Source organism: Salmo salar, chromosome ssa16, assembly GCF_905237065.1.
Source record: "Salmo salar chromosome ssa16, Ssal_v3.1, whole genome shotgun sequence".
Classification (NCBI taxonomy): Eukaryota; Metazoa; Chordata; class Actinopteri; order Salmoniformes; family Salmonidae; genus Salmo; species Salmo salar.
The window spans coordinates 12,871,983-13,016,161 of record NC_059457.1 but is presented as its reverse complement, the minus strand read 5'-3'; the positions used below and the strand labels follow the sequence as shown (position 1 = coordinate 13,016,161).

Genomic DNA, 144,179 nt, shown 5'->3' with positions numbered 1-144,179 from the left:
GCATTCAAGTGTGTTGTGTATTACCAGGGCTGTTTTGCCAGGGCCGTTGCCGATGCCATTGTGGGTTTACTGAGGATTTATTTTGTTATCTGATTTCTGAATCTCCTCTGAAGATGAAACACAAAGAAAATACATGGCTTAGATAGCTAATTTTAGAAGAGCTGCCTCATCATTCACAACACCTGGCAATAATTGTGCTTCATTTGCAAACAACGTTGTTTCAATGTAATTTGTCAACGTATTGTGACGTGGAGTCAACGTGGAAAATACATTGGATTAAAAATAAAGTAATCAACCAGTACTGTCTTCATTTCAACCAGCGTTGTAAACATTGAAATTAGGGTAAAACTACAACTTAAATACATTGACTTAACCTTTCTAACAGGTTGTTACGTCAATCTAATTTCAACATAATCTTTAGAACTATGTATATGTTAAAATTGTTTTGAAAATTCCACATAGAATTGTAACAACTTTTTCATCATATATTCAATTGAGTGGTTTGAAATTATTTTGAATTTCATATTTGATTAGAAATATTTTATGTTAATAGTAAAAAGGTATGTTTGAATCAACATAATTGTTTCAACGTCATGCTATCAACCTAAATAAAGAGGTAAACATTTTTGAAGCCACTGTCCCAATGATTTCTGCCTTAACAGTGACTCCTACTGGTATATGAGGGGTAATTCACTTCAGTGAATCCAGATGCCTATCTCTAAAGTGCCTTCAGAAAGCATTCACACCTCTTGACTTTTTTCACATTTTGGCGTGTTACAGCCTGAATTTAAAATGAATTAAATTGAGATTTTGTGTCACTGGTCTACACACAATACCCTATAATGTCAAAGTGGAATTATGTTTTTAGAAATGTTTACAAATTAATAAAACATTTAAAGCTGTCTTGAGTCAATACCTATTCAACCCCACAGTTGAGCAGTGAATTTCAAACAGATTCAAGGTATTGTATAGTGTTTGTGGGTGGCCAAGGATCCATAGACTGCCATGGTAATTGGGGGAATAGTCTAAATATAATAAGCATGCCAGAAAGACAAGGGTTAAAGGGCCCCTAGGTGATATGTGTGGCAGATGAAACAATAAGCAGAACTATCTGTAACGCCAATTAATTGCCTTCCAGAGGCAAAACTAAAACTGCATGTGTGTGCTCATTTGCTGCTCAGCCTCTCTCAATTTATATTTGACTAGGCAAGTCAGTTAAAAACAAATTCTTATTTACAATGACAGCCTAGGAACAGTTGGTTAACTGCCTTGTTCAGGGGCAGAACAACATATTTTTACCTTGTCAGCTCAGGGATTCAATCTAGCAACCTTTCTGTTACTGGCCCAATGCTTTAACCACTAGGCTACCTGCCGCCCCGTATGTTTACATTGCCAAAGCAAGTGAACTGGTTTACCCAGCACTCTACACAGGTTCCTTTCTGTTTGCTTTATTCATCTGGAGTTACATCCCATTGCCCTTTAATTACTACATTCAGCCCAACATTAATCCAGGAGTGAAGATGGTCATTATTGCTCTCTGGATAGTCCCACACCGTCTGTGGGAGTGTTCATGACACCAGGAGAAGGACTGTGTTCATTAGATCAGTGACTCCCACTGTTGAATCATCTCCTGCAGGACCACAATGGTCTGCTAGACATCTGCTGGCCAGGAGCATCACGTGGATCTGGGGGGACCGAGAGGGGCAGAGCTGGAGAGTCATTTTGTTTGTCTGTCTTTTTTCCTCAGGTATACTTCATTCAGTAGATTCTAATCTCAAATTTGATGTCCTTTCCTCTTTTCATACTTTGACACTTACATATTATCTGCCTGTAATTCAGACACGTGCCTCTCCCTATTTTCTCTCTCAAAGAAGGTTGCGCCTTTCTTTCAGTTTGGCAAAAACTACACTTGTCATCTTCAATAGGAAGTCATTGTTCCATACATTGTGTGTACGCCTACAATACTTGGGCAGCAGATCTGAGAGATAAAAGATGAATGCAATCAATGCCTTTGTCATATTTACTACTATAGGCTACAGTAACTGACTGCCAGTTACACTAATGTGCCATGAAGAAAAAGACAAGTGAGGCTAATGCAACTGATTCGTTGGAATGGGGTCATGTCATAACAGTTCCATTACTCTCCCACGGCCGTTGACATGTTTGGAGTAAGATGAGTTGCATTGAATTGCCAGCATCTTCATCTGTTACTTCTGCATGATAACCCTAACAGTGTGGTTAGTGCTTGATGAAAGTGTGACCTAATTGCACATGGAGCTTCCAACGGTCCCCTCTGATCCTGAGGGAATTACAAAGTGCTCATAGCTTCATCAGACCCCAAAGCATGAAATACAGCGTAAACTCCTTCCCATAGCATACAACTTATGTTTGTATATAAGTGTCATATTTTCAAACTGGTATGTATAGAATTATAAATCTGGATTTCCTTTTACAGGAGATGTCTGGACTGGTATGATGGTTTGGAACAGTTAGGTGTTGCTTTCTTCCTGTTGCCATTTAGAATAAAGCACATCAGGAACCGGTGATGACCTCATTAATATGGATAAGGTGTTGCGTTCACCTTTAACATTGCTCCCTCAGCAATCTGCAGACAGACACGTCTGGGAAAGAGAGATAGTGAGCCCTAATTTATGTGTGATGATGGGCGGCTTTAATTTTTAAAGGTTAGGTACCCTACTGAATAGTACATACATATCATTTATCTTATTCAAATCGTATTGGACTATTTTAGTTGTTGGCAGGATGATTAGTACCTAAGTAAAGGTTAAAGCGGTAACTTAGTTATAACTGACAAGGAAGTTCATTTCATGGCCAAAATATCTGAACTAGTGTTTCCAAGTGTAGGGTCACAGGACTTACTAGCTAGATTTTGGCTTGTCTACATAGTGGGTTACACAAGAAAACCCCAAAAGTCTTTAGCTGGGTCACGCAGCCAAAAGCGTTTCGTGAACCGCTGCTCTATGCACCTGAAAGACACTCAGGTTTGGTATGCACAGTATGAAGCAAACTCTGTTCTGACTGGAGAATGGTGGTTCAGATTCTTGAAATTTCAGGGCAGACTTTGGTTGCCTGCTGAGATATGTGAAAAGCGTACATGAATCACTGTAATATTTAGGCACAATGTTTGCTCTCTCATGTAATTTAAATGGATCGTTTGTATTACTGAGAGACCTCTCCCACAATTACTACACTTCTCCATCTAGTGCTTCATTGAGATTTTGATTCTAAAACTTGGATAGTTACTGGCAATCCCCAGCTAACAATTGTAGGGAGAGAACATTTTTGTAATGTTACCAGTAATGTTCTTCTAATGTTTGAATGTCCAGTTTTTGTTAGGGGAACACAATCTACTGTATGTTAGCAAAAACTTTCTGTGAACCTTTTTAGAGTGTTTTGGTGTTAAAGTTAGGAGAACATTCCCTTAATGCCAAGCAGAACCTATTGTATCTAGAACGTGGTTACAATGTTCTCAGGATATACAATATTAATGTTCTAGACACAGTTCACGGGACGTTGCAAGAACATTCATGTGTACAGTTTTCTGAGAGTTAAGAGAATATTCCATCATTGCCCACCAAATATTCACAGAACATGGTTGCCGTGTTCTCAGAATATACTATATTAATGCTCTAGACACGTTTCATGGGAACGTTGCAAAAACATTTCTGTGTATCAGGACGTTGCCTGATGGTCCAAAAGAAACATGCTCCAAAAGAGAAGATTCCTTACAACTTATTACTGTTGCCAAGCCCATCAAGGTGAACCACTGATCCAATCACAGCTCTTTTTGTCTGATGCAAGGTTAGGGATACTCACACACACAGTGCTTTTAACATACATACAGTGAGGGAAAAAAGTATTTGATCCCCTGCTGAATTTGTACGTTTGCCCACTGACTGTAACACCCTGGCCATAGAGAGGGGTTTTTGTTCTTTATTTTGGTTAGGCCAGGGTGTTACATTGGGTGGGCGTTCTATGTTCTTTTTCTATGTTTTTGTATTTTTTTGTGTTGGGCCGTGTGTGGCTCCCAATCAGGCACAGCTGAAGTTCGTTGTTGTTGATTGGGAGTCACACATAAGTGCATGTTTTTCCGTAATTGTTTCTGTCATTGTGTTTCACCTGACAGGACTGTTTGGCTGGCAGTTTCTTGTTTTGTAATTGTATAGTGTTCCGTTAAAGAATTAAATATGATGAACACTAACTCCGCTGCGTTTTGGTCCACTCTCTCTCATGGCAGTTGTTACACTGAGAAAGAAATGATCAGTCTATAATTTTAATGGTAGGTTTATTTGAACGGTGAGAGACAGAATAACAACAACAAAAAATCCAGAAAAACGCATGTCAAAAATGTTATAAATTGATTTGCATTTTAATGAGGGAAATAAGTATTTGACCCCCTCTCAAACAGAAAGATTTCTGGCTCCCAGGTGTCTTTTATACAGGTAACGAGCTGAGATTAGGAGCACACTCTTAAAGGGAGTGCTCCTAATCTCATCTTTTTACCTGTATAAAAGACACCTGTTCACAGAAGCAATCAATCAATCAGATTCCAAACTCTCCACCATGGCCAAGACCAAAGAGCTCTCCAAGGATGTCAGGGACAAGATTGTAGACCTACACCAAGGCTGGAATGGGCTACAAGACCATTGCCAAGCAGCTTGGCGAGAAGGTGACAACAGTTGGTGCGATTATTCGCAAATGGAAGAAACACAAAAGAACTGTCAATCTCCCTCGGCCTGGGGCTCCATGCAAGATCTCACCTCGTGGAGTTGCAATGATCATGGCAACGGTGAGGAATCAGCCCAGAACTACACGGGAGGATCTTGTCAATGATCTCAAGGCAGCTGGGACAATAGTCACCAAGAAAACACACTACGCCGTGAAGGACTGAAATCCTGCAGCGCCCGCAAGGTCCCCCTGCTCAAGAAAGCACATATACATGCCCGTCTGAAGTTTGCCAATGAACATCTGAATGATTCAGAGGACAACTGGGTGAAAGTGTTGTGGTCAGATGAGACCAAAATGGAGCTCTTTGGCATCAACTCAACTTGCCGTGTTTGGAGGAGGAAGAATGCTGCCTATGACCCCAAGAACACCATCCCCACCGTCAAACATGGAAGTGGAAACATTATGCTTTGGGGGTGTTTTTCTGCTAAGGGGACAGGACAACTTCACCGCATCAAAGGGACGATGGACGGGGCCATGTACCGTCAAATCTTGGGTGAGAACCTCCTTCCCTCAGCCAGGGCATTGAAAATGGGTCGTGGATGGGTATTCCAGCATGACAATGACCCAAAACACACGGCCAAGGCAACAAAGGAGTGGCTCAAGAAGAAGCACATTAAGGTCCTGGAGTGGCCTAGCCAGTCTCCAGACCTTAATCCCATAGAAAATCTGTGGAGGGAGCTGAAGGTTCGAGTTGCCGAACGTCAGCCTCGAAACCTTAATGACTTGGAGAAGATCTGCAAAGAGGAGTGGGACAAAATCCCTCCTGAAATGTGTGCAAACCTGGTGGCCAACTACAAAAAATGTCTGACCTCTGTGATTGCCAACAATGGTTTTGCCACCAAGTACTAAGTCATGTTTTGCAGAGGGGTCAAATACTTATTTCCCTCGTTAAAATGCAAATCATGTTATAACATTTTTGACATGTGTTTTTCTGGATTTTGTTGTTGTTATTCTGTCTCTCACTGTTCAAATAAACCTACCATTAAAATGATAGACTGATCATTTCTTTGTCAGTGGGCAAACGTACAAAATCAGCAGGGGATCAAATACTTTTTTCCCTCACTGTAGTTGGCACATGTTCAATTATAAAGTAATTAATCTTCAACATGTTGTCCCCTGGGATTTGATGGTTCACAGCATTTAGATCTTCCTCTTACGCCAACATATGTGTCAGTTATTACTTAGTTTGACGATTCTCTCATCATTGATTTGATTGACGTTTCAACAACTTAAGGGCTTTCTGTATAGTTGTCTAATGTTGGTGGGGAATATTAACCTGTTTTAATGATACTCCTGAATCACTAATATCAATAAAAGTATTTCTTGAGTGTACTTTTAACAGAGCTGAGATTTACTTCAAAGTGCATTCACCCTATTGCTTACACATATCAAGTTGTTTCAGATCTACACAAGTGCCTAGAGAGGAGGGATTAGGGTTTATTCTGTACATGGACTAACTGTACTGGCCCATTAAGCACATGCCTTACAGATATCCCTTATAGGGGCTGTGGTTAGGGTGTTCGTCATTGGTGCTGGTGGCCTGGGTTTGAGACCTGCTAGGGTAATCTCACATTCTTAGCAATATAAGTTAATTTCCTTATTTGGCAACAGTTACAACACCCCAATTTCATCTAATTAAAATGTATTTCTCATTGAAACATGGAGATCAGTAGAATTCTAGATAGCTGAGCATCTCAAAGAGAACTCTATCATCTTCTTGAAATCGACACCACATACCATGTAGAACAAACGTGTCTTTGATAAGGAATCACATCAACTCCCGTCATTGGATTTCTATCTCTAACATTCCTAAGTTGTTTTCCCAGGTGGTAGTGTTACTTCTGATGGAGAGCATACCCAGAACATAGTTTCCAGATTCTCAGAATATCAGAAATGTGCATATTTACAGTAGCATGTCTGTACTTTCTCACATTTGCCATTTAAGCAATGATGATGCCAGTCATACCAAAACAATACACAACCAGGGGCGGACTTAGGGCCCGATTCCGACCCGATCACCTTTGGCAGCGATTACAGCTGTGAGACTTCCTGGGTAAGTCTTTAAGAGCTTTGTACACCTGGATTGTACAATATTTGCTCGTTATTCTTTTTTTCATTCTTCAAGCTCTGTCAAATTGGTTGTTGTTCATTGCTATGCAGCCATTTTCAAGTCTTAGACCTTCAAGCCGATTTAAGTCAAAACTGTAACTAGGCCACTCAGGAACATTCAATGTCATTCCGGTAAGCAACTCCAGTGTATATTTGGCCTTGTGTTTTAGGTTATTGTCCTGCTGAAAGGTGAATTTGTCTCCCAGTGTTGGAAAGCAGACCGAACCAGGTTTTCCAAAAGGGTTTTGCCTGTGCTTAGCTATATTTCATTTATTTCTGTGATGACCTTTGATCACTGTTTTACAGCGTGTGTTCGTAATGGCTGCTCAGTGAAACGACCTGTCCTGATTTTTCATAGACGCTTGCTAAAACACTTTCATGAGCAAGCCTTCCTTCATAACCTGGCCTCTGTAAAATGGTATAGAATCAACTTGATCCCCTTTGTCGAAGACGCTTGGACCTTCTTTTTTGATATTTTCAGTGGTATTGTTAACAAACACGCCCCCATAAAGAAAATGACAATTAAAAACAGGTTCAGCCCCTGGTTCGACCGTGATCTGGCAGAGGTACTCCACCTCAAGAATTCCATTTGGCGTAAGGCTCGGCACACGCATACTCAGGCTGACTGGCTCTCATGCACTCAGGCTATCCGGAAGGCCAAAGTTAGTTACTTTAAGGAGCAGTTCTCTCTCTCTGGGTCTAACCCCAAGAAGTTCTGGAAAATGGTTAAAGGCCTGGAGAATAATCTAGAGGTCGACCGATTATGATTTTTCAACGCCGATACCGATTATTGGAGGACCAAAAAACCGATACCGATTAAATCGGACATTTTTTATTTATATATATAAATATATATATATATATTTGTAATAACCCCAAGAAGTTCTGGAAAATGGTTAAAGACCTGGAGAATAATCTAGAGGTCGACCGATTATGATTTTTCAACGCCTGAATCTAGTTATATATATATATTTGTAATAATGACAATTACAACAATACTGAATGAACATTTATTTTAACTTAATATAATACATCAATAAAATCCATTTAGTCTCAAATAAATAATGAAACATGTTCAATTTGGTTTAAATAATGCAAAAACAAAGTGTTGGAGAAGAAAGTAAAAGTGCAATATAAGCTAACGTTTAAGTTCCTTGCTCAGAACATATGAAAGCTGGTGGTTCCTTTTAACATGAGTCTTCAATATTCCCAGGTAAGAAGTTTTAGGTTGACTATTGGATGTTCTAATAGGTACTTTAGTATTGCCAGCCTAATCTCGGGAGTTAATAGGCTTGAAGTCATAAACAGTGCAATGCTTGAAGCACAGCGAAGAGCTGCTGGCAAATGCTGGAAAGTGCTGTTTGAATGAATGCTTATGAGCCTGCTGCTGCCTACAACCACTCAGTCAGACTGCTCTATCAAATCATAGACTTAATTATAATATAATAAACACACAGAAATACGAGCCTTAGGTCATTAATATGGTCAAATCCGGAAACTATCATTTCGAAAACAAAACGTTTATTCTTTCAGTGAAATACAGAACCGTTCCGTATTTTATCTAACGGGTGGCATCCCTAAGTCTAAATATTGCTGTTACATTGCACAACCTTCAATGTTATGTCATAATTCTGTACAATTCTGGCAAATTAATTACGGTCTTTGTTAGGAAGAAATGGTCTTCACATAGTTCGCTACGAGCCATGTGGCCCAAACTGCTGCATATACCCTGACTCTGCTTGCACAGAACGCAAGAGAAGTGACACAATTTCCCTAGTTAAAAGAAATTCATGTTAGCAGGCAATATTAACTAAATATGCAGGTTTAAAAATATATACTTGTGTATTGATTTTAAGAAAGGCATTGATGTTTATGGTTAGGTACATTGGTGCAACGACAGTGCTTTTTTCGCGAATGCGCTTGTTAAATCACCCGTTTGGCGAAGTAAGCTGTGATTCAATGATAAATTAACAGGCACCGCATCGATTATATGCAACGCAGGACAAGCTAGATAAAGTAGTAATATCATCAACCATGTGTAGTTAACTACTGATTATGTTAAGATTGTATGTTTTTTATAAGATAAGTTTAATGCTAGCTAGCACCTTACCTTGGCTCCTTGCTGCACTCGCATAACAGGTAGTCAGCCTGCCACGCAGTCTCCTCGTGGAGTGCAATGTAATCGGCCATAATCGGTGTCCCAAAAATGCCGATTACCGATTGTTATGAAAACTTGAAATCGGCCCTAATTAATCAGCCATTCCAATTACTCGGTCGACCTCTAGAATAAACCCTCCTCCTCAAAGCTGCCCATGTCCCTTAATGTTGATGATGTGGTTGTTACTGACAAGGAGCACATGGCTGATCTCTTTAATCACCACTTCATTAAGTCAGGATTTCTATTTGTCTCAGCCATGCTATCAGACCTCAGGATAAGACCCAAATACAGACAGTTCGAAATAACAAATGTTTATTTACAAAACAGGGGGCAGGCAAACGACAGGTCAAGGGCATGCAGAGGTCAGTAATCCAGGGCAGAGTCCGTAAGGTACAGAATGGCAGGCAGGGTCAGGGCAGGCAGAATGGTCAAAAACCGTGAGAACTAGAAAACAGGAACTAACGAGAAACAGGAGTACAGGAAAAAACGCTGGTAGGCTTGAAGAGACAAGACAAACTGGCAACAGACAACCAGAAACCACAGGTATTAATGCACAGGGGGAAATGGGGGAAATGGGCGACACCTGGAGGGGGTGGAGATAAGCACAAGACAGGTGAAACAGATCAGGGTGTGACCCATGTGTCCTTGCCCGTCCAACATCTCCCACCCCTTATAATGCGACTAGCCATGATGATCCTCCCTCTTTTTCCCCTGCTGCGCTACAAAGTTTCTCCCTGCAGGCGGTCACTGAGTCTGAAGTTATAAAGGAGCTCCTTAAACTTGACCCCAAAAAAACATTTGTGTCAGATAGTTTAGACCCTTTCTTCTTTAAGGTTGCAGCCCCTATTAGTGCCAAGCCTATCGCTGACCTTTTTGACCTGTCTTTCCTCTCTGGGGGGGTTCCCATTGCTTAGAAGGCAGCCACAGTTCATCCTTTATTTAAAGGGGGAGATCAAGCTGATCCTAACTGTTATAGGCATATTTCTATTTTGCCCTGTTTATCAAAAGTGTTGGAAAAACTTGTCAATAATCAATTGACTGGCTTTCTTGATGTTTTTCGTATTATCTCTGGTATGCAATCTGGTTTCTGCTCAGGTTATGGATGTGTCACTGAACAAGGGCGGCAGGTAGCCTAGTGGTTAGAGCGTTGGGCCTGTAACTGAAAGGTTGCTGGATCGCATCCCAGAGCTGACAAGGTAAAAATCTGTTGTTCTGCCCCTGAACAATGACAGTAGACTGTCATTGTAAATAAGAATTTGTTCATAATTCACTTGCCTTGTTAAATAAACCTTAAAAGTCCTAAATTATGTCACCATTGCCCTTGATTCTAAGCAATGTTGTGATGCTATTTTTATTGACTTCTTGTGGGCAGGCTAAGGAGTTTTGGTGTCTCTTAGGGGTCTTTGGCCTGGTTTGCTAACTACCTCTCTCAAAGTGCAGTGTATAAAGTCAGAACATCTGAGTGAGAATACATTTTGAGTGAGAATAAAGACGACTTTCGAGTAGTAAGACATGTATAAAAGCAACAGATACCATTACTAAGAAGGGGCTAGAAGCGTCTTATAGGGTGAGCTACCGAAGCAAGCCCCATACTATTGTGGAGGACTTAATTCTTCCTGCTGCTGCGGATATGGCTAGGACAATGCTGTGGGAAAAGGACAAAAAAAACTATACAGACAATGACTTCATCAATCAACACTGTTTCACGATGCATCAGTGACATGGCAGGAGATGTTTTGAAACAATTACTGCCTTGCATACAAGCCAGTGAATTCTATGCGTTACAGCTGGATGAGTCAACAGACGTGGCGGGCCTGGCACAGCTCCTGGTATATGTCCGTTACATTTATGAGGGGTCAATTAAGGAAGACATCCTCTTCTGCAAACCACTGGAAACCAGGACAACTGGAGAGGATATTTTTAAAGTACTGGACAGCTTTGGACTTTGGTGGTCAAGATGTGTTGGTATCTATACTAATGGTGCAAAAGCCATGACAGGGAGACATAGTGGAGTGGTAACGCGCGTGCAAGCAGTTGCTCCCGACGCCACTTGGGTACACTACAGCATCCACCGAGAGGCTCTTGCTGCCAAGGGAATGCCTGACAGCTTGAAAGACGTTTGGACACTACAGTGAAAATGGTAGTGTCCAAAAATGCCCCTGAACTCTTGTGTATTTTCTGCATTATGCAATGATATGGGCAGCGACCATGTAACACTTTTACAACATACAGAAGTGGGATGGTTATCAAGGGGAAAATATTGAAACGTTTTTTTTAATTGAGAGACAAGCTTAAAGTTTTCTTTAATGACGATAATTTTCACTTCTCTGACCGCTTGCATGATGACGAGTTTCTCACACGACTGGCCTATCTGGGTGATGTTTTTTCTCACCTGAATGATCTAAATCTAGGATTACAGGGACCCTCCGCAACTATATTCAATTTGCGGGACAAAATTGAGGCTATGACTAAGAAGTCAGGGCTCTTTTCTGTCTGCATTAACAAGGACTACACACAGGTCTTTCCATCATTGTATGATTTTTTGTGTGCAAATTAACTCAAGCTTACGGTCAATGTCAAATGTGATATAGCGAAGCACCTGAGTGAGCTGGGTGCACAATTACGCAAGTACTTTCCCAAAACGAACGACACAAACCACTAGATTCGTTATCCCTTTCATGCACTGCCTCCAGTCCACTTATCGATATCTGAACAAGAGAGCCTCATCGAAATTGCAACAAGCGGTTCTGTGAAAATGGAATTTAATCAGAAGCCACTGCCAGATTTCAGGATAGGGCTGCGCTCAGAGTTTCTTGCCTTGGCAAATTGCTCTGTAAAGACACTGATGCCCTTTGCAACCACGTACCTATGTGAGAGTGGATTTTCGGCCCTCACTAGCATGAAAGCTAAATACAGGCACAGACTGTGTGGAAAAGGATTTAACCTGTTGGGTCTAGGGGGCAGCATTTGCACGTCTGGATAAAAAAAATGTACCCGATTTAATCTGGTTACTAATCCTACCCAGTAACTAGAATATGCATATACTTATTATATATGGATAGAAAACACTCTAAAGTTTCCAAAACTGTTTGAATGGTGTCTGTGAGTATAACAGAACTCATTTGGCAGGCAAAACCCTGAGACATTTTCTGACAGGAAGTGGATACCTGATGTGTTGTATTGATTTTAAACCTATCCCATTGAAAAACACAGGGGTTTAGGAATATTTTGGCACTTCCTATTGCTTCCACTAGATGTCACCAGCCTTTACAAAGTGTTTTGAGTCTTCTGGAGGGAGATCTGACCGAACAAGAGCCATGGAACGGTGATGTCCCATTAGACACCTGGCGCGCTACTTCATGTTGGGTACCCTCGTTCCAATACGTTATAAAAGGCTATGCATTCGTCCACCTTGAATATTATTCATGTTCTGGTTAAAAAAGGCCCTAATGATTTATGCTATACAACGTTTGACATGTTTGAACGAACGGAAATATATTTTTTCCCCTCGTTCATGACGAGAAGTCCGGCTGGCTTACATCATGTGCTAACGAGACGGAGATTTTTGGACATAAATGATGAGCTTTTTTGAACAAAACTACATTCGTTATGGACCTGTGATACCTGGAAGTGACATCTGATGAAGAGAATCAAAGGTAATGGATTATTTACATAGTATTTTCGATTTTAGATCTCCCCAACATGACGTCTAGTCTGTATCGCAACGCGTATTTTTCTGGGCACAGTGCTCAGATTATTGCAAAGTGTGATTTCCCAGTAAGGTTATTTTTAAATCTGGCAAGTTGATTGCGTTCAAAAGATGTAAATCTATAATTCTTTAAATGACAATATAATATTTTACCAATGTTTTCTAATTTTAATTATTTAATTTGTGACGCTGACTTGACTGCCGGTTATTGGAGGGAAACGATTTCCTCAACATCAATGCCATAGTAAAACGCTGTTTTTGTATATAAATATGAACTTGATAGAACTAAAAATGCATGCATTGTCTAACATAATGTCCTAGGAGTGTCATCTGATGGAGATTGTAAAAGGTTAGTGTATCATTTTAGCTGGTTTTATGGTTTTGGTGACCCAGTCTTTGACTTGACAAAACATTACACACAACTCTTGTAAATGTACTGTCCTAACATACTCTAAATTTATGCTTTCGCCGTAAAACCTTTTTGAAATCGTAAAACGTGGTTAGATTAAGGAGATGTTTATCTTTCAAATGGTGTAACATAGTTGTATTTTTGAAAAATTTGAATTTTGACATTTATTTGGATTCAAATTTGCCGCTCTTGAAATGCACCTGCTGTTGATGGAGTGCACCACAGGTGGCACGCTAGCGTCCCACCTAGCCCCAAGAGGTTTTAAGACTGACACGGAACCCAATCCGGCTGCGCGCGTGCGCCATCATGCGCTATCGTGCATAAATGTATTTTGTCTCCCTACACCAAAAGCAATCACGACACGCAGGTTAAAATATCAAAACAAACTCTGAAACAATGACATTAATTTGGGGACAGGTCGAAAAGCATTAAACATGTATGGCAATTTAGCTAGTTATCTTGCACTTGCTAGCTAATTTGTCCTATTTAGCTAGCTTGCTGTTGCTAGCTAATTTGTCCTGGGATATAAACATTGAGTTGTTATTTTACCTGAAATGCACAAGGTCCTCTACTCCGACAATTAATCCACACATAAAACGGCCAAACAGATCGTTTCCAGTCATCTCTCCTCCTTCTAGGCTTTTTCATCGTTGAACTTACATGGTGATCGGCATCTACACTTTCATAGTATTACCACGACAACCGGCAAAACAGTTCGTCTTTCAATCACCCACGAGGGTATAACCAATGAGGAGATGGCACGTGGGTACCTGCTTCTATAAACCAATAAGGAGATGGGAGAGGCAGGACTTTCAACGTGATCTGCGTCAGAAATAGGAAGGACTTCTATTTTAGCCCTTGGCATCGCAGACGCTCGTTGACGCGCGAGCTGTGTGGGTGCAATAATTAAATAACATTGATTTCTAAATGTATTTTGCGACGCTCGCGCACGCGACGTGTCCGGTCTGGTCAGCATGGGAGGCTCTCCAATACAACCCAACATTGCAGAGTTATGTGCATCCTTTCAAGTGCACCCTTCTCATTAACCTGTGGTCAGTTATTCACAATTTTTGATGAACAAATAAAGTTTTGTATGTATGATGGCTAAATAAAGAGCAAAATTATTGATTATTATTATTTGTACCCTGGTCCTATAAGAGCTCTTTGACACTTCCCACGAGCCTGGTTGTGACAAAAACTCACACTCATTCTTATGTTTAATAAATGTATTGTATAGTGTGTGTGGCAGGCTTACAATGATGGCAAAAAACAACATTTGAGAGTGCGCTGACCTTGGTGCTAGAGGTGGTACACAGCTGGAGGATGAATGTTTGAAGGGGTACGGGACCATAAAAAGTTTGGGAACCACTGTAACGATTGTCGTGTGTGGAGGACCAAGACGCAACAGGGAAGTGTATACTCATCTTCTTTTTTTTTTATATTGAAGAAGGTGAAACAAAATGAAACACGGATACAATTACGAAAACGACACTAACAGTTCTGTCAGGTGAAGAACACAAAACAGAATACAACTACCCACAATACAAACACACCCCTAATTATAGGACCTTCAATCAGAGGCAACGATAGACAGCTGCCTCCAACTGAAGGCCCCAACACCAATTAACTAAACATAGAAATACAAATGACTAGACAGAACATCGTTTATTTCTAACATAGAACAATAACCAAAACCCTGGTCTAATAAATCAAATACCCCTCTCTACATGGACACATACACACAACCACACTGAACCACATAAAACAAATATCCCCTGCCACGTCCTGACCAAACTAAACACTAACAAATAACACCTTTACAGGTCAGAACGTGACAACCACTGCTCTATCGTAATCGCTTTCTCCCAATCAAACAATGAACGTAACAGACTTCCATCTCAAAAAGTTATTTGAATAGCCTAAAAACGTAAGGTAGCCAAGAGGACTAATAATGAGAGAGAACAAACAATATCAATAGCTTATAGAAAAATCTAATGACAAGTTTAATCAAGTTTAAGCTTATTAAGAAATAAATGATCCATGCAGGCCGAAATGGCCAATAACCTATCCTCCTACTAGGCCTATCATAAAAGCTTTAAGACAAATTTAAAGTTATAAACAGCAGCTTATTTACCAAATATTTTAGCCTATGAAGGTGTTGTCCTAAAGTTGTGGCTTTCGAAAATAACAAGAATAGAAGTCTATAGTTTAAGCCTAAGCATAGACTATTCTCAATCATAGCTTTATGAGAGATGGAACGATATTATTTATTTTCTATTATTTTATAAGGCAAATAAAGCAATTATTATCCAGTTCTGAAGACAGTAGACTGCTTCTATCCAGCCCATGATGTAGGCCTATAAGCTCGCTTACTACTTTAAGATAGCCCATTCTTCATCAGACAATTAATTCTCCATCATGTGCACGCCACACAGACAGACACAGACGCACACACAAATCTGTTTTGTTTTTCCACCAGAAAGGAATATTAGAATAGATTTGCCATTGCCTGCACTTAGCCTTTGCGCGGCTTTTAACAACATTATCTGTCGTCATCATTCGTCCAATTGCATTTGATTATTGGGGTGGCCAATAGGGCGATAGCATGGTATATCTGCCCTTAACCTTGTTCTGAACATCTCCAAAACAAAGGTCATGTGGTTTGGTAAGAAGAATGCCCCTCTCCCCACAGGTGTGGTTACTACCTCTGATGGTTTAGAGCTTGGGGTAGTCACCTCATACAAGTACTTGGGAGTATGGTTAGACAGTACACTGTCCTTCTCTCAGCACATATCAAAGCTGCAGGCTAAAGTGAAATCTAGACTTGGTTTCCTCTATCGTAATCGCTCCTCTTTCACCCCAGCTGCCAAACTAACCCTGACTCAGATGACCATCCTACCCATGCTAGATTACGGAGACGTAATTTATAGATCGGCAGGTAAAGGTGCTCTCGAGCGGCTAGATGTTCTTTACCATTCGGCCATCAGATTTGCCACCAATGCTCCTTATAGGACACATCACTGCACTCTATACTCCTCTGTAAACTGGTCATCTCTGTATACCCGTCGCAAGACCCACACGTTGATGCTTATTTATAAAAACCCTCTTAGGCCTCACCTCCCCCCTATCTGAGATACCTACTGCAGCCCTCATCCTCCACATACCACACCCGTTCTGCCAGTCACGTTCTGTTAAAGGTCCCCAAAGCACACACATCCCTGGGTCGCTCCTCTTTTCAGTTCGCTGCAGCTAGCGACTAGAACGAGCTCCAAAAAACACTCAAACTGGACAGTGTTATCTCCATCTCTTCATTCAAAGACTTGATCATGAACACTCTAGCTGACAGCTGTGGCTGCTTCGCGTGATGTATTGTTGTCTCTACATTCTTGCCCTTTGTGCTGTTGTCTGTGCCAATAATGTTTGTACCATGTTTTGTGCTGCTACCATGTTGTGCTGCTGCCATGATGTGTTGCTAAAATGCTGTGTTGTCATGTGTCGCTGCAATGCTATGTTGTTGTCTTAGATCTCTCTTTATGTAGTGTTGTGGTGTCTATATTGTCGTGATGTGTGTTTTGTCCTATATATATATATATTTTTTTTATATATATTTATATATATTTATATATATATATATATTTTATATATATATATATATATATATATATTTATATATATATGTATATATATTAAAAATCCCAGCCCCCATCCCCGCAATGACGGCTTACCTTTTGGTAGGCTGTCATTGTAAATAATAATATGTTCTTTACTGACTTCCCTGGTTAAATAACGGTGAAATAAAATAAAAAAATTAAAAAGTCTGCCAACACAGAGTTCCATCTCCAAGTTTTAATGTGGAAAAATAGACAAATCACAACAGAATAACTTGGGAGCAGTGTTGGAGGTAATATATTACATACAGGCTCCCGAGTGGCGCAGTGGTCTAAGGCACTGCATCTCAGTGCTAGAGGAGTCACTACAGACCCTGGTTTAATTTCAGGCTGTATCACAACCGGCCGTGATTGGGAGTCCCATAGGACGGTGCACAATTGCCCCAGTGTCATCCGAGTTACGGTTTTGCCGGGGTAGGCTGCCATTGTAAATAAGAATTTGTTCTTAACTGACTTGCCTAGTTAAATAAAAACAGTAATATATTATTTGATGAGTAACAGAGTAATATATCTTTACTGTTTGCAAATATTGTAATATTATTACTGTTACTTTTTCAGGTAATCCATATATTACTTTCAAAAGCATATTAATACCGGCGTGTTATATATATTTTTTACAGCCTTGTATCATGTAACAGAATTTATGCTGTAGGTTAACTCGTTTCCAATAGGCTATCATAAAGTTGAAAATATAAGAACGATGGCAGCTGTGTTGTTACCCCGCTTAACCTTTTCCTTGTGGAAATGCTACTATTATTTTGAGTTAATCAAGAAGAAAGAGAACAACATTTTAGTCAACACATGAAACCTGAAAAAGCATCTCGAGGCATAGCCAAGTAGAGGTGCTGAGGGGTGCTGCAGGCCCCCTAAAAAATCTGAATTTAAATAATTTACAATTTGCAGATTTTTTTTTCTTCTCACAAAGTGGTGCACTGGGCCTTTACTAGTCCTGTGTTAGTGGACCAATATATCCAGCCGTCTGTAACCCAGGCAACCCCACCCCCAAACATCTCCCCGTGGTTATGGAGGTCGTGCACAAGGCACAAAGGTAGCCATAGTTCCAGAAATGTGTGAAAGAGGAGAAATCTATACACTTTATGATAATAAACAAAGATGCCTAAATAATTACATTTCCATATAAACAATCGAAATGTCTGATAAATGCAATTCAAAACAGCAATAATGACATTTACATACACTACTGGTCAAAAGTTTTAGAACACCTACTCATTCAAGGGTTTTTCTTTATTTTTACTATTTTCTACATTGTAGAATAATAGTGAAGACATCAAAACTATGAAATAGCACATATGGAATCATGTAGTAACCAAAAAAGCCACCCTTTGCCTTATGACAGCTTTGTACACTCTTGGCATTCTCTCAAATGCTTTTCCAACAGTCTTGAAGGAGTTCCCACATATACTGAGCACTTGTTGGCTGCTTTTTCTTCATTCTGCGGTCCGACTCATCCCAAACCATCTCAATTTGGTAGAGGTCGGGGGATTGTGGATGCCAGGTAATCTGATACAGCACTCCATCACTCTCCTTCTTGGTAAAATAGCCCTTACACAGCCTGGAGGTGTGTTGAGTCATTGTCCTGTTGAAAAACAAATTATAGTCCCGCTAAACCCAAACCAGATGGGATGGCGTATCGCTACAGAATGCTGTGATAGCCATGCTGTTTAAGTGTGCTTACCAGTGTCATGATAAGGGATAGCTTTAGGGCATGTGCTTATTGGGTTAGTATAGTTAGGCCCTGTCTAGAATAAACCCCAAACCCTCCTCCCTTGACACTGAAACAACTTGATTGGTATAAGCAATAGAGGCGGCAGGTAGCCTAGTGGTTAGAGCGTTGGGCCAGTAACCGAAAAGTTGCTGGATTGAATCCACAAACTGACAAAGTAAAAATCTGTCATTCTGCCCCTGAGCAAGGCAGTTAATCCACTGTTCCCCGGCCGCCGAAGATGTCGATGAAGGCAGCCCCCCGCACCTCTCTGATTCAGAGAGGTTGGGTTAAATGCGGAAGAAACATTTCAGGTGAAGGCATTCAGTAATTGCACTTTGAAGTAAATCTCAGCTCTGTTAAAAGTACACTCAAGAAAATATTTTATTGATCATAATGATTCAGGAGTAAATGCCCCACCAACCTTAAACAACTTTTCAGAAACCCCATTAATTGCTGAAATAAGTCAATAAAATCAATGATGAGAGAATAGTCAGATTATAATATAATAATTACTGTATAAATGAACATGCACAATGTGATCGTGTGTCAAATACAGTGCCTTCAGAAAGTATTCAATTTTTTTTTTACAAATTAATAAAACATTGTGGTCTAAGGCACTGCATAGCATTGCAGTGCTAGCTGTGCCACTAGAAATTCTGTGTTTGAGTGGATACCAAATGGATACCACAAAATTGGGAAGAAAAGGGGTAAAAAGTTTTTAAAAAGAAAAGAAAAAAAGAACAAGACAAAAAAAATGAAAGGTTGAAATGTCTTGAGTCAATAAGTATTCAACTCCGTTGTTATGGCAAGCCTAAATACATTCAGGAGTAAAAATGTGCTTAACAAGTCACATCATAAGTTTCATGGACTCTCTGTGTGTAATAAGTGTTTTGATGATTTTTTAATGACTACCTCATGTCTGTAACCCACACACACAATTATCTGTAAGGTCCCTCAGTCAAGCAAGGTCCCACAAAGACCATGGAGGTTTTCCAATGCCTTGGAAAGAGGGGCACCTATTGGTAGATGGATAAAAAAGCAGACATTGGCTTTGTTTCAAACTCATAAAAGACACACCCTCGTCCACTTACCCTCGCCTTATGCCCTTGGGGGAATCTCTGTCACCATCTTGGACGTCGGTCGAAACGATTAGCCAAACAAGGGAAGTTCGCAACATAAGTCCCTCAGCCCTCGAGTTTGCGAGTGTACAATTATGTTCACTTCAGGGCCAGAAACGCCCCATAATTCAATTTGCGATGATTGTACATCCGCTAAGAAGAGTCAGCCGAAACTTAAAACCTCAACATCAATATGGATAAGTCAATATACAAGTATAAGTAAAAACTCATGTAAAAAGGTTAGAAATTGTGCTACTAATGCACATGACAGCACAAACGCGTCTCGTAAAAGTAATGATGTTTTTGTTTGGTTAGCTTTTGGAAATTGTAGAAATAAAACAATTTCCTCCCTCAGAAGTTCCAGCTAGGCAGGCTAACATTTGTTAGCTAATTCATTTGCTAGCTATCATACAGTAGGCGTATATATTAATAATTATATAGTTAATATAAGTAGACATGCAATCATAATTGACTGTAGCGCATATAAAGCACCCACAAGCTACCGGTGGCTGAAAACACAATCATCGCGAGATGAACGAGTGACGAATTTCCAGGCAAAGGCGCTCCATTTAAAAATAATTTCTTCCTCCCTCACCCCTTGCCCTGCAAGTGAATACTCGTCAGACGTCATGATACGTCATCAGAAGTGTCCACTTAATTTGAGGGCTGAGGGGATAGGGTGTGTCTTTTAAGTGTTTGGAATGCAGCCCGTGAATATCCCTTCGAGCATGGTGAAGTTATTAATTACACTTTGGATGGTGTATCAATACACCCAGTCACTACAAAGATGCAGGCATCCTTCCTAACTCAGTTGCCGGAGTGGAAGAAAACAGCTCAGTGATTTCACCATGAGACCAATGGTGACTTTAACATAGTTACAGAGTTTAATCGCTATGATAGGAGAAAACTGAGGATGGATCAACAACCTTGTAGTTACTCCACAATGCTAACCTAATTTGCAGAGTGTCATGTCTTCTTCCGCTCTTCCCCTCCGGTGTTTGACATGGCCAGTTTACTAACCACCGGTCCTGGCAACCATCATTACGTGCACCTGGCATCAATCATTACGCGCACCTGCTCTTCATGATTAGGCTCATCTGGACTCAATTTCCTCTCTCATTACCTCCCCTATATCTGCCACTCCCTTAGGTCTACTCCCCTGGCAGTATTGACTATGTGGTTCATGTCTGTATACTACTCATTCAGGCTGCTTTTCACCAGACACTGGGAGATAAATTCACCTTTCACCAGGACAATAACCTTAAACACAAGGCCAAATCTACACTGGAGTTGCTTACCAAGAAGACAGTGAATGTTCCTGGGTGGCCGATTTATGTTGACTTAAATCTACTTGACAATCTATATCGAGACCTGAAAATGGTTGTTTAGCAATGATTAACAACCTATTTGACAGAGCTTGAAGAATGTTGAAAAGAATAATGGGCAAATGTTGCACAAACCAGGTGTGGAAAGCTCTTAGACTTACCCAGAAGGACTAACAGCTGTAATCACTGCCTAAGGTATTTCTACAAAGTATTGACTTAGGGGTGTGAATACTTACAGTACCAGTCAAAAGTTTGGACACCTACTCATTCAAGGGTTTTACCTTATTTTTACTATTTTCTACATTGTAGTATAATAGTGAAGACATCAAAACTATGAAATAACACAAATAGAATCATGTAGGAATCAAGTAGCCACACTTTGCCTTGATGACAGCTTTCCACATGCTTGGCATTCTCTCAAGCAGCTTCACCTGGAATGCTTTTACAACAGTCTTGAAGGAGTTCCCACATATGCTGAGCACTTGTTGGCTGCTTTTCCTTTACTCTGTGGCCCAACTAATCCCAAACCTTGTCAATTGGGTTGAGGTCAGGTGATCTGATGCATCACTCTCCTTCTCGGTCAAATAGCCCTTACACAGCCTGGAGGTGTGTTGGGTCATTGCCCTGTTGATAAACAAATGATAGTCCCAAGCGCAAACCAGATGGGATGGTGTATCGCTGCAGAATACTGTGGTAGACATGCTGGTTAAGTGTGCCTTGAATTCTAAAGAAATATCTGACAGTGTCACCAGCAAAGCACCATCACACCTCCTCCTCCATGTTTCATGGTGGGAACCACACATGCGAAGATCATCTGTTCACCTATTCTCCATTCACTAAAAATCTCAAATTTTGACTCATCAGACCAAATGACAGATTTCCACCAGTCTAATGTCCATTGCTTGTGTTTCTCTGCCCAATAAAGTCTCTTGTTATTGGTGTCCTTTAGTGGTGGTTTCTTTGCAGCAATTCAACCAGGAAGGCCTGATTCATGCAGTCTCCTCTGAACAGTTGATGTTGAGATGTGTCTGTTACTTGAACTCTGAAGCATTTATTTGGCTGTAATTTCTGAGGCTGGTAACTCTAATGAACTTATCCTCTGCAGCAGAGGTAACTCCGGGTCTTCCTTTCTGTGGCGGTCCTCATGAGAGACAGTTTCATCATAGCCCTTGATGGTTTTTGCGACTGCACTTGAAGAAACTTGCAAAGTTCTTGAAAAATTCTGGATTGATTGACCTTCATGTGTTAAAGGAATGATGGACTGTTGTTTCTCTTTGCTTATTTGAGCTGTTCTTGCCATAATATGGACTTGGTCTTTTACCAAATAGGGCTATCTTCTGTATACCACTCCTACCTTGTCACAACACAACTGATTGGCTCAAATACATTAAATTAAAGGAATGATGGACTGTTGTTTCTCTTTGCTTATTTGAGCTGTTCTTGCCATAATATGGACTTGGTCTTTTACCAAATAGGGCTATCTTCTGTATACCACTCCTACCTTGTCACAACACAACTGATTGGCTCAAATACATTAAGAAGGAAAGAAATTCCACACCTGTTTATTGAAATGTATTCCAGGTGACTACCTCATGAAGCTGTTTGAGAGAATGCCAAGAGTGTGCAAAGCTGTCATCAAGGCAAAGGGTGGCTACATTGAAGAATCTCAAATATAAAATGTTTTGATTTCTTTAACACTTTTTTGGTTACTACATGATTCCATATATGTTACTTCATAGTTTGGATGTCTTCACTATTATTCTACAGTGTAGAAAAAAGTTAAAAATAAATAAAAACCCTTGAATGAGTAGGTGTGTCCAAACTTTTCACTGGTACTGTATGTAAATTAAATATTTCTTTATTTCATTTTCAAAAACATTTGGAACATTTCTAATAACATGTTTTCATTTTGTCATTATGGAGCATTATGTGTAGATGGGTGAGAGTATTTAATGTAATCCATTTTGAATTCAGGCTTTAACACAACAAAATGTGGAATAAGTTAAGGGGTATGAATACTTTCTGAAGGCATTGTATGTAGGTTGAAATCATTGTATGTTAAAAGCACTATGTGTGTGAGTATCCCTAACCTTGCCAACAGACAGAGCTATGAATGAATTAGTGGTTAACCAAATAGGGCCTTGATGGGCTCGGCAACATTACTGTGATGTGTAATACATTTTTTGGGGACACATAAATGTTTTTGCAACGTTCCATGAAATGTGTCTCGAAAATTCATATCTTATGTTACGAGAACATGCCAACCATGTTCTGTGACTTTTGGTGGGATGTTGATGGAACATTCTCCTAAACCGCAGATAACTAGGCACATTAATGTCTTTTGTGGTTGTGATGGTCAAACCCTACCTTTTAAAAGCGTTTTATATGCCCGTCACAGGCATGATGGAAGAGGGGGACAATAAATCTGAGGAGTCGCCTGCTGTTAAATTGCACTGGGGTCGCTTTGGGACATTCAGGCTCAATAAGGGAGGATGTGCTGGTAATTGTGAAATGTCCTTGTCCCCTTTAGGAAAGCAATGCCTCGACACAGGAGCCAAATTCAGAGCAGGCTTCAGCACGTGTCGTTTTCCTCAGATGACAATTTAATCAGACATTTCAGACAAGCATGAAAACCGGACTCTGCTATAAATGGATTCTGGGGAAATAAGTCACTCTCAAGGCAATGACTCTCCTTTTAAAAACTGGACGGAGGCAACTGAGCAAACACTGGTTGAATCAACGTTGTTTCCACATGACGCTGAACCAACGTGGAATGGACATTGAATTGACATCTGTGCCCAATATCTGGAAACATGCAAAATTCAGATGCCTTGATCTTCTTCTTCTCAGGGAGTGTGGGTTGATATAAAGAAGAAGTAAGTCTTTAACTTGTGCACTGAATGTTATTACAATAATGATTTTTAATGTGTTCAAAGGATGTCACTCACTCAGCTGTATGGTACAGCCACAGCAGTCAGCTTTCATTTCATTAGGTTCCTGACAGATCTTTGTAATTTCAACTGATTATTGCTTTTGGCAAAGGCACAGTGCAATTTGACTGACATTTTGGGGGACTTTTTTGAAAGACTTGCAATTTTACAAAGTTTGTCATTCCATGGGACATCATAAATGCATTTTAAAGTGCAGAAATAGAAAATGACAGAGATTGTATTGGAACCAAATTGACCGCAGCTCAGTAAGTCATTCTACTGTATATATCATAATGTACCCACAATGTTTCAATAGAGACATTTCATTTAAAAAGAGTGAGAATTTTAAGGAGAGAACATTTGCAATTGAGTTGTGGATATTGGGGTGTGAGCTTCATGAGCTCTCTGACAACCAAGCAATACATTTAATGATGCTTTTACAGTATATATGTCCCCTTATTTGAGTTCGAAGGTCATTGTAAGATCTTAAGATATACTTGAAACTGACAGTGAAACACAACGGAGGAGGCTAAAATCCTTTTCTGTCCTTCAAGAGTCAGACGGTTTCTGTATAAATACTGTGCAATGCATATTTAGTACTTTTCCTGGTTACTCCACTGTGTTAACGGTAGCATAGCTAGGACATCCCAGATGTCAACAGCAGCCCATTCAAATGATGGCAGTTTCAATTCATTCCCTGATGTTATGAGTGGCAATGCATTGAGGGAGCCTTTTGCTTGACTCATCCCTGACCAGCAGTCTGTCGGTGTCATCAATGCTGGTTGATTATGTGATAAGATTCCTGAGCAGGACCAGGCTGATGCGTCACTCTGAGTAAACACTTATCAAGACAGAAGGCTTTCAATTGGTTCACCCAGCGCTTGATTTAATTAAGGCCTCGCAACAGCAGAGCATGACCTAACATAATAATCTGTTATTGTCTGATGGCGGTTAAACCCCTGCAGGTTGGAGATATTCAATCCATTGGGGTGAAATGAGACAACCTTGTCTCCCCAGAGATTATTTTAAATTACAGGGCTTTGTTGGTTCCACCTCATCATATGACACAGGGTAATGGCTGACACAGTGCTAGAGAGGGCACATCTATTGCTACTCTGGCTGTTGTCAAGGGTGAAGCAAGCTACACAACAGACGGGTGTACATCTAGCCAGTTACTAGTCATGATATGATGTCTACACTAAAACATAATCAGATCTAATATTATAGATCACATCAGGTTCAAGTGTAAGTTCCTTCAATGATGCTGTCGTGTGACTTGTTGTTTGGTTAAACCATCTCTTTCTGCCAAGAGAGAAACCATTGACTTTGTATTGCATTAGACATAATGTTGCCTCTTCAAAAGAGATTAGAATGTTCCGTCATTTCAACATCTGTAATATTTGCTTGAGAGGTTGATCACTGAGATTTCAACCTTTATTCACTTGTTCAAAATTATAGCCAGAAGTTTTTTGAATTCTCAATGTGTTATCACTATACTTTCAACCATCTAAAGGGCACAACCAAATTCCAATGGAAAAACAATGTCTGATGTTTGGTTTAGTTGTCTTCTAAATGTGTTTTCACTGATTTCAATCATTTAAAACCACAACAAGGTTAAATCGGGAATATGTCTGATATTCTGTATATACAACAATTTAAAGAGATTCTCCGGTACTTTTGTATACTTTTTAGCCAGTAGTTCTAAAGGTAGTACACCGAAAATTGCAGTACTATGTCAGATACATTATGTGCAGGTATGTGCACCACATCATTGCTCTCTCTCTCACTCTGCTGTGTGTGCATCTGGCTAGCTGTCACTCAAATGGCAAGGGGCTGAAGCTCATTGGCTAGAACTTGAATTGCTAGGGGCCAGCCCAGGTGGGGGGAAATGTAAGGAAAATGGCGCAGCACAGCTTTCAGAAAAACTGTTGCTTTCAAACTAGAGATTTCGTGGCAAGTTGAGGTAATACAGTAATTCTGCTCATAAAGTCAACAAAAAAAGAAACGTCCTCTCACTGTCAACTGCGTTTATTTTCAGCAAACTTAACATGTGTAAATATTTGTGTGAACATAACAAGATTCAACAACTGAGACATAAACTGAACACGTTCCACAGACATGTGACTAACAGAAATGGAATGTGTCCATGAACAAAGGGAGGGGTCAAAATCAAAAGTAACAGTCAGTATCTGGTGTGGCCACCAGCTGCATTAAATACTGCAGTGCATCTTCTCCTCATGGACTGCACCAGATTTGCCAGTTCTTGCTGTGAGATGTTACCCCACTCTTCCACCAAGGCACCTGCAAGTTCCTGGACATTTCTGGGGGGAATGGCCCTCACCCTCACCCTCCGATCCAACAGGTCCCAGATGTGCTCAATGGGATTGAGAACCGGGCTCTTCGCTGGCCATGGCAGAACAATGACATTCCTGTTTTGCAGGAAATCACACACAGAACGAGCAGTATGGCTGGTGGCATTGTCATTGTCATTGGGAGGGTCATGTCAGGATGAGCCTGCAGGAAGGGTACCACATGAGGGAGGAGGATGTCTTCCCTGTAGTAACGCACAGCGTTGAGATTGCCTGCAATGACAACATGATGCTGTGACACACCACCCCAGACCATGACGGACCCTCCACCTCCAAATCGATCCCGCTCCAGAGTACAGGCCTCGGTGTAACGGTCATTACTTCGACGATAAACGCAAATCCGACCATCACCCATGGTGAGACAAAACCGTGACTCGTCAGTAAAGAGCACTTTTTGCCAGTCCTGTCTGGTCCAGCGACGGTGGGTTTGTGCCCATAGGCGACGTTGTTGGCAGTGATGTCTGGTAAAGACCTGCCTTACAACAGGCCTACAAGCCCTCAGTCTAGCCTCTCTCAGCCTATTGCGGACAGTCTGAGCACTGATGGAGGGATTGTGCATTCCTGGTGTAACTCGGGCAGTTGTTGCCATCCTGTACCTGTCCCGCAGGTGTGATGTTCGGATGTACCGATCCTGTGCAGGTGTTGTTACACGTGGTCTGCCACTGCGAGGACGATCAGCTGTCCATCTTGTAGCGCTGTCTTAGGCGTCTCACAGTACGGACATTGCAATTTATTGCCCTGGCCACACCTTGCAGCATGCCTAAGGCACGTTCACGCAGATGAGCAGGGCATCTTTCTTTTGGTGAAGTTATTTGGATTTTTAGGAATTATCTTTGAAAGACAGGGTCCTGAAAATGGATGTTTCTTTTTTTGCTGAGTTTAGATTATGCATATATGAACTACACATTGACACATTCAGCTCAAAGCAGGAGGTTTAAAAAATATTAGTAGTCGCCAAAGTTCTGGAGCATTCTTTTTATGTGTTATTACTGTGCCTCAACTAATAGCACAACCAAATGACCTGAGTGGTATACTACGAAGCAAGCTAGATCTACTCAGGCTTTTAAAAGATAGCCGGCTTCAGTTAGCTTCACATGGTTCCAGATCAGACTTGATCTGTACTATTACGGTGGATATTGCTCGTCCGCCTGCCACTAACTTTAGCAGGATTGTAACTGTGTGTGCATGCCGCACATGGCTAGTTTAACACCAAACTCTTCATTCAGACAATGCTGAAACATCAATCCATGGGCAAGTCAGTGCCACATTTTCCTTTATGCTGAAATCAAAATAAATAAAAAGTTGTCTTCCAAATTCAACAGGCTATGGCGTGAAATTGGCTTTTAGAAGTGCCGTCATTTATTTTATTAGGGTACTTATCATTTAAGCCGTCTTTTGGTGTGTTTTGTGATAATACACAAGCAGCTTCTCCCCCTCCTATCACTCCTTCTATCTGTGGAACAGCTGCATTGTAGACATAGACATATAATCCATAGAAGGGTTTTGAAACCCTGGCAATTTGACTGTTAAACTCATGGGTACACTAACAATGGCTGTCAGTCTTGACTAAAGTGTAAACTGCCATCTGTCAATTACCCTTTTGCAAATTTCAAAATACAATCGTGCAAAAAAACGTACAGTTTGGAAAGCAAATACTGTCATTACTAGATGTGTAACGTGATAGGTATTTTAACATTTTAAAACAATTACACAAAGAAAAACATTTGACTACTAAAATATTTAATCAGTGCTCTTCCTCAAATGATGGGGATGATGACACATTCTTTGCAAGAGGGGGCGGAAACTGATTTCATTGGTCCTCAACTCGTGGCTCAGACACTTAATTCAGTATAAATGGAGTTAGTAATGAGTTAGCCTGCCCCTGAGCAGGTTAGTTTTGAAGGATTCATTGCCTTAGAAATTGATCTGGCTAAAAGGTGAGCCACTTTCATAGTACCGGTTATCCTGAGTTGAACTCAGAGTTAACCAAAGTTACCTCGCTAACTCCTCAAACCTGATTCGTAGTCTAGGGCTCAGGATTGCAGTTGAGATTATATTAGAAGTACATACAGTGCAAGTGATCAATGCTGTTCGAGATTCTGCACAGATTATTATAGCAATTGTGAAGATCTCCACAGACCCAGGGCCGGATTAGGAAATCATAGGCTTTGGCGTTTTTAATAAGTCAAATTGCCAGGGTAAGAGGTTACAAAACCCTTCTATGAATTATGTCTATGGCCACAATGCAGCAAGCTGCAGCCAATATTTGTCACGCATGCTGCCAAAACTGCGGCCTTCCTGTAGGCATACCGGTAAATGCAAAAATAAAGGAAACACTTGAGTAAACAAGGAATACAAATGATATCTTACATTGTGGGGTGCATTTTCCTGGCATGGTTTAGGTCCACTTGTAGAATCTATGACAAGGCACATTGAAGCTGTTCTGTCAGCTTGTGGTGGTGCAAGCTGACATCCTTTGCAACATCCTTTGTGTTTCCTTAATTTAGGCAGATAACTGTATGTGCTTGTGATAAAACTTAATCCACAGTTATTTTTTATTAACTATTTATCCTCTGTGGCTAAATTATGCTCTCTGATGTATTTTGAACATTGAGAGCAGGCTCCTGTGTTGGGATAAAAGTTTTTTTTTTGGTGGTTCTTTTTGCCTATTGTGACCAGCCCCTAATTCACACAATTGACCAGTCACATTTATTTATTATGCAGTTTATTTATTTTTTTAATTAATCACTCACCCAATCATGGCAGGGCCCCCCAGTTAACCATGTGGGCCCCTTACCTCATCTCATCTGATGATTAGCAGAGCAGCAGCAGGCAGTCCACACTCATTGAGAGCGAGCTCCTGAGTCTTGCTGTGGTTGGCGGTTGCAGTGAAAACATATAAAATAATAATATTTTAATAAAAATATTTATTTATTGCTGCCTCTTGGGCCCCCCACGGGCCTGGGGCTTTAGCACCGGTAAGCCCCTGCATTAATCCGCTGTTGCACCTTCTTCACCACGCTGTCTGTGTGGGTGGACCATTTCAGTTTGTCCATGATGTGTATGCCGAGGAACTTAAATTTCCACCTTCTCCACTACTGTCCCATCAATGTGGATAGCGGGGTGCTCCCTCTGCTGTTTCCTGAAGTCCACGATCATCTCCTTTGTTTTGTTGGCGTTGAGTGTGAGGTTATTTTCCTGACACCACACTCCGAGGGCCCTCACCTCCTCCCTGTTGGCCGTCTCGTCTTGGTTGGTAATCAAGCCTACCACTGTAGTGTCGTCTGCAAACTTGATGATTGAGTTGGAGGCGTGCATGGTCACGCAGTCATGGGTGAACAGGGAGTACAGGAGAGGGCTGAGAACGCACCCTTGTGGGGCCCCAGTGTTGAGGATCAGCAGGGTGGAGATGTTGTTTCCTACCCTCACCACCAGGACCCAGTTGCACAGGGCGGGGTCGAGACCCAGGGTCTCGAGCTTAATGACGCGTTTGGAGGGTACTATGATGTTAAATGCTGAGCTGTAATCGATGAACAGCATTCTTACATAGGTATTCCTATGTGCAGATGGGTTAGGGCAGTGTGATTGCGATTGCTTCGTCTGTGGACCTATTGGGGCGATAAGAAAATTGGAGTCTAGGGTGTCAGGTAGGGTGGAGGTGATATGATCCTTGACTAGTCTCTCAAAGCACTTCATGATAACAGAAGTGAGTGCTACGGGGCGATAGTTGTTTAGCTCAGTTACCTTAGCTTTCTTGGGAACAGGAACAATGGTGGCCCTCTTGAAGCATGAGGGAACAATACATAAGATGTTTAGAGTTACAGTAACCTCAAAACATGGCCATGGAACTGTTACTAATTTTAAGGTTGAATAAATACTGTTACATTAGTTTGTAAAATAGCCTTAACTTTATGTTAGTACTGGTAGTTGTATTACAAAAGTAATATTTATTGTGTTTGCTTGACAATGCAACCAAATATCAACATTTACAGGAGATGTATCTAATGCTTGGATAGTTTCATCTGAGCCACTGGCTTAATCCAATACTTAAAAATCTATTTTTGGTTTAGTTGGAGACTAAACATAATTTGTTAACTTGTCAACAAGTTTATAGGCTATTTACTGTATTGCAAAAGTGATTTTGAATTGTGTTTGGTTGTCAACACAACCAAATATCAACATTTGAAAGAAATGTATCTTTTGTGCTACTGACTTAGTCTGACAACTCCAGTTTGTCTAGAAACTAATAATTGATATGTTGGATTCACATCTCCATATCAACCAAAAATCTAAGTTAAAGAATAGGACTAAATCTAATCAAACATTATTTAAAGTGCATTTCACATTTGATTTGATTTAGTCCTATTCTTTAACTTAGATTTTTGGTTGATATGGAGATGTGAATCCAACATATCAATTATTAGTTTGTAGACAAACTGGAGTTTTGTCAGACTAATTCAGTGACATAGATGGAACTATCCAAGCAGAATATACATTTCCTTCAAGTGTTGGAAATCAAACACAATTCAATATCCAGATTGTCTACAAATGACTAATTGATATGTTGGATTCACATCTCCATCTCAACCAAATATCTAAGTTAAAGACTAAATCAAACTTGAAATGCACTTTAAGTAGATTTTGATTTGATTTAGTCCTATTCTTTAACTTTGACTTTTGGTTGAGATGGAGATGTGACTCCAACATAATAATGATTACCTTGTAGATTATATTTTAAATCAACCAAAGATTGAAACCCTAGGCCTATAGATGGATTGGTTGTTTAGCCATAAAAACTGACGTGTGTGCAACTACAGTGGGGGAAAAAAGTATTTGATCCCCTGCTGATTTTGTACGTTTGCCCACTGACAAAGAAATGATCAGTCTATAATATTTATGTTAGGTTTATTTGAACAGTGAGAGACAGAATAACAACAAAAATATCGAGAAAAACGCATGTCAAAAATGTTATAATTTGATTTGCATTTTAATGAGGGAAATTAGTATTTGACCCCTCTCAATCAGAAAGATTTCTGGCTCCCAGGTGTCTTTTATACAGGTAACGAGCTGAGATTAGGAGCACACTCTTAAAGGGAGTGCTCCTAATCTCATCTTCTTACCTGTATAAAAGACACCTGTCCACAGAAGCAATCAATCAATCAGATTCCAAACTCTCCACCATGGCCAAGACCAAAGAGCTCTCCAAGGATGTCAGGGACAAGATTGTAGACCTACACAAGGCTGGAATGGGCTACAAGACCATCGCCAAGCAGCTTGGTGAGAAGGTGACAACAGTTGGTGCGATTATTCGCAAATGGAAGAAACACAAAAGAACTGTCAATCTCCGTCGGCCTGGGGCTCCATGCAAGATCTCACCTCGTGGAGTTGCAATGATCATGAGAACGGTGAAAGGAATCAGCCAAGAACTACACGGGTCAATGATCTCAAGGCAGCTGGGACCATAGTCACCAAGAAAACAATTGGTAACACACTACGCCGTGAAGGACTGAAATCCTGCAGCGCCCGCAAGGTCCCCCTGCTCAAGAATACATATACATGCCCGTCTGAAGTTTGCCAATGAACATCTGAATGAGACCAAAATGGAGCTCTTTGGCATCAACTCAACTCGCCGTGTTTGGAGGAGGAGGAATGCTGCCTATGACCCCAAGAACACCATCTCCACCATCAAACATGGAGGTGGAAACATTATGCTTTGGGGGTGTTTTTCTGCTAAGGGGACAGGACAACTTCACCGCATCATTTGATGGGGCCATGTACTGTCAAATCTTGGGTGAGAACCTCCTTCCCTCAGCCAGGGCATTGAAAATGGGTCGTGGATGGGTATTCCAGCATGACAATGACCCAAAACACACGGCCAAGGCAACAAAGGAGTAGCTCAAGAAGAAGCACATTAAGGTCCTGGAGTGGCCTAGTCAGTCTCCAGACCTTAATCCCATGGGAAATCTGTGGAGGGAGCTGAAGGTTCGAGTTGCAAAACGTCAGCCTCGAAACCTTAATGACTTGGAGAAGATTTGCAAAGAGGAGTGGGACAAAATCCCTCCTGAGATGTGTGCAAACCTGGTGGCCAACTACAAGAAACGTCTGACCTCTGTGATTGCCAACAAGGGTTTTGCCACCAGGTACTAAGTCATGTTTTACAGAGGGGTCAAATACTTATTTCCCTCATTAAAATGAAAATCAATTTATACAATTTTTGACATGCGTTTTTCTGGATTTTGTTGTTGTTATTCTGTCTCTCACTGTTCATATAAACCTACCATTAAAATTATAGACTGATCATTTCTTTGTAAGTGGGAAAACGTACAAAATCAGCAGGGGATCAAATACTTTACCCCCCCCCTCACTGTATGGGACAAAACAAACAAGGTTGGCTTAGACTGTTGACAATATGTGAACTATATTTTGTCTCCAAATGTTTATTAAAAACATAAATACATCGTTACAGTTGTTGGTTAGCTAGCTAGTGAACTGTTGCCATATTAGCATAGACATGACATCAGTCATGCCATTATTGAAAGAGATCGTGATATCTCACATCTTAAAATAGGGCTACTTAATGTTAGATCCCTCACTTCAAAGGCAGTTATAGTCAATGAACTAATCATTGATCATAATCTTGATGTGATTGGCCTGACTGAAACATGGCTTAAGCCTGATGAATTTACTGTGTTAAATGAGGCCTCACCTCCTGGTTACACTAGTGACCATATCCCCCGTGCATCCCGCAAAGGCGGAGGTGTTGCTCACATTTACGATAGCAAATTTCAATTTACCCAACAAAAAATATGTTTTCGTCTTTTGAGCTTCTAGTCATGAAATCTAAGCAGCCTACTCACTCACTTTTTATAGCTACTGTTTACAGGCCTCCTGGGCCATATACAGCGTTCCTCACTGAGTTCCCATTGGACATTGTAGTCATAGCAGATAATATTCAAATTTTTGGTGACTTTAATATTCACATGGAAAAGTCCACAGACCCACTCCAAAAGGCTTTCGGAGCCATCATCGACTCAGTGGGTTTTGTCCAACATGTCTCCGGACCTACTCACTGCCACAGTCGTACTCTGGACCTAGTTTTGTCCCATGGAATAAATGTTGTGGATCTTAATGTTTTTCCTCATAATCCTGGACTATCGGACCACCATTTTATTACGTTTGCAATTGCAAGAAATAATCTGTTCAGACCCCAACCAAGGAGCATCAAAAGTCGTGCTATAAATTCTCAGACAACCCAAAGATTCCTTCATGCCCTTCCAGACTCCCTCTGCCTACCCAAGGACGTCAGAGGACAAAAATCAGTTAACCACCTAACTGAGGAATTCAATTTAACCTTGCGCAATACCCTAGATGCAGTTGCACCCCTAAAAACTAAAAACATTTGTCATAAGAAATTAGCTCCCTGGTATACAGAAAATACACGAGCTCTGAAGCAAGCGTCCAGAAAATTGGAACGTAAATGTCGCCACACCAAACTGGAAGTCTTCCGACTAGCTTGGAAAGACAGTACCATGCAGTATCGAAGAGCCCTCACTGCTGCTCGATCATCCTATTTTTCCAACTTAATTGAGGAAAATAAGAACAATCCAAAATGTCTTTTTGATACTGTCGCAAAGCTAACTAAAAAGCAGCATCCCCAAGAGAGGATGGCTTTCACTTCAGCAGTAATAAATTCATGAGCTTCTTTGAGGAAAAGCAAATTACAGACTCCTCTTTAAATCTGCGTATTCCTCCAAAGCTCAGTTGTCCTGAGTCTGCACAACTCTGCCAGGACCTATATCTCTTGACACAAAGATGAAAATAATTATGGCCTCTAAACCTTCAAGCTGCATACTGGACCCTATTCCAACTAAACTACTGAAAGAGCTGCTTCCTGTGCTTGGCCCTCCTATGTTGAACATAATAAACGGCTTTCTATCCACCGGATGTGTACCAAACTCACTAAAAGTGGCAGTAATAAAGCCTCTCTTGAAAAAGCCAAACCTTGACCCAGAAAATATAAAAAACTATCGGCCTATATCGAATCTTCCATTCCTCTCCAAAAATTTAGAGATGTAAGGGCTGTCTGAAGAGAGAGTGGACCAAAACGCAGCGGAGTTAGTGTTCATCATATTTAATTATAAAATGGAACACTATACAAATACAAAATAAGAAACTGACAGCCAACAGTCCTGTCAGGTGAAACACTGAACAGAAACAATTACCCACGAAACCCCAACGGAAAAACATGCACTTATGTGTGACTCCCAATCAACCACAACGAACTTCAGCTGTGCCTGATTGGGAGCCACACACTGCCCAAAACAAAGAAATACAAAACATAGAAAAAGAACATAGAACGCCCACCCAATGTAACACCCTGGCCTAACCAAAATAAACAAAACAAAAAACCCCTCTCTATGTCCAGGGCGTTACACCTGAAGACAAACAATGTATATGAAACGCTTCAGTCTGGTTTTAGACCCCATCATAGCACTGAGACTGCACTTGTGAAGGTGGTAAATTACCTTTTAATGGCGTCAGACCGAGGCTCTGCATCTGTCCTCGTGCTCCTAGACCTTAGTGCTGCTTTTGATACCATCGATCACCACATTCTTTTGGAGAGATTGGAAACCAAAATTGGTCTACACAGGCAAGTTCTGGCCTGGTTTAGATCTTATCTGTCGGAAAGATATCAGTTTGTCTCTGTGAATGGTTTGTCCTCTGACAAATCAACTGTACATTTCGGTGTTCCTCAAGGTTCCGTTTTAGGACCATATTTTATCTCTTGGGGATGTCATTCGAAACATAATGTTACATTTCACTGCTATGCGGATGACACACAGCTGTACATTTCAATGAAACCTGGTGAAGCCCCAAAATTGCCCTCGCTAGAAGCCTGTGTTTCAGACATAAGGAAGTGGATGGCTGCAAACTTTCTACTTTTAAACTCGAACAAAACAGAGATGCTTGTTCTAGGTCCCAAGAAACAAAGAGATCTTCTGTTGAATCTGACAATTAATCTTGATGGTTGTACAGTCATCTCAAATAAAACTGTGAAGGACCTCGGCGTTACTCTGGACCCTGATCTCTCTTCTGAAGAACATATCAAGACTGTTTCAAGGACAGCTTTTTTCCATCTGCGTAACATTGCAAAAATCTGAAACTTTCTGTCCAAAAATGATGCAGAAAAATGTATCCATGCTTTTGTCACTTCTAGGTTGGACTACTGCAATGCTCTACTTTCCGGCTACCCGGATAAAGCACTAAATAAACTTCAGTTAGTGCTAAATACAGCTGCTAGAATCCTGACTAGAACCAAAAAATGTGATCATATTACTCCAGTGCTAGCCTCCCTACACTGGCTTCCTGTTAAGGCAAGGGCTGATTTCAAGGTTTTACTGCTAACCTACAAAGCATTACATGGACTTGCTCCTACCTATCTTTCCGATTTGGTCCTGCCGTACATACCTACACGTACGCTACGGTCACAAGACGCAGGCCTCCTAATTGTCCCTAGAATTTCTACGCAAACAGCTCCCATAGAGCTCCATTTTTATGGAATGGTCTGCCTACCCATGTGAGAGACGCAGACTCGGTCTCAACCTTTAAGTCTTTACTGAAGACTCATCTCTTCAGTAGGTCCTATGATTGAGTTTAGTCTGGCCCAGGAGTGTGAAGGTGAATGGAAAGGCTAGAGCAACGAACCGCCCTTGCTGTCTCTGCCTGGCCGCTTCCCCTCTCTCCACTGGGATTCTCTGCCTCTAACCCTATTACAGGGGCTGAGTCACTGGCTTACTGGTGCTCTTCCATGCCGTCCCAAGGAGGGGTGCGTCACTTGAGTGGTTTGAGTCACTGAAGTGGTCTTCCTGTCTGGGTTGGCGCCCCCCCTTGGGTTATGCCGTGGCGGAGATCTTTGTGGGCTATACTCGGCCTTGTCTCAGGATGGTAAGTTGGTGGTTGAAGGTATCCCTCTACTGGTGTGGGGGGTGTGCTTTGGCAAAGTGGGTGGGGATATATCCTGCCTGTTTGGCCCTGTCCGGGGGTATCATCGGATGGGGCCACAGTGTCTCCTGACCCCTCCTGTCTCAGCCTCCAGTATTTATGCTTCAGTAGTTTATGTGTCGGGGGGCTAGGGTCAGTCTGTTATATCTGGAGTATTTCTCTTGTCTTATCTGGTGTCCTGTGTGAATTTAAGGATGCTCCATCTAATTCTCTCTTTCTCTTTCTTTCTTTCTCTCGGAGGACCTGAGCCCTAGGACCATGCCTCAGGTCTACCTGGCATGGTGACTCCTTGCTGTCCCCAGTCCACCTGGCCGTGCTGCTGCTCCAGTTTCAATTGTTCTGCCTGCGGCTATGGAACCCTGACCTGTTCACCGGACGTGCTACCTGTCCCAGACCTGCTGTTTTCAACTCTCTAGAGACAGCAGGAGCGGTAGAGATACTCTCAATGATCGGCTATGAAAAGCCAACTGACATTTACTCCTGAGGTGCTGACCTGTTGCACCCTCGACAACTACTGTGATTATTATTATTTGACCATGCTGGTCATTTATGAACATTTGAACATCTTGGCCATGTTCTGTTATAATCTCCACCCGGCACAGCCAGAAGAGGACTGGCCACCCCTCATAGCCTGGTTCCTCTGTAGGTTTCTTCCTCGGTTTTGGCCTTTCTAGGGAGTTTTTCCTAGCCACCGTGCTTCTACACCTGCATTGCTTGCTGTTAGGGGTTTTAGGCTGGGTTTCTGTACAGCACTTTGAGATATCAGCTGATGTAAGAAGGGCTATATAAATACATTTGATTTGATTTGATCAGTCAAAACACCTCAAAACAAGACATGCTTTCTATAACAACAAGCTGAAATGAGCCACCTACGATTCCCCACTTGGCAGCTATCTTGTCATTGCTGCTAGCTATCTGACCATTCAGAATCATAACGCACACCTTCCATCCACATCGATGCACGCACATCATTTTCGTGACGTTGTTAGCCAACCGGTCTATATGTATTGTCTATTTTTAGTTGAACCCTGGGTTGAATTGAAACAATAGCTGTTGATGACTTTGCAAATGCGATATATGCCTAAATAATATCTTTGATTATACAGTATATGACTTATGGTTACATTATTTGCTCTGTTAAACCTACACTTTGGAATTACTTCGATAGCAAAAGTGAATCTGTTTAGTTATTAAGTGGAGATCTCTCAATAATCATTTTTACAATAGCACATTGGTAGTAATCAGTGACAAATATCAAAGCTAAGCTGGGCTTGGTGCTGCCCAGCCTATTGGATTTTTTTCTGATAGTGGATCTAACGTTGAAAATCTGACGTTCTTTCAAAGGTAAAAATTCCACATTTTACACAAGGATTGTCTGTTGAAAATGTGTCATCATGATGACATAATCCTGTGGTTAATGGCTTATTGCAAATCCAATGTATTTCCCACATAGATTCCATGTCACAATACGTTGACAAATGACTTGGAAACAAGTTGATGGGCCTTCAGTAGACTTAGCCAACTGCTCCTTTAACACTTTATTATCACAAGGTAATTTATTTTTAACCTTGAAATAAAATACAAAATATCATTGGCAGTATCTTTGCTGTTTCGTACGAAGACATGCTATTCCAATGGTAACTCTTTCCTACTTTTGCAGCAGGAGAAAGTCATGTGAAAGTTTCAGTTGGATGAATTTAATATTTCAGTGCTCATATGCATATTTCATCCATCAGCTGCGTCCTTCCAGGCGCTCATCTTGGTGAATGAGGTTTATGGTGGGGCTGTAAAGGTGAAGAAGTAATTTAGTGAACCATTGCATGAAAGACAAAGATCAAAGCTGCTGCCTCAAGGCACTATCTGTGGAATCCATCTGTTGGTGCTCTGATGTTATTTTAGCGCTCCAGCTCTCATACAGCAGGTCTGTATCAGGGAGATAGAAGGGTGATGGGGAGGCTCCTGTAACTTCTGTCTCTCATCAGCCATCATAGAAATGATTTGAACCGCTCCTCTCTCACCTGTCTCTGCTGTTGGCAAATGGTCTCAGCTAGCTGTATAGTGGTGGTAGGCTACTCGGGACAAGCCTGCATTATTCAGAATCATGTATGATCCTATGGATGTGTTTTACAATTATTGTTATAGAAATCATTTCAATATACATTTTAAATGTGTAACTTTACATGGGATTTGAAAGTCTCAATAATCGGTGAAGTCTTAAGCAATATGTGATGTTGGATCATGAATAACTGCTTGGGTAGCCTAACAATAAAGTCTATAAAAGGCGGCCCCCTGTGGGCTCATTGAGTACTGCATCATAATTTCCCATTTTATCGATAAGTAGATCCGGTTTCCTGATACCGATGGAATTTAGGCTTACGAGTGTTTTAACGATGCATCTTTCCTACAACTGCCAAAGATGTGACGTTAATTTCTCAAAACACTGCGTAGAGAACGTTCGTTAAGCTCGTCGTTGAGGCAGATAGGATCGAATGAAAGGCAGCGCTGCTCTCGGGTCAGCTTTCTCCATTCAAATCTTACCTTAACATTAGAATTATTCCACAATACTGACGACGGATCAGCTCCTATATAGCTACCTATGGCTGCAAATATTGAGGTATTTTATTCTAATGCTTAACCTATAACAATGCACTAAATCAAGATTAGGCACATCTGTCACACCCTGATCTGTTTCACCTGTCTTTGTGTTTGTCTCCACCCCCCTCCAGGTGTCGCCCATCTTCCCCATTATCCCCTGTGTATTTATACCTGTGTTCTCTGTTTGTCTGTTGCCAGTTCATTTTGTTTCATCAGGCCTACCAGCGGTTTTCCCCTCTGCTCCTGTCTCTCGATTTGTTCCTGTTTCCTAGTGTTCCCGGTGTTGACCATTCTGCCTGCCCTGACCCTGAGCCTGCCTGCCATCCCCATCCTGTACCTTTGCCCCACTACTCTGGATTACTGACCTCTGCCTGACCTGACCCTGACCCCTGCCTGCCTTGACCTGTCGTTTGCCTGCCCCTGTTGTAATAAACATTGTTACTTCGACAGTCTGCATTTGGGTCTTACCTTAAACATGATAGTACGAACTGGCCATGACTGACCCAGCAGACTTGGACCAGCTCCGCAACGCCATCTCCTCCCAAGGAGCCACCATTGGTAGGCACGAGGAGTTGATTCGCAGCCTGATGGAAGGGTTCCAGGCCATGGCCGAACATCACAACCTAGCATTGGATACATTGCGGGAGCGATTGCATTGGTTGTCTACTAGGCAGCCTACCGTGACAGTAACCTCCCAGCCCCTCATTAACCGGGATGGTAGCAGTGCCGTCACCCCAGTTTCCCGGGAACCCCGCTTACCTCCCCCGGAGCGCTTTCGATGGAGAGTCGGGCACCTGTCGGGCACTTCTCGCTCAGTGCTCCCTGGTCATGGAGCTGCAGCCTTCCTCCTTCCCCTCGGAACGCTCTAAGATAGCGTACCTCATCACGCTGATGTCCGGGAGGGCCCTCGCCTGGGCTACAGACATTTGGGAACAACAGTCGGCCGTATGCTTCAGTCTGGAGGGATTCGTGGTGGAGGTGAAATAAGTTTGAGGCTCCGGTGTCCGGGAGAGGGGCTGCCCGGAAGTTACTCCAGCTGCGGCAGGACTCCCTCAGTGTGGCAGACTACGCAGTGGAATTCCACACGCTAGCAGCGGAGGGTGCCTGGAACCCGGAAGCGCTGTTCGACACGTTCCTGCACGGATTATGGGAGGAAGTAAAGGACGAGCTAGCAGCCCGGGAACTACAGAGGGACCTCGACTCACTCATTGCTTTAACCATCCGGAGCCTATGTGAACGTAGGAGGGAGAAGAGGTCTGATTGTGGTTCCAATCGCTCACTCAAGGATCCCACCTTGCATCTGATGAACTCTGGAAGTCCCCGGTGTCTACGTCCCTGAGAGAATCCGAGTTCCTCCAACAGCCTACGAAGACTGCCGATTCACCTCTTCCCGAGCCGATGCAGCTCGGTGGATCTAGGCTGTCTCCAGCCGAACGCATACGCAGACTTGACACCTAGAGTTGTCTGTATTGCAGTACTGCCGGTCATTATGTGTCTACCTGTCCCTTCAAGAGACCTAGATCACTCGTTGGAGGGAGTACTCTGGTGGGTCTTAATGATAATGTTTCTTCTCCCCCTACTCGTCCTGCTGTGGGGCGACCAGTCCAAGTCTCTCCAGGTACTCATCGACTCGGGGATCGATGTGAGTCTTTTATGGATGTTACCCTGGCATCCGAGCTAGGCATCCCAACACAACCCTACTCCAGTCCCATGGATATTAGAGCGCTGGACGTGCGCTCTATAGGCCAGGTCACCCACCATACCACCCCCATCAATCTATGAGTGTCAGGGAACCACAGCGAGATGATCCAATTCCTGCTAGTTGAGTCTCCACAGGTCCCCTTGGTATTGGGATTCTATTAACTGGGCTACTGGTGCCATCGTGGGCTGGAGCCTGTCCTGCCACACTCATTGCCTGAAGTCAGTTCTGCTAAAATGTAAATGGTTAAATGCCTGTCCCTGGACGTCTTCCTGGGGGCTTGGCAATTGCCCCGGACCTCCGCCAGCCCCGCGGAGTACCAGGACCTCCGGGAGGGGTTCAGTAAGACCCGGGTCACTTTGCTTCCGCAGCACCGACCGGTATCCAAGAAGGTCAAGCCAGATGTGCTGGCACGCCGCTATAGCCCTGCGGCTACACCGAAGATCATTTGCCCCTCTGCTGTTTGTCCTCTGTTGCCCCGTACCCTCCGTATACTTCCTACCTTTCCTGTGTCTAGAATTAAAACCTTGTCTCACAGCCCTTTGTCTCCTGTTTCCAGGAGTTACTTCGACTGTCTGCATTTGGGTCCTACCTTAAACGTGATAATATCATTGCTTACATGTTAAGCTACACATCATTAAATATATTGAGGGCAAAATTTTGACGACAGTAGCCAAATGGCTAAATAAAACTAAATTGAATGAACATGACATTTATTTGAATATTGTTTAAATATATAGGCCCATACTGTAGGTAGGCTATTTGAATGCAGAAATCTCGGTTTTCATTTGAAGGATTGTTTTATCCTTGGCTTGATTGTAACAATTGCAAAGAATTTAGTAACTTTGTATTTGTAGTCAACTTTGTTGTGAAGTTATTGGCGGTCACAGAGAGACTGAAAAACACTGTGATTCGATGTTTAGCGGAGTTCTTCTGTGTATAAAGTGACGCGGGATGGGGAAAAAAAAGCATAAACGATGCATTTAGCTGTTCTATGAGTGGTCTGAGGAAGGCGTTAGATTATTAGCGTTTTTAAGTGCACCGTTAATAACGATGGTTTTGGGAAACAGCTCGGAGATTTAATGATGGTTCTAACGATGAATTTAGCCTTATAGATGCTTTTGGGAAAATGAGGTTAAGGGTGGGAGAATGAGGTTAGGGTTAGCAAAATGCTCCCCTAACCAATGTGAAAATTCTGTCCCATTTGAAGGACGAGAGAATTGTGGAGAACACGCCTCCCATGCTACAATTGGATAGTGTAATGATCGGATATGCACTGTACATTTCCGGAGGATTTCATTGGCCGCCAGCTCTATGATTACTTTGTAGCAGCGGATTTCAGCTGGTGCCCGATACGGTATAGTATAGTGCATCTACGAATTTACGTTGCTGTCAATCTCAGCAGCTGGAAGGCTATAATCCTGGATTATCTGAAACTACGGTGTTGTGATTTAGTTTTGTGAGCTTTTTATATTGCGTTTGTATACGCATTGGACCGTATGGAGGGATGTCGCGATGATGGTCTGCTCTAGGAGAACCAAAACTTTGGTGTCGACATGCGTAATTTTGAGTGGCATGACCAATATTGTCTGTCTTCTCTACGTCGGCTGGATCACTAATTATGTGGCCAATGTGAACACAAAAGTCTCAGAGACAGAACCGGAGAGAAAGTTTGAAGATGACAACAAGGGAGAAACTCTGAAGATTATAGAGAGACTGGACCGACTGGAAAATGTGGTCAACCAACACATCCAAGGTAGGCTACATGCTAATTTACCGTTCTATGGATAATGCATAGGATATGTCCAGAGTTCTGTTTTAGCAAGTAACGTTACTTATTTAGAATATTATATTAAATAAATGCCAAGTAAATTGGAAAATAATGTAGGCCTAATGTAAAATAAAATGTAACCAAAACTCTTCCTTGTAATGTGGTTATCAATCTTAACCACATTGTGTAGTACAAGTACCGTAAGACGAACTAAGCAGTGGTTTAAACATCATGCTGATAGAGGCTTAATATTTTTTTCAATAATAGGTTACAACAGGGGTAGGTAACTAGATTCAGCCGCAGGCAGATTTTTGTCGGGGGGGATGGTTGGGGCCGGAACATAATTAAAATAATGTGTACACTGCAAATTGACAACAACGAAGCCTAAAAATAGATTGTTATTTTCCAATACAATCATTTCATACCTTGTATTTGTTGGAATACTTGGGAACATATTTCCTAAATTAAACTAATTTTAGATGAATTCTTTGTGGTTTTATTGTAAATATGTTGTATCAAAAACAAAAATCCTGTGGCAAAAAAAATAAAAAAAATCACTTGCTACAATAAGATGGACAAATAGGAAATATGAATTAGTGCAGTGCACTTCACACTGGCGGTCAGAATGCAGAGTAGTGCCGATGCTGGAGTGAACTGATGAGTAAATTTAGCACTTGGAGCATGCATTTGGCCAAGTACTCAGTCTCACATAGATGCACTCCTGTAGCTGGTGCCATATTACATTACTGTGGATCTGTTTATGTTGTCAATGATATCTGTTAGCATGGAGGGAGCTGAGGAGATCACTTGACAAACTGTCAGACCTCAAAATACCTTTAACACCTAGCCTAATTCTTTCCAAAATGTCTGTCTGTCCAATTTAGCCCTTTATGATGAAATGAGGGATAGCATGGAGTTTCACATCTTTGCAGTGGATGATAGGGTGTCAGATTCTCATGTGTGAGTGCTGCTTCTTGAAATATAGAATACATGGCAGCAGTTTGTGCTGCTGTACAGTAGAAGACATGTCAGGTCATGTTTCCCACTAGTTACCACCCAGCCCTGCTACCATCAAATACAATTTTATTTGTCACATGCTTCGTGAATAACAGGTGTAGAATAACAGTGCATTTATTACTGACTGGCCTTTCCCAGAATTTCAGAGAGAAATGATAACACAATGAGTAATGATAACTTGTCTATATACACGGGTCACAGAACAGAGTCGATGTGCAGGGGTATGAGAATGGAGGTAGATACACTTTTTATATATATATATATATATATACAAAAGTATGTGGACACCCCTTCAAATTAGTGGATTTGGCTATTTCAGCCACACCCGTTGTTGACAGGTGTATAAAATTGAGCACACAGCCATGCAATCTCCATAGACAAACATTGCCAGGAGAATGGCCTTACTGAAGAGCTAAGTGACTTTCAAAGTGGCACTGTCATACGATGCCACCTTTCCAACAAGTCAGTTCGTCAAATATCTGCCCTGCTAGACCTGCCCCGGTCAACTGTAAGTGCTGTTATTTTGAAGTGCAAACGTCTAGGAGCAACAACGGCTCAGCCACAAGGTGGTATGCCACACAAGCTCACAGAACAGGACCGCTGAAGTGCATAACAAATGTCTGTCCTCAGTTGCAACACTCACTACCAAGTTCCAAACTGCCTCTGGAAGCAACATCAGCACAAGAACTGTTCATCGGGAGCTTTGTGAAATGGGTTTCCATAGCCGAGCACAAGCCTAAGGTCACCATGCGCAATGCCAAGCGTCGGCTGGAGTGGTGTAAAGCTTGCCGACATTGGACTCTGGAGCAGTGGAAACGCGTTCCCTGGAGTGATGAATCACGCTTCACCGTCTGGCAGTCCGACAGACGAATCTGGGTTTGGCGGATGCCAGGAGAACAGTACCTGCCCCAATGCGTAGTGACAACTGAAAAGTTTGGTGGAGGAGGAATAATGGTCTGTGGCTGTTTTTTCATGGTTCGGGATAGGCCCTTCAGTTCCAGTGAAGGGAAATCTTAATGCTATACCGTACAATGACATTCTAGACTATTCTGTGCATCCAACTTTGTGGCAACAGTTTGAGGAAGGCTGTTTCCTGTTTCAGCATGGCGACGCCCCCATGCACAAAGCGAGGTCCATACACAAATGCTTTGTCGAGATTGGTGTGGAAGAACTTGACTGGCCTGCATAGAGCCCTGACCTCAACCCCATTGAACACCTTTGGGATGAATTGTAATGCCGACTGCGAGCCAGGCGTAATCACCCAACATCCGTGCCCGACCTCACTAATGCTCTTGTGGCTGAATGGAAGCAAATCCCTGCAGCAATGTTCTAGCAACTAGTAGAAAGCCTTCCCAGAAGAGTGGAGGTTGTAAAAGCAGCAAAGGTGGGACCAACTCCATATTAATCCCCATGATTTTGGAATGAGATGTTCGACGAGCACGTGTCCACATACTTTTGTTCATGTAGTGTATGTACATATAAGTAGGGGTATAGTGACTAGGCAATAGGCTAGATAATAAACAGAAGCAGCAGCATGTGATGAGTCAAAATGTTGCAAATAGAGTGAATGCAGATAGTCCAGGTAGATGTTTGGATAACTATATAGCAGTCTTATAGCTTGGGGGTAGGAGCTGTTCAGGGTCCTGTTGGCTCCAGACTTGGTACATCGGTACCGCTTGCTGTGTGCGGTGGTAGCAGAGAGTCTATGACTTGGGTGACTGGAGTCTTTGACCATTTTTAGGGCCTTCCTCTGACACTGTCTGCTATAGAGGTCCTGAATGGCAGGGATCTCGGGCCCCATTGATATACTGGCCAATACGCACTACCCTCCATAGTGCCTTGAGTTGGATGCCAAGCAGTTGCCATACCAAGTGGTGATGCAACCAGTCAATATGCTCTCAATGGTGCAGCTGGAGAACTTTTTGAGGATCTGAAGGCCCATGCCAAACCTTTTCAGCCTCCTGAAGGGGAAGAGGCGTTGTCATGCCTTATTCACGACTATGTTGGTGTGTGTGGACCAGTGACAGTCAATGCCGTTTTAAGATGAGGGAGTACGATTATATTTTTTATGAGCATGGCCTTATTTTTATTACAGCATTGGATGACTGTCATTCATATTCCATTCAACCAGCTCAATGTAACATCAATAGGTTTAGGCTGATACATGATACTCAACATTTCCTTATACCCATCATGAGGTTACTAAAACCTAACCTATGAATGAAAGCTTACAACAGGTGCACAGGTCAATAATTATTTTTTTTTTTGTAATCAAGGTGACAGACATTGACACATTCAACACCACCTTGCACACTCTTGCCTGTATCTAGCTTATCTAGGGTGTACTCATTAGTCCAACAGTTGTAAACCAGTTTGTATTGAACAAATTCAGGTATTTTTATCCCTGTTCTGTTTGCTTCCGTTTTAAGAAATGTTTTTCAACAGAATCGGAGGAATGAATACACCCCTGATCACACACAAACACAGTTCATTTTCATAGCAGCCACATACAAACAGCATGATCCATTTGATTGTTGTATAATTACTTATTGCATCTATGCACTCTCCTCTCACGTTTTCCCATCGCTTGTGGACTTCAGTGCACAACACGTCAGCTTTCTGTGTCCTGGTAAAAAAAATGTATTCCAAGCCAAACCTTCATATCATGACTGCTAACCACTACACACAGAGGAGGATGGAAACTAGCTGTCCTCCGGCTACACCATGGTGCTACCCTACAGAGTGCTGCTGAGGTTACTGTAGACCTTTGTTGCAAAACAGTTGTTTTTAATCAATTAATTGGAGACATGACTATATTTAGTATCGTTTTATCTAAAAAGGATAACTTTTTTCTTTTAATGTTTGACTTTTTATTTTTATGAAATTCACTGAGGAGGATGTCCTCCCCTTCCTCTGAGGAGCCTCAACCTGTGTGGACCATGTTAATTCCTTAGTGATGTCGACACTAATGAACTTGAAGCTCTCGACCCGCTCCAATACAGCCCTGTGGATGGGGGCGTGCTCGGCCTTCCATTTTCTGTAGTCCACGATCAGCTCCTTTGTCTTGCTGACATTGAGGGAGAGGTTGTCCTGGCAGTCACTGACCACCTCTCTATAGGCGGTCTCGTCGTAGGTGATCAGGCCTACCACCGTTGTTGTCAGCAAACTTAATGATGGTGTTGGAGTCGTGCGCGGCCACACATTCGTGGGTGAACCGTTGGTACAGGAGGGGACTAAGCACGCACCACTGAGGGGCCCCCGTGTTGAGGGTCAGCGTGGCGGATGTATTGTTCTCACGTAGGGGGTCCTCTTGTCCAGGTGGGAGAGGGCAGTGTGGAGTGCAATATAGATTGCGTCATCTGTTGGGGCGGTATGAGAATTGGAGTGGGTCTGGGATGATGGCGTTGATGTGAGCCATGACCAGCCTTTCAAAGCATTTCATGGCTACAGATGTGAATGCTATAGTAATTTAGACCTGTTACCTTGGTGTTCTTGGGCACAGGGACTATGGTGGTCTGCTTGAAACATGAAGGTATTACAGACTGACAGTTAACACAAGCTGACACCCTCTCTCACACAATTAAAATGCAGAAGGGTGCTCTCTCAGCAGCTCGATCGGCCCTCGCTAGGCCTATAACGCTGATCTTTAATTAAACATAAGAGGGACTGCCACACTGCAGTCGATCCAAAACCCTCCTCGGGAGGTTCATAATGGACTTAACCTCTATAGGGGACAGTCAGGAGCAGTTTGGAGCTATGACCCGCTCCACACCCACCTCCTCTAGAGCAGGGGAAGGGGGGGGGGGGTAGTCATGCATAAAGTACACCTGTCTCACTCTTACCTAAGCAGTGTGTCACCAAGTTTGTCAAATAAAAAAATACACTTTGCCGTGATGGGTTGCTCTGAGGATCCGGTGACATTTCACACATGATCTGTTTGACTTGGAATCCAATACTGGATGACTCTGTCACTGTCATTCACTATCATTTGGGACTTTGTCACTACCCTTTTTGGTGCTCCCCATAGCAGCGGAGGAAAGGTGTCTGTGCTCCTGCCCTGCGGCTATTTATGTGACTGACAGCCCTTTGGCAAGATAAGAAAAATTATTCTTCCCACTTTCTCTCAGGTCATCCAACCTGCCTCACAGTTAACACGCTTTCTATCATACAGACTACTCTGTAGAATATACAGCTGTGCAGAGTGTACATATTTTTGTCTGGTGTTAGTATCTAACCACTAGTTGTTTTTTTGACAAAATTGCTAGTGAAATGAGATATACACCGCGGCCAGTTTATTAGGTACACCACCCCATTCACAAAAATAAAAAATGCTGATGTGTTTTGTGTCTTCAGGAAGAATAGTGCTGCATCGAGCAGAAATAAGATATTCATTTTCATGCCATATCCTCACTCTGACTCCTCGAAGGGATCAGCAGGGTGTCGAAATAGTGTAACAATTTTATCTGGGATTTTTACATTCACCACTTTCAAGTGCACAGCAGTGGCAGTAATTTATTTTTGGTCAGCTCATTATGTTTTTGCTTGACAATGAATTGCTCCCTATTTTGCCTGAGGAAGATTTGTGCTACTTTGCCCATGTTTTTGTATGGTTGCTTTATGATGACCCACAGCATCCTTTCACAAACATCACAAAGGAGATTTAATATGTCGAAAGAGAAAGCTGTGGGACTTTAAATAGTAGGCCGCCTTCGTTTGAATTGACAATGTTATTTTCTTCAATCAGATGTTTTGAAAGGTCTTTATTGGCTGTACAGAAGGTACTTCTTAAAGCTTTGAAAAAATCTCTATATTTAGATCAATGCTGCAAAATCATAATTTGTCATTTTTCATCTGGCTAATCAAAACCCTTGTCTGATGTCGCGCTTCACACGTTTGCTGATGTCTGAATCAATATATCTGTAATCACTATTGAGCTAGGACTCTGACCTCATTCACAGCTGTTGATGAGGAAACAGGGTTTGTCAGAGTATCATCTTATCTTACATTCGATGATATAAAATAGATTATGATGTGAATGCATCCTTCCACAAGTTAGACCGACACCGATCCCACTGAAACCAGTGATTACAAACGGCTAGCTGAAATGTTTTTCAAGGTTATATTGGGAATGTTCATTTCCTCCATTGATGTGTACGTTACAGTACCTTTCTCCTTGAGGTCAGTGCTCAAACTAGGATTTCTCGCGTCTGGATATCCTGCTAAATATGCAGAATCAAAGGCTCTTAACACAAGTCTCCTTTTTGACTAGATGGTTTTCACAGTAGAGTATGTTGGTGTAATCTGGCCATACGATGTAGATGAGCACAGCAGGGGGGGCTTTGCTATAGTTGCCCCCAGCCTGTCAACGGTGAAGTTGTTGCTTGAATGAAAGAACACCGCACAGCTTTTGACAGAGCACGCCGTTGAACGTTTTTGAGGTTCAGAAGCCGATTTCAGTTTTTAGTGTAAATAACTCCCCAGTTTTATTATATACTAATTATAAATGGCAAATGAACCAGAATTTGGTTTTTATTGGGTGTTGTCTAGTTATGCTTCTGCTGTAAGCTCTCACAAGAATATTTTGGAGATAAATACACAATGGAGAGTTTGAAAGGATGAGAGTACTAAACTAAATATAGTGCTAATGGTCAATAGTGAATTGTAAAAAGGAGTTGGGTTTCAGTTCAACCGCTGTTTAGAATCTGTGGAATGTCACTCCTGAACTCTGACCTCTGAACTGCTACGTTCTGTACATTGAGTCGGGAGCAGGATACTTGTTATATGGCCAGTTGTACTGCAAGGACTTCTGATTGGTCAACCCCAGGCTAGTGTGGGGGGGTTTAATCAATGGCATCCTGTTCCTTTGTTCAGTGGAGAAAAGCTGAGGACAGGGGAGACTGAACATCTACCTACCAGCATAACCTCTTGATTTATTCCTTCTCAAATAAACCTATTTTTCTCCCCCTGATATGCTTTGGAGTTTGTGTTATTGAAGAATAACATCAATTGCTAACACTCTCTCTCTCTGTAGCTGCTGAGGCTTTTCTCTGCTGGGTAGTGGATAAATCTGCCCGTCCACCCATCTGTGCTGTAGTGTACTGATTATTGACCTTAATCTCCCCTGTAGAAAAGGAAAAACATTTCTGGGCCCCAGCCTTCACTTGATATTGATGTTTCACATCCAGAGACAGTAGGTGCTTGTTTTGTCCCAAGTTTCCAGTTCAACAGACCATGTTTATAGCGGTCTTTCTCTCCGCTTAATGAAATAGTTTGTCGTTTTCCATTGGCAATGAGGAAGTAATTGTCTCCGCCCACAAACTACCCAGGGACACCAGAGAGGAAGTATTCACTTACTTTGCAAGGCAACACATACAATGCAGAGCAAAGTTCTGTAACTTAGATTCTCTGACCTTTTTTTAACGAAAGCAGAGGATCGCTTATTTTTATACTGTACGCCAAATACATATTTAACAAGAAACTTGTTTATACAGAAAGGTAATGGCAGGTAAGCATTTACTGTCTAGAACTGGCGACGAGGTTGTCTCATTATCTATTGACCCATGACCGCTCCTTGACGATAACCTTGTTCTGAACCTCATCTCTGGGGTTCCGGTCCTCTCAGGCTGCTGTGGCTGACTGTGCTATGTGATAGTAACATTCCTGCCCTTTCACCACTTGTGGAATTAGAAGATTATGATGATGGTAGGACTGTACATCCAAAGATCTGCTACACAAACTGAAATGTGTATAGTTCATGGTTCCGTTGTATGTGTTTTAGGTGTGAATATACCTCTTTAAATATGTAACTTTTTATTGATCGTAGGTGGTCAGTTGTGCCTTCCATATGACACGAGCAATGTTGAATGGTGCTTGCCACTTATTCCTGTTTGTCAGGTCTCTACTGACCTGTGACAAACCAGCCTGTGACTGTCAGGCTGTGACGGTGACCACACAGGAGGTGGAGAGATCTGTTTTGGCTCACTCAGCATCCCACCATAAGTGAAGTTGTGTGTGGTAGGGGAAAAAAATGGATATTTCATGTCTGTGTAAGAAAAGAAAAAGCCAATTATTCTGAGACCGCCAGATGAATCATCTCACGAACAGACAGTTCTCCTCCTGCTGTCATGAGTACTACCACAGACTGAGGGTGATACTGCTCCAGATGAAGCCCAAGCGGCACAGGGCAATAATAATTACCATCTTCTCTCCTGGATTATGGGATGAATGTTGTAATTAGAGGAAATGGGATGTAACTCCAGATTAATTAGGCAAACAGAAAACCTGCGTAGAGTGCTGGGTAAACCAGAGCGAGCGAGAGTGTTCTCATCTCTAAAACTCATCAGAGATAAGTAGCAGCGTACAGACTGGGATAAAGTTAAGAGGATGAGAAACAAAGCAAACAACTACACCCACACACAGTCTCTCTCTCTCTCTCTCTCAAACACTCGCACTCACACACTCTTGTAGGCCAAATCAAACGAACCGCGAACGAGCATTGCTTCGCGTAGATGTGAGAAATGGACTTGCTTTCTAATTTGAAGCGCATGACGCTTTTGACGGCCCGTCTGTTTTCAGTCATTCGCTACCGTGCATTCTAATTCCAGCGTGTACATGCCCTTTGCTCGTTCGCATTTCGTTTCGTTTGGCCGTGTCACACACACACACTCTCTCTCTCACACAAGCCTACCAACTCTCTCCCACCATCTTGCTTTGTGACTCCCAAGCATTGCCTGCATACATAAACATGCTCACAGTGCATCATGTCCTATGCTATTTTACCAGAAATGCATCACTATATGCTTGAACCCACTTACATTCTCTTTCCGCCATACTTACCTTTGTTCATGCCCACAATTACCATGGTAACCCATGATTGGCCGATTGCATGAGGCTGCCAGGACAGGAAGAAGACAGTTCAGTGCCACTCCTGCACAATTCCTTTTCAACCTCGAGTCGTGCAGAAATCCAGCTGCCTGTGTGTGGATAGTTCTTATTTTCCGAACCGAAATACAATCAATATATTATGAGGCAGCTTTTGAAACATGTAACAGTTTTTTAAGCATGTCGGCGAATGTTTCCGTAACAGATGGAAATGTACCCGGGTTAGTCGAGCAGTCGATCAATAGTCAGAGAGCTACTCTGTTCAACACAGGATATAGCACAGAGAGAGATGTCCTTGGTCAAGTAGGATGACCTGTACTATAGTCTAGATAGCCTGAGAAGTATTCTTTTGCTTTTTACCATTTCGATTTTCAGCAGTGCATCACAAGATTGTGCCGTTTGATTTGTGGAGCGTTGTGCTACAGAGAGAATCCCAAAGGGGAGAGATGTATAGAATAGTGATAGCACTTCATAGAAGCAACATGCAGAATACTGTATTCTATACTGCTCCCATGAAAGCATGCAGTGTATTGGAAGTCATTTGAGCTCAAAATAATTCATTGGAAGTTAATTTAGTTTGTCTTACTCAAATTCAAATCAAATTCCAGAGATGCCTTCAAGACACCCTAGTTGCCCAAATTTAAGAAATCATTTCCTTTTGACATGTTTTGAATTGCAATTTGTCCCCGGAGTGGCTTGAGTCTGCCTTTTACCATGTCAAGGAAAAGATCCCTTTAACCACAAGAAATTGAATGCTATCTAATTAGCTTTACATTATGCACATGCGAAATATGCTGTATCAACACGAGGTTTATTCTAATTTATGAGACTTTCGATTCAATGTGCATAAAAGCACTTGTGGCTTCTCTGTAAAGTGTTCAGTAGAAACATGTAGCACCTGCATCCTCCTCCGTCCTCCTCAGGGGTTTGTGAGCTGCCATCTGGCCAGCGCAGGCTGCTCTCCAGTGGGCTTATTATAACTCCGGGGCCCCTCCACGGAGCCATGCGATGGAGGTTAATTGGGCATCCGTTCTGCGAGCGCACTTCTCATCGTCATCTGAATGTCGCTGCTTTTTTATCCTGCCTCACTAACGCCGTTGTGTGAACGAAGCGGTGGATTAATCAACGTTATGAATTGCCTGTTTAAAGTGAGTACACTGCTTTGAAACAGCTGTTGTAGGCTAGAATGTAGCATAAATCAACCACAGACAACACCACCGTATACACCCTCCTATGTAAACCACCAGGGTTGTGATTGATTATATTCCAGTAACCTACTGATGCAGACATATGCACTAATCTGATGAATCACCCTAAACCCCCACGTTGACCTACTGATCCACCCACATACTGGCCTACCTGTGCCAACTGACCTGGGGCATGACTGTGCAATGGGCATAGGAGCAGCGGTGGGCATCTGAGTGTCTGTTTTTCTGAGAGGGTGTGTAGAGTTGGAGTGCCCTTGCCAGTTTTGCCAGATGACTCTCGCTGCGTGCTGGGTTTAGTGAGCTAATGGTTGCGATTTGGCGAGCGAGACCGTACATCTTTGACGCCAACAGATGATTGATGGAATGGGAGCTTTTGGGGATCTTACGCCTCTTGTTATTTTTCGGGTTGTCACTGAGAGGAGTGGAGCACGCTCACAAGTGTGAAGTTCAGATGCATATCCAGTCCTCTTTGACGTGTGGGGGCGTTGCATTTTGATTTCATCAGTGACTCGGTGACACCCGCAGATCAGATCTTCCTGGGTTTCAGGCACCTCTTGAATATTCCACTCTAGTTGATGGATCTCAAACAGCCTACAAAACAGTATGGAGGACTAAAGGCCAAGAAGTCCGCTGCACTATAGGCTTCTCTGCTCTGATCTTCACATGATGTCTATCTATAACCCTCACCTTACACAATGACTTACCTGCATTATTTATTGGCTTTTTTCTTGTATTTTCTTCCGAACACTTAAAGTTAAAGCGGGCCCTAAACAGTAGGTAATGGCGCAAGAGATTGCCACCAGCCTCTGTCAGCTGTCCCGACTCTCTCTTTAAATGAGGTGGCTGGGATGTGTTCTTGCCTGCTGCTGTGGGTGGCGCCACCCGGAGGTCAGGGACATCAGGCAGATACTTAACACCTCTGACTGAGCTGATTTGGATGTGGCTTTCTCTAATCTGTCACATTTAGAATCCGACCCATCGAGCCAGGCTGATACTGAAGGCTGTGCATACACTCCAGGGTGACACGCATCTGTGACAGGGATGAGGAGGACACTCTGGGTGTATTAGCACATAAAGGCTTTAATAGTCGACTCGCGATGACATAGATGCTCGAAGTAAACAACAGTAGTGGGTCAATTTCCTCAACAACCTTTTTAAATAGGTTAATTACCTCTTGCTGTGTGTTTTTTGAAGTCCTGGGCTCCGTTTACATAAATGCATGCTAAACAGATTGGTTATTGTAGTGCTTACAGGGGCACGAAAAATTACAACTGCCCTCCCATCCCACAGATGTGGGCACTCTGCCATGCCTCCCCTGGCTGGTCAGGCAGATGGTCAGCAAGAATCCCATTCAGCCCTACGTCTGAATCTCCCGCGCATAGTCCCCCCCCCCACCCAGCATACCACAGCACCGCCCCCGCCCCGCCCTGTCAAACCCATCCCAGCATCTCAGTGAAAGCTTGTAAAAGCTTCAGTAGATTTGTGTCTGCAAGAAATTAATAAATGTATATTTCCCAGGATATGTGAGTGGGCTGTCTGTTCCTTTTAGCCTCTCTGGCGGGGACGTGGCAGGGCGTATACGTGCAAATGTTGTATTTAGTCTGTCAGGTCATGTTTTCCTCAATGGCCTCGGCAGAACACAGGTTGCCGCCGGCTGTCCGTTTGGCATATTATTGAATGATTTAATATCATTGCAGTTGTCTTGACCTTAGTGCCGTTACATTGCAAGGGTAACCGTGCACCCGAACTGTGCCGCACGTTCAAAACTCAACATGGAGCTTGTGTAGCCCTTGATTTCACTCACATTAGCTCTTACTATTCCCTCAGTCAACCACTGTCCCTGATGTGACGGGTAGGACTTGAGAGCGAGGCCTTTTTCTTCTTTCAAACCTTTTTCGTTTCCCTTCAGGCCCACGGGGCCTCGAGAGACCCTGTCTGTTTTAGTTTGAGGAAGCACACTTAGCATTTTGATCCATTTCATTCACACTTTCTGAGATGTGGGGATGTGGACCTGCAGAGGAGGGGAAATTATACGAACTCGACATCAACACAACCACTTTGTTGCAAAATGGGACAGGAAATTATTCAAAGCATATGCTAAATGTAATGCATATATAGTAATAATTACCTGCATTTCAAAATAGCCATTCAAAATGACTGTTACCTTGAAAGTAAGCTAAAACAGTAATTAGCTGTTATTTAGCTGTTTCTTTGATAAGCAGTCTCATTGGCATTTGCTAAGACACTCCACTGCCAGCAACAACAAATGAATTCAGATCACATATTAGGCCTTATCGATCATCGCAGTTCACTATCTGCTTTGTGCTTGTTGGAATAGTGCCGTACTCCGTACAGCAGTGGTGAATCACCTACTCGCAGCTAAAAGTACAAATCAGTTTCGCCAGTGTCCGTACAAATCCTGAAGGCAAGACTGCCACTGTTGGAAAAACTATTGGTTCCTTACATTTACAAGGCCATTTGCAAGCTCAGTGTGGCGGAGGGAAATCCGAGTTGGAGTGACGCAGTTATGAACTTTCATCACGTTAATTAGTGGGCTTTGAAAGCTATAATGAAGGAAAAGCTACAGGCTTAGCTATGGTTAGTTTGATCTTTTGAAAATCTGGAGGCTGTAATTTAAGTCTAAAGAAAAACATCTTCATTTAGGCATTCTGGTTGTGTTGTGTAATGAATATTAATTTCATTTGAAAGAAAGAAATGTAAACGCTACCTTGCTTTCAAACTAAGTCCATGATTTTTATTATAGTAGATATTTTTTTGTGATTTGGTTTCTAGCTCATTTGGCTGTGTTAAATGCAGTGGTGGCAATTGTACAGTAGGAGATGCGATCAGGTGCAGATTTGACTGGGAGTGGTTTGAACAAAGGCGTCAGCATTGGCCTCCAGCTGTGGAGTAATTGGTCTTTTGAAGACTTAGTTTTCCTCTTACTCGGGGGACCGAATGCTTCCTAAACTTGGGCCCTGTTTTCCTGATTGGGAGCATAAGTCTAGCATATTGTGGGTAGGAGTGTGGTGCAACTGTCTTGTTCTCAGGAAAACATTTTAAAATCTGTATCACTGAATTTTTAAACTCCACATCACTAAGATGAATGTTTCATTTTGAAGGATATAGGTTTGATCCTGACAAGTGAATACCATTTCCATAGACGCTGCATTTCTATCAGAATGACTTTTTTCTGAACTTTTCGCAATTCTCCATGCTCCCGTCTGGCAGGCGGCACCAGTGCATCAATGCTCAGACCGACATTCTCCTAAACAGCTTCTATCCCCTGGCCATAAGACTGTTAAATGGCTAACAACTACTGCTCTCCCACAGACTATCCTCGGTCACGCTTACACACACACACACACACACACACACACACACTCATTACTGATGCCACACACTTACACCCCCTCACACCTATGCTGCTGCTAAATGATTATTGATTAGATTCATTACTACCACTATGCTGCTGCTAAATGATTATTGATTAGATTTGACTACCACTATGCTGCTGCTAAATGATTATTGATTAGATTCATTACTACCACTATGCTGCTGTTAAATGATTATTGATTAGATTTGACTACCACTATGCTGCTGCTAAATGATTATTGATTAGATTTGACTACCACTATGCTGCTGCTAAATGATTATTGATTAGATTTATGACTACCACTATGCTGCTGCTAAATTATTATTGATTCCCATTACCATTAGTATCTATTTATCCTGCTTCTGGTCACTTACTGCTGTTTACATGTTTAGTGCCTTCAGAAAGTATTCACACACCTTGACTTTTTCACATTTTGTTGTTAGAGCCTGAATTGAAAATGTATTAAATATAGATTTATGTCACTGGCCTACACACAATACCCCATAATGTAAAATGGGAATTAAAATTGGTCCAAGTGTAAAATATAAAATGTCTTTAGTAAATAAGTATTCAACCCCTTTTTGTTATGGCAAGCTTAAAAACATTCAGGAATAAAAGTGTGCCACATTTAAGTTGAATGGACTCACTCTGTGCAATAATAGTTTAAATGACTACCTCATCTCTGTACCCAACACATACAATTATCTGGAAGGTCTCTCAGTCAAGCAGTGAATTTCAAACAGATTCAAGTATTCAGACCCTTTGCTATGAGACTTGAAATTGAGCATCCTGTTTCCATTGATCATCTTTGAGCTGTTTCTACTTGATTGTAGTCCACCTGTGGTAAATTCAATTCATTGGACATGATTTGAAAAGGTACACACCTGTCTATATAAGGTCCCACAGTTTACAGTGCATGTAGGAGTAAAAACCAAATCTGGGGAAAGGTACCAAAATATTCTGCAGCATTCAAGGTCCGAAAGAACACATTGGCCTCCATCATTCTTAAATGAAAGAAGTTTGGAACCACCAAGACTCTTCCTAGAGCTGGCCGCCTGACCCAACTTAGCAATCGGGGGAGAAGGGCCTTGGTCAGGGAGGTGACCAAGAACCCGATGGTCACTCTGACAGAGTTCCTCTGTGGAGATGGGAGAACCTCCCAGGAGGACAACCATCTCTGCAGCACTCCACCCATCAGGCCTTTGTGGTAGAGTGGCCAGATGGAAGCCACTCCTCAGTAAAAGGCACATGACCGCCCACTTGGAGTTTGCCAAAGGCTCCTAAGAGTCTCAGACCACGAGAAACAAGATTCTCTGGACTGATGAAACCAAGATTGAACTCTTTGGCCTGAATGCTAAGCGTAACGTCTGGAGGAAACCTGGCACTATCCCTACGGTAAAGCATGGTGGTGGCAGCATGCAGTGGGGATGTTTTTCAGTGGCAAGGACTGGGAGACTAGTCAGAATCGAGGGAAGATGAACGGAGCAAAGTACAGAGAGGTCTGTGATGAAAACCTGCTGCAGAGCGCTCAGAACCTCATACTGGGGCGACGGTTCACCTCCCAACAGGACAACGACCCTAAGCACGCCGCAAAGGTAATGCAGGAAAGTAAATGTCCTTGAGTGGCCCAGAAAGAGCCCAGACTTGAACCCGATCGAACATCTCTGGAGAGGACTGAAAATGGCTGTGCAGCGACACTTCCCATCCAACCTGACAGAGCTTTAGAGAATCTGCGGAGAAGAATGGGAGAAACTCCCCAAATACAGGTGTGCCAAGCTTGTAGCGTCATACCCAAGAAGACTCGAGGCTGTAATCGCTGCCAAAGGTGCTTCAACAAAGTACTGAGTAAAGGTTCTGAAATATGAATTGACATGTAATTTTTATTTTTATACATTTTTTTTTTTTACATTGGATAAAAGTAGAGAGATCTACAAAATGGTCTATCATACAACTGCATTTGAGGAACAATGGGAAAGTAATTTTGCTTTGACAGTTGAAAATCACCTTTTGAATGTTTTGGTATCTAGTGAAAGAGCTCTTTGTCCACACCCATTCAGCATCGTTCACACCCTCTTAAGCTTTAGCCCCACCCATCTCGTTTCGCTCTCGGAGCGCACACTTGACGTTCTGACCGATTAGTTTACCTCTGGATAACATGAAAACAGCCTAACCAGCCCTGCTGGCAAAGATTTATTATGCTTTTTTGCAGACACCGGCCATATTTAACGGGTGTTGTACACACGTCACGTAATGTTAGCTAATGAGCCAGCCAGCTAACGTTAGCTAGTTAAACAACAATAAACAAAGTCAACAATGCCACAGTGCTGGGAGATAACCAACCAGGCTCTATTTAGAAAAGAAAATGGATTTGGGAAACAATAACGTTAGCTAGCTAGCTAACAGTACAGTTGAGCTTGAAATGAAACCACTTTGTCAAAATTAAAAACATGTAATATCTAAAAATGTAGTTAACTAATGTTACTCTCTGAGCAATTACATTCTCCTGATATCTTGTGTAGGAGAAATTAAATGCTAAGTTACAATGCTGTAACTTGAAACTTTATTTATTTAGAAGTTTTTGTTATACATTTGAATATTTGTAGCCACTTAAGGTAACACCTGCAGTCAACTTGTACAATATGTTAGGAGATAAAGAAGAGCTCGGTCTTCATTTCACCTGTCACACAATTTCACTTGTCACATAAATGACGACAGACCGGAGCCTTGTGAGCAATGTTCCCTCCAAAAAAATTCTGTCACTGAGCAAATTTCAGGACTGCTGAGTTCAAACTTGAATGTTGTGAAAATTCTGTGCAACTTCCCACATGCGTTTACTGTGAACACTGAGGCTGTACCCACTTTAAGTTACCATTTTAACAATGGCCAAGAAGGCTACTGTGGCTATTTTATCATAATGTAGGCCTACCAGAGTGGTCTATATCAAAAACAATGGAGAAAATGTGTCCCATAACATTTTAACATGGGAATAGCTGTTCTGCCATTCAGTCTACAGTAGCAGCCTGTGTGTGGTGATCAATGTAGGCCTAAATTCCATGAGACGTTTGAAAAAAAAATTAACCATTAACCTGTTTATCCACTTGTCCTTCAGACAAGGTGACTGAAAATGTGTTGTTTGATGCAAGAAACCACTTTACACATTTTTAAATGCATTATTATTCCCATACCATTATTACAGAGACTCAAACAAAATTATGGTACCCTCTACATATTGGCTACTTAGCTTATTCAAGCCGGTCTCAAAATACAACACTGCCCCTTTTTAAGACAAAAAAAGCTCTTTACCTGATTTGCTTTTCAAAGATGTCTAGAAATGTACACGTCTTGTATGAAGTAATCACTCCCCTATTAAGTGCAAATGATCTATAACTGGGCTAATAACTCACTAACTAGCAATGGATATTAACAAAATGTGCACACGTGGCTACATGCAGCTCTTGTTTTGATCTCAAACCAAGTGCATCTACTCATGACCACTCGTGCTGTAAACAGTCCAGTTCAAAGTAAATGGCACATCCATATATGGCAATGTTTTATTTGCATATAGGCCTACTATAGGCCTACTGCAGCTCTGATTAGTTATGCCGCACCGGTCTGTGTAGAGTACTGGCTGAGTAGTGCTATTCCTACACCGATGTGTTCTACCCAGGGGCGGAAATCCCGGGGGGGACGGGGGGGACACTGATTTGTCCCCCCCAATATATCACTGAAACATAACTATGTAATTTAAATAATATTAATAATACGCAATGAAAGCAATTGTGCTGCTTATAGACACTTAATAGCGCGTTTTTAAGTTTCAAAAGATTGCAACCCCCCCCACCCTTTGCCTCACAATGGTTTGATCCACTGCCAGTTCCTTAGCTTGCTAGGTAACAGAGAGGTCGTATCTACTGTCTGAAAGGCACTCAATACACGTAACTGACGTGAGGTTAATCCAGTCAATCGCGCACACACACTAGCTGAATATGCAGAGCTAGCGCGCAAATATTAACTATTAAGCTAGCTAGTACCTATTCCATTTATGTGGCGTCGTCAAAGATGGAATCAGCATGCAGATGATGTGAGTTAGTGCTTCAAAGTCCCTGTGATAAGGTTAGCGATAAACTGAAATCCAAACTGAACAGAACTACACTCTCTTCTACCATTGTCTTAAATATATTTAATGGTCTTGTTGCAAAAGCTAAATTGTCACAAGTGAACATTTATTTATTTATTTTAGTTCACCTTTATTTAACCCGGGTAGCAAACACCACTGAAGATGAATTGGTGCTCGCTAGCTTTGCAAATTCAGCTATTGTTGGAAGCCAGCCAATATGAAACAAACTATTAAAATTACAAAAGGTTGCAGCATATGTTGTGTAAATGGTGAACTCATACAGCTGTCAACTCTTGTCATTTTAATCCGTTTCACATTTGCTAGCTACCTTTTAGATCGAAGCCCAAATAGAATGATTGAAGATGATAGAAGCCCATCTCCTACTGTAAATAACCTACACACTGTGTGTGTAGCCAGCCAGCCAGCCAGGTAGAAAAATGGCAGAAAAAAAAAAGACGGACATCAGAGTATTTTTCAATACACCAAAACGCATAGTAAGAACCCTAGTAGCCTAATATCTCAAAGACTAGTTGATAAAATGTTCATAAGAAAGAAATGAAATTCTAATGGAAATGTTTCACAATGATGTCATTAGGCAGAGCAGGCAACAGATGGCACACAGACAGCAGAGTTGGGGACAGATATGCAGGGACAGACTGGCAGAGACAGGGAGTCTCAGGTAACTTTGTTGAGTCTTTGTTTGGCAACATTATGAAAGGTTCTCAATTTTTTTTTACTTGTAAAATAGGAACATAATTGGAAAATGCCACGGATACCCCCACTCTCAACTTAAACTGGTGACTGAACTAAGATTTGTTAAAGGCAATGGTATTGCTGTTGTGATTAGTTGTGTAGTTTTGGGTACCGGTAGTTAGGAGTACGGCAAACACCTTATTTCTTTGGTTCCTCAATATACATTTACCATATTACAATGTAGGCTATGTTTTACAGCACTACTTTTGGTGTCCCCCTCAGGAATTGCTCTTGAGAAAATTTCATGTAATTGTCCCCTCCAAAGTTGATATCAGATTTTCGCCAATGGTTCTACCTACAACAAAATCTCTTGCTTAGTTAGTTTTGCATACTAAATTATGCATAGTTCGTTTTGTTTCGGTATGTTGCATTGAAAGTGGCTAATATTGCATTGATTCGATCACAAATGCCACAGTAAAAAGGAAACATTGATAGGGTTAACTAACAGGGAAAACTCTAGAATGTTGAGTGAAGTTCAATCTCGTGCTTCTCGCAGTGGGCTGATACTGTATTTCTTCCGTGCCGGAGTCCAGGGGTAGCTGCGTGACGTTTAGAGGGAAAATTGCTTGTGAGTCACTCACTGTTGTGCAGCACATGCCAGGTGATCTAGTTACAGTATGGAATTCACAACTTCATGTTTGCCAGCTTATAACATCTTATAACCTATTAAGACAACTGTCTAAAATGTGCTAAATGCTCTGCGGTTGTGCATTTACTAACTAGTTAGCTAAGTGGTTAGCTTTTTGCAAAATCAAGTTTTGTTTGGTAACAGCAGAGAATCCCCTCCTGGATCAAGAGCGTTGCTGTTTAATATTTTGTTTTGTGTGTGTGCAGCAAACGGTGATTACCATTTTTTTTTTGGTTTTTTTGTTACTACTATAACTTTTGAGTTGGGATGTCTGTCCTGCAAATGCTTTAGGTCAGACTGTGTAAAATGTTCAATGAGCTTGTTGGCATTTTAGTTACATTTTCTATGGGATTTTACATGAACTTGTTAGCATTGCTAACCTTGGATTTACAAAGGCTCAGTGGAGTTTAAAAATGGCGCCCCTTATGTTCAGTTCCGGTATTACCGAATATTCCAGTATGGCACAATGTCATACCTTCGTCTCGACCATCTGGATACCGCCCAAGCCTAGTGTGCGCACGTGCAAGCGATGTGTGTGCATGTAAGAGCCTCCCGACAGGCCTTGTGGGTAATCCTCAGACATGATGGATACTGATAGTGCCCTGACTGCAGAGGGAGGTGATCCAAAGCCCACAGAGAGGGATTTAGGACAGATGAACAGAGTGAAATACGATGCCCATTTGGACAGATTCAGTAGGCCGTCACACTATGTAAGCACATCAGGATGTGCTACAAATGTTGACTGATAGTTGAAAAGAACAGTTTGGCAAACAAAACTAAAGCTCTTGAAAGAGATGCATTGCAAATGGCTGATCATTATTCACGGTTGAGGAAATAGGTGGGAAGACCATCTGTTTAAATGATGATGAAATTAATCATTTTAGAGTTGAGGCACAGCGCTGCAGGCACAGCAGCACTTCAGCACCACTGTTCCACAAGCCTTAGTGTAAAAGGGGGAACTTTCTCTGTGTGATTTATTCAAGTTCTGTAAACAAACAGATAAAACAAAGGCTTTGGCAAGAGAGAATTTCAATAGCTTTGAGAGCAAATGAGATTCTCTTTCAAAACCAAATTCCATTATTTTAGGGGGAGTGTGTTTGCTTTAGTGCAAAGCCTGCTGGGATACGCTCTACGAAGCCTTAAAGCCACAATCAGTAGTTAAAACAATAACAAAGCGTTTTCACCGCCACTTTCGTTAAAAAGCTGAGGAATGGCGTGGTACTTTCTTTTCTTTTTTTTACCACTTTCAAATTCATAGATGGAGCTATTGACCATCCATGATATCAAAATTATAGTTTTTACAGTTTTTGGAGGCTATAGTGTTTACTTTTTAGAAACATTGGCGTAAAATAAGCTTATATTTTGGGTTCTGTTGCTATACGACAGTTGAATTAAGGCCATGAGGCATTTGTAAGTTATATTTTTCAAGGATCAATGGGTACCAAAAATGGATGTAGCAACTGCAGATTGTCCCTTTTAACAGCAGGAGGCTGTTGAACTGATGTTGTCAAGGGGAATGTAACTTTACCTCTTAGCCAGTAGGATCTCCCGTTACAATGTTGGAGAGAAGTACAAATCAGGAAAATAACTGCAACAGGAAATGGTCATGTACAGTGCATTCGGAAAGTATTCAGACCCCTTGACTTTTTCCACATTTTGTTTCGTTACAGCATTAATTCATTTTAAAATGTTTTTTCCCCTCATCAATCTACACACAATACCCCATAATGACAAAGCAAATTTATAACAAAATAATACCAGGAAGTAACACATTTACATAAGTATTCAGACCCTTTAATCAGTAATTTGTTGAAGCACCTTTGGCAGTGATTACAGCATCAAGTCTTCTTGGGTATGACGCTACAAGCTTGGCACACCTGTATTTGGGGAGTTTCTCCCATTCTTCTCTGCAGATCCTCTCGAGCTCTGTCTGGTTGGATGGAGAGTGTCACTGCACAGCTATTTGTAGGTCTCTCCAGAGATGTTCAAGTCTGGCTGGGTCACTCATGGACATTCAGAGACTTGTCCCGAAGCCACTCCTGCGTTGTCTTGTCTGTGTGCTTAGGGTCGTTGTCCTGTTGGAAGGTGGGCACCCCAGTATGAGGTCCTGAGCAGGTTACAAGTATCTCGCTGTACTTTGCTCTGTTCATCTTTCCCTCGATCCTGACTAGTCTTCCCGTCCCTGCCGCTGAAAAACATCCCCACAACATGATACTTCACCGTAGGGATGGTGCCAGGTTTCCTTCAGAAGTGACACTTGGCATTCAGGCCAAAGCGTTTGATCTTGGTTTCATCAGACCAGAGAATCTTGTTTCTCATGCTCTGAGAGTCTTTAGGTGCCTTTTGGCAAACTCCAGGCAGGCTGTTATGTGCCTTTTTACTGAGGAGTGGCTTCAATCTGCCCACTCTACTAGAAAGGCCTGATTGGTGTAGTGCTGCAGAGATGGTTGTTCTTCTGGAAGGTTCTCCCATCTCAACAGAGGAGCTCTGTCAGTGATCATCGGGTTCTTGGTCACCTCCCTGACCAAAGCACTTCTCCCCCGATTGCTCAGTTTGGCCAGGCGGACAGCTCTAGGAAGAGTCTTGGTGGTTCCAAACTTCTTTCATTTAAGAATGATGGAGGCCAATGTGTTCTTTGGGACCTTAAATGCTGCAGAAATGTTTTGGTACTCTTTCCCCAGATTTTGTGTCTCGACACAATCCTGTCTCGGAGCTCTACGGACAATTCCTTCAACCTCATGGCTTGGGTTTTTGCTCTGACATGCACTGTCAGCTGTGGGACCTTTTTTATAGAGACGGGTATGTGCCTTTCCAAATCATGTGCAATCAATTGAATTTACCACAGGTAGACTCCAATGAAGTTTAGAAACAAATCCAAGGATGATCAATGGAAACAGGATGCACCTGAGCTCAATTTCCAGTCTCAGCAGAAAGGGTTTGAATAGTTATGTAAATAAGTATTTTGTTTAGAATGTTTTGCAAATTTATAAAAAACCAGTTTTCACTTTGTCATTATGGGGTGTGTAGATTGATTCATTTTAGAATAAGGCTGTTACAAAATGTGGAAAAAGTCAAGGGGTTTGAATACTTTCCGAATGCACTGCAGATGATTGCAGGGTGCATTTCCATAGAAAAGGACCCATGAGCACCAACGTGTGAGGTTCATAGGCGCTTATCAAATTAAAGGTACGACTCTATATTTTTTGGAAATGAAGGCATAGGTAAAACATTTGAACCATTTTCATCTTAAAACTGAGGCATAAGTAAAGGCTTTGATTTCTGGATAAACAGATGGAAAAGGAGTATTAGAAAACATCTACCAGAAAAAGTCTTAAGGTATCAGAAATGCATCAAAACACAGTGTTGACATAAAGACCCCTGCCAACTAATATCAACACTTACAGTACACACTGTGTACAAAACATTAGGAACACCAGCACTTTCCATGAGACTGACCAGGTGAACGCCATGATCACTTATTGATGTCACTTGTTAAATCCACTTCAATCAGTGTAGCTGAAGGGCAGAAGACGGGTTAAAGAAGGATTGTTAAGCCTTGAGACAATTGAGACATGGATTGTGTATGTGTGCCATTCAGAGGGTGAATGGGCAAGACAAAAGATTTGTCTTTGAACGGGGGATGGTAGTAGGTGTCAGGCGCGCCTGTTTCAGTGTGTCTCGAACTGCAACCCTGCTGGGTTTTGCACGATCAACAGTTTCCCTTGTGTATCAAGAATGGTCCACCACCCAAAGGACAACCAGGCAAAGAGAAGGGGGAGGGGAATGCAACTCATTATTAGGAAGGTGTTTTTAATGTTTTGTACACAGTGTATTTACATACAGTACACTTATTACTGCAACTGAATTGGCTACAATAGGAAATCATAGTAGTCACAAACCACAGTTGGGTCACCTGCTACAATCCTCCATTCCACTGGTATACTGTTATGTTCAGTACTACAGTCCTCCATTCCACTGGTATACTGTTATGTCCAGCTCATAGTGTCTTGCTACAGTCCTCCATTCCACTGGTATACTGTTATGTCCAGCTCATAGTGTCTCCTGCTACAGTCCTCCATTCCACTGGTATAATGTTATGTTCAGTACTACAGTCCTCCATTCCACTGGTATACTGTTATGTCCAGCTCATAGTGTCTCCTGCTACTGTCCTCCATTCCACTGGTATACTGTTATGTTCACTACTATAGTCCTCCATTCCACTGGCATAATGTTATGTTCAGTACTACAGTCCTCCATTCCACTGGTATACTGTTATGTTCAGCTCATAACTGATTTCTTTCTCTTTTTGAGTTCTGGACAACCCCTGCCTCTCTCTCCCAGCTCTTACTGACACTTACCCATAAGCCCCCGTTCTTTCCATTTACTGTAACCAGCATCCTCACCCACTGAACACCTGTGGAATTGCCCTAGGCCCATTGACTTGGAAACATATAGTTATCCCCCCCAAAATTTGACTTTTTAAAAAAATCATTAAACTCAAATCTGACAGTGTAAGCCTCCAATAAACGTTAACATAAAAGTTGTACTACAATCTGTAACTTTCATCAAACCCAGAAGTGATGTATTTGCTCTGATGTAATGCAGCATGAATACAACTGTTTTTAATTCATAGGGGTCATGTAGATTCATATACATACACACACACACACACACACACACACACAAAGACAGACAGACAGACATGCCCTCCAGACTGCTCTGTCGGTCTGTCAGCCAGTGTTTGTGTTCTAATGAGAGAGTGACCTCGTAAAATGACCAACCTGGAACTCGCCTCCTACATTTCTCTGGCAACTCAGTTGTCCAAGACCATCTGCATAATGTAGTTCTTGTGCTGGATCAAGACATTGCCATTTGGTTATGGTAACAAAAGGATGGTAAAAATACTCCCTCCCTGCTTGCCATTGCAAGCGGCACAAAGTTTGATCTGATGATAACCTAAGTCCTTGTGACATGCTGTGTTCTCATGAATAGATAAAAACATAAATGCTTTTAAATTTTTTCCGAGTTTCATCATGATGTAGCTATAAATTCTACCTACACTGATAATATTCATGTTCATCCTCGCTGCTCTCTGTGGGAGGAAGCTCTACAGACTGAGTGTTTTCTATATTGTGTTACTCCAGCTGAGTAAACCATTGAAAACAAGCCAGTGTTTTCTCAGCAAGGTCACTTCAGCCTGCTGTTTGCCATGATGACATCAGTGTGGCAGTAGCTCGTTGGGCTGTACCCCGGAGCTCACAAACCCCCACCACCTCCCAACCCTAAACAAATGGCACTATATATGAAAGACTCTAGCCTCTGTGATCTAAGGGGGTAAGGGTACTGTACAAGGTTCAGAGGAAGGATACATACCCCCAAAACTTTAAGGCAGTACGGTAATCCGACTCCTACATAGTAGGCCTCCGAGACAAGCTATAATCCCATTACTGTATTTGTACTTCATTACTAAATTACTTAAGACTCACGCAAAGTGGCTACTTTTCCCAGTCCAAAACGTTCCTGTCTATTGAAACCTTCACACGTGCCTAGACGGCTCCTCTTTTCCACATGATTAACCAGAGGTCCACTATGGCCCAGAGGTGTGTTGTGTTGTGGGGGCCTAGGCCAGGCCAGAGCACAGGGTAAATATTTACCCTGCTATTATGGCTGCTAATGAATTTGAGGTGAAAAAAGACACTGAACTGTGTTTAGTTTTTTTTTCCTTCCAAGTACACAGTGAATGCCATTACCAAAGTGGAGAGGCAATTACTTTTTCTGAGATTTACATTATTACACGAATTTACTGGAAATAGGATTGCGTCAAATTATTTCATCTCGTAGATTGAGAAGATTGTATATTTTAATACTGAAACTCATCATGCGGAAATCACACATCTCCTTTACCTTCATTAAGCATTGAAAAGCTACGGAATCTAGTCCATTTCCCATAGACGTACTGCTGTTGACAGTATGGAGAAAAAGATTTGAATGCATGCCATAGAAATATTCCGTTTTTTGATTTCTTGTGGTATTTGTGTTATACACAAGACTAGATGCACAAACTATTTCACAAAACTACAATCATGTTTTCTGTTGTGGGCAAACATTGTTCTCTGTGCCGCAAGGACTTTACTACACTCATCAGTTTTCTGTTTTCAAGATTCCGGGGGAAACTGCTTATTGCACAAATGGAAAGTAGGAAATAATTACTATAGGTGCCTGAAGATTTTATTTTACCTCAGCTTAAATGTTATAGTGTAATTTCCACAGCATGCTATCGGTAATAATAGGCTGAAAAATGTTCTCAATTTGAGACTATGTCCCAATCTTTTACTGACAATATTCAATAAAAAATATGGAGGATTGGAAATGATGCAGACGACAATTACATTGATGGAAGCAACAATCCAGCTGCGGTATTAAAGCTGATCTACCCCCTAAAATGTGTGTGTGTGTGTGTGTGTGTGCGCACACCTATATATCTGTACACTACCTTTCAAAAGTTTGGGGTCACTTAGAAATGTCCTTGTTTTTGAAAGAAAAGCATTTTTTTATGTCCATTAAAATAACATCAAATCGATCAGAATTACAGTGTAGACATTGTTGTAAATGACTATTGTAGCTGGAAACAGCAGATTTCTTTTTTTTTATGATACAGTGGGGGGGGAAAGTATTTGATCCCCTGCTGATTTTGTACGTTTGCCCACTGACAAAGAAATTATCAGTCTATAATTTTAATGGTAGGTTTATTTGAACAGTTAGAGACAGAATAACAACAAAAAAATCCAGAAAAACGCATGTCAAAAATGTTATAAAATGATTAGCATTTTAATGAGGGAAATAAGTATTTGACCCCCTCTGCAAAACATGACTTAGTACTTGGTGGCAAAACCCTTGTTGGCAATCACAGAGGTCAGACGTTTCTTGTAGTTGGCCACCAGGTTTGCACACATCTCAGGAGGGATTTTGTCCCACTCCTCTTTGCAAATCTTCTCCAAGTCATTAAGGTTTCGAGGCTGACGTTTGGCAACTTGAACCTTCAGCTCCCTCCACAGATTTTCTATGGGATTAAGGTCTGGAGACTGGCTAGGCCACTCCAGGACCTTAATGTCCTTCTTCTTGAGCCACTCCTTTGTTGCCTTGGCTGTGTGTTTTGGGTCATTGTCATGCTGGAATACCCATCCACGACCCATTTTCAATGCCCTGGCTGAGGGAAGGAGGTTCTCACCCAAGATTTGACGGTACATGGCCCCGTCCATCGTCCCTTTGATGCGGTGAAGTTGTCCTGTCCCCTTAGCAGAAAAACACCCCCAAAGCATAATGTTTCCACCTCCATGTTTGACGGTGGGGATGGTGTTCTTGGGGTCATAGGCAGCATTCCTCCTCCTCCAAACACGGCGAGTTGAGTTGATGCCAAAGAGCTCCATTTTGGTCTCATCTGACCACAACACTTTCACTAGTTGTCCTCTGAATCATTCAGATGTTCATTGGCAAACTTCAGACGGGCATGTATATGTGCTTTCTTGAGCAGGGGGACCTTGCGGGCACTGCAGGATTTCAGTCCTTCACGGCGTAGTGTGTTACCAATTGTTTTCTTGGTGACTATGGTCCCAGCTGCCTTGAGATCATTGACAAGATCCTCCCGTGTAGTTCTGGGCTGATTCCTCACCGTTCTCATGATCATTGCAACTCCACGAAGTGAGATCTTGCATGGAGCCCCAGGCCGAAGGAGATTGACAGTTCTTTTGTGTTTCTTCCATTTGCGAATAATCGCACCAACTGTTGTCACCTTCTCACCAAGCTGCTTGGCGATGGTCTTGTAGCCCATTCCAGCCTTGTGTAGGTCTACAATCTTGTCCCTGACATCCTTGGAGAGCACTTTGTTCTTGGCCATGGTGGAGAGTTTGGAATCTGATTGCTTCTGTGGACAGGTGTCTTTTTATACAGGTAACAAGCTGAGATTAGGAGCACTCCCTTTAAGAGTGCGCTCCTAATCTCAGCTCGTTACCTGTATAAAAGACACCTGGGAGCCAGAAATCTTTCTGATTGAGAGGGGGTCAAATACTTATTTTCCTCACTGTATATCTACAGTTGAAGTCAGAAGTTTACATACACTTAGGTTGGAGTCATTAAAACTCAATTTTCAACCACTCCGCAAATTTCTTGTTAACAAACTATAGTTTTGGCAAATCGGTTAGGACATCTACTTCGTGCATGACACAAGTAATTTTTCCAACAATTGTTTACCGACAGATTATTTCACTGTATCACAATTCCAGTGGGTCAGAAGTTTACATACGCAAAATACAGCTTGGAAAATTCCAGAAAATGAGGTCATGGCTTTAGAAGCTTCTGATTGGCTAATTAACATCATTTGAGTCAATTGGAGGTGTACCTGTGGATGTATTTCAAGGCCTACCTTCAAACTCAGTGCCTCTTTGCTTGACATCAAGACAAAATCAAAAGAAAGCAGCCAAGACTTCACAAAAAAATTATAGACTTCCAGAAGTCTGGTTCATCCTTGGGCGCAATTTCCAAACGCCTGAAGGTACCACGTTCATCTGTACAAACAATAGTACGCAAGAATAAACACCATGGGACCACGCAGCCATCATATCGCTCAGGAAGGAGACGCGTTCTGTCTCTTAGAGATGAACATACTTTGCGAAAAGTGAAAATCCATCCCAGAAGAACAGCAAAGGAGCTTGTGAAGATGCTGGAGGAAACGGGTACAAAAGTATCTATATCCACAGTATATCAACATAACCTGAGAGGCCGCTCAGCAAGGAAGAAGCCACTGCTCAAAAACCGCCATAAAAAAAGCCAGACTATGGTTTGCAACTGCACATGGGGACAAATATCGTACTTTTTGGAGAAATGTCTTCTGGTCTGATGAAACAAAAATAGAACTGTTTGGCCATAATGACCATTGTTATGTTTGGAGGAAAAAGGGGGAGGCTTGCAAGCCAAAGAACACCATCCCAACCGTGAAGCACGGGGGTGGCAGCATCATGTTGTGGGGGTTCGTTGCTACAGGAGGGACTGGTGCACTTTACAAAATAGATAGCACCATGAGGATGGAAAAGTGTGGATATATTGAAGCAACATCTCAAGACGTCAGTCAGGAAGTTAAAACTTGGTCGCAAATGGGCCTTCCAAATGGACAATGACCCCAAGCATGCTTCCAAAGTTGTGGCAAAATGGCTTAAGGACAAAGTCAAGTAATTGGAGTGGCCATCACAAAGCCCTGACCTCAATCCTATAGAAAATGTGTGGGCAGAACTGAGAAAGCGTGTGCGAGCAAGGAGGCCCACGAACCTGACTCAGTTACACCAGCTCTGTCGGAAGGAATGGGCCAAAATTCACCCAACTTATTGTGGGAAGTTTGTGGAAGGCTACCTAAAACATTTGACCCAAGTTAAACAATTTAAAGGCAATGCTACCAAATACTAATTGAGTGCATGTAAACTTCCGACCCACTGGGAATGTGATAAAATAAATAAAAGCTGAAATAAATCATTCTCTCTACTATTATTCTGACATTTCACATTCTTAAAATAAAGTGGTGATCCTAACTGACCTAAAACAGGGAATGTTTACCAGGATTAAATGTCAGGAATTGTGAAACTGAGTTTAAATGTATTTGGCTAAGGTGTATGTAAACTTCCGACTTTAACTGTACATTGGCGTACAGAGTCCCATTATCAGCAACCATCACTCCTGTGTTCCAATGACACGTTGTTAGCCCTTTAAAATGATACACTTGGCTTAGCTAATTGATTATTAGAAAACCCTTTTACAATTATGTTAGCACAGCACAAATTGTGCTGATTTAAAGAAGCAATACAACTGGCCTTCTTTAGACTAGTTGAGTATCTGGAGCATCAACATTTGTGGGTTCAATTACAGGCTCAAAATGGCCAGAAACAAAGAACTTTCTTCTGAAACTCATCAGTCTGTTCTTGTTCTCAGAAATGAAGGCTATTCCATGCGAGAAATGGCCAAGAAACTGAAGATCTCGTACAACGCTGTGTACTACTCCCTTCACAGAACGGCGCAAACTAGCTCGAACCAGAATAGAATGAGGAGTGGGTGGCCCCGGTGCACAACCTGAGCAAAAGGACAAGTACATTAGTGTCTAGTTTTGAGAAACAGAAGCCCCACAAGTCCTCAACTGGCAGCTTCATTAAATAGTACCCGCAAAACACCAGTCTCAACAGTAAAGAGGCGACTCCGGGACGCTGGCCTTCTAGGGAGAGTTCCTCTGTCCAGTGTATGTGTTCTTTTTTGTCCATCTTTTTTTTTTTTTTGGCCAGTCTGATATATGGCTTTTTCTTTGCAACTCTTGATTTTATGTTATACGTAAAGCCTCTATGTAAATATTGATTATCTGACTCCATTTAAATTAATTTAACACTGTGTGCAAAAGATTGTTGATTCAGGCTCCAATTCTATCAAAGAGACATTGTCATTGGATATTAACCCAAAACCACACCTATCCATAGAAATATACATTTGATCAGGATCTGAGTGTTATGGTGCTGTGAGGAGCCCCTGTGTGGCCGAGCCCTCGTCAACATCCTCCTCAGATGAAGTTGTAGCAAATGTTGGGATCCCAGTCGTGGCCGAGATAGTTAGTGCTGAGAGAGAGTGCAATGCAGGGGTTATAATTAAATAACCTTGGCTGACAATTAGCATTCAGTAATTACCTGCACCGAGTCCTTCATCACTCGCTGTGGTTTGTGAGGACATTTCCCGGCATCATAAATAACTTAGGAACATTCCGTTGCGTTCTTTCAAGCTCGCAATACTGGTGTTGAGTGAAGAAGAATTGATTGTCTTGTCCAGACAATGTGATCTTGTAGGACTAACCTGTTTTTGTTTTGCTGCTTTCACTAAACCACAGGAAAAGTAGGAATATGCAAGACTGGTATCAGTAGTCCAAGGCTGCAGTAACACATTGCAGCGTTTTAGATGGATCAATTCAAATGCTAATGCATTCCAGGAAGTGTGCCTGCTACAGTATGTGATCATGCTGAATACAGTGACTTTTTCCCCACTGGTATAAATCTTTTTCATGTAAGCTGCAGTATGCGGCATGAATGTAAACATTATTATTTCTATAGCCCAGGCACACACCATTTCACCACTCTCCTTTCTCTCACTCTCGCCTACAGAGGTGCCCCAGAAGGGTAGTGATGAAAAAGTAGGGGAGTCCCTCTCAGACTCCTCCCTGTTTGTCCGCTGGGGTCATGACCTAGGTCCTGAGAGTCGTCGTGTGGCGCTGAAGAAGTTCCAGTACTATGGCTACAACGGTTACCTCAGTGACCGCCTCTCTCTGGCCAGACCCATCCCAGACCTCAGACCTGATGGGTACATGACCTTTGACTCTTTTGTTGGTTCCTTTTCATTGTCCATAAAAAAACAAAAGTTTCTTGTTCATATCTTCTCTGTTTGCTGTTTCTCCTCAGGTGCAGAAACATGTCGTACCCCACCAATCTCCCACAAGTAAGTATCATATTTATCTTTGTGAATGAGGCCCTGTCGGTCATCCTGCGCTCCATCCACACAGCCATGAACAGGACTCCCTCCCACCTCCTCAAGGAGATCATCCTGGTCGACGACAACAGCAATAATGGTAACTCCTATATTTTTTTTATTTAACCTTTATTTAACTAGGCAAGTCAGGTAACTCCTATATTCCTACTAAATGTAGCCTACAAAGTATACACACTGCATTGTATACAGGAATCCATTCAGACTGCTTACTATCTTAAATTAAATCACTTCTAAATCCAGGAAGTAACACAAAATGTGGAAAAAGTCAAGGGGTGTGAATACTTTCTGAAAGCACTGTATATCCATTCACACTTGACATTCTTGAGGACCGACAGTGCATCAGGAGTTTCTCTATAATCTTATTACTGGTAATAAACTCATGAAATGTATCTTACTCCATACAAATTCACAATATCTTTAAAAAATGCGCTGGTGTTGCCTGCCAATTTAATGGATTACTTTCACACGGCTCCGAATTAAGTTATTTGTTAGCCTAGTTATTTCAGCATGACAGACCTGCATGTTGATCAGCTATAGAGCCAGAGAGAAGTGAGAAGATTTTAAAGGCTCTATTTTACCTAGACTGATCATTTCATATGAAGGTGTTTTTAGCTGCATACTTTACTAAACATATCTGTTGATGACAAATGGTCAAAAGAGTCCGGCAGAGGGATTTAAAAAAAAGACTGCTTCTTTTGAATGTATATTTTTATTGAGGACTCCTATTTCAGGATGTAAATGTTGAATCATTACATTAAAAAGAGAGGCGCTTCTGTAATGTAAATTGTCTGAATACGGAGCTGAATAGCTGAGATGCAGGGTATTGTCGAGAGTGGAAATGAAGCTGTAAAAGTTTCCTTTGTGGCCATTGGTATTCTAATTAATTCCTTGGCAGTTGGCTCACTTTGAATAATGTGACTCTTCCCGTTCTGTACAGTTTCAGGAGTCTGGCTAACGGCTCTCCATCCTGTGTGGGGTGTCTCATAGTGTCAGCTGGGATTACTTCCCATGACAATCCCAGTAACCAAATCGACCTTAGTCCTTTTATTTGTCCTTTTCATTTCTTAAGAAGTTAAATGACTGTGGGCCTCCCGAGTGGCGCAGTGGTCTAAGGTACTGCATCGCAGTGCTAGCTGTGCCACTAGACATTCTGGGTTCGAGTCCAGGTTCTGTTGCAGCCGGCCCAGCGTCGTCCGGGTTAGGGGAGGGTTCGGCTGGCAGGGATGTCCTTGTCCCATCGTGCACTAGCGACTCCTGTGGCGGGCCGGGCACAGTGCACGCTGACACGGTTGTGGTTGCGGCTGGCTTCTGGGTTAAGTGGGCATTGTCAAGAAGCAGTGCGGCTTGGTTGGGTTGTGTTTCGGAGGACGCACGGCTCTTGACCTTCGCCTCTCCCGAGTCTCATTGCTGCTACTCCCGTACGGACAAGACTGTAACTACCAATTGGATACCACGAAATTGGGGAGAACCTTTTCTTCTTCCTTAACATGTCTCAAAGCCATTTTCCCATGAACTCCAACACCACTGTAATGAAAACAGACATTGATGTCCGGTCCTCGCCCTTCATGTCCCAATCACTCCATCTGGTTGCCATGGTGAGACACTGCCACGACCACCTAGCAAATGAAAACAAACAGGTGGCAGATGGAGCTTGTGGGAAAGCAGAATTGACTTCCTTCAACCAGGCGATGCTGATAGACATCAATAATCCCAACCGCAATATTATTTGAAATCCCCTTTACAAATAGAATTTGGGACCGTAAAGCACTTTTCAATTGTGTGGTTAAAGTCGATAGTCCAAGGTACATGCCTTCAGCAGATTTCACTGGTGCAGGATATTATAAGACATTCTATTCTACTGTATCTTTGTCTGACTCTCTGACATTGCTCATCCAAATATTTATATATTCTTAATTCCATTCCTTTACTTAGATTTGTGTGTATTGTGTTTATTGTTGTGAAATTGTTAGATATTACTGCACTGTTGGAGCTAGAAACACAAGCATTTCGCTACACTCGCAATAACATCTGCTAAACACATGTATGTGACCAATAAAATTTGATTTGACATAATGAGAAATACCTGCACGCTGTTTCAAGGCTCCCTTTGTTGTATTCAACAATGTTTCAGCCACTGTGGTTCTTTGTTAAGGTCAGACAGACAGACTCTATAAAATGTCTCTCCATTTTCTCTTTCTGTACTGTCTATGAATGTTTCTATAGCTGAGCTGAAGGAGAACCTGCAGAACTTTGTGAAGGAAACCAACTCCCAGCGGCCAGACTTCATCAAGGTGGTCCGCCACGACAAGCAGGAGGGGCTGATCCGCTCCAGAGTCAGTGGGTGGAGGGCCGCCAGCGCCCCCATCGTTGCCCTGTTCGATGCCCACGTGGAGTTTAACATTGGATGGTAAGGGACTGGAATTCCACGTGTATGTTCCAATCTATCCAACAGCTTAAAACATTTCATGTCTAGTTATGATCTTTGCTGTATGTGCGGTATAATTGATATGTGCTGCATTTTCTCAGTAATTACTTAATAGAGCTATTACATAACTGTGATTAGATGAGAGGGTTGTCAGAATAATATATGTGACTGCCCTCAGTGCTGGAGTGCTCAAAGGGTTGACGTACTGCTGACTGGAGTCGAGATGTGTTGTTCATGGCAATGTAGTGAAACGGGGCTTTCTGTCATCTGACAGAGTGTATGTGTCTGTTAATCATTCTCTCCACAGCTTGACAGGTCGACCGACCGACACGTATATCTCTGAAGAGCCTGGGCTCAATCCCAAAAAACTCCTGAGGTGCTTTGGCACAGCTCTCAGAACAGACATTTCAGAGGCCTTCTCAGTCTTCTGAGCTACCAGATTTTTGTGTCTTCGACTAATGAAATAATTTGGCTCAATGTGGCGGCAGTGCCTGAAAAGGAGAGCTCATGAGGCTCTCAGCCTGTCTTTTATGCACACAAACATGTTGGCTATTCATTTTAACATTGATCTGAGGCCTTTTATATAGAACAAGGCTGACGCTATTTGTGATGACTGCTGATGACCTGTCATTCCATACAATTTTGTGGAGCTCTAACGTTTTTATTTTGAATGATTGATTGAAAAATGGCTGTTGTTAAACAAGAGGGTGACTGACTGCTATATTTATTTATCACATCACTCTATTCTACATTAAATTATCAGAAACGATGCACATTTTGTCTAATACCAGTTAAGTGCCAGTCAGCAACAGATTTTCTGTCTATCTAGTCTATAATGGAAAACTCAAAACACCCATGTAGAAGACTTCAAATGACTTTTTAGTGAGTAGAACGACACTGAACAAAAATATAAACGCAACAATTTCCAAGATTTTACAGAGTTACAGTTCATATAAGGAAATCAGTCAAATTAATGAAATAAATTAGGCCCGACACTATTGATTTCACATGACTGGGAATAGATATATGCATCTGTTGTTCACAGATTAAATTAGATTTTCAAACTAATAAACATTTTATAGAACATTTTACAAATGAATAAAAAACCAAATATGTATTGATTGCATTTGTCGTAACATCCTAGAGTCTCCAGAGTTAATTGGTGAAGCATCTTTGGCAGCCATGACCACAACTGTGAATCATTTTGAATACAATTTTACCAACCTTGCACAACTCTTATTAGGGTAACATATATCCATAAATTTTTATTAACATTGCTCAAGCTCAGTAAATTTGATTGGGAATCATTGATTGGTTCCGTGTGGCTCAGTTGGTTGATTATATTGTGCTTGCAACGCCAGGGTTGTGTGTTTTGATTCCCATTTCATATTTCTTTTGATCCTGACAAACTCCCCAGTCCCTCCCGGTGACAAGCATACCCATAACATGATGCTGCCACCACAATAGATTCCCAACCAAATTTACTGAGCTTGAGCAATTTTGCCAAAAACTATGGATAATACAGTATGTTGCCATAAGTGTTGTGCAAAGTTGGTAGAATCTTATATACTGAACAAAAATATAAACTCAATGTAAAGTGTTGGTTTCCTGAGCTGAAATAAGATCCCAGAAATATTCTTAATGCACAAAAAGCTTATTTCTCTCAAATTTAGTTCACAAATATGTTTACATCCCTGTTAGTGAGCATTTCTCCTTTGCCAAGATAATCCATCCACCTGACAGTTGTGGAATATCAAGGAACTGATTAAACAGCATGATCATTACACAGGTGCATCTTGTGCTGGGGACAATGAAAGGCCACTGAAATGTGCAGTTTTGTAAGACAACACAATGCCACAGTTGTCTCAAGTTTTGAGGGAGCGTGCAATTGGCATGCTGACTGCAGGAATGTCCACCAGAGCTGTTTTTCAGAACTTGAATGTTCCTTTCTCTACCATAAGCCGTTTGTCGTTTTAGAGAATTTGGCAGTACGTCCAAACGGCCTCACACACAGACCATGTGTAACCATGCCAGCCCAGGACCTCCACTTCCGGCTTCTTTACCGGCGGGATTGTCTGAAGCCAGCCACCCAGACAGCTGATGAAACTGAGGAGTATTTCTGTCTTTAATAAAGGCTTTTGTGTAGAAAAACTTATTATGATTAGCTGGGCCTGGCTCCCCAGTGGGTGGGCCTATGCCCTCCCAGGCCCACCCATGGCTGTGCCCCTGCCCAGTCATGTGAAATCCATAGATTATGTCCTAATGAATTTATTTCAATTGACTGATTTCCTTTATATGAACTGTAACTCAGTAAAATCGTTGAAATTGTTGCATGTGGCGTTTTATTTTTATTCAGTATAAATTATTCACAGCTGTAATGGCTGCCAAAAGTGCCAAAAGACATATGCAATCAGGACATGGTGGAGTGTTGTACAATTTTCTTTCACTTTGAAAATATGGAGTAGGTTGTGTGGATCTGTAGGGATAAAATCTAATTGAATCCCTTTTTTCTTTATTTTTTTTATTTTTTATTAAAGGCAGCCCAAACTTTCACCAGGCACTCAATGTTGTGTTAAGAAGTGTATTTCCTTAGCTGTGGCTTTTACTCATGTCTGGATTGTGATCTGACATACAATACATGGCCATATTTATCCAACCTCATTTGTTTCCCTCACCAAATCAACGCATCTCAAACTCTGAATCGGCTTAGTATTCTGGGTGTGGCCCGGGATACTGGACCGGGATACTGGACGCTATAGCCATAGGCCGAGATTCCGTAATGAGCCATTAACAATTAGTGGTCAGGATGAAAGACCCTCATTCCCACTGTTTCCCCATATCTTCTGTGATGTTAAGGAAGTGCTTGTGTTCCCCCTCCATATTGTTTTCATTGAAAAAGACACAAATTTATCTCACAGCAACACAATGTCCCACTATGCCTTGTCTTCCCTACAGGGCCGAGCCCATTCTTCTCAGGATCAAGGAAGACAGAACGCGCATCGTCTCGCCGTCGTTTGACAACATCAAGTATGACACGTTTGAGATCGAGGAGTATCCGCTGTCTGCTCAGGGCTTCGACTGGGAGCTGTGGTGTCGCTACCTGAACCCGCCCAAAGCCTGGTGGACCCAGTACAACCACACCGCCCCTATCAGGTCACTGTCAGCAAAGACTTAGGAATCAACAGTTGTCTTGTGCTATTTCACAGGCACTGTGTTGCATTGAGAAATCCACACAATGTTGTGTCTGTGGCTTATTTTATTTTAATAACAGAAAAGCTCTGACGAAGGCCGTGAGGCCCATACGTAAAGCTTATTAAAGAGCATTGATACTATCGAGCAGTATGCGGGTTCCTTCTTTTTTCTCATTTTCATAACAGAACCAGTAAGAACGTGTGCAATCCTGTTGCATCAGTTTGATGTAGATCAAAGCTCTTGTTTTCTTTCTCCTGGTTGTTTTTAGACAGCCGTTAATCCTCATTCTTGACGACAAAAAAAATAGGCAAACAACCTTGCAGGTTTATTATTGAAAACATATCAAGAAATCAAATGTGGAAAGTCTCCAGCTGAGCTCAGAGGTGTTACAAATACGCTAGAAAGTACTAGGAAGTAGTTCATACAACCACAGTGCATAATTGACTGTTTCTCTCTTTTGACTTCTTTGTACCAGGAGCCCAGCTCTTATTGGCTGTTTTGTGGTGGACAGGAAGTACTTTGAGGAGATTGGCCTATTGGATGAGGGAATGGAGGTCTATGGTGGAGAGAATGTGGAGCTTGGCATCAGGGTGAGTGGAGTGCAAAATAATTATAATCAGCTCAGTAATATGCCAAGTCCTAACTTGAGATCGGTCCCCCATTGACATCTATGCTAAGAGTCAATAACAGCAACCAAAACTTAAAAACAGGAAGCAAACCAAAAAGTTGAGCAAAACAAAAACGGGGAAGAAAATATAAATGATTGTTTTTTTTAGAAATCAAAATAGAGCGAGCCAATTAAAGGTGTTAACCCTCTACATCTCTCAAGCCAACTGGAGCCATGTGCTCTTAAATATCCCCTGTGCCAGCACAGGTGAAATGCCTTCTGACTAACGAGATGACAAGCCCGCACAGGTGTAACACATACTAATGAGGTGACGCCAATCGGTGCACCCAACGTCCTGAGGTCCAACCTCGAAATATAAATGGAAAAACCAAAACCTGTAACAATAATTTACACAAAAACCTGAGTTGCGTACAAACCCGGAATATCAATTTAGGATTTGGCCTATATTGAGGACTCTTGGACTCATTAGTGTGTGTAACGATCCACTGCTGCTGCTGTGTGAGTCCCTGCTGCACTGCTGTCTGTTGCTGGATGATACAGCCAGTCAGCTCAGCCCTCCTCCAGATGGGCCATGAGAGGAGCTGCAGTGTGCTAGGGAACCCCCCCCCCATAGCAAGCTTGAAACTCAACCAGCTCAGCAACTTGCACACTTCCAAAGAGCTAAAAGTACATCAAACGAACCCTTAGAGTTTACTATGGGACATACATGCACACTCCACATTAGTGAGACCTACACAGTGTGTCTTGTGTGGGTATTTGTGCCTCCTTCCCCTTGCAGCTTTGTGGTCCTGTGGCATCAGGAGGGAAGGGAGCAGCCTACTCTTTGGTAGGTGTCAAAAATCCCTTCAAGACTGGGTGTTAATATACTGATAATGGGTCAGATCAGACTGTATCTTCCAGTAGCTTTTCTGATTGGCTAACTTCATCTTGCCAGAGGGAGAAATGTGCTCTCTAGCAACTGTATTGCATTAGGGACCTGGCTGAATGGGAAATACTTATTGTGTGGAAATATGGCAAAGGTTTGAGGACTGTCTATATAATCCTATTGACTGAAATGATGGTATAGAAATCCATTGAATCGGTGGAGCATAAAGATAAGTATGCTGGAGTGACTTTTCAATACAGTACGGCAAAAGTTCAGGGACCGACCGATTTTAGTGTTGAGTTGAGTGTGTGGCCAACTTGAAATCCTCTGGAATGGCTTATCTGCGCTCTCTTAACAGGACCTATGTGCGCGAGCGCTTTCGTAATCACCTCTGTTGCAGTTAACAGACATCCAGTCATGGATCATCAGTGTTGTTGTCAGTCATTATGTAAATTAGGCATTTTCTTGACAGAATCAGGAACTGTGATCTCTCCACTGGGCATTACATCCCCCTTAATGAATAGTTGTATTTAGGCCCGCCAAAACAAGGGATGGGCTTTTTCTGTTTTTCTACAGATTCTTCCTCCCTGGTACCCAATAACCACATGCTGTGCTTTTAATAAATACTTTATTTATAGATCTATCTTCATTATGTTTGTGTTTTATTTACTACCACTTGATTATTTTAGCATTTTATCTCAGCAGGCAGACTTTTTGCAATTTACAACGCATTTGTTAGTTAGCCCCCACTCAACATCTCAATTAGCACATTTTTCCTTTGAGCTCCTGACCAAGTTGTGTGTTTAGTTTGACAATGAACGTCCGTTAAAAACTATTCAGCACTCAGAACTGATATATTTCTAGTCTCAGCCACTATTCGTCATACCTTCCACAGCCAGGTGTAATGTTGTCTGCAGATAGTTGTCTCCAGTCCAAAATAGTAGGCATGTGCCCCATTTATAATCCCCATAAGATGGATTTTCCTCTGAGAGAAGAAAAAGGAGAGTTCTTGAGGGCTCTAGTCAGCAAGAGTACAGTGGGTGGGTGAAATAAACATACAAACACACAAAGGCTGATATTACACAGTATACATTGTATGCTAAATAAAAGCTCCTCATAACTCTGTACAGTAAGTCGCTTTACAAAATATGGTGATTTTGTAAAAGCCATTTGGAGACTGTTGTGCACTTAAAAGCGTTCATACTATGAGTGTGGTAGCACTACAGTTGTTTGATTTGAGTGAGACGTGGCAGACAATATGTCACAGGTAATTTACTGACACTAGCTAGGTTTCTATCCATTTGGCGACAAATTTTCAAGTGAATATTCTGAAATCCGCATGAAAACAATATGCGCATTTTCCCACCCTGTGAAGTTTATCATAACGTATTTCATCTGTAGCCTAATGAACTGCATGCTTTCCCGAGTCGTAGTGGGAGGACCACACAACATATCATCGCGTAACTCCAAGTTTACTTTGCTATGATGGTTATTATATCAATATTTGTGCATAAAGGCATTTACATAGTACATTTTAATGACACAAAAAATTTACCGACAGATTTGCTGTTTCCTTCAGGCCTGTCGTAACATATTTTTATCCGACATGTACTTTACTTGCATAAAAAGGATGGAAATCTGGTTACTGACTTCCTCCTTGTATCTAACCCTATGTGTACTACTGAGCTCTGAACACTTCCAGGGCTAGAACTCGGCTTCCTACCTATTTTTTGTAAATATTTTATTTGGACCATTTTTGTGTGTGTAACTTCAGGTATGGCAGTGTGGGGGCAGTGTGGAGGTCCTGCCCTGTTCTCGGATAGCCCATATCGAGCGTGCTCACAAGCCCTACACTCAAGATCTGACTGCTCATGTGCGGCGGAATGCGCTGAGGGTGGCCGAGGTGTGGATGGACGAATACAAGAACCACGTTTATATGGCATGGAACATTCCGCCACAGGTAAAGACCATAGCCTCCTGAGTTATTCCTGAAAATGCGACCCGACCAGGAAAACTCCAGGCCCGAGTCATTTCAGTCTAAATGTGTATTCCATAAATGTTCTATGTTTAAAAAAAACATTTTTTTTTAAATGGTCATGTGGGTATCCATGTGTCTCTTTCTAGGACTCAGGGATTGACATAGGGGACCTCACGGAGAGGAAGGCTTTGAGGAACAGACTGCAGTGTAAATCTTTCAGGTGGTTCTTGGCCAACATCTACTCTGAGATGAGAACCTACAGTGACACTGTTGCTTATGGAGTGGTGAGTGTGTTATATCTATGCTCAGCGTTGGTTCATGGATTAAAGTCCCTTTTCGTCTTGCGAAATCTCGAGGCGTTTTTGTAATAAAAATTTTAAAAAGTCATCTGAGGACTAGTTTATCATCAGTACACTGACAATGTCAGTCATAAAACGTAATGCTATAGTGTGCATGTAATGTGAGGCGTGCATACTGTACATGCTGAAACAGTCTTTTGCAATATCTTAACGAGAACATAAAACATGACTATCCTAGGAGTCCATTTCAAGCCACAGCTTGTGGACAATACCTCCACTGAAGCAAAGAAAGTTTGAAGATGCCTGAAATAAAAAATAAAAAAAATAGGTCCGTTTTATTGAAATATGAGTAATGACACGGTCCAAAAATAAGCTGTCCGCCCTTCTAACGCTTTGCTTGGTCGTTTGATGAGCACTTCACATCACAACTGTGTTTGAATTATTTGATGCCAAATCATGACACTACTGAGCGTGTATGGGAGTCAAGCTGTGCATGTGATTATGTTGGCAGCTATCAAAACAACTTGGTGAAATGCATATGAATACATATTTGACAAGGATGTGATCACTAAATCTCACATGATTGTTTTCTGAAAAGTGAACATGATAATCTGAAGTGCACTGTTGAGAATGATATTAACATAACAAGGACATTATTCCACAATAATTTATTGAAAAATGACAGAATATAGAAACATAAATAAGGCGGAGTTGGAAAAGTGCATTTGTTATTTCTTTTTGTAGCTGGAGCTCTAAACCCTGCTGCAAACTGCAAATTTCTCCTGACTCAATTTGTGGTCAAACAGATGCTGCACGACTATTTTTGTCACAATTATTTAATGGAAAAACATATTTCTTCTCCTTTGTTGATGTGAGGATAATGGAAACCAATTGTTTACACTATTGTGTTTTGTCTTTCGAGGCAAACAGTAATTAGCCTAAAGTGCTTCCATTTGTCAAACTGTTCGTCACACAAACCAGTTTTGTGCTGTATCATTCTATTGTTAAAGGACTAATTATCCATTGTCGTTTGCCAGATGGAAGAAGGCCGAGCTTGACGTCTTTTCCAGAAACAGATTGTCCATTAACGAGCTTCTGCCTTCTTAATCCGTCTCAGTCCCTCCTTCCTGGTTATTGCATTATTTTCCTCCTCTCTGTCTGTCTCTTCCAGTTAAAGAACATGCTGAGGAATGACCTGTGTCTAGACCAGGGGCCTGACTCAGACAACATCCCCATCCTGTACCTCTGTCATGGGATGACACCACAGGTGAGTGCCCTCTAACCCCTCTATCTGTAAGGTCACTCCCAACTCTGTCCTGGTCCTAACGCAAACCCCACAGCAATTATTACTGTCTTTTCCCCACTTACAAAATAAGATCCTTGCTCTAACTATGACTCAAGCTATTCATCCTTGTTTCCTTGTCTGTGGAATGTAAAAGCTCTTGGAAAAGGTATTAGTGTTTCTCAATGCCTTGTGCTTTTATACTACTTGTCCCTTTTACCTCTTGGTAATGTGCTGGATTTTAACGCATCATAAACAATGAACGTCTGACCGTCTACATGTTCACATTGCATAATTCATAATTGCAACAAGACAGTCTAGTACTGCATCTTGAATTTTTTTGAGGACGCTATGTTCCACTATTGTCAGAGATGTCAATATAATCGACTGGTGCCTGAAATGTTAAACCATGGATGGAAATCAATCTACTCAGCTACTGTAGCTCTCCAAACTGCTGCACTTTCACTATTCTGTCTCTCTGTCGTTATACATTTTCATTTTTCCCTGCGACGTACATTTGGCTCATGATAGATAATTGAATTATTATGCATAACACTTTCACATTATTTTTTGTTGCTGAAACCCAAGATATGAGATTAGTCCAAAATGCAGTTTAGTTCTAGACAGTAACTCTACAGGAATGACTGTAGAATACAAACAGAGATGTTTTACATTGGGTATTCAGGTTGAATCCTGCCTCTGTACTATGATGGAGTGTTAGGGGTTAGGATAAGATACCGTTGCACTCCATCAGTGTGTAAGCCTATACAAACTCTATCAGAGCATTATCTGGGTATTTGATGGAGGTGAAAGGTGGTGTTGTAGCGTTGACTATCATTAAATGTGAAGACTGTTCAATTATCAAACCAATTCTCTGTGTAATTATTCCGTAATTAAACAAATCACCAAATAGTAATTAACTAGGAAGTTGTGGCACCTTGGGAAAATGTTTGTCTAAATTTCCCGACTATAACTTTTCAGATATTTTATCTTATCGATTACAGTCTTCTATTAATGTATTATTACGTCATCATTCTCATTCCTGAACGTCGCAAACCCTTTATCTGCAATAACCATAGCATCAAATCAGGAATCAGCGATATACAAATTGGCTTAGTTACAAGCTAACTAATCAATCGCAGAATGACATACATACACACACAATAGGTCATACATTGGTTACTAACATGACACAAATTCAAGTCCCTAGTGGACGAAACCGATATGACGGCTTGGTAGAAAAAGGAAAGGGGTGGGGACAGCTCAAGAGCGGGAAACTCGGAGTGGACCCACTGTAATACAGTTGATAGCTACACTCATGAAATGCTAATACTTTTAACATGAACAGCCACTCATTCAAAAAGATATTACAATTTACATATTTAAAAGTGTATGCCTTTGTTGTCCGTCTCTGTGATTGCCAAGCTGTCTGCTGGATAGTCAGTCGACAGAAAACCTCTGGTTTGTCCACCAGAGATCAAAGTCTGTCATAGTTGTTGGTTGTTATAATGGGTACTTCAGAGTATCATTCGGAAATGTTCTTAGGACAGATGCGTTTACCAGAATAAACAGCTGAAGCCTGAATAATTGGTTTTTAGTTTGTAGATTTCTTCACCATTTCAGCGTGGGGATAATCTCCACCTTTTCTGGTCTTGTCCTTTGGTAGAGTTGCCAACCATTTCAACATGTAGCGACAGCTTCCATGTTTTCTGGTCTCTAGAGTAGTTTGAACCACTTCACACACCAGCGTCACCGGGCACAGTAGTTAGAGCGTTGGGCCAGTAACCGAAAGGTTGCTGGATCGAATCCCCGAGCTGACAAGGTAAAAATCTGTCATTCTGCCCCTGAACAAGGCTGTTAACCCACTGTTCCCCAGTAGGCCATCATTGAAAGTAAGAATTTGTTCTTAACTGACTTGCGTAGTTACATACATTTTTGTACCTTTATTTATGTGTCTCCAGAGAGTGGTAGCCATTTCAACGTGGGGACCTCGTCCCGGCGTTATCTTGACTAAATGTACATTTTGTCGCACGTCCTTTTATTCTGGAGTAGAAAAGGGGGCGTTCCATGACACCGATGTAAATGTCTGTGGTCACTGACTAGTTCAAACTTTATATGAAAACCCATACTCTCATTTAGAAGGTTAACATCACATTTCATCTTTTCAAAAGTATTCCTATACTCAATCATTTATTTTATACAACATCCAGATGCAAACCCCATAATTGAGAAGTGTATACAAACAACGGAACAGTAATGTGTGTCTCCTGTCCTCATGAGGTCACCAAATGAAACAAACTCAACATGATTGTCCCTTAAGTGTCCACGGACCACTCCGACTGCTTGGAATACAGAAATACTGTTCAATCATTCAACCTTTTGACGTCCAAGTGTCTCTCTGTGTTCCACAGTTACATTCCAATCTTCAATACTACTGAGCCCAGAGGCAGTGTATTTTACGACCGCCATAAAGCGGGAGAGAGAGAGAGGGCACTGTAGAGCGGACCCACTGCAACCTGATCCTTCAGATCTTCACAGGAGAGTTATGACGGTGGTGAATGTCATTGACCATGAACCAGCAACCAATCAGAGTGATGGCGTGTCTACTATGGAGGAGGTAGAAGAGTATTTCCTGTGGGAACGGATGGTCTGCCATGCCACCAGGAAATTCCTCGCCTCCAGTAGCGATGTGTGGGTAAAATCTCTGGGGAAGCCAAGCCAGAAAAAAAGCCATATTACAACCTATGTGTTGTGAAAATTGCGTTGTTTGCTCTGTAACCTGTTAGTTCATATGCCTTGCCACCGTGATATAGGCCTAAGGCCCAGACAATAAGACGACACAGTGGCAGAATAAATTCGACCACACCTTTTTGTTTCATCACAAAACCAGAGGGCAACCTATGTTCGGTGAAGTCCACAAGCAATTAGCTTTTAACAAAGTTACTTGACCTTCTGCATGGTCAAGCAAGTTAATGTTACCCCCTAAAATACACCTTTTGATTTTGTTCATTTTAAGACCTATTGTTTGGAACAACGTACTCTACAAGTACATTACATTTCCAGAATGGGCTCTGTGCTAATTCTGAAGTTCTGATGCATTTTATTAGCACTACCAACACAGTGAATGGTAAATATATTCAAAGGGAAGTCTCTCTGCTGGTGATTTGCTGAATGTGCAATCCCAAAGGAGGCTTGTGATTGGTTAATTACCTATTATGTACATTTCTATGTATAAAATGGCTTATATCAATAAAAGTACCAGAGAGCTCCCCCAGGAAATGTGGTGTTTGAAGAGTATATTGTTCCAAATATAATTTCTTTGTAAGAAATATCAAAAAGGGTCATTTTATATTGAATATATTAATGTGAATGTTTTTATTTCAGAATCTAGACATAATCCATATTTGAGAGAACATTATAAGGAGTATAATGACACCAAGATGTCTGTATAATATACGGTTCACAGATCATAGGGTCTTATAGGAGGCATGTAAATAGGAGGCGTGTATATAGGAGGTCTAAAAAATACCTAAAATGGCCACTTAAAAAAAAATCTAATAATGTATGGTTTGGGATGCAAATGTAAAAAGCATGTCTAACATCCTTCCACCCAATTAAGTTTCTATGTGAGAATTGCTAAAACTACATTCTAAGATACCAAAAATATTTTTCGCATGGAATCACCCCATTAGAACTGGTGTTACCTAGGAGACCAGACCCTAGACTGTGTGGAGATATGGAGAAAATCCCAATTGGCACTGCACTGGGTAGGAGAAACCTTTTAGAGATCCATATTTCTTATCAAAGGATCTTATCAAAGAGCACTCTACAGGTTACTGCAGAGTGAAGGGGAGACCTAACTACAGAAAAAACACTGAAAGAAATGTGTAATTCTGTCTTGACTGGTTTGATCTATACTGTGGTACTACCAAAGGTGGTATCAAGGCACAAGGCGAGACCCAAATGCAGACACAGGAGGCAGATGGTTGGAGTCTTACAATGTTTATTAATCCAAAGGGGTGGTTGTTTTCAGTCGTCTGTTACACTTGTTGAAAGTTACTTTGGCATCTTTGCTAATTAACGTTAGATGCATTGATATGATATATCTGTGTGAAATTAGTTCCATAATGAAGGATTGAGAGTTGGCTTGGATAATTGACAGCACCATCTCTTCCTTGCCTAGCATATGCACAGAAAAGTGACTGTCAGGAGTTTATTTATTTGCAATGAAGTCCTTGCTGAGTTAATTGAAGAGGGATTAGTACATGTTGGCTGTGTAATGTACAAATCCTGACAGTTACTGGAGTGCTACAAACACATGTTTTGTTCTTCTATCCTTGTGGGGACCTAAAATTGATTTCCATTCAAAATAATTTTTTTCTTTACCCTAACCTTAACCTGAACCATACTTTGGGGTTTTGGCAATTGGACCCTTTGATCTACTTTCCCAGAGTCAGATGAACTCGTGGATACCATTTTTATGTCTCTGTGTCCAGTAAGAAGGAAGTTAAAGATAGTAGTGGCTGGCAAACTAACTAGCGTTAGCATAATGACTTCCAGTCATTGAGCTTACGCTAGTTAGCAATTGCGCTAGCAACTTCCTTCAAACTGCACGCAGAGACATACAAATGGTATCCACGAGTTCATCTGACTCTGAGGAAGTAGATTTCCAAAATCCCTTTAACCCAAACCGTAAACCTAACCCCTAAGTTTAAAATAGCCTTTGTCCTTATTGGGATGTGGGAAATGTCCCCATGAGGAATAATTTTACTTGTTTTACTATCCTTATGGGGACGTTTGGGGGATTTTCGGTCCCCACAAGGATATAAGAACCGACACACACACAATTCTTGACATTTAACCTAATGAAGCATCATATGTACAGTAGCTCAGTAATAGAAAGCAGGAGCTCCTATGTCATCAACTTCAGCCTGCTGAAAAACAAAGAGGAACATTAATAAAGAGCTCTCTGCTAACACAAGGGCCTTTTGTTCTAGCCCATCGCTCTGAATTACTTTCTGTCTGTTATTTCACAATTGTTACATTTAACAGAAATGTTCCATTGGGATTGAGGCTTTTCTCGCAATGAATACGCTATGAGATTTTTATATGTTAGGGATTGACACGCTCCCTTTGTATTCTTCGTACAGAGAGGCCATTGTTCCACACGGCTCAGTATAAAAAACGTTATTAAGTTATTTTCAATGAATCTTAGAGACTGAAATGCTGTGGAATCGGTAACAATATGAGTGTTGGCCAGAATAAGTGTATTGAAATCTTAAAGATAATGGATATCATATATGCTTCTGTAATAGTGTCGTCTCCGTAATATTGTGCAGTGCATTCGGAAAATATATTCAGAGCCCTTCACTTTTTCCAAAAATGTTTACGTTACAGCCTTATTCTAAAATGGATGACATTTTTTTTTAAATCCTAATCAATCTACACACAATACCCCATCATGACAAAGTGAAAAGGGAGAAAGAAAATCTCTAATTTGGACTCATCAGACCAAAGGACAGATTTCCACCAGTCTAATGTCCATTGCTCGTGTTTCTTGGCACAAGCAAGTCTCTTCTTATTGGTGTCCTTTAGTAGTGGTTTCTTTGCAGCAATTTGACCATGAAGGCCTGATTCACACAGTCTCCTCTGAACAGTTGATGTTGAGATTTCTCTGTTAATTGAACTCTCTGAAGCATTTATTTGGGCTGCAATTTCTGAGGCTGGTAACTCTAATGAACTTATCCTCTGCAGCAGGGGTAACTCAGTCTTCCTTTTCTGTGGCGGTCGTCATGAGAGCCAGTTATAGAACTTGATGGTTTTTGCGACTGCACTTGAAGAAACTTTCAAAGTTCTTGAAATGTTCTGTATTGATTGACCTTCATGTCTTAAAGTAATGATGGACTGTTGTTTCTCTTTGCTTATTTGAGCTGTTCTTGCCATAATATGGACTTGGTCTTTTACCAAATAGCCCTATCTTCTGTATACCACTCCTACCTTGTCACAACACAACTGATTGGCTCAAGCGCATTAAGAAGGAAAGAAATTCCACAAATTACCTTTTAACAAGGCACACCTGCTAATTGAAATGACTACCTCATGAAGCTGGTTGAGAGAATGCCAAGAGTTGGCAAAGCTATCATCAAGGCAAAGGGTGGCTACTTTGAAGAATCTCAAATAAATATATATTTTTTTTAAAACTTTTTGGTTACTACATGATTCCATATGTGTTATTTCATAGTTTTGATGTCTTCACCATAATTATACAATGTAGAAAATAGTAAAAATAAAGAAAAACCCTGGAATAAGTAGGTGTGACCAAACTTTTGACTTGTACAGTATGTCAACCATCTGATTGAAAAACAGTCCGTCTTTGGAGACAGAAAATATTTATTTAAGCAGCCCTTATACTTTAGAAAAACCTCGCTTTAAAGCACTGAAGACAATGATTTATGTTTTCGTCTGACTTTGGAATATAAATGATTAAAACAAAAATCTGAGTTATTTTGCATATAAAAAAAAACGTTATTCTTCCAGAACGACTTCGCACGTATTCGAAAAGCAAATAATTTATCACAACTGGGATCAAAATATGAACTTTCTTATTGAAAAATGTCACATCAATCCTAGTGCTCTTTTTTTCAGAGACAATAAATTGTATCCCCAAGCAATTTTCCTTTAACTTGTTTTCTGCTCAGAAGGAGAGATGGTGCATCATATCAGAACGTGTGAAAATAACTCCCTTTTTAGTATTCTGAGGTATTGTGAAAGGGGAATGTGAAATTAAGACATGAAAATGGTTGTCATTTCATTAAGTCAAGCTCATTTCAAAGACAACTCCATTGAGGCCCATTAAGACAGGGTGTAATCTTATCAACAACAGATTAACATAATCACATGGTCCCCTGAAGCTTGCATCGAGATATGGACTTACTGTATTTCTCCTGCGCTCTCCCTAGGAAAATCCATTGAAACCAGTGAATGTTTACAGCACATATCTTACAATCATGGGATGCAGCTGTACATAATATTCCCATTATTGTGAAAAACGAGATGCAGAGCTTGATCTCATTTATGGCCTACAGAGTTTAGTTGAAAGGAGAGAAAAATATGCACATCCAACTAAATGCACAGCAAGAGGACTTTTGATATCATTATAATGATCAAATAAATGCATTTTGTTATGACCCAGAGACTGACAGAGCTAGCAAAGGCCAAATATCCTGCAACACCACAAATGTCATTTATTTGATCAAGTGTCCATGCAGATTGTCGTATGTGGGAAAGACGCGTAGAGTGCTTAAAACAAGAATCACGGAACACAGGAGTTGCGTTAGACATAATGATATCAAAAGTCCTCTTGCTCTGCATTTTTCCCAGGCAAAGCACAACTTGTCCTTTCTCCCCTATCTGGGCAGTGAAAATGCCATGTGGGGTGAGGGGGGGGGGTGTAATTGACAATTTCCTTTTGGATTCATTTCCTCAACACTCTGTCTCCAAGAGGTCTAAATGAAGAACGAGACATAAAATATTTTCTATAAAATGTGTTCTGCTCATAGGGGGTGCTGTTTTCCCATTTTCCCTGTATATCATATTGTATACAAAATGATTGACACATTTTGTCTTTTACCTATCTATATTAGCCTACTTGACATGGATAAAAAAAGTACATGTAATTGTTTTTCCATAATGTCTGTGTAATATTTTATTGTGAGGTTAATGTACTATATGTATTCAAGTGACTGGATGTTCATGCATCTAGAGGTTATTTAGGTAGGTGTGTTTCACAGTGGTGTATGACCTGACGAAGATCCAACTCGGATCGGAAGGTTGTCTTTATTGTGCATCTGATTAAATCACCATGGGAGCATACCAGAGTTGCAGACACAGAGTTTAGTTACCTTGATGACTTTCCATTCTTTCTCATCACCTGTATGGTTAGTGCTATCTGGAATCCTTGATGTCCCTACCCTAACCTTAATCCCTACCCTTACCTTAATCCTTACCTAACCATAACCCCCTTAACCGTTTGAAATGTCAACATCAATGGGGTGATGTCAGAGTTGGGACGTCCCAAGGAATCCATTTAGACGTCCTCTCCTGTATGACTTCTGTATGACTTCTGTATGAGTGTTGGGGGTGTGGGATGTGTGTTTGGGATGATATTTAAGGCATGTGTTACAAGATGGGTCAATGTTCATGCGTGTGTGTGTGTATGCCACAAACATATAAACGCAACATGTAAACGCTTACTGAAAAAACAGGCTTCTGACAAACAGTTGTGGCAAACCTTTGGCAAATTTGCGACAAGCTCATTTTTACATGCAAATTAGTTTTGTGGCAAACTTGCTGTAAATTTTCGTCAACTTGTGAACTTCTGGCAAACAATTCTGGGAAACTTGTGGCGAACATTCTGTTTGTTGTAAAACTCAGTATGAATATGCAAATTAGATCTCATTTTTGGTTACTGTGTGTTAAACAACATTGGAATGTATCTACAGTGCATTCGGAAAGTATTCAGACCACGTTACTTTTTCCACATTTTGTTACGTTACAGCCTTATTCTAAAATAGATTTTTAAAAATCTACACACAATACCCCATAAAGTAAAAGCAAAAATAGATTTTTCGAAATTCTTTTAAAATGGATAAAGAATTCTAAACTTAAACCATATTTACAGAAGTTGTCAGACCCTTTAGTAAGTCATTTGTTGAAGCATCTTTGGCGGCAACTACAGCCTCGAGTCTCCTTGGGTATTGTGATGCTACAAGCTTGGCACACCTGTATTTGGGGAGTTTCTCCAATTCTTCTCTGCAGATCCTCTCAAGCTCTGTCAGGTTGGATGGGGAGCGTCGCTGCACAGCTATTTTCAGGTCTCTCCAGAGATGTTCGATCTGGTTCAAGTCCGGGCTCTGGCTGGGCCACTCATGGACATTCAGAGACTTGTCCCGAGGCCACTTCTGCGTTGTCTTGGCTGTGTGCTTAGGGTAATTGTCCTGTTGGAAGGTGAACCTTCACTCCAGTCTGAGGTCCTGAGTGCTCTGGAGCACGTTTTCATCAAGGATCTCTCTGTACTTTGCTCTGTTCATCTTTCCCTCGATCCTGACTAGTATAAACATCTCCACAGCATAATGCTGCCACCACCATGCTTCACCGTAGGGATGGTGCTAAGTTTCCTCCAGATGTGATGCTTGGAATTCAGGCCAAAGACTTCAATCTTGGTGTCATCAGACCAGAGAATCATGTTTCTCATGGTCTGAGTCTTTAGGTGCCTTTTGGCAAGCTCCAAGTGGGCTGTCATGTGCCTTTTACTGAGGAGTGGCTTCAGTCTAGCCACTCTACCATAAAGGCCTGATTGGTGGAGTGCTACAGAGATGGTTGTCGTTCTGGAAGGTTCTCCCATCTCCACAGAGGAACTCTGGAGCTCGATCAGAGTGAACATCAAGTTCTTGGTCACCTCCCTGATCAAGGCCCTTCTCCGCCGATTGCTCAGTTTGGCTGGGCGGCCAGCTCTAGGAAGAGTGTTGGTGGTTCCAAACTTCTTCTATTTAATTATGATGGAGGCCACTGTGTTCTTGGATCGTCAGTGCTGCAGACATTTTTTGGTACCCTTCCCCAGATTTGTATCTCGACACAGTCCTGTCTCAGAGCTTTACGGACACTTCCTTCAACCTCATGGATTTTGCTCTGACATGCACTGTCAACTGTGGGACTTTAAATAGACAGGTGTGTGCCTTTCGAAATCATGTCCAATCAATTGAATTTACCACAAGTGAACTCCAATCAAGTTGTAGAAACATCAAGGATGATCAATGGAAACAGGATACACCTGAGCTCAATTTTGTGTCTCATAGGAAAGGGTCTGAATACTTCTGTAAGTAAGGTATGTCATTTTGTTTACAATTTTAAAGATTTATAAAAAACTTTTTTTCTTTGTCATTCTGGGATATTGTGTGTAGATTGACGGGAAATGTATTTAATCAATTTTAGAATAAGGCTGTAATGTAACAAAAAGTAAAGGGGTCTGAATAATTACTGAATGCACTGTACGTAAACCAAAGAATTACTTTATATGAACTTGCTTCACAGAGAGAGAAACCGAAATGTAGTAAATGTACTAAACAACATGTATTCAATGTCTCAAATAAATCCAATACAACTTGAAATCATCAGCATGGTAATGAAGAAAATAGCAAAGAATTAATATTTTTTTACATGGGAGAATTGTGAACAATATGGGGATGTTGACCTTAAGCTGTTTTAAAGGGACAACTACATAATTATTTACATGAGCCAGGTGATAACTGAGCAATAGATTAAGCAATGGAAGTTTAAAAGATAATTAACAACATTTGAATAATTAAAACAACAAAAACTAAATCAGAACTATTGCCTTTTGAGTGAACTTTGGAGATGGCTGCCCTATGGAAGTCCTTTGTCCAAAGCTTGTTGAATGCATGCACTGAAACTATCAGAAAACAAAACAAAATTAGGATACTGAAAACAATTTCTATTTTGGCATCTTAAAAGGTAGAAATTCAGTTATGCCTAATATGGCAATTCATATTTGACAACCCAGTGCTGGGTCAATATTGGGCTAACACAGCATTGGGTTAATTCAACCCAGCGGGTTTGGGTAGTGCTTCTAACCCAGTCCCTTGGGTTGAGCGCTTAACCCAACTTTTGGGTAAATTAGTCTATATTGCTGGGTTGTGACAAACCCAGCACATTGGGTTGGGAGATTGACCCAGCAGCTGGGTAATTTATGTAATCCTAATTTCAATTTTGCTTGAATATTTTTGCCTACTCTACCATCCCACCCCCTCACAATCAATATACAATGTTGAATTTCAGATAATGAATTTCTATTGCCTGCATTTCAGAACATACATTGAAACAAAGCCCTATTGTCTATTTTTACACTGAACAAAAATATAAACGCAACATGCAACAATTTCAATGATTTTACTGAATTACAGTTCATATAAGGAAATCAGTCAATTTAAATAATTTCATTAGGCCTTAATCTATGGATTTCACATGACTGGGAATACAGATATGCATCTGTTGGTCACCGATACCTTTTAAAAAAAGGTAGGGGCGTGGATCGGGAAAACCAGTCAGTATCTGGTGTGACCACCTCAGGATCTCGTCACGGTACTGTATCTCTGCATTCAAATTGCCATTGATAAAATGCAATTGTGTTCATTGTCCGTAGCTTATGCTTGCCCATATCATAACCTCACCACCACCATGGGACACTCTTCACAACATTGACATCAGCAAACCGCTCGTCCACACGACACCATATACGCTGTCTGCCATTTGCCGGTACAGTTGAAACCGGAATTAATCTGTGAATAGCACACTTCTCCAGCGTGCCAGTGGCCATTGAAGGTCAGCATTTGCCCACTGAAGTCAGTTACGACGCCAAACTGCAGTCAGGTCAAGACCCTGGTGAGGACGACAAGCACACAGTTGAGCTTCCCTGAGATGGTTTCTGACAGATTGTGCAGAAATTATTTGGTTGTGCAAACCCACAGTTTCATCAGCTGTCCGGGTGGCTGTTCTCAGACCTTCCCGCAGTTGAAGAAGCCAGATGTGGAGGTCCTGAGCTGGCGCGGTTACACTTGGTCTGCGGTTGGGAGGTCAGTTGGACGTACTGCCAAATTCTCTAAAACGAAGATTGTAGGTGACACACACCTGTCAGGTGGAAGGATTATCTTGGCAAAGGAGAAATGCTCACTAACAGGGATGTTAACAGATTTGTTCACAGAATTTGAGACAAATAAGCTTTTTGTGCCTATGGAACATTTCTGGGATCTTTTATTTCAACTCGTGAAACATGGGACCAGTACTTTACATTTATGCGTTTCATATTTATGTTAAGTATATTTCACAAGATAATATTTCATAAGCTAGGAATGCTTATTAGAATTGACTCATATTATTTAATGTCCAACATCAGACTACCGCCTCAGTTGAACTTGGTGTGCACACTCCGATTGCAATCGGAGAAAAACAAAGCATGTGCGTGTGTGTGTGACATTGTCTGTCTTAAGTGGTATTAACACAGATCTGTCTATCAGACCAGAGCTATCAGTGCCAGAGCTAATCAATAGATAATCACATTCATTGGCACATCTTAGGTGACAGCACACACACACACACACACACACCATGCTGTTTTGCCATACAATAATAGTCTTCATTTGGATAGCGTTAAAACATTGTTACACAGAACAAGTCTAAAATATTACATTTGAATGTCACTCCACTAAGGACATGGACTAATGACTCATTACTTAATAAGTGTATTTCATTCATAAAGCACTTTTCACAATCTCCAAAATGTACCATTTGTATTAAAAGTAAGTTGGTGTGAAAGAATGAAAGCATACCAGAATGTGCTTCAGTAATCGAACTAAAGGAAAACGAGCCACATACCGTACTATAGGCAAAAAGCAGGAACAAAGGCATAAAATAGATAACTATAAATCAAACACATAATAGGACACATCCAGTGCCACAAGCAGTGTATCTTGCTCCAATGCCAGTCCACTAATGACTGTAAACACCTGTGAGCAGTTCCCAAGAGCCAACACAAATGGGTAGGGTCTGGTCACCTCCACCTTAGTGAAATTATGTGATTTTATAACATTAGGACTTGTGCAAACCATGGAGGCACACTGACAATGCCATCACACACAATTCATTTTGTATATTTTATAGCCATTTACATCAACAACCAATCCCTGTTTGATGCCTACATCTTCCATTCATTTGAGGCTGGGGCTCAAAGGTTAATTTACACAACACGAACCACGTTTCCAGTCAACCATTTCATGCAGATGAATTCTGACGCATGAAAAAAGTCACGACCGGGCTGATGGAAACATGAAATCCAGGTACAATTCTATAAATGCCTGAAGACAATTAGTTTTTTTTTACATGGTGCGATATTTCTGTGTCATTTTAAATTAATTGTGCGAGAAATGGCGGTGGAAACTCACGCGATGATATGTTGTGTGGTCCTCCCACTACGACTCGGGAAGCATGCAGTTTATTAGGCTACAGATTAAATAAATAGTAACTGGATCGCGGTCTTCAAGGACAAAATACCGTTGCTTCGCCAGCCCAGGCTGGTTAATCCCAAAAAACAGAATCAAATTAGTCTGTTTTTGTATTAAAAAATAAAATAAAATGACCCAACATGCCTGGAGTATCCAGCAGACACGGAAACTCTGACTATCTCGACTGTCTTGGCCCCATTCTGTCTGGTCCGCTGAGCCCTCTGGATCACGGTCTCCTTCATGTACTCTGCAACCTGGTTTGCCGGCCAGATGTTCAGCCACTTGGTCATCTGGGCTACCCTCTCACCTTTGACTCTGTTGTGAGCACAAAGTATTCAATGAATTATAAATTCCTTTTAACAATCAGTTTTCAAAATACATAAATCTTTCAACATGTACCTGGCAAGACCCAGCTACTGCTCAAGCTTGGTGTGTCCACAGTCCTAAGTATTCATGTCTGTGTCTCGAGGACTTCCCCTCGTGTATAAAAAAAGCGTTTCCTGGTCCGTCTCTTCCTTTCCAAATGAGAGGGTTAAAGGGAAAGCGGGTACTTAATCAGTTGCACAACTGAATGTAGTAAACCGAAATGTGTCTTCCGCATTTAACCCAACCCCTCTGAATCAGAGAGGTGCGGGGGGCTACCTTAATTGACCGCCACGTCTTTGGCACCCGGGAAGCAGTTGTTGTTGTTGTTGTTGGGGGTTAACTGCCTTGCTCGAGCAGAACGGCAGATTTGTCCACCTTGTTAGCTCTGGGATTCGAACCAGCTACCTATCCGTTACTGGCCCAACGCTCTTAACCGCTAGGCTTAACCGCTAGGGGGGTGATTTTTAAGGGAACGTTTCACCCACATTTCTAAATTAAATACTTTGAGGGAAGGGTTGATAAGCCATATCAAATAGTTGTACAAAGGCAAGGGAGTGAGGAAAGCACAAAATTAATAGAGGCGTTAGTAGTTTTGAGTTTAGAAAGGCAGGCCGAAATTCGAACCCCGAGCTGCCTGCAGGGAAATTGGCAGGGAGTGATCCATCAGCTCAAGGTTTACCAGCTACAATATCTCTGGATACTAGCTACTCCCGTTGTGCCTTTTAAGCAAGGCGCTTTGTCCCTAAGTGCCCATGAGCTGCACCCAGCCTGTGATATGTGTGTGTTTGTGTGTCAGGTTGGTCACTGTGACGGAATATCTGTGAAATTACCAATAAAGCAAGTATGGTGAAATGAATGCCAGACAATCTATGGTAGCTGTGCATGTAATGTAACTTGTCCCAAAGTGGCTGCATGGTTGTAAGAGGCTCTGGTGAAGTTAAATCTTTCATGTTTCCATTAAGGTTGTACTATTGGTTATCAATGACAATGTGGAAGACGTAGATGCTGTTTTTCCACAGGGTCAATGAAAATCAGTGTTTCTTTCCTCCCCAAAGCTCTGTCCCCACTCTCAAAAAGAAATGTCTCACTTTTAGTTACTTTGGAATCAAAGAGGCCAGGTTCCACTCATTCAGCGTATTTTTACATTGTTGTCCATTCATTGGCCTTGACTGCATTTAAGTACAGAAATATTAGAACCATATCTAGCTAGCTAAACAAAAATTGAAGGTAAACTCTAATGTTTGCTAGCTAATAGAATTTGCATCCATCTTCCTCAACTTCACAAGTTCGACTAATACTCCCACTGTCAGAAACCATTGAAAACCAGTACAGTAACACTAGCTAACTTAATCAATCACAATGCAAGCATGAGACAAGCCAGCATGTATCTTGGGTAAATTAACCCAGATGGAGAATAAGTCAAATCTAACCATGTTAACTTAACTAGCTAGCCAGCTGACTTAGCTAACGTTAGCTAACATGTGAAACAATGTCTGAGACAGTCCAGAAGAAGTGTCAGCTATTAGCACAGAAAATGGATAGCTAGTTAACGCTACCTACCTGATTATGATAGGACAACCTATAACCTGAAATACCATCAAATGTATAATTCGTAACATTTTGTTGCATACCGTTTTCACAGATTTCATTCAGCCAAAACACCCTTAGTCTGTTGAAATAACTATTGCCGGTTTCCACTCGTCAGTCACTGAATCGCATTAGAACTAGAATACTAAGTATTCTGGTGGACTTCATGCCCTTGTGGCAGGAGAATTAACCCACTGGCTGGGTCAAATATCCATAGCCCAACCTTAATAACCCAGCACCAACAACCCAACCTTGATGTATTTACAGAAAACAACACAACTATTGACCCAATGCCTGCAACCCAGCAATTGGTTCATCCAAACAACCCAACTTACATCTCAAAGCCATGCATGCAAGAAGCCTTGACCTGGAATGGCGCGCAAGATGGCGGTCAGTGCAGATAATTTGTTTTGGTAGCTGAAGGAATTATTGGATTTCCTTACCCAATTATGACCATTGGATTATTTCTACGGTCATAAAACCCTGTATGAATATGGTTTAGTTTATTTACCAAAGTAATTGATTACTTTCTGCAAGTTATTCACCTCTAAAATAAAGTTTGCGACAACACTAGATAGCCTGATAAGCTAGCTAGCTCATAAACTACCTTGTCGAACGTACATGGAAACTGCCACGACCAGAACCAAAAGGAAAGAAATGGAGAGATCGTCAGATGGACAATTAACCACAAAAGATAGTATGATTTTGGGTACTCCTCTTCAGAATGTAACTGTGGGGGGAAATACTGCAATGGGTGACAAATGCGGTGAGCACGGACAACAATGCTCACATCTTGCGCCCCTCCAGTCCCCAGCTCAGGCCTTTACCTTACGACCCCGGAACTCCAGTCAAGCCCCAGGGGGAAAGATGAGAGGCCAAGAGGGTATGTCACTTCTTGAGATGCAAAACAATATTGTAATGCTTTTGACAGCAAAGATAGATGAAAGGGCAAATGGCTTGGAGGTCATGGTTATGGAGAATACGATGAATATTGAGGCCATTAAAAATCTGTTGACTTTATCTTTGGAGAAGTGAAAACTCTCAACTTCCACTTTCTTCATGTCACTTTTATCTGCCAGGAAAATGAAAAGGTGGCTGAACTCGAGCAAAAGGAGAATGAGGCAGAGATACCAGCGCAGGTAGAACCTGAGGTTCCATGGAATTCCAGAACAAGCAGGTGAGGACATCAAATGCAGAGTTGTTGACATTTGTAGAGCTGTCATTCCCAAATCAAAAGCCAAACTTCAGGAAAATATAGACATCGTCCATCGTTTGGGAAGACTTAAGGATCAAGACAAGAGACCGAGGACAACCATCATCTGGTTCACCAACAGATCTACACGGGATCTTCTTTGGAGGCGAGCAAAGAATTGTGAATTCCTCATCAAACAAGAATTGAGGTTCACGGAGGATCTGACCTCAGCAGACAAAGTGACAAGAGAGAAACTGTGGCCGATAGTGGCTGCAGCTCGAAAGGCAGGGAAAACTGCATTTTTTTGTCGGTGCAAGAGTGATCATCGATGGGAAAGAAATGCGGCCAAATCAGTCTAACTCGGACAGAACTGTCAGGCCAAAAAACTGATTACCAGGTGAAAAGCAGCCTTTTATTATAAAAATGTACACAAACACTTGAATGACAAAAGGCTGACCTGAGAACTGGTAAACTAAACACTAACTATAGGTGAATAACTGCTTATTGTAAAGTATACACAATGTCTCCCCTTGTGGGAATAACAATACTTTGGCAATTTTATGACCAATATTTTTTGTTGTTGGAGGGGTTAATTATGGGATGGGAATCCTTTTGAGTTACATATCCTTAGGAAAAGCTTATATTAGCATAACAAGGTTGTTGATTGAAGTTTGTCTTTATCTCTTTGTTCAATTAATGTCAGGGGTATTCGTAATTTACTCAAGCGTAAGGCTATTTTCCTGTATTGCAAACTGTTTAATGCAGACTTTTACTTTTTACAAGAGACTCATGCTTGTTCTTCCGATCTATCTTTTTGGAAAAATCAATGGGGTAACGATATCTGGTTATCATATGGCAACAACCACTCTGCAGGTGTAGGTATTAAAGGAAGGTCATCAGTAGTAAGACTCACCACTCTGCAGGTGTAGCAGTTTTAAGAGCTGCATTTAAAGGGAAGGTCATCAGTAGTAAGACTCACCACTCTGGACGTTGGTTAATTTTAACAGTGAATTTAAACAGTGAAATGTTTTTATTAGGGAATATTTATGCATTCAACAACAAACCAAACAACAGGATATTATTTCAAGAATTTGAAGAAGAAATTAATAGAGTTATAGGTGTATTTCAGGATATCAAAATTATATTAGGTGGAGATTTTAATTCTGTATCTAATGTGATGATTGACAGATATCCCCCTCCTAACAGATCCTGCATAGTTAATCCTGAGTTTAATAACCTATGTCTTGGTCTTGGATTAGTCGATATTTGGAGATCTAAATATCCTGATAAAAAGGAATTCACTTGGAATAACAAGGACATGTCCAGACAGTCAAGAATTGACTTCTGGTTGATTTCTAATTCATTAGATAATTCTGTAGTCAAGATATCAATTGAACCATCAATTCTTACTGATCATAAAGTTATATTCTTAACTTTAAATATGAATGGATCTGAAGTTAAACCGAATCAGAGTTATTGGAAGATGATAATTTCAAGATGGAAGCCAAAGATATTATACAAGACAATTGGAGGAAAGCCCAACTATTTAAGTCTTATAGGAAATATTGGCAATTAATGAAGTATGAAATAAGACAAACAGCCATGAAGAGAGGTAAAGACTTGCTGAACTTGTTAAGGAAATACTTTCTCTAATCTCTATGGAGGACCTTGATGAAGAAGGAAAGGGTCAGTTATTCTCTTTACAACTAGAAATGGACCGAATGTATGAAGAGAGAGCAAAAGGGGCATTTGTAAGATCAAGAAGGAGATGGTTGGAGGAAGGTGGAAAAAAATACAAAATACTTTTACAATTTAGAAAGAAAGAATTCTGAATTTACATCTATTCATAAGCTCAATATAGATGGCAAAGAAAATGAAAACCCCAAAGATATTTCAAAATATGTTTTGGAATTCTATGGTAACCTTTTATACCAATAATGCCTGTCCTACTAGTGAAATATCTGCCTTTCTAGACTCTGTCAAGGACTGTGCAAAATTCATAGATGAAGACTTCCAAAAGTCTTGTGATTAAATTATTTCTATTAATGAAATAAAAAAATGTATCAGCAAGTTAAAAGAGAACAAATCTCCAGGGAATGATGGCATTATCAGTGAATTCTATGAATATTTTCAGGAGGATATTATTGAATTTATACTTCATGTTTTTAAGGAGGCAATTGATTTAGGGGTCCTGCCTGTTTCTATGACACAGGGCCTAATTTCTGTAATACCTAAGCCAAACAAAGATTCTATGGTGTTAGAAAATTGGAGACCAATCACATTAATGAACAATAATGGAAAGATACTTGCATCCATCTTTGCAGAAAGACTTAAAAAAGGTCTTGACCAAATCATTGACGATACCCAGTCTGGTTTAAGTTAGGGATAGGGGGCAGTATTTTCACGGCCGGATAAAAAACGTACCCGATTTAATCTGGTTACTACTCCTGCCCAGAAACTAGAATATGCATATAATTAGTAGATTTGGATAGAAAACAATACAGTTTCTAAAACTGTTTGAATGGTGTCTGTGAGTATAACAGAACTCATATGGCAGGCCAAAACCTGAGAAGATTCTATACAGGAAGTGCCCTGTCTGACCATTTCTTGTCCTTCTGTAGCCTCTCTATCAAAAATACAGCATCTCTGCTGTAACGTGACATTTTCTAAGGCTTCCATTGGCTCTAGGAAGGCGCCAGAAAGTTGAATGATAGCTCTGCAGTCTCTGGGCGAAAAACAGCAGGGGTTTTTGTGAGTGGTCCTTCTGAGGACAATGGCACTCCATTTTTTTCTTTCACTGTTTGAACGAATACAACGTCTCCCGGTTGGAATATTATCGCTATTTTAGGAGAAAAATCGCATAAAAATTTATTTTAAACAGCATTTGACATGCTTCGAAGTACGGTAATGGAATATTTTGACATTTTTTGTCACGAAACGCGCCAGCGCGTCACCCTTCGGATAGTTACCTGAACACACGAACAAAACGGAGCTATTTCAATATAACTATGGATTATTTCGAACCAAAACAACATTTGTTATTGAAGTAGAAGTCCTGGGAGTGCATTCTGACGAAGAACAGCAAAGGTAATCCAATTTTTCTTATAGTAAATCTGAGTTTGGTGAGTGCCAAACTTGGTGGGTGTCTAAATAGCTAGCCGTGATGGCCGGGCTATGTACTCAGAATATTGCAAAATGTGCTTTCACCGAAAAGCTATTTTAAAATCGGACACCGCGATTGCATAAAGGAGTTCTGTATCTATAATTCTTAAAATAATTTATGTTTTTTGTCAACGTTTATCGTGAGTAATTTAGTAAATTCACTGGAACTTTGCGGTGGGTATGCTAGTTCTGAGCATCACATGCTAATGTAAAAAGCTGTTTTTTGATATAAATATGAACTTGATTGAACAAAACATGCTTGTATTGTATAACATAATGTCTTAGGAGTGTCATCTGATGAAGATCATCAAAGGTTAGTGCTGCATTTAGCTGTGGTTTTTGTTTTTGTGACATATATGCTTGCTTTGAAAATGGCTGTGTGATTATTTTTGGGAGGGTACTCTCCTGACAATCTAATGTTTTGCTTTCGCTGTGAAGCCTTTTTGAAATCGGACAGTGTGGTTAGATTAACGAGAGTCTTATCTTTAAAATTGTGTAAAATAGTCATATGTTTGAGAAATTGAAGTTATAGCATTTTTTAGGTGTTTGTATTTCGCGCCACGCTATACTATACTAATACCTAGGATAGGATAAAGTAATCCTTCTAACCCCCCCCCCCCCTTAAAAGATTTAGATGCACTATTGTAAAGTGGTTTTTCCACTGGATATCATAAGGTGAATGCACCAATTTGTAAGTCGCTCTGGATAAGAGTGTCTGCTAAATGACTTAATGAATGTAATGTACTATTGGATATTGGTGAGGCGTTCCGCTAGCGGAACGTCTGTCCCTAACAGGTTTGATGAAGGGCAGACATATATGTAATAATATTCGACTAGTATTGGACTTGATAGACTACAATGAGCACATTATGGAATATAGCTTTATTTTATTTGTAGACTTTTACTAGGCATTTGATACAGTTGAACATTATTTTCTTTTTGAGACGCTTCGATTTTTTGGGGGTTTTGGTCAATATTTTCCAAATGTAATTAAGACACTTTACAATAATAGTAACAGCTCTGTTAAATTATCCCATGGAACTTCACAAAGATTTGACGTGGAATTAAACAAGGATGCCCAATTTCTCCTTTCTTATTTTTATTGGTCACACAAGTTATGGCACTTCATATAAATAAGGATAGTTTTAGGCGTATTCAGATACAAGACAAAGAGATAAAATGTTCACAATTGGCAAACGACACCACAATTTTTTTGAAAGATCATAATGAAGTCAAGAAAATTATTGAGTGTATTAATGCCTTCACACATGTATCAGGTTTATCTCTGAATATTAGGAAATGTGAATTATTTGCGTTGAAAAGATGTGACTTAAACTCAGTATGTAATATCCCTGTAAAAGATGTGATCACATATCTTGGTATTACAGTTAGCAAAGATCAGAAAGAAAGGGCCAACTTAAATTTCTCTCCTATTGTAGAGAACATTGGAAAGAGATTTAACTCCTGGTTATTAAGAGATCTTTATCTGGACGTGTACTTTTATCAAAATCTGAAGGTCTGTCCTGATTAGTTTATACCTCCCTTGCCTTGGATGTTCCTCTGTCAGTAACTAAAATGGTTGATACGAAATTGTTTAACTTCATATGGAGGAATAAACCACATTATTTAAGAAAAGCGGTAATATGTAGCACCCAAAGTGAGGGAGGGTTGAATGCTCTGGATTTTAAAACCTCTAATATAATATTTAAAATTAAATGGATGCAAAACTATTTAAGAAATAAGGATTGCATCTGGAATATCATCCCTAATTTAATATTCCAACAAATTGGTGGTCTAGAATTCTTACTCAAATGCAACTTTGATATGGGTAAAATCCCTATTATGCGTGCTAACTTTCATAAACAATTACTTCTAACTTGGAACCTCATGTACAAACACAATTTTTCCCCTCATAGGTATACAATCTGGAATAATGAAGACATAAAATACAAAAACAAGTCTTTGTTTTTCCAGAACTGGTTTGACAACAACATTATTTGGGTTAAACAATTACCGAACAATGATGGACAACTATATGATTATTCAGAATTTATTAGAACACACAATGTTACATTCACTCCTGAGGAGTATCACATTGTTGTTAGAGCTGTCCCTAAAGGTGCTATTCTTCTTTTAGGAGAATATAACAATACTCCCAAGTGCAACTGTTGAGGATTTTGTAGCCTCAATACAATTAGAAGGAATTGACATTTTAAACTATAAATGTAATAACATGTATATAAGGAAACTATGCCAATATGTTACTATTCCCTCTGCTAAAATGTACTGGAATACAGCCCTAGGACAAGTGAACTGGAACAAAGTTTCATTGTTATCTGGTAAATATTGTATATCTAATAAGGTGAAAGAAGTATCATACAAACTCATTAATGGAATCTACCCTGTTATTATACCCTCTACCTTTATTATACACAGATTTAAAATAGCTATTGATAACAAATGTGTATTTTGTGATTGTGACCCAGAGACTCTTGACCATTTATTTTGGGACTGCTCTTATGTCAGAAGATTTTGGTGTGAGTTAGAAGATTTTATTTTAAAAAGAAACAACTATTAATGTTAATTTGAAAGACGCTGATATTATGTTTTATTTTGAACCAAATGATATGGACCCTGATTTAACTTTTCAATGTTAATTTGTTTATCTTTCATGGAAGATTCTTTGTCCATAAAATGAAGTGGGCAGAGAACAAACCCCTTTTCACATGATTTAAGATGGAATTGAAATATTATTTTGAAATGATCAGTAAATGTAAAAGCAATACGCACCATAAAAGTATTTAACAAATTGAAAATGAATCTTGATATGTAATACCCCTGTCTGTTAGGTTTTGTACTCTTGTTTGTATATTTCTGTTTTTTTTTTGTATTTGTTGTGTTCATAATAAAAAAAAATAAGCCTTGACCTGTCTGGTCCACATATATTTCTCTGTCCTCAGTTTGATTGATGTCCTCAATCTGTATTTTTGCCTTGTAACTGATTGCTTCTAGAAAGAGAGAAGGAACAACACATGATGAAGATAAGCTGGCTACTACTTTAAAGGTCTCTGTGACAAACAGATGCATATCTGTATTTCTGAGCCATGTTGCTAACTATAGTGATGTCCTCTCTCTCGCTTCACTCCCCATCCCAGCTGCTAGAGTTAACCTCATTGCTCAGCCCACACTGAGAAACCTCTTCATCACATATGCAGACAACATGGCTATTTTATTCAGCACAGCTGTTGTCTCTGTCCTGCCACCTCCTCTTCACTGTTAGAACAGGTGGTGCTGCCAAACACCAGCAATTAGGATGTCCCACTACAATTAAGCCTCTGTAAATAATCACTCCACTAGATTCCTCTTTCTTATCGGAAAGCGTTTTAATGTGGCTGGCTGTGTGAAAGAGATGGCTACTGTCATGGTCAGCGACGATTTTGAATGGTATTTATCATTTTTGTGCATTAGATTGCACAGCAAACTATATTTAATTGTGGCTAAACCTCCTCTCACCCAGTATATCATAATTATGAATGAATTTGTAAATCCTTGAATGAGTGCATGCCACAAACCGTTGTACAGAAATAACAGGTTTGCTATGTACCAACATGTGCAGTACCTACATTGTAATTTTACTGTACTGATGTAATTAGATAATATTAGGGACACTTATTGTATAGTGAAACCACTATTTGTATAGGAAAAATGTTCATCATTGAATGTATGTATTTTTATGAGTATCTTATTACTACTTGCTGTTTTGAATTACAATGGTTTTTGTAAAGTGTGTAAACACTTCAAGCTGTGGCTTTATTACAATAAACACCATTAGGACCTATCAAAGGACCTGGCAGGTAACGCAGGACAGAGTCCTCTCTTCACAGGGATTCAGACTAATGAGATTCTGTCACCAGCTCTGAATGGTGAGGAAACACCATTTAAGCCTTCTGTTGGAATGGAATGTCTATCTATAGACAGACTCCTGTTTAATAACCACTTATCACCGTATCCCACGTCAGCTATACGCTTCCAGGATACGAGATCACAGATTAAAGGCTCAAACATTGCTTTACATTTGGATAATTGCTTCTCTAAATGTCTTGTTTGTGATAGACAAACATAATCCCACCCAATTACCTCCCTGATGCTTGGCTTCAGTGCCTCCATTCAGATGCCATTTCTGTTCCTTGTTCCATTCTGTTTGCTTGACACTCATCTGGTACTTGTCCTTTTTGTATTTTCCTTCTCCAGAACGTGTACTACACAAACTCACATCAGCTTCACCTGGGGGTCCTGAGCCCCACCATCGATGACGATGACAACAAGTGCCTGGTGGATGTGAACAACCGGCCGCGGCTCCTGGAGTGCAGCTATGCCACAGCCAAGCGCATGAAGCTCGCCTGGCTGTTTACTCAGGTAAAGGCTACTCCTGTCTTCTCCTACCATTCCTATCCTAAATGGATTAAACTAATGGACAATGATACTTATGCTTCTACTTCGTTTATACACTGCCTTCGGAAAGTATTCACAAGTATTTCCACATTTTGTTACTTTACAGCCTTATTGTAAAATTTATGAAATAGTTTTTTCCCCCTCATCAATCTACACACAATACCTCATAATGACAAAGCAAAACAGGTTTTAAGAATTTATTGCAAATTGATTAAAATTAAAATGGAAATATCACATTTACATAAGTATTCAGACCCTTTACTCATTACTTTGTTGAAGCACCTATGGCAGCGATTACAGCATCAAGTCTTCTTGGGTATGACGCTACAAGCTTGGCACACCTGTATTTGGAGTTTCTCCCATTCTTCTCTGCAGATCCTCTTAAGCTCTGTCAGGTTGGATGGGGAGTGTCACTGAGCAGCTTTTTTCAGGTCTCTCCAGAGATGTTCGATCGGGTTCAAGTCCGAGCTCTGGCTGGGCCGCTCAAGGATATTCAGAGACATGTCCCGAAGCCACTCCTGCGTTGTCTTGTCTGTGTGCTTATGGTCGATGTCCTGTTGGAAGGTGAACCTTCACCCCCAGTCTGAGGTCCTGAGCGCTCTGGAGCAGGTTTTCATCACGTATCTCTCTGTACTTAGCTCTATTCATCTTTCCCTCGATTCTGACTAGTCTCCCAGTCCTTGCCACTGAAAAACATCCCACAGCATGATGCTGCCACCACCATGCTTCCCTGTAGGGATGGTGCTAGGTTTCCTCCAGACGTGACGCTTGGCATTCAGGCCAGAGTTCAATCTTGGTTTCATCAGACCAGAGAATCTTGTTTCTCATGGTCTGAGTCTTTAGGTGCCTTTTGGCAAACTCCAAGCTGGCTGTCATGTGCCTTTTTACTGAGGAGTGGCTTCTGTCTGGCCACTACCATAAGGGCCTGATTGGTGGAGTGCTGCAGAGATGGTTGTCCGTCTGGAAGGTTCTCCACTCTCCACAGAGGAACTTTAGAGCTCTGTCAGAGTGGCCAGCGGATTCTTGGTCACCTCGCTGACCAAGGCCCTTCTCCTATTGCTCAGTTTGGCCAGGCGACCAGTTCTAAGAAAAATGTTGGTGGTTCCAAACTTCTTCCATTTTTGAAGAATGATGGAGGCCACTGTGTTCTTTGGGACCTTCAATGCTGCAGAAATGTTTTGGTACCCTTCCCCAGATCTGTGCCTTGACACAATCCTGTCTCGTAGCACTACAGACAATTCCAAAGACCTCATGGCTTGGTTTTTGCTCTGACATGCACTGTTAAGTGAGGGACCTTATATAGACAGGTGCTTGCCTTTCCAAATAATGTCAATTGAATTTACCACAGGTGGATTCCAATCAAGTTGTAGAAACATGTCAAGGATGATCAATAAGAAACTGACTGTTAGAACTGTTAAGGCTCCGTGGATTGAGGAATTGAAAAACTGTATGGTTGAAAAAGATGGTGCAAAAAGAGTGGCTAATAAGTCTGGCTGCACATCTGACTGGCTTACTTACTGCAAATTGAGAAGGTATGTGACTAAACTCAACAAAAAGAGGAAGAAACTTTATTATGAAGCCAAGATCAATGATATTAAGAATGATGGAAAAAATACTTTGGAATACTTTAAATTAAATTATGGGCAGAAAGACATTCAACTCCATCTTTCATTGAAATCGATGGCTTATTCATCACAAAACCATTTCTTTTTGGCAATTATTTGTATGATTATTTCATTGGCAAAGTGGGCAAACTTAGGCAGGAAATGCCCACGACAAACACTGAGCAATTATGTTAATGTGTAAAAAAACAAATAATGAAAGAAAAGCAGTGCAAGTTTGAATTTTGTAAAGTTAGTGTGGGAGAGATGCAAAAATTATTGTTAATGATCAATAATAACAAACTTCCTGGCATTGATAACTTAGATGGAAAGCTACTGAGGATGGTAGCTGACTCTCTAGCCACTCCTATCTGTCATATTTTAAATCTGAGCACAGAGGAAAGTCTTTGTCCTCAGGCCTGGAGGGAAGCCAAAGTAATTCTGCTACCCAAGAGTGGTAAGCAGCCTTTAATGGTTCTAACAGCAGACTGCCAGCTCTTAGGAAACTGTTGGTTGAAAGAAATTGATAATAAGAAGATTGGGGGAGCTGTACTATTAGATTTCAGTGCAGCCTTTGATATTATTGACCATAACCTGTTGTTGAGAAAACATGTGTTATGGCTTTTCAACCTATGCCATATCGTGGATTCAGAGCTATCTACAGTATCTAATAGAACTCAAAGGGTTTTCTTTAATGGAAGCATCTCTAATGTCACACATGTAAAGTGTAGTGTACCGCATGGCAGCTCTCTAGGCCCTCTATTCTTTTCTATTTTTACCAATGACCTGCCACTGGCGTTAAACAAAGCATGTGTGTCCATATATGCTGATGATTCAACCATATACGCATCAGCAACCACAGCCAATGAAGTCACTGAAACCCTTAACAAAGAGTTGCAGTCTCAGTTTCTGAGAATTTGTATTTATTTAATCCATTTTAGAATAAGGCATGTACATGCTATATAAATTTCACGGACACCGTATATTTTACCATGGTAATCTTTTTATTTTATTTGTGTTTATTTGTTTTTAGTACCACCCTTCAGCTACCGTCAACCCAGCACAAATATTTATTTGGATCAATAACTTTAGTTAGATTAGGAAGGGAATGAAAACAAAAGTAATTAAATAATGACGACATATCTTTGATCAGTAACTGTAATACTATTACTCAAATTGGAACAGTACTCTATATTACTTGTTAGAGCAAAAAGTAATACTACTGTAAAGCGTTACTTTGTAACGTGTTACCTCCAACACTCGTCACTAGCAAAGTTACAAATGTGGTAGATGAACCAGGCTAATAAGACACTGCATTGGGCTGTTGAGCATTTCAAGAGGAGCAGATGTGAAGAGATTGGCCTGTTAATGGGTTAAAAGTGTGGTTCACCGGCCTGCATTCAAGTGGCCTTGATTCTCATTACGGAGTGTTGCCAAAAAGCGTCAGCGCCATATGAAAAGCCATCGTAGGTCATTGAACCCGGTCTCATTTAAACACGTTAGGCGGAGAAAAATGAACATCGCCTAACGATTCTTCCTGTTCTCCACTGCATACGCTGGCATTACATCTCACTCTAATTAGGCCTAATGTCACCCTCATGATCACACTGAAAATGTACTTCTTTGGCCTTTTGTAATGTTGAGAGCATCACCATTAGGTGTACTTCAAGGTTCAAATAAGGGCCCCTCATTTTTAATAGTGAGAGGAAAGTTTACATTCAAAGACAGTCAAATGAGTAACGCGTTATCGTGGTAGGAACATCTGGATAAATGATTAATACAGTAGGAGGACTTGAAAAGAAAAAAGCGTCATTAAACTTTATAGAAATATTTGAAGGTGCAATATTTAACTTTGAGCAACCTGACAGACACATCAGGGATGCAACTGCGTGCGTCCTTAGCCAATTCCAAGGTGCATATTGAAGCTGTTAGAAGAACTGTAATTTACTTTTCCTCAGCCAACAAAATGAGTAGGCCTAACGAACAGCAAAAGCACTAGCCTATGTCAATCTACTATCCGCCATAGTACAAAAGTTGATATATTCTATGTGATAAAATAAATATTCCAAACATAGACTGGGACAGTTGTGGGATGCAAAAGATCTCAAAATAATGCAACCACTAGCATCCCCCCCAGAAATGTACGCGATGTAGATGACACAACAGATGAGAACGTTTAGCTTTAAATGTTGATCATCTAGTAGGCTATTTCTTCACATAAGTGCAGCAATGCGCACATGGCAGTAGGCTGTAAGCTCGAATGTTCCATTAGCGGAAAACACCATTATCAAAAGTGATGACAAATGCGATTATGCATGTAATGCTTTTATTATAACGGTGCATTTTTATGGTGAAAATGATCTTCCCCAAACTTAAAACTCACGGGATGCTCATGTATGCCAGTTAGGATCTACACCCTTGTAAAGCGGATTCTGCTTAATTTTAGGAAGATATTTGGCCACTTTAGTTGTGATACAAAACTTATTAAAACATATAGACCTTATGGGCTAGGCTACATGAGGTGTGCAACTATGATTAGAAAAAGTCTTATGCTGGGCATAATTTTTTAATATTTTTTACCTTTATTTAACTAGGCAAGTCAGTTAAGAACAAATTCTTATTTTCAATGACGGGCCTAGGAACAGTGGGTTAACTGGCTTGTTCAGGGGCAGAAAGACAGATATTTTTTTTTTTTACCTTGTCAGCTCGGGGATTCCAACCTTTCGGTTACTAGTCCAGCGCTCTAACCACTAGGTCTGCAGCCAGACTTATTTGCCATTCCTTTTGCCTCATCCCTCTCAACCATACAACCCTGTGGATTGATGAGGAATTTACATATGGTAAGTTTTTACAGTCATTTTGTTAATGGGTGCATGTTTATTAGTAACTGGAATAAGCAATTTCATAAGTACATCAACAACATGCTGTAGGAATCACTACAGAACTTCTTGTATGACCTCTTATACATGATAAAAGGCCCAGCCTTTGGAACTTTGGTTTCCTAGATAAGTCTACTACACTGCTCAAAAAAATAAAAGGAACACTTAAACAACACAATGTAACTCCAAGTCAATCACACTTCTGTGAAATCAAACTGTCAACCATACCATATTTAAATTCCTCATCAATCCACAGGGTTGTAAGTTTTTAGTCATTTTATTTTTTTACAGTCATTCACTCAACCTACCCTGGGTTTCTCCTAATGCAAGACAATGCTAGACCTCATGTGGCTGGAGTGTGTCAGCAGTTCCTGCAAGAGGAAGGCATTGATGCCATGGACTGGCCCGCCCTTTCCCCAGACCTGAATCCAATTAAGCACATCTGGGACATCATGACTCGCTCCATCCACCAACGCCACGTTGCACCACAGACTGTCCAGGAGTTGGCGGGTGCTTTAGTCCAGGTCTGGGAGGAGATCCCTCAGGAGACCATCCGCCACCTCATCAGGAGCATGCCCAGGGGTTGTAGGGAGGTCATACAGGCATGTGGAGGCCACACACACTACTGAGCCTCATTTTGACTTGTTTTAATGACATTACATCAAAGTTGGATCAGCCTGTAGTGTGGTTTTCCACTTTAATTTTGAGTGTGACTCCAAATCCAGACCTCCATGGGTTGATAAATTGGATTTCCATTGATTTATTTTTGTGTGATTTTGTTGTCAGCACATTCAACTATGTAAAGAAAAAAGTATTTATTAAGATTATTTCATTCATTCAGATCTAGGATGTGTTATTTTAGTGTTCCCTTTATTTTTTTGAGCAGTGTATATCCGATGGATTTTGATACTGCTTTCAACCAAATTTCTGCAGCATTAATACATATATATGGTTTCATTCCTGTGCTCTTTGTAAATACCCTGGTAGGTTGAGTGATAACCTGAGCCAGGTTGCAGGCACTGGTTACATTTTGAAGCATTTTCTTGAGTGGGCAGCTTGATGAAAGCCAGTCAATATCTAAATCGCCCAGAAAATATACCGGTCTGTTGATATCACATACATTATCAAGCATTTCACACATGTTATCCAGATACTGACTGTTAGCACTTGGTGGTCTATAGCAGCTTCTGTCAATAATGGGCTTTAGATGAGGCAGATAAAGCTGTAGCCATCTCTAAGCTTTACAGGAACACCTCCACCATTGGCATTTATGTCTTTTCTGTTATAACCATGTACATTGGTTGGTCCTTTTAAAAGTTGCAGCGTACTGCGGCGCAGCTTGCATGGTGCCGCAGAATTCTATGACATGTTATTTAAGTGTGAACCACTGGTGCCATTAATGCTAGTTTGACCACCAGGGGCATCTTTGAGAAGCATTTAATAGCCTTCAATAGTGGCTGTACAAGAGAATACAAAAAATAAAAATGTAAGAACATATTATATTGGACGGATTTTAAGAAATTTTGCTTAATTAATTTGATTAATATTATGGTGTTTCTATTCCAAGAAAAATGAAAAACCCTCTGGGTTTCTGTTAGGATGGAAAGGAAAATATGGCACTGTGCAATGTGAGGGTCGGGGGTAGGCTACAGTACTTGGCAATTTAGCTAAAGAATCCCCGTGGCACGCGGGAGACCAGGGTTCAATTCCTAGGTGGGGAGGAAGGAGTAGGCTGTCCTTGTAAATAAGAATTTGTTCTTAACTGACTTGCCTAGTTAAATAAAGGTTACACTAAGAGCATAACATTTCAACATCCTAATTGTATAATTGTAGTCTAACCAATAGCCAAACAGAGATTTAGTCAAAATAAAAATCTAATTGATTTATCAAGACCAGTCCCCATGCTTGACTCAGAGCAGCACGAAACAGTGCTAAAATAGTTGTAGGCTAATGCGTCTAACTTCAGTATGCTCTTTAAATTAATAAGACCTACACCACTTTTAGCAGCACATTACTCAACACTAGTGAGACTCATGTCGCCTACGGTAGGCCTACAGTATATCAAAAACTATGTTGTTACTCTCCGCCAATAATTACATATAGAGGAATGGAGGATTCTAAATTAAAACCAAAAGCCGCCTCATGGGTCTCCGGGTGACGGCCGGCATGGGTATCTGTAGCAACGCATTTTGCATTGCGATGCGGTGACTTAGACAGCTGCGCCACTGAGGAGGCCCCATCCACAAAGTATCAAAATATAGAGAGGTGTTGGTAAAGGTATATTGTCCTGCTAATAGCTCATAATGGGCTATTATAATACTGTACATAGTGTCCAGGTCAGGATAACCAAAACATTTTATTAAAGACTATCAGAAGAAATGTTGGTACTTATTTATTTTGATCCAAAGCCAGGAATGAGTGAGTCACTTTATATAGGTGCCAGGCTATATGACTGTGCCATCAACTTGATAATATACAATTATATTTTGGAGGTCATTTTGTTTTAAAAAAAAAAACGATTTGTAGTCTGAATAAAGGCCAAAACATTTATTTCTGTTTTTAGAGGGAGAGAAATACTGGGCCAATTGTGCGCCGCCCTATGGGACTCCCAATCACGTCGGATGTGGTCTATCCCCCCCTCCCCCATGGGCTAGGTCGGTCTTCTGTGCGCGGTTCCACTGTATTGCTACCACTTTACCACCAAAGGTATTATCTAAGTGAGTTTCAGAGATCGTACAAATATGAATGTCATCGGTTACTAGCAAATTATTGATTTCATGAACCTTGTTTCTTAACTACAGAATCGGTGTCCCCCCCCGAGACAGTAAGGTAACTAATGTATAGATAGGGTGAAATGAACATTTCCCAGGACATAAATATTGATATGGGCAGAAAGCTTAAATTTTTATTTAACTAAAACAGTAGTATAAGTGAAGAATATGATGCTATTGTTGAGGAAAGTGCAAATTATTAAATGTATTAATAAAAATTAGGAACATTTGTGAGTTGAAAAATTGAAAGATATTTAATGGTTATTGGATCAGTTAAAACTTTGCACATAACTACTGCCAACTAGTGGCAAAATTAATGGTGTGGATTGATGGGAAAAAAGCATGTTATTTTTTATATATCTAATGTGTTATATTCTCCTACATTAATTTCACATTTCCACAAACCTACACGTGTTTATTGTCAACTGCATATCCTTGCTTCAGGTCCTGAGCTACAGGCAGTTAGATTTGGGTATGTCATTTTAGGCAAGAATTTAAAAAAGGGGCGGATCCTTAAGAGGTTTTAAGCTACATATGTTAACGTGGGCTATTTTTAGCACTTTTCTGGGATGCTTGATTATTTCAATTTCTTTACTGGGAAGCTTAGCAGAAAGACATGGTCTTGTTATTTATGTTAGTGCAGGGTGAGCTGCACACAGTGGACTTCCTACTAGGGCACACCGCCTCAGTGCTAACAGTATAACTCTTGCTCATATGCATATGATTACTGCATACAATAGCTGTAGGATCAGCAGAGGCATTCAGGGCAGTTAGAGGGACATAAATTAGGTTACTTACATTGTGTCTACCAACGCCCCTGGGATAATGTGCATTTGTTGACGCATCATGACAACTCAGGGACATAATGGTAAGGATTAACTGAGCTGGGCTTGGATCATTGATAAGTCATTGTCTCAACGCAGCCTTATAATGCTGTGAAAGGATCCAGGAACCCAAATAATTATCTACCAAGCTTTGTTTCCAGAAGGCAACTGAAGAACAGAGAGTGGTTAGTTAGTATTCAACCTATAATCCCATGAATAACTGTCACTGTGGAGTAGTGGACCACCATTCTAAAGTAATGCTGTCGGTGGCTGTTTGATCAAAAGTTGTGGGACTGCCTCTTGGGAGGGCACAAGGACTCCTGCTTTAACATCCAGTGGAAAGCTTAGTGTGTGTTTTTGAAGCCAGAGGTCCTTTATGATGAGAGAGAAGGAGAGAGAGAGATTTTAATCTGAAACGGACAGTCAGGAGCTGAGAATTATTTATAAGGGATCTTTTTGAAATATTGAACTGTGTTTGACCCCGAGGGAAGTGTTGCGTCGTAAATCTATGAGAACCCACATCGATTTTTATCAGCTTCTTATTTTATTGGTCCATTTGATTTGCCCCTTTACAAACACCACTTCAAATCCGGAATAAAACGTGAATTACAGAAATGTTAGGCACAATAACCGAGGCGTGACGCGCACTTGCTGTAAACACATGTTTAATTCAGTTGGGAGGGTGGAGTGAATATTACCAGGAAGATGCCCCTAGGGAGGTGGGACAGGCAACGCGGAGTGTGAGCTCTTCTGTCAGGTTAGAGTGCTTGTCCATACTACAGCACACTGAGCCAGGCCTCACATGCCAGAGCAGCTTAGCTGGAGACAAGTCAGCAAGGATACTCAGCTATACATAATAATTTATTACCACAGCTGCTCCAGCCTCCGTCTACCCTACACAGACGGTTCAAAAACAGATGTTTTTAGAAGAATGTGTTGTTGTTACCTATATTCATATCCAATGCTTTCTGCTGAGAACTCATACTGATATAATACTGCCAAATAAATACCCATTAAATGTCTAACACATCCACCATTTCCATTTTTGAACATTGGGTACCTTCTGTGACTGATCCAGTGCATGGAATTGAAAATGATCAATCCTATCTAAAAAGTTTCCCACTTTCTGTTGTAATGTAAAATAAATCGCTATTTCATTAAAAACAGTGTGTGGACAATATTGACACTTGTGACTTTGGGGAAGTTTTGATTCTACTTTCAAACCAGCAGCAGGTAATACACAGTGTGAACGCTCCCTGATGTGCCTTTACAGAATCAGAGCACGGGTCACATAGGCCTCACAGCCAGCTCTCCCCTGGTACCAGGGGAAGAGCACACTCCTAAGCACACTGCACAAAGGTAAAAATATGTGTGCAGGGTAAACAGTCTGCAATAAATCATTCCTATCTGAGTGAAGAGATTAATTATCAAATTAAATTAATTATTTAAGGGCCCTCTGGTATTGGAGTTCAATAGTTCCTGTCTGGGCACAATGGTTTGTAGTGGCATAAATTACGAGATGCACTGCTTAGAGATGAAAATCTAATGTAATTTGTTTGATACTTACAGCAATATGCAATCATTGGACTGTTTTGCATTTGATCAATTGTTAAAAGGGGCTAACCCAGTGTTTCCCAAACTCGGTCCCCGGGGACCCCAAGGGGTGCACATTTTTGCCCTAGCACTACACAGCTGATTCAGATGAATCAACTAATCATCAAGATTGAATTATTTGAATCAGCTGTGTAGTGCTAGGACAAAAAACGAAATATGCACCCCTTGGGGTCCCGAGGACCGAGTTTGGGAAACTGTGGGTTAACCGTTGTGAACTTGCCTTATGTTTTGCAGATGACAACTTGATCATCATTGGGTTATTTATAGAAACCCTACCAAAACACATTGAAAAAAGACAAAGAAACAGTATACTATAGTATTCTAGTAAGATGATCACAACAAAACTCTACTTTCAATGCTAAAATCTGTTTTATTTGGTATCTCATTAAGAAACCTTTAGCGGATCAATCTTTTCACATTCAAGTTGAAAACACTTAGCCAACGTTAGCATCGCTACTAGTGAAACAATGGGAGTGGTAGGGTCCATGGCAGGATGCTTCAATAATCATGCCCAATGTCACTTCAAACCAAATGTTATAGCAACCAAAACACCATCATAAGTTGCACATACAGAATATTAGAGGGTATTATACGAATTCTGGTATTTATATAACATTTTCCGTAGAATAACCATTTTTGGGAGAATACACACCAATACAATCTTTGACGAGCTATATCTCTGCAGATGATCTGATAAACACAGCTCAAGAACAGTTTTAAAGCTAGGGATAACCAACCAAGACGATGTCATAGTAGGTGGAATCAACCAAGTAGCAAACTAGCCTGATTGCCTTGGACAGAAATGAAGCACAGAGCAGGATGGATGAAGCTAAGAGGGGTTACTTTGCTGAGAAAATAATTGAGAACAAAAATGACCCTAAAAAGCTTTGGAAATCATTTAAGGAACTAGGCTGTGGTAGTACTACCAAAAACAAACTAAACAGTATTGGACTGAACATCAGGGGGGAGATGGTATATGAAAAAGTAGAGGTTGTCAATGAATTCAACTCTTTTATTTTTATTTTGTTATGTTGCCAGCAAGCTGGTTAGCAAGCTGCCCACCGGTTCTGGTTTGTATGGAAGCAACCAAGTCCAGAAGTATTATGTAGTGTTAGGGGTTCAGCCAAACTCTCTTTCTTTTGCAAAGGTAGCAACAGTCAAACTAGTCAGTATGCTGGCAGAGCTTAAATGCTCCAAAGCCACAGGTTTCTTATAGATTCTGCTGAGCAAATTGGCCCTTGTATTACACATATCGTTAATCTCTCTCTTGAACAAGGTACCTTTCCCAGGGACATGAAACAAGCTAAGGGGATAACGTTTGACCCTGGGAATTATAGGCCTGTATCTATCCTCTGTGTAATATCAAAGATCCTGGAGAGAGTTGTACATGAGAAAATGCATGAATATGTTAACAAACAGGGTCTGATGTATGATTTTCAGTCGGGTTTTAGAAAAACTACTACACTGATTCATGTCTACTTTACTTGACTGACTTCATCAGGAAAAGATTGATGAGGGAAATCTCTGTGGAATGGTACTGCTTGACCTACAGAAGGCCTTTGATACAGTTAACCACTGTCTCCTAATCTCCAAACTGGAGGCAATGGGGTTAAGCAGTATCCCTCTAGGCTGGGTAAAGTCCTATTTATCAGGAAGGGAGCAAGTAGTAGAGGTTAATGGTTCACTGTCTCAGGCAGAACCAATGAGTTGTGGCGTTCCGCAGGGGACCGTGCTTGGGCCTCTGCTGTTTTTATTGTATATTAACCATATGAAAGATGCTTGTTCTTGCCGTCTTTGTCTTTATGCGGATGACTCTACACTTCTGGTGTCTCACAAAAGTAAAACTATGTTGGGGAGCATACTTAGCACAGAGCTTACTAACATTAGCAAATGGCTTGGAGATAATAAGTTATCTCTGCACTTAGGGAAAACTGAAGCAATTATTTTTGGATCCAGACCTAAATTGAGTAGGTCCTCTGAAATCAGTGTGGAGTTAAGGGGAGAGGTGCTGACTACTAAAACTTCTGTTACCTACTTGGGATGTATCCTTGATGGAAGCTTGGGAGGTGTGAGCATAGCCAATAAAGTGCTAGGGAAGGTTAATGTCAGGACTACGTTTTTGGCTAGAAAGTCCAAACTGCTTGATAAGGACCCCATGAATGTGCTAGCTACTGCCCTCATTCAATGCCATTTTGACTATGCTAGTACTTTCTGGTTTGGGGGCTTATCTAAACGTATGAAGGGGAAGGTCCAGATATCCCAGAATAAGCTGATCAGGGTAGTATTGAAGGTGAGTTCACGTACTCACATAGGCAGGAGCTTGTTTCAGAAACTAAACTGGCTGCCTGTTGAGGCTTGGGTGTCCCAGATTAGACTAGGTTTGGTTTACAGGAGTATTTATGGTCCTGCGCCCGATATCTAACAGATTACTTTCCTCGTGTTAGGGATGCACACAATCATAGCACCAGATCAGGTGTTGCTGATGTGTGCTTATACAGGTTCTGGAGTAATGCTGGGAAAGGTACTTTCTTGTATACTGGAGCCTCAGAATGGAATGAGTTGCCTCTGCCCATAAAAACAACGTCCTCTCTGGGCAGCTTTAAAAATAAAGTAAAAATATGTTTGATGTCCTCTGTGCCCATATGAATAAACCCTATGATGTAACTGGAATGATGAGATGTTTTTCTTCTCTGTTTTTGTTTTTATTATTTCACTGCAATACTGTGTTCGATCTTGTCTAGCCATCTTGTCTCAAGAGGACCACAATGGAAATAATTCCCAGACTTTATTCTATGTTATCCTCAATGATTTTACTCATGTGCATGTATGGCTTTTTCAAGTTTTATGTGTGCTTGTTTTTTTTTAAATGGTCGAATTAATAAACTAAACTTGAATAGCCACAGGAATATGGGATATTAGACAACTAGCGTTACCTCGTACCTACTGCCGGTTAATAATTGGAAACAAATCATTTGATCAATGCAGTTTCCCCTCCTGCAAATAAAATGTTTTGTTTCTGTTCAGCTGTCACTTGGGGCTAATCAACATCTGAAGACAGTGGAAACTCAAAACCTTGCTAGATCAATAGGGTCTAGTTAGCAGTGTAGGCCTAATTTATTATTCTAATAGTACATTTAATGTCTTAAACATTTCAACATAGGCCTACTACCAATGATGCCGCCTTTATGTACAGTGCCTTCAGAAAGTATTCATACCCCTTGACTTATTTCACATTTTGTTGTGTTACAGCCTGAATTCAACATGTTTTTTTCTCACCCATCCACAATACCCAATAATGACAAAGTGAAAACATGTCTAGAAATGTTTGCACATTTATTGAAAATTAAATCCAGAAATATCTCATGTACATAAGTATTTACACCTGTGTCCATACATGTTAGAAACACCTTTTGACAGTGATTACAGCTTTGAGTCTTTCTGGGTAAGTTCTTTAAGAGCTTTCCATACCTGGATTGTACAATATTTGCCAATTTAAAAAAATATATTTTTCAAAATTCTTCAAGCTCTGTCAAATTGGTTGTTGATCATTGCTAGACAAGCATTTTGTCTTGTCATAGATTTTAAAACCTTTTAAGGATCTGACCCTTTTTTAAACTTTCGCCTAAAATGACATACCCAAATCTAACTGCCTGTAGCTCAGGACCTGAAGCAAGGATATGCATATTCTTGATACTATTTGAAAGGAAACACTTTGACGTTTGTGGAAATTAATGTAGGAGAATATACACATTAGATCTGGTAAAAGATAATACAAACAAAAAAACCTGCATTTTCTCAAAAAAATTGTTCCATCATCTTTGAAACGCAAGAGAAAGGCCATAATATAATATTGCAGTTTAGGCGCAATTTAGATTTTGCCCACTGGATGGCAGCAGTGTGTGCAAAGTTTCAGATTGTTCCAGTGAAACATTGCAATACTGCAATTGATACATTTTCAAGTACATAACTATAAAGAACATACAGAAATTATATGATAATACAAAATTTTTGTTTACACACTCCCAGGAATGTCATACATGATGGATCATTAGCTTATACACTAACTTTCACACATCTAGATGGCTGGGCGAGGTGGGTGTGGAGCCAGAGGCAGCAGGAGTTCAAACTGTATAACCCAGTTCCTACATTTGAATATAAAAATGGATTTTATCAAACAAAACTGTCACATTTTATCTCTGGGACCCTCAGGATGACAAATCAGAGCAAGATTACTGAATGTAAGTACATTATTTAACTTCAGAGGTGAATGTATCAAACCAGTTGCCGTGATACGTTTTTGTTGTTGTGCACTCTCCTCAAACAATAGCATGGTATGTTTTCACTGTAATAGCTACTGTAAATTGGACAGTGCAGTTAGATTAACAAGAATTTAAACTTTCTGCCCATATAAGACATGTCTATGTCCTGGAAAGTTTGCTGTTACTTACGTCATTCTAGTCACACTAGCGCACGTTAGCATCAACCATCCTGGTATAGGTACACCGATCTCGTTGCAGTTAAAGAAGCTTTAAGTAAAAATTGTCCTTGAGTTTTAGGTCATTGAAAGGTGCATTCTTTTCCCAGTGTCTGGTGGAAAGCAGACTGAACCAGGTTTTCCTCTAGGATTTCGCCTGTGCTTAGCTCCATTCACATTTTACTCCCCAGTCTGTAACGCATACCCATAACACGATGCAGCCACCACCATGCTTGAAATTTGGAGAGTGGTACTCAGTAATGTGTTGTATTGGATTTGACATACTCATAACACTTTGTGTTCAGGACAAAAAGTGAATTGCTTTGGCACATTTTTTGCAGTGTTACTTTAATGCCTTGTTGCAAACAGGATGCATGTTTTGGAATATTTGTATTTTGTACAGGCTTTTTACTCTGTCAATTAGGTTAGTACTGTGGAGCAACTACAATACACTGTTTTGATCCATCGTCAGGTTTCTCCTGTTACAGCCATTAAACTCTAACTGTTTTAAAGTCACCATTGGCCTTATGGTGAAATCCCTGAGCGATATCCTTCCTCTCTGGCAACTGAGTTAGGAAGGATACTTTTATCTTTGTAGTGACCGGTGTCTGTATATAACCTTGCTACTCTTATTTTCAAATGTCTTTTTACTGTTGTTTTATTTCTTTAATTACCTACACACACACACACACACCTTTTTTTCGCACTATTGGTTAGAGCCTGTAAGTAAGCATTTTACTGTAAGGTCTACACCTGTTGTATTTGGCACACGTGACAAATAAACTTTGATTGATTGACTGGGTGTATTGATACACCATCCAAAGTGTAATTATTAAGTTCACCATGATCAAAGGGATACTCAATGTCTGCTTTAAAATAAAAAAATCTACCAATAGGCACCCTTCTTTGCGAAGGATTGGAAAACCTACCTGGTCTTTTGTGGTTGAATCTGTTTGAAATTCACTGCGTGACCTTACAGAGAATTGTATGTGTGGGGTACAGAGATAAACACCTATTATTGCACAAAGAGTGAGTCCATGCAACTCATTATGTGACTTGTTAAGCACATTTTTACTCCTGAACTTATTTAGGCTAGCCGTAACAAAGGGGTTTAATTTTTATTTTACCTTTTATTTAACTAGGCAAGTCGGTTAAGAACAAAATCTTATTTTCAATGACAGCCTAAGAACAGTGGGTTAACTGCCTTGTTCAGGGGCAGAACGACAGATTTGTACCTTGTGAGCTCGGGGATTCAAACTTGCAACCTTTTGTTTACTAGTCCAACGCTCTAACCACTAGGCTACGCTGCCACTAATACTTAGTGACTCAAGACATTTCAGCTTTTCATTTTTAATAAATTTGTAAAAACGCTGAAAAACATAATTCCACTTTGACATCACATCAAAACTGATTTGTCACATACATGTGTTTAGCAGATGTTATTGCGGGTGTAGTGAAATGCTTGTGTTTCTAGGTCTAACAGTGCAGTAATATCTAACAGTAATATCTAACAATTTCACAGCAAAACACACGTAATGTAAAGTAAAGGAATGGAATTAAGAATATATAAATATTTGGGCGAGCAATGTCAGAGTGACATAGTCTAAGAGACCGTAGAATAGGATATAATACAGTTTATACATATGAGATGAGTAATGGAAAATATGTAAACATTATTAAAGCGACTAGTGTTCCATTATTAAAGTGGCCAGTGATTCCAAGTCTATGTATATAGGGCAGCAGCCTCTAATGTGCTAGTGATGGCTATTTTAACAGTATTTAACAATCTGATGGCCTTGAGATAGAAGCTGTTTTTCAGTCTTTCAGTCCCATCTTTGATGCACCTGTACTGACCTCGCCTTCTGGATGATAGCGGGGTGAACAGGCAGTGGCTCGGGTGGTTGTTGTCCTTGATGAGCTTTTTGGCCTTCCTGTGACATCGGGTGCTGTAAGTGTCCTGGAGGGCAGGTAGTTTGCCCCTGGTGATGCGTTGGGCAGACAGCACCACCCTCTGGAGAGCCCTGCTGTTGCGGGCGGTGCAGTTGCCGTACCAGGCGGTGATACAGCCCGACAGGATGCTCTCAATTGTGGACCTGTAAAAGTGTGTGAGGGTTTTAGGTGCCAAGCCAAATTTCTTCAGCCTCCTGAGGTTGAAGAGGCGCTGTTGCACCTTCTTCATCACACTGTATGTGTGGGTGGAGCATTTCAGTTTGTCAGTGATCTATACGCTGAGGAACTTGAAGCTTTCCACCTTCTCCTCTGCGGTCCCATCGATGTGGATGGGGGGGTGCTCCCTCTGCTGTTTTCTGAAGTCCACGATCAGCTCCTTTGTTTTGTTGACGTTGGGTGAGGGGTTATTTTCCTGGAACCATACTCCCAGGGCCCTCACCTCCTCCCTGTATGCTGTCTTGTCATTGTTGGTAATCAGGCCTACTACTGTTGTGTCGTCTGCAAACTTGTTGATTGAGTTGGAGGCGTGTATGGCCACGCAGTCATGGGTGAACAGGGAGTACAGGAGGGGGCTGAGCACTCATCCTTGTGGGGCCCCAGTGTTGAGTATCAGTGAAGTGGAGGTGTTTTTTCCTACCTTCACCACCTGGGGGCAGCCCGTCAGGAAGTCCAGGACTAACTTGCACAGGGCAGGGTTCAGACCCAGGGCCTCCAGCTTAATGATGGGGTATTGTGTGTGTAGGCCATTGAGACAAAAATCTCTATTTATTACATGTTAAATTCATGTTGTAACACAACAAAATGTGGACGAAGTCAAGGGGTGTGAATAGGTCTGTGGCGGTCATGACATTTTGTGAGCCAGTGATTGTCAAGCAAATAACTGCCGGTCTCACAGTAATTGACCGTTAATTAACATAAACACATTTAGCATCTCCTGGCTTCTTACAAGCCACTGATGCAGACCTTTTGGAACATCTACATTTTAAAAAGTCTAATAAATCCATGTAATATAGCCTACACCTTCACAATAAATCCATGATTTATTTTAGACAGGTCTAAAGAAACATGATATGTAGAACAGAATAGCATACTCTGAGTTGTCCTTATGTTAGTCCCTGATCTGGCTTTGCCATATGGCTGTGGGATACACTTGTTCATTTAGCAGACAAGATTTGCTTAGAATTCCGTGACATTATTTCATAGTATGAAGAATACAATTGAACATAGCTGAATAAAATGGACAATATATTTTCTCCAAACGATTTGAGTGTGCACATGACGCTATTCTGTGTTGTGCAGTGAACAAAGAAACATGTACTCCTATATGCTTCATTTAGAGTTATTTATGTAACTTTGTGATTCAAATGTTGGGCTATATGTTTTGATTTTTAATGCATTCTAAGGCTGCATGATGCGACTAATGATGATTTGGAAAAAGTTGCATGAAAGCCATGAGCTCTGCTTAGTTTAATGCGAAGGTGGTAAACACTTCATCAGTCGCTCTCATTCACAATTTGAAAAGCATTTGATAATGCCTCGATTTTCCCAGCTGCATCCCCTTTGTGTGGCTGTAATGCCCCTTAAAAAAAAAAACATGCCTTTTACGGCCAAAGGCAGTTGTGCCCTTGGACTGAATATAACAATTATAATTCCCTTCTCCTGGCTGCGTGCCAAAGCACCTCTCGCACAGGTCTTTCTCACAGGCTACAAGTGAAGATGGACACATCAGGGACACAACTGTGCGCTTCCTTATCCAATTCCGAGACGAATATTGAAGATATAGGAAGAACTGTCATTTATTTTTTGTCAGCCAAAAAGATGAATAGGCCTAACAAACAGAAAAATCACTAGCCTTTTGTCAATATACTATCCCCCATAGTACAAAAGTTTACCTATTATATTAAAAGCTAGAAATAAACACTTTAGTTGTGATACAAACCTTTTCAAAACATATAGGCCTATGGGCTAGGATTTGAAAAAGTTGCAAAAAAAATGCTTGCCTGTTTCTTGCCTTAAGCTGGGCATCATTCACAAGTGTTAGGCTAATATTGTCACCCATCAGACTATATTTGATTTAATCTTGTCTTTACATATACCAAATAATATGTGTGTGAAATTTGTTTAGATTTTGGAAAGGACCATTATCATGCACCTGTCTTGAAATGGGGGGGAAATAATACATGTAATATATGCACTTAAATAGCGAATGGAGGACGCTTTTCCCATGGTTCATTTTCATGCCAGCCAAGTAGGCTATAGGCCTGTTGTAAAGATAAGCAATGTGCTTAATATTAGGAAAGTTGAGAAATATATGTAGTAAGCCTAGCCTATAGAAATCTGATGGGATCCTCTTTTTAATAGAGACCATGACTGTTTTTTCGCAATTGCATAGCCTATAGAAATGTTGCGCAACATAAGCTCATGGGCTCTCATGAAGTGTTTGACTAGATTTTCCATTACATTTGCATTGATGTCAGGGTGATTATCAAATACAATTTTATTTGTCACATACACATGGTTAGTAGATGTTAATGCGAGTTTAGCAAAATGCTTGTGCTTCTAGTTCCGACCATGCAGTAATATCTAACAAGTAATCTAACCTAAGAATTTCACAACAACTACCTTATACACACAAGTGTAAAGGAATGAATATGTACATAAAAATATATGAATGAGCGATGGCCGAACAGCATAGGCAAGATGCAGTAGCTGGTATAGAGTACAGTATATACATATGAGATGAGTAATGTAGGGTATGTAAACATTATATAAAGTTGCATTGTTTAAAGTGGCTAGTGATACATTTATTACATACATTTCTTCATTATTAAACTGGCTAGAGATGAGTCAGTATGTTGGCAGCAGCCACTCAATGTTAGTGATGGCCGTTTAACAGTCCATACAGTGCTTAGTAACAGGCAGTTAGCAAGTTTGGTAGACTACTAATGAACTTCAGCCGCATCAGAGCTTGGAGAAGCCCAATTACCATGACTAAACGGTCACATGGAATTTGACTGCCGTCATGACCCGTGACCGTAGGTGTGGTTTTGTGGTAACCGTAACAGCCCTAGATGTGAATACTTTCTGAAGGCACTGTCGGCCTATACAATCACCTCAAATGGTAGTTGTGCGCTTCCCGTGCTTTGTAGCCTATAGGGGCTATATATCAAAGATTAATTTGGTTAAAAATAAAAGCAGCGCTACAACGGTCAATATTGAGAGTTGGGAAATAAATGCAATACCTACAGAAAGCTGAGACCCTATTGCCAGCTGTCACAACAAAGGGTAGTGAAATATGACTAAATGGTTGTGGTATTGTAGGCTAGGGCTGTCCCTACATGTCCGTTGTGCATGGCGCACATCCAAGCTTGGAGTTACATTTCCACCTCGCCTGGCTGACTAATCTACCAGCTCGCATTTGTTTTAGATCTAGTACTTATTTGACTCATGTACTTTATTTTACAGCATTATTTGAAAGGATTTTGATTTAGTGTAGAGTTAGGAAAAACAGGGCAGAAAGGCTTTACTCATGAGATATGCAGTTGAAGTTTTACGCACAGCCATAGGTTATAAGCGCAGCAGTGCAGTTGATAGAATACCTTACTAACGGAAAATAGAAGTATTTCATTCTGATCAGTGCAGTTTGTATTTGAGGACACTGAAGCACTGCTCGCAAATCTGAACTGTGAACATACAGTACTTACGTTTTTTTTTGCCTATTGACCTAAGTCATACGATTAAATAGAAATTAGTGAGTGTGGAGTGCAGAGAATCCTAGAAGTTAGGCTATTGTTTGTTAAATCGAGAATAATCTATGCCTACATGTATATTAAATCTATATTTGGAGGCTAAATATATAGCCAAATTATTAAGACTTTTGCCCAGTGAGCTTTGCAGCCCAAAGGACAGTTAGTGCATTCAGAAAATGTTCAGATCGCTTAACTTTTTCCACATTTTGTTACGTTTACAGCCTTATTCTGAAATGGATTTAAAAAATAATCTACATCGATCTACACACACAACACCCCATTACGACAAAGCAAAAACAGGTTTTTAGACATTTTTGCAAATGTATTAAAAATAAATAAAAAATACCTTATTTACATAAGTATTCAGACCCTTTGCTATGAAACTCAAAATTGAGCTCAGGTGCATCCTGTTTCCATTGATCATCATTGAGATGTTTCTACAACTTGATTGGAGGCCACCTGTGGTAAATTCAATTGATTGGATATGATTTGGAAAGGCACACACCTGTCTATATAAGGTCACACAGTTGACAGTGCGTGTCAGAGCACAAACCAAGCCATGAGGTTGAAGGAATTGTCCGTAGAGCTCCGAGACAGGATTGTGTCAAGGCACAGATCTGAGGGAGGGTAACAAAAAATGTCTGCAGCATTGAAGGTCCCCAAGATCACAGTGGCCTCCATCATTCTTAAATGGAAGAAGTTTGGAACCACCAAGGCTCTTCCTAGAGCTGGCCGCCTGGCTAAACTGAGCAATCGGGAGAGAAGGGCCTTTTTCAGGGAGGTGACCAAGAGCCTGATGGTCACTCTGACAGAGCCCCAGAGTTCCTCTGTGGAGATGGGAGAACCTTCTAGAAGGACAACCATATCTTCAGCACTCCACCAATCAGGCCTTAATGGTAGAGTGGCTAGACAACTCACTCCTCAGTAAAAGGCACATGACAGCCTGCTTGGAGTTTGCCAAAGGGTACCTAAATGACTCCGACCATGAGAAACAAGATTCTCTGGTCTGATGAAAACAAGATTGAACTCTTTGGACTGAATGCCAAGAGTCAAGTCTGGAGGAAACCTGGTACCATCCATATGGTGAAGCATGGTGGTGGCAGCCTCATGCTGTGGGGATGTACAGAGATCCTTGATAAAAACCTGCTCCAGAGTGCTCAGGACCTCAGACTGGGGCGACGGTTCACCTTTAAACAGGGCAATGACCCTAAGCATACAGCCAAGACCATGCAGGAGTGGCTTCGGGACAAGTCTCAAAGTACTTGAGTGGCCCAGCCAAAGCCCAGACTTCAACCCGATCAAACATCTCTGGAGAGACCTGAAAATAGCTGTGCAACGACTCTCCCCATCCAACCTGAAAGAGCTTGAACGGATCTGCAGAAAAGAATGGGAGAAACTCCCCAAATACAGGTGTGCCAAGCTTGTAGCGCCATACCCAAGAATACTTAAGGTGCTTCAACAAGTCCTGATTAAAGGGTCTGATTACTTGTGTAAATGTGATATTTCCGGGGTTTTTTTTATTAAAAGAATTAGCAAAAGATTCTAAACAGCTGTTTTTGCTTTGTCATTATGGGGTATTGTGTGTAGATTGACGATGGGGGAAAAGCTATTTAATCCATTTTAGAATAATGCTGTAACGTAACAAAATGTGGAAGAAGTCAAAGGGTCTGAAAACTCTCCGAATGCACTGTACCTAACAGGGAGCTGATGATTATTAAGGGACCTAACGTCTCCTCCTGCCAAATCTCCTCTTGCGCCTCACGGTCCAAGGTGCTCTACGCCTCCTGCGGACTGGGCAGTGGATAATCTGCATCTGGGTATGATTATTGTTATACCCACTGAGTGGCTGGACTCACGTTTTAAATGCTTTGCCTTGGGAGTGAAATTATGTCATAATGGCATTGACATGACGCAATAGTGATATTTTTACATAATTTGGATTATAACAGTTGAATCTCCCGTCATAACCACGGTGTGGGATTTATTTAAGATAATCTTTAGAGGCAGGGTTTCAGATGTTTTCAGAAGATGGGCAGGGACTCCACTGTCCTGATGTTAGGGGGAAGCTCATTCTACCATTAGGGTGCAAGGACAGAGAAGCTATTTGACTGGGCTGAGCAGGAGCTGCCCTCAGGGTACTCGATTTGGGGTGTAAGCTTTGAGCATAGCCTGAAGGTAGGTAGTGGCAGTTCCCTTGCTGCTCCAAAGGCAAACACCAGGGTCTTGAAGATGATGCGAGCTTCGACTGGAAGCCAGTGTAGTGTGGAGCGGGGTGGGGTGGAGGAGCGGGGTGATATGGGAGAACTTGGGAAGGTTGAACACCAGGCGGGCTGCGGCGTTCTGGACAAGTTGCAGGGGTTTGATGGCACAAACGGCGGCCCAGACAACAGAGAGTTGCAGTAGTCTAGACGGGAGATGACAAGTGTCTGGATTAAAACCTGTGCCGTTTCCTGTGTGAGAAAAGGTTGTACTCTACGGATGTTGTAGAGCATGAACCTGCAGGAGCGAGTCACTGTTTTGATGTTTGCAGAGAACAACAGGGTGTTGTCCAAGGTCATGCCGAGGTTCTTTGCACTCTAGGAGCAGGGGACTGTGGAGTTGAATGTCATCCACATTGTCTCTCCCATCATTGCTATGTGAGGATATGACTGAGCTTAGTGACTTGGTGAAAAGAGGATGGCCTAGAACCGAGCCCTGGGGGACACCAGTCATGAGAGCACGTGGTGCAGACAGAGATTCTCTGTCCCCTTTGTCGCATAAATGTTTAGAGATCACAACTAGGATTGGGCAATGTCAACCTTTGTCCTATCATGATTATGCACCCATAAAACATTGTTATTAAAAAAATAAACGTTATTTAACTAGGCAAGTCAAGAACAAATTATTATTTACAATGACGGCCTACCAAAAGGCAAAAGGCCTCCTGCGGGGACGGGGGCTGGAATTAAAAATAAATGTAATAAAAATATAGAACAAAACACACATCACAACAACATTACATAAAAAGAGACCTAAGATGACAACACAGCAAGGTAGCAACACAACATGACAACAACATGGCAGCAGCACAACATTGCAGCAGCACAACATGGTAGTAGCACAACATGGTACAAACATTATTGGGCAAAGACAACAGCACAAAGGGCAAGAAGGTAGAGACAACGATGCATGACGCAAAGCAGCCACAACTGTCAGTAAGAGTGTCCATGATTGAGTCTTTGAATGAAGAGATTGAGATAAAACTGTCCAGTTTGAGTGTTTGTTGCAGCTCGTTCCAGTCGCTAGCTGCAGCGAACTGAAAAGAGGAGCAACCCAGGGATATGTGTGCTTTGGTGACCTTTAACAGAATGTCACTGGCAGAACGGGTGTTGTATGTGGAGGATGAGGGCTGCAGTAGATATCTCAGATAGGGGGGAGTGAGGCCTAAGAGGGTTTAATAAATATTCATCAACCAGTGGGTCTTGCGACTGGTATACAGAGATGAGCAGTTTACAGATTAGTATAGACTGCAGTGATGTGTCCTATAAGGAGCATTGGTGGCAAATCTGATGGCCGAATGGTAAAGAACATCTAGCCGCTCGAGTACACCCTTACCTGCCGATCTATAAATTACGTCTCCGTAATCTAGCATGGGTAGGATGGTCATCTGAATCAGCGTTAGTTTGGCAGCTGGGGTGAAAGAAGAGCGATTACGATAAATCTAGACCTGGTTTCCTCTAACTTTAGCCTGCCACTTTGATATGTGCTGAGAGAAGGACAGTGTACTGTCTAACCATACTCCCAAGTACTTGTATGAGGTGACTACCTCAAGCTCTAAACCATCAAAGGTAGTAACCACACCTGTTGGGAGAAGGGCATTCTTCTTACCAAACCACATGACCTTTGTTTTGGAGATGTTCAGAACAAGGTTAAGGGCAGATATACCATGCTATCGCCCTATTGGCCACCCCAATAATCAAATGCAATTGGACGAATGATGACGACAGATAATGTTGTTAAAAGCCGTGCAAAGGCTAAGTGCAGGCAATGGCAAATCTATTCTAATATTCCTTTCTGGTGGAGAAACAAAACAGGTTTGTGTGTGTGTCTGTCTGTGTGGCGTGCACATGATGGAGAATTAATTGTCTGATGAAGAATGGGCTATCTTAAAGTAGTAAGCGAGCTTATAGGCCTACATCATGGGCTGGATAGAAGCAGTCTACTGTCTTCAGAACTGGATAATAATTGCTTTATTTGCCTTATAAAATAATAGAAAAATAAATAATATCGTTCCATCTCTCATAAAGCTATGATTGAGAATAGTCTATGTTTAGGCTTAAACTATAGACTTTTATTCTTGTTATTTTTGAAAGCCACAACTTTAGGACAACACCTTCATAGGCTAAAATATTTGTGAAATAAGCTACTGTTTATAACTTTAAATTTGTCTTAAAGCTTTTATGATAGGCCTAGTAGGAGGATAGGTTATTGGCCATTTCGGCCTGCATGGATCATTTATTTCTTAATAAGCTTAAACTTGATTAAACTTGTCATTAGAGTTTTCTATAAGCTATTGATATTGTTTGTTCTCCCTCATTATTAGTCCTCTTGGCTACCTTACGTTTTTAGGCTATTCAAATAACTTTTTGAGATGGAAGTCTGTTACGTTCATTGTTTGATTGGGAGAAAGCCATGCATAAAATGACGAAGCATACCCTTCAGTCATGTATTCATAGCCTATCGAATGGAGAGAGAAGGGAATATAGGCTATAATATTGATTAATATGTATAGCTTTGTAAGACTATATATGACTAACCACCCAGCTTTGGAGTAGTTAGGTCTATTTACCTATTTTGAGAGGAGCGATCTACTCTACCTGGAGATTTCCAGCAATTGTGCTAAGCTAATTATATGCTAACTTCAATCATCTCCAAACTGCACGCAGAGACATAAAAATGGTATCCATGTGTTCGTCTGACAGGGTAAGTAGAAAAACGACCTAAATCTCAATCTCGCCGTATCCCTTTAAGTTAATTAATGGACTGCTGAATTCATTAATGGACTGTTGAAAGTGGATTTTTTTCTCTTGCTTTGTTTGTTCTTTTCCATATTATTTCCATCTCTGATAAGCGACCCAGGAAAGGGCTGAAAATAGTCCATATTAATATATGTAGCCTTAGAAATAAGGTTCATGAAATCAATAACTTGCTAACATTCATATATTAGCCATTTCTGAGACTCACTTAAAAAATTAATATACAGTGGTTCCTTAATTAATCTCATGATACAGCAGTAGCAATGCAAGTATATAACATCTATAGAAGAGACAGAAATGGGGGAGGTGTTGCTGTATATATTCAGAGCCATATCCCTGTAATGCTTAGAGAAGATCTTATGTCAAGTGTTATTGAAGTGTTGTGGTTGCATGTTCACTTGGCAGTTGTAAAGCCTTTTCTTTTGGGGTGATGCTATAGGCCACCAAGTGCTAACAGTCATTATCTAAATAATATGTGTGAATTGCTTGATAGTGTATGTGATGTAAACAGAGAGGTCTACTTTCTTGGGCACCTGAATATTGCTGGTTTTCATCAAGCGGTCCGCTCAAGAAGAAGGTTCTACTGTAACCGGTGCTTATGATCTGGTTCAGATTATTGATCAACCTACCAGGGTGTTTACAAACACTACGGGAACAAGATAATCCACATGTATCGATCACATTTTTACTAATACTGTAGAACTTTGTTCTAAAGCTGTATACGTACCGATTGGATCACAGTACAGGGGCAATATCCAGGAAAGTAAAAGTTCCAAAAGCTGGGCCTAAAATAGTGTATAAGAGATCATAAAAAAGATTTTGCTCTGACTCTTATGTGGATGATGTAAAAAGTATTTGTTGGTGTGATGTGATTAATAAGGAGCATTCAGACGCTGAACTTGATAAATTAATGAAATTGCTTCTTCCAGTTATTGATAAACATGCACCTGTTAAGAAACTGACTGTTAGAACTGTTAAGGCTCCATGGATTGATGAGGAATTGAAAAACTGTATGGTTGAAAGAGATGGGGCCAAAGGAGTGGCTAATAGAGTCTAGCTGCACATCTGACTGGCTTACTTACTGCAAATTGAGAAATGATGTGACTAAACTCAACAAAAAGAAGAAGAAACGGTATTATGAAGCCAAGATTAATGATATTAAGAATGATGGAAAAAATACTTTGGACTACTTTAAATGAAATTATGGGCAGAAAGACACATTCAATTCCATCTTTCATTGAAATCAATGGCTTATTCATCACAAAACCATTTCATGTTGGCAATAATTTTTTATGATTATTTAATTGGCAAAGTGGGCAGACTTAGGCAGCAAATGCCCACGACAAACAATGAGCAATTATGTTAATGTATAAAAATAATGAAAAAAACATTTCCAATTTGTAAAGTTAGTATTGGAGAGGTGGAAAAATTGTTATTGGTTAATAAGGACAAACCTTCTGGCATTGACAATTTAGCCACTCCTATCTGTAATCTGAGTTTAGAGGAAAGTCTTTATCCTCAGGCCTGGAGAGAAGCTAAAGTAATTCCGCTAGCCAAGAGTGTTAAAGCAGCCTTTAATGGTTCTAACAGAAGACTTATCAGCTTGCTGCCAGCTCTTAGCAAACTGTTGGACAAAATTGTGTTTGACCAAATACAATGCTATTTATCTGTAAATAAAATAACAACAGATTTTCAGCATGCTTATAGAGAAGGGCACTCAACATGTACTGCACTGACACAAATGACTGATGATTGGTTGAAATAAATTGATAATAAGAAGATTGTGGGAGCTGTACTGTTAGATTTCAGTGCAGCCTTTGATATTATTGACCATAACCTGTTGTTGAGAAAACATGTGTTATGGCTTTTCAACCTATGCCATATCGTGGATTCAGAGCTATCTACAGTATCTAATAGAACTCAAAGGGTTTTCTTTAATGGAAGCATCTCTAATGTCACACATGTAAAGTGTAGTGTACCGCATGGCAGCTCACTAGGCCCTCTACTCTTTTCTATTTTTACCAATGACCTGCCACTGGCATTAAACAAAGCATGTGTGTCCATGTATGCTGATGATTCAACCATATACAGTGGTTCCTTAATTAAAACTTTTGAGATTATGCCGCGGGACTTAGAGGCAATTTGTGATTTACTACGTTACCCTGCGCCACTGCTTCATTGCTCCAGACCACCACAAGGGGGAGTTAGAGCAATGATTATGCTTTTTGGCGCTAATATGTCTCTACCTGAATGAATGCTGTCAATGAATGGGCGATATAAACCAAATAGAAACTGATAATTGTTCAAAATTGAATTTCAATAAACAGAATGATGAGGATGAAGGTGATTTGAATTTAGAACAATAGTGTAAGAATTGCTATTCCTCTGTCCTGCACGCACACCCGAAAAAAGACACTTGTTTTTTTGTGTTTACTTGGTCAGAAGAAGTTGTAACTAGACTGTAGCATATTACTTACTAAAACTGTTGTTACACTAAGGTTTTTATTCTAAGAGAAACAAAAATGTTCAATTATATTCCATGAAATTCTTAAGATATATGTGTTGACTGAATATAATCAGCAAGCGATGTCTGATGAAGAATCAAGTTGATGGTGCAGTCATTTTTGTATTTATTATGGATCCCCATTAGCTGCCAAGCAAAATGAAGGCAGTTTGTACAGTTTTAAAAACATTACAATACATTCACAACACACTGTGTGCCCTCAGGCCCCTACTCCACCACTACCACATATCTACAGTACTAAATCTGTGTGTGTGTGTGTGTGTGTGTGTGTGTGTGTATGCATGTGTCTGTGCCTATGATTGTGTTGCTTCACAGTCTCCGCTGTGCTTTTTTAATATGTTTTTTTTTTAAATGAAATTGTACTGTTACTTGATGTGGAATAGAGTTCCATGTAGTCATGCTCTATGTAGCCTCGGCACCTACACATACAAACGACAACTACATCACACCTACCCAGACCCACCTGCTCACATCTCCAGCGCCCGCATCACTCTCCGCCTCATGGCCTCAAACTGCACCATTTTGTTTCTCTCCGTCGCCCACACGCACTTCAAACATTTGGATAATAATGCATTTAAAGGCTGACATTGGTTGATTTGAATACTTCTGACAGCCAAAATTCCACCCATAACCTTTGGACTTTTTAACATTCCCAACATGTATTATTATAACCTACTGCAGGCTTAAAACCTGTGGGTTTAACCTTCTGAATTAATGTTTATATTGAAGATAGGCTCTCGGAGCTCATTAAGAGGCAGCTTCTGTCTGTTATCCAACGATTTTTATTATTATTATTTATTATTATTAAACTTGCATTATAATTATATAATGTTCTGTAAGGTTTTACATTTCTAAATCAATATCACAGACCAGATTTGCCCTAGCGAAAATGCATCAACCCCTACAAATATATACATTTATTATTAACCCTGCATTATAATTGTATAAAAGCCTCTTAGATATTAATTTAGAATCCTCCAATCCTCTAAATTGAATTAGATCTACAGGGACCTTTTATTGATCTGCAAGTATTTTCATTTAGAAGCCGCCTCCTTAATGAGTTCCGAGAGCCGTGTCATACCAATAATTATTGGATTATTCAACATGGCAACCAACATGGAAACCACTTGTTAGTACAAAATTGAAAATGATGTGCGTTTAAATTTGATCGAATTCAAGAATATATTTGTACCACTGTAAATGCTGTTTTTATTTACAGTAGTTATGTACAGTGATAGTCAGTCTCTCCTCAACTCTTAGCTAAGAGAGACTGGCATGCATAGTATTTATATTAGCCCTCTGATTACAATGAAGAGCAAGACGTGCTGCTCTGTTCTGGTCCAGCTGCAGCTTATCTAGGTCTTTCCTTCCAGCACTCGACCACACGACTGGACAATGATCAAGATTAGACAAAACTAGAGCCTGCAGGACTTTCTTTTTGGAGTGTGGTGTCAAAAAAGCAGAGCATCTCTTTATTATGGACAGACCTCTCCCCATCTTTACAACTGTTGAATCTGTATGTTTTGACCATGCCATTTTACAATCAAAAGGTAACACCAAGTAATTTAGTCTCCTCAACTTGATCAACAGCCACGCCATTCATTACCAGATTCAGCTGAGGTCTAGAACTGAGGGAATGATTTGTACCAAAGAAAATTCTCTTCGTTTTAGAGATGTTCAGGACCAGTTTATTACTGGCCACCCATTCCAAAACAGACCATCTCTTTGTTAAGGGTTTCAGTGACTTCATTAGCTGTGGTTGCTGATGCGTACAGTGGTTCTTCCTTTAAAAGTTGTCATACTGCAGCCAAATTCTATGGCACGTTATTTAAGTGTCAGCCATTGTTGCCATTAATTGTAGTTAGTGCTAGTTTGCCCACCAGAGGGCATCTTTGAGAAGCTAAGTTATTGAAATGACATAGAGCTGTAGGCCTAAGAGTCAAAGGGAGTCTTGAATAGAACAGACTATATGGGATAGATTTTTTAGAAAAGTAGCTTAATTAATTTGATGAATATTGTTTTTTCTATTCCAAGAAAAACGAAAAAGCATTTCTTACTCTAGCTGTTTTAGGATAACTTACTTATTGGCATTAAGTCCTGCTTCAATATACAGTACATCAATCAATCACTCATTAATTTGTGCACGTCATCACACAGCATACAAGTCATCCATGTCTTTAAATACAGTCAACCATTTTAGTTATAAAATTAAATAACAAAAGGAGCCTTGATTCATTTTGCAATCACGGCTAAAGCGATTTAATTCATTCAGAAAATGTTCTAATTCGTGCAAGACCGCGCAAATATCTGTGTACTTCATCTACGCAAACACCGGCTCGTAAAGCCTCAAACATAAATTGTCTGCAGCGCTGAAATTGGCTACTTCTATGTGAAATTATGAGGCGGAACACGCCTCAATTCAAACTGTTGTTAGAAAATACAACGTGTTAGAAATGAATTTGAAATTGACAAGTTGAAACAGCCTATAGATAATTAGCAGGAAGTGCTTGTTAACGGTCCTGCTGCGTAATAACCACATTTCTGGAACAGTGAGTGCATTCTGACATCACGACATATGAAAAGGTTGTCAGGACTGGGAATGGACCTTTTCAGGAACACTCAACACCTATTGGAAAGTCATTATGGTGTGTCTTTGGCATTCAAATTTGTGTAGTTGCCCCACAAAAAAATACACCTCTATCCCAGGGTTAGGCATTCAGAAGACTTAGGCAGGTTTTTTTTACCTGGTCTTTGCTCTTTTCATATTTACTTTGGATGCTGACAAACTCCTCATTCTCTGCAGGTGACCAGTGTACCATACAATTATGCTGCCACCACATTTACTATACATTTTAATTTGAAGGCAGCAAAATGTGAGAATTGTGAAAGGGGTGTGTAGACTTTCACTAGGCACTGTATCTGTCTTTGAGTGGCATGACACGGTAGATGCTATCCAAGTATCTAATAACATGCAGTTCAAGTGGTTTCTTTATCATCTGGTGGTTGCCATTTAACATCCTCAATTAACTTAATCAGAGATCTTCAGTTTTCCTGCAGACACAATCGAGCCATTTTGTTTTTTTACATTGGACAAATCCTCCTCCACATCCACTGGCACCTGCAGAAGTCTAAATTTGTTACAGTAATGTGTGTATATATATATTTGTATTTATTTCACCTTTATTTAACCAGGTAGGCCATTTGAGAACAAGTTCACATTTATAACTGCGACCAGGCCAAGATAAAGCAAAGCCTTGCAACAAAAACAACACAGAGTTACACATAAACAAACTTACAGTCAATAGCACAATATAAAAATCTATGTACAGTGTGTGCAAATGTAGAAGATTAGGGACGTAAGGAAATAAATAGGCCATAGAGGCAAAATAATTACAATTTAGCATTAACACTGGAGTGATAGATGTGCAGATGATGATGTACAAGTAGAGATACTGGGGTGCAAGAGGGAGAGGAAAAGCAGGACCTAACAGAGACATTAACCTGGGGTTGAAAGCGTTTAGATCGTTATCCTTAGTGATTGTAGACTAGCCTCAGTTATATAGATTCTCGTTATTCCCCAGGTGACATTATCAAATGGCCTCTCTTATGGCTGTTGGTAGCGAAAGTCTACACACCCCTTTCACAATTGTCATGTTTTGCTACGTTCAAATTTCAATTTCAAGTAATGTGGTGGCAGCATCATTTTATGGGTATGTTTTTGTCACCTGCAGGAACTGAATAGTTTGGCACATGCAAACTCCAGGGTTGTGGGTTCGATTCCCACGGAGGGCCAGAACAAAGAAGTATGAAAATCTATGCACTCACTACTGAAGTTGCTCTAGATAAAAGCGTCTGCTAAATTACTAAAATGTAAAAGATCCATCTGCATTAATTTTCTCTCTGTGATTACAGATGTACACCTTAATATCATGTTGATTTTAAATGGCCTCATTGGCCTGCCATTACAAGTTGGAGCTCCTGATGGACACAATGCATTTCATCACAGTGAAATGACTGGACACAATGCATTTCAGCACAGTGAAATGACTGGACACAATGTATTTCATCACAGTGAAATGACTGGACACAATGTATATGCGCAAAGTGAAATGACTGCATGACTCAACATTTGGTATTTGCTCTGTGTCCTAAAGGGAGGCTCCATAGAAAACATGAATTCCAAACGTTGCCTGGAGCTGGTAGAGAACGGTGAAACGGAGTTTGGCTACCAGCTGGCCATACAGAAGTGCTCTGGTCAGAAATGGACAATCACCAACCTACTGTCAACCTACACTCTCCAATGAGGGGATCCTGCGTCCTGCAGGGGAAAGAGCTGCCCATGGTGAACACTGGATCTGTAACTGACAGACATAGAAGCTTTGCTTCTTTAAAGATATATATTTATTGAGGCAATAATTGAATTATAAATATGCTGACACTTTTAGTACCTTGATGTCTCTTAGACTCAAAGACATAATTTGATAAATGTAAACAATGTCCTTTGTTAATATATGAGATTGAACCGGCAGACTTGGGTCTATAATGAGACTTAAATGTTTCAATGTATTTTGAGCAGATTGTCTTTTGTCACACTGAATTCAGGCTTGCATTGGCTCTAATGTACATTGTAATTGATGCTACTGTGTAGCATGTTTTTGAAAAACCTTTGTTATTCTTGTTTTGTTTGTTTCTCAGGTTTGTAGATTGAATGTTATTATGAAATCAAGTCGGTGGTATCAAAGAACTGTTGCCAATATGTTGGGAGAATATACAAGCTATTTTATAAGTGTATACTGGATATTTATAAAAACCTACAGTAAAAATGCTGATGACAAATAATATTTTGTGTGGGTGGTTTTCCATCTCCTGAATCATTCCTCATACTTTTATTTAAAGTCAATCAAGATTGTCCATCTCAGTTATGTTTTTTGTGAAGACACCTTAATATAAAATCATACTGTAGGTGATGAAGTCAAATAGTTTATTTGATACCACGTATATTTTTCACAACACATAGAAATAGTGATGCTTTTTCTGCAAGGAATGCAATTATTTCCCCCATACAGTGCATTCGAAAAGTATTCAGACCCCTTGACCTTTTGCTATTTTTTTTTTTACGTTACAGCCTTATAAAATTGATTAAATTGTTTTTTTCCCCCTCATCAATCTACACACAATAACCCATAATGACAAAGCAAAAACGTTTTTCTCCATTTTGGCAAATTTATGAAAACAAAAAATATGAAATGTCATTTTTACATAAGTATGCAGACCCTTTACTCATTACTTTGTTGAAGCACCTTTGGCAGAGATTTAAAGCCTTGAGTGTAGGGTATGACAGGTGGCTGGTAGCCTAGTGGTTAGAGCGTTGGGCCAGTAACTGAAAGGTTGCTGGATCAAATCCCTGAGCTGACAAGGTTAAAAAAATATATAAACATATGTCGTTCTGCCCCTGAACAAGGCAGTTAACCCACTGTTCCCTGTTAGGCCTGTCATTGTAAATAAGAATTTGTTCTTAACTGGCTTTCCTAGTTAAATAAAGGTTAAATAAATGATACTACAAGCTTGGCACAGATCCTGCAGATCCCGTCAAGCTCTGTCAGGTTGGATGGGGAGTGTTGCTTCACAGCTATTTTCAGGTCTCTCCAGAGATGTTTGATTGGGTTCTGGCTGGGCCACTCAAGGACATTCAGAGACTTGTCCCAAAGCCACTCCTGCATTGTCTTGGCTGTTTGCTTAGGGTCATCCTGTTGGAAGGGGAACCTTCGCCCAAGTCTGAGGTCCTGAGCGCTTTGGAGCAGGTTTTGTACTTTGCTCCGCTCATCTTTCCCTCAATCCTGACAAGTCTCCCAGTCCCTGCCACTGAAAAACATCCCCACATCATGATGCGGGCTCCACCATGCTTCACCGTAGGGATGGTGCCAGGTTTCCTCCAGACGTGACACTTGGCATTCAGGCCAAAGAGTTCAATCTTGATTTCATCAGACCAGAGAATCTTATTTCTCATGGTCTGAGAGTCCTTTAGGTGCCTTTTGGCAAACTCTAAGTGGGCTGTCATGTGCCTTTTACTGAGAAGTGCCTTCCTTCTGGCCACTACCATAAAGGCCTGACTGGTGGAGTGCTGCAGAGATGGTTGTTCTTCTGGAAGGTTCTCCAATCTCCACAGAGGAACTCTGGAGCTCTGTCAGAGAGACCATCGGATTCTTGGTCATCACAAGGCCCTTCTCCGCCGATCTCTCAGTTTGTTTGGGAAGAGTCTTGGTGGTTCCAAAATTGTTCCATTTAAGAATGATGGAGGCCACTGTGTTATTGGGGACCTTCAATGCTGCAGAAATGTGTTGGTACCCTTCCTCAGATCTTTGCCTTGACACAATCCTGTCTCGGAGCTCTACAGACAATTCCAATGACCTCATTGCTTGGTTCTTTGCTCTGACATGAAATGTGAAAATGAAAGGTGTGTGCCTTTCCAAATCATATCCAATCAATTGAATTTACCACAGGTGGACTCCAATCAAGTTATAGAAACATCTCAAGGATGATCAATGGAAAAAAGGATGCGCCTGAGCTCAATTTTGAGTCTCGTAGCAAAGGATCTGAATGCTTATGTAAATAAGGTATTTCTGTTTTTTTGTTTTATAAATTCGCACAATTTTCTAAAAACGTGTTTTTGCTTTGTCATTATGGGGTATTGTGTGTAGCTTGATCAGGATTTTTTTTAATCCATTTTAGAATAAGGCTGTAACGTAACAAAATGTGGAAAAAGTCAAGGGGTCTGAATACTTTCCTAATGCACTGTATAAGCTGAGAGAAATAAATGACTTGTTTATAGCAGCAGCTGGGAAATGGAGCATGATTAAAAGGTCCAGTAATAGTAGCCTCTGTATGATAGATTGTTTTTCCTTCTATTGTGTTCTCACTGAAATATCCACTTTTGAGCTACTCTAATTAAATTGACTCAAATGCACGGATGTTTGAGCCTTCATGTCCTGAATATTTCAAGTGGAGAAGCGATGTTGTTCTCAACCAGACACTTTCTGTGGAAGCCTCCTAGTTGTCATTTGTTGTTAATTCAACCACACCACCCAGCAAGCACATTTGGTTCCTTGTTTTTGGTTTCACATTGGTTGTGGGAATAAAGCCATAAGTTTCCTGACTGTTAAGTTCCGTTTTTTCTTTTAAGTACTGAGAACGGAAGTGAAAATGCTGCCTGTTCTGGGAACGTAAATGTTTAGGTTGCAGGGAGGTTCTGACAAAATGTTATTCTGGTTCCCTAAAAGTATTTTTTTGTTTTTTAATAACTTCCGTAGCCCTTTACACTCGTACCTGTATACAGGTTGAAAATGGCAGATTTGGGCACTGATAAGCAGCTAAATTGGAATGCAGTGGCTGTACAGTAACATCCCAACTAGCACATAATGTTCTGAGAACCATATGTTTCTTAGAACTTGGTGAGAGTGTGGTTGTCCTATGGTTATTTTGCGTACAACCTTTCCACAACTTTCTGGGAATGGTGCAGGATAGTTACTTGACTTTGAAACATAGAGACACATACCAGGTAGAGTACTGCTATCTTCACTGTGGTGTCCAAAACGTCTTTCAAGCTGGCAGACATTCCATTGGCAGCAAGAGCTTCTCAATGGATGCTGCAGTGTACCCAAGTTGCTCCACTATGTCTCCCTGTCATGGCTTTTGAGCCATTAGTATAGATACCAACACATCTTGACCACCAAAGTCCATTTGATGTCACAAAGCTGTCCAGTAATATCCTGTTGTCCTGGTTTCCAGTGGTTTGCAGAAGAGGATGTCTTCCTTAATTAACCCCCCATAAATGTAACGGACCAGTAGCTGTGCCAGGCCCGCCAAGTCTGTTGACTCATCCAGCTGTAACGTATAGAATTCACTGGCTTGTATGCGAAGCAGTAATTGTTTAAAAACCTCTCCTGCAATGTCACTGATGCATCGTGAAACAGTGTTATTTGATGAAGGCATTGTCTATATAGTTTGGTTGGCCTTTTCCCCCAGCATTGTCCCAACCATATCCGCGGCAGCAGGAAGAATTAAGTCCTCCACAATAGTATGGGGCTTGCCTGTCCTAGCCACTCGGTTGCTCACCATATTAGACGCTTCTAGCCTCTTCTTATTAATGGTATCTGTTGCTTTTATATATGTCAAACTCCCGTGGCTTATTTTTCAAATTGTTTTGTTTCTAAATGTCTGCTCAAGAGTGAAGGTTTCATCGAGTTGTGAGATAATACTTTTGCACATATAACACACTGTGGCTGAAGAAAGGCACTACTCCCAATATAAGTCAAACCCAAATCAATGTAGTTCTCATCATATTTGTGCCTCTTCAAAGGTCCAACGTCCCTGTCTGTTGTTCGGTGCTTTCCCGGGTAAGGGGCCAGTAGCTCTTCGGCTGCATCAGATTCACAACTGTGTCCATGCTAGCTGGGCTAACAACATGTAGAATTACTGATGCTAGCGTTGTATGTGCTCGTGGAAGCAGAACAACTTGTGTCGTCAATGGTTAACTTTGTTAAAGCAAGGCTCCTGAACTCTCGTGTATTTTCTGCACTTTGCAATGATATGGGCAGCGACCATGTAACGCTTTTACAACATACAGAAGTGCGATGGTTGTCAAGGGGCAAAGTATTGACACGTTTTTTTTTTATTGAGAGACGAGCTTAAAATGTTCTTTACTGACCATCATTTTCACTAGTCTGACCTCTTGCATGATGATGAGTTTCTCACATGACTGGCCTATCTGGGTGATGTTTTTTCTCGCCTGAATGATCTGAATCTAGGATAACAGGGACTCTCCACAACTATATTCAATGTGCGGGACAAAATTGAGGCTATGATTAAGAAGTTGGAGCTCTTCTGCATTAACAAGGACAACATACAAGTCTTTTCATCATTGTATGATTTTTTTGTGTGCAAATGAACTCAAGTTTACGGACAATGTCAAATGTGATATAAAGAAGCACCTGAGTGAGTTGGGTGCGCAATTACGCAGGTACTTTCCTGAAACGGATGACACAAACAACTGGATTCGTTATCCCTTTCATGCCATGCCTGAACCGATATCTGAACAAGAGAGCCTCATCGAAATTGCAACAAGTGGTTCTGTGAAAATTTTATTTAATCAGAAGCCACTGCCAGATTTCTGGATTGGGCTGTGCTCAGAGTATCCTTCTTTGGCAAATCACGCTGTTAAGACACTGATTCCCTTTGCAACCACGTACTGTACCTGTGTGAGAGTGGATTCTCGGCCCTCACTAGCATGAAAACTAAATACAGGTACAGACTGTGTGTGGAAAATGATTTAAGACTGAGACTCTCTCCAATACAACCCAACAATGCACAGCTATGTGCATCCTTTCAAGCACACCCTTCTCATG

The 144,179-nt window shown here is 40.8% G+C and overlaps 1 protein-coding gene across 1 annotated transcript; it reads left to right on the top strand.

Annotated features, from left to right (window-relative positions):
- Positions 1-41,865: 41,865 nt before the first annotated feature.
- LOC106573212 (polypeptide N-acetylgalactosaminyltransferase 18) lies at positions 41,866-139,617 on the top strand. The gene is made up of 11 exons (XM_014148041.1): positions 41,866-42,322; positions 72,495-72,690; positions 72,789-72,955; positions 75,100-75,283; positions 78,257-78,454; positions 78,969-79,083; positions 81,761-81,946; positions 82,111-82,248; positions 83,435-83,530; positions 107,177-107,341; positions 138,933-139,617. Exons 1-11 carry the CDS (start codon positions 42,082-42,084, stop codon positions 139,080-139,082), a joined length of 1,836 nt encoding a protein of 611 aa, XP_014003516.1. The 5' UTR covers positions 41,866-42,081; the 3' UTR covers positions 139,083-139,617.
- The last annotated feature ends 4,562 nt before the right edge of the window (positions 139,618-144,179 follow it).

Bases quoted from the DNA above. Each gene is read 5' to 3' on its own strand.
- LOC106573212 (XM_014148041.1), top strand. From the start codon at position 42,082: ATGATGGTCTGCTCTAGGAGAACCAAAACTTTGGTGTCGACATGCGTA. The intron at 75,284-78,256 runs GTAAGGGACTGG...TCTTCCCTACAG, and splicing joins GTGGAGTTTAACATTGGATG to GGCCGAGCCCATTCTTCTCA. The intron at 107,342-138,932 runs GTAAAGGCTACT...TGTGTCCTAAAG, and splicing joins TCGCCTGGCTGTTTACTCAG to GGAGGCTCCATAGAAAACAT.